This window comes from Sceloporus occidentalis, unplaced genomic scaffold (assembly GCF_023333645.1).
Source record: "Sceloporus occidentalis isolate IW3139 unplaced genomic scaffold, rSceOcc1.0.p SCAF_39, whole genome shotgun sequence".
Taxonomy (NCBI): Eukaryota; Metazoa; Chordata; class Lepidosauria; order Squamata; family Phrynosomatidae; genus Sceloporus; species Sceloporus occidentalis.
The window spans coordinates 4,676,311-4,820,489 of record NW_028317019.1 but is presented as its reverse complement, the minus strand read 5'-3'; the positions used below and the strand labels follow the sequence as shown (position 1 = coordinate 4,820,489).

Genomic DNA, 144,179 nt, shown 5'->3' with positions numbered 1-144,179 from the left:
TATAATTGTTCTTTCAATAGTTTTATTTCATTCATTATTTTTATCCCCTTTTGTTTGTTGTAGTTTTTGTTCTCTAATTTTAAAATTCATTCCTAATTTTTTCTTCTTTCTCCTTTTGTCGTTTTTTTATTTCCATTGTTCTTTGTATAAATAGTCCCCTTACAAATGCCTTACTAGTATCCCATACAACCTTCATTTTTACCTCCTTTCCACTGTTTTCTTTGAAAAAACATCTTTAACTCTCTCTTTACCTTATTTACAAATTCTTCGTCATCCTCTTTCATTCTCCATCCTATATTTTTGTCCCAATTTATATTTAATTCCAGCTCTATCATATTATGATCCGACATCGTCCTTGGCCAAATTTCCATTTTTTTCACTTTAGTAACCAGTTGCTTCGTCACGAAAAACATATCCAACCTTGAGAAGGATTTATGTGCATCTGAATAGAAGGTATACCCTCCTTTGTTCCCATTACAATGTGACCAAACATCTAACAAATTAAATTCCTCTTTTAAAATAAAAAACCTCTTGGTAATTTTCCTTGTGTTTTCTTAATTACTTTTTTCTGGGATTTCCTGTCCCAAATTGGATTTCGAACTCCATTGAAATCTCCTGTCAAGATTAATTTGTCATTATCAACTTCTCTCTTAACCTCCGCCAAATTTCTATAAAAGGTTTCCTTTTTCTCTAATGGCCCATAAACATTAATCAGTACATATTTAACATTATCTATCAAAATCTCCACACACAAGAATCTACTGTCTTTATCTTTCTTCTTTATATATCCATCTTTTATTTTTGTTTCCTGTAAACACAATCAATCAAAATTATTCTTCCCTAGATACTGCATTACATGCTTTCTCTTTCTCTCTTGGCTTATTCCTTTTACATTCCACAAAACTATTTTAAGCCCCATTTTCCTTTTAGAGAGGTTCTTATGTCTTTTATGTAGACTTTCCTATCTCTCCTGAGTAACCCTCTTCTGAGCTTTTGTTTCCCAAATTGTCAGTATTTGCCTCCTTAATCCCTAGATTATCTCTCCTTCCTTGCCCTTTTCTCTGGGTCTTTTCTTCTCTTTGTCTATTTACACTTTCTCCTTCCTTCTTGTCCCTTTCTTTATTTCTTTCTTCTTGCTCTCTGTTATCTCTGCTTAATCTCTCATAAAAGGCTTTTGCTTGTTCTATTGTACTTATCCTATATCTCCTCTGATGGTAATGAAAGATCACTCCTTCTATCTTATCCCATCTGTACAGCATCTCATTCTTATTGCAAAAGAATATTGTTAGGAATTTATATTCCTGTCTCTTTCTAATTATTTGCAATGGTAAATCCTGATAAATGTCCACTATTCTATCTTCCACAATCAATTTTTCCTCATATTTACAATATTTGCTCTCTCATCCTTGAGCTTGTAAAACATACCGTAATGTCTCTGTCCAATTTCCTTTCCTTTGCTATCTTTGAGCTAAGTCTAAATATCTTATCAATCTGTGCCTCCATCAAATCCTCCTCAATATCCACATATTTTGCCAGCATAGGTATAATTTTGTCATATATTTGTTTGTCTTGTTCTTTACTTTCCCTAATTTTAATTGCCCTTTCCCTATATCTGACCTGCTGCAGAAGATTACTCTGTTGTTCCCTTAATTGAGCCTTTTCCAATTCTTCTGTTTTTTTCCAGACTTTCCGTTCTTTCTAATACTTCCTCCACCTCCACTTTCACTCCTGATATCTCTTTAGCTAAGTTGTCTATTTTTCCCCCTAATCCATCTAGAGGAAAGGAGATTAAATGATGGTCAGAAAGTGGAAAGTCAGGTGCCAGGTAGTCAGAAATGGCGCAGTTTGCAGCAAGAACCAGGTCAAGACAGTGACCAAGAGAATGAGTTGAAGAGTTGGAGTGTGGTTGGAGGCCAAAAGAAGCCAGGAGAGAGTTAAAGCGAGATGTTCTAGGGTTATTGGAATCATCAACGTGGATATTAAAGTCACCTAGGATCAAAGTGGGGACTGAATCTGAAAGAAAGAATGTCAGCCATGATTCGAAGTCTGAGAGGAACTGGGTGGCAGAACCAGGAGGGCGATAGATAACTGCAACACGGAGCTGTAGAGGAGAAAAGAGTCTAATAGGATGAAACTCAAAAGAAGAGGAATGATAGCTGGTGGGGAAGATAGAACTTGAAACTGGCAGGAGTTAAATAGCAAGATACCAACCCCTCCTCCTCGACCCTCAGGGCGGCTGGAGTGGGTGAAGGAGAGACCACCAAAAGAAAGGGCAGCGGAGGTTGTAGTATCATGGGCTGGGAGCCAGGTTTCTGTGAGAGCGAGGAGGTTAAAGGATTTAGAGAGAAAAAGGTCATGAATTGCTGTTGCTTTAGGGGCAGCAGAGCGGCAGTTCCAGAGGGAACAGAGGAAGGGAAGCAGGGAGACAGGGAGAGGCCGAATGGGGATCAGGTTAGGAGAAATGTGGGGAGCCATGGGAAAGATAGGATTCACTGCCCAGTGATTAACGGGGAAAGGTGTGACACAACATCAAGGATGACCCTAGCAAAAACAGCAAGGATGACCCTAGCAAAAGAATGGAGACAAAGGAAAGTTCTTGAAGTAGAGGAAGGCTGTTAGGACTATTTGATGCATTGGAAGCAGATAAACTCACAAGGATCTTACAAAAACAAAACAAAACTAAAATGTATAGATTGATAGAAGACTGGGATAAAGTGCTGGACTATATCAAAAAAGAAAGGAAGACTGAAGGGCATACAACAGATAAAAAGAAAACAGACACAGCAAAGAACATACACTTTGGAAGTCTTTTAGTTTGTTTGTTGTGGAATCTGAGGTTGGATGTATGGTGAGTTTGGATGTCATTTAGTAGGTTTTACAAGTTTTGTCGCTTGTGAATATTTGTATTTGTCAAGTCTTTTAATTGTATCTGTGTTATTATTGTTGGTCCCATAGGGTTTTTTTTCCCTTTTACCAATAAAGTTTTAAAAAGTACAGAATCCTGAAATCTAGAAAGCATATCCAGGAGAAGGTATTTAGGCCACACTGCAAACAACAACCTCCAAAATCCACAAAACAGTGATACCTTTCTCCTGTTTGATGTTTAACGCTTTTTCCCAATGAAGAACCCAGTTGAGCTTCAAAAGCTTGTTTTATCTATTTTGTGCATTTTGGCTGGCCACTAAAGGTATCCCTGTTTTGTGGATTGTGGGTGTGATTGTGGTTTGCTGTATGGTCCAGCCAGCATTGCAACCTCTGGATATGATCCCTAGAGTAGGAATCCCTCTTCGTCTCATGGCTGTTTGGGGCTTTTCTCCCTCCCTCCCTCCCTCTCTGCCCCATAGAAGTCAAGGGTACTTACCTTTGCTAAGGTCTCTTCCAAGGGGCTAGGATTCAAAGACATAGGTCCAATTTGCATTACAGAAATCATGCATTTCAACACTGCTTTAACTGCCATGGCTCAATTCTATGGAGATCTGGGATCTGTAGTTTTGTGAGCTATGTCGCCTCTCTCAGGGAGCTCTAGTGTGAAAAGAGACTACAAATCCCAGAATCCCATAGCATTGAGAAATGGCAGTTAAAGCAATGTCAAACTGCATGAATTCTGCTGTGCAGATTCAACCATAAGCCATGTTATTCAAGGAATATCAGTATCCTAAGGGATCTTGTAGCACCTTTGAGACTAACAGAGTGAAAAAAGTTGTAGCATATGCTTTTGTAGACTTGCGTCTGGAGTTTTGTGGAAGAGAGTCATGGCAACCCTAGTAGCCAGAACCTTCTTTTGTCCTCCATTTTGGGAGAGGAGAGAGGGAGGCCGAATGGAGAGCTCCCTGGGAAAGAAGCTGTGTCTCTCCAGGCTGAGAGGCCAGAGACCTAGGAGCAGGGCCTCTGCGGTTGGGGAGGAGTCGCTGTCTGAAGCATTGGACCTTCTGGGACCTTCCTTTTGTGCCCATGGAATACAACGGCTTCTTCCCACCAAGAACCCAAAATAGTCCTCTCCGAAATCTCTTTCTGGGAGCATTGGTGAACTGCCCTGGGCCCTATTATGTTGCAAGAAATAAAAATACACATTTGAAATAATCCAAAGCAGCTCATGTTTAAATAATACATGCCTTAAAAGTGGCACCAGATTCTCCCCATCCCACCTGGGCTTCCCTTTCAGGTTAAAATGTGGTGGGCAAAGCATGACCCACGGCTCCATGCATCAGGGACTTCTCTGTAACCCACAGCGGTCAAAAATGTCTGGGGTCTTTTTGTGATCTTGGGATGTGAGGGGCATTTCCGCCATGTTTTGTGGGACCCCTGGGTCAATTTAACACCATAAGATGAGGTGTCTTCCGCTCGCTTCCCAGAAGCATGGCGAAAACGTCCCTCATGTTGATGTTGATGCTTATTTTAACCAATTCTATTTTATATTATTGCCTATTGTTTTATACATATTTTGTAGATTGGCAGGTTTTATTTTTATTGACTTGATCATTTGTATGTACAGCACTGTGTACATTTACAGCGCTATAGAAATAAATGATGATGATGATGATGATGATGATGATGATAAAGTTGCACTCTCTCCGCCGCAGAGGATGGCCATGGGAAACCCACTCTGAAGGAACCTGCCAAGAAAACCCCTTCAGAGACTCCCATAAGGTCACCATAAGACCTGGAAACAACTGGGAGGCAGACCCCAAGAACAACATTGGGAAATAGGCGCAAGCCTTGCCTTGGGAAAGTGTAATGACTGGGCTCCAGTCAATGGAGGTCTTCTTCAGGCAGAAAAGGGAGGTTTATGCAAATGCAGAGTGACATCACTGCTACGGAAGGCTCTCTTGACCAATCAGAGAGCAAGATGAAGGTTCTTCTGGAAGCTTCCGTGAGAAGGAGATATAAGGCCTGAGAGACCAAGAGACAGTTGGGGGAATTGTGTCGGTTGGAGATCGAGAGAGAGAGTTAAAGAGCGGATCTTGGAAGTTAGTCTCAGAATTGGACGCTTAGGTTTATTTATTATTTTAATAGATTGTATGAATTGAATATTATATACTTACAAATATTGTACCTGCAAGATTCTTAATATCTTGTATGGCTTATATTTCAGTTATATTTTGTTATTTATTATAATCATCTCCTTAGAGTATGTACTACTCAGGCAGACCCAGCCATTTTGTGTGCTATTTGTGATTGTGGGGAATAATGTTCTGGAACCTTCTCTGAGGCCTCAGTTGAACAGAGGCTTCTCTTTCTCTCCTGAGGCTCCAGAGTCAGAAGGAGGCCAGGCTCCTTGGGCCAAAAGGAAAGAAGTGTGTCCCTTTGTGCCTCTGGCCCTCCATTTCGGGAGGAAGGAAGGAAGGAAGGAAGGAAGGAAGGAAGGAAGGAAGGGGTCTGTGGGGGTCTGAGGAAGAGGAGGCAGGGGACTCAGGGCCAGTGGGGAGCCTGGGCTTTGGGGGCTGGGAGAGAGAGTTGGGAAAGAGACCCTCCCTTTGGGCCCTAGCTGGGGAGGGTCCCACCGGTCCTTGCCTCCCCCTTTGGGAAAGGAGACCCCCTCAGCCCCCTGGACTCACTCCTGACACTCATTCCTAGAATGGCTGGGACTCAGAGGAGTTTCCTAGGCATTGTCACCTTCTGCCCTCCATGGCCATTGGCGCTGATCTTTTCCCCATTGCCTTCCCTCCCTCAGCCCTTGGACTTCCTCCTCCTTCGCACTCAGAGCAACCCTTCTCTACGGCTGAGGGGATGGCCTCTGACCCAGGGAAGCTCCAGCCATAAAGGACTGAAGGAGAGGCCTTTCTGGGGCTGCAGGAATCAGGGTCTTTGTACTGAAGGTAGGCCTTTATTCCTGGAGCTGGAAGAGGACTTTTGCTTAAATGCTTCAGTCCAGGATTGTGTGGAAAGGTTGCAGCTGAGAGAGTGAGCCCATGCTTTGCAGGCATAAAGCCCCAAATTCACTCTCTGGCAGCATTGTCTTCCCAGAAGGTGGAAGTGAAATTTCCAGACCCCAGAGACACAGTGCGCCAGTGAGTCCGTTTTATGCAGACTGTGTGTGTATGTGGTGTTTACTAGAGTTTTGTGAGGTATTTGTTTCACTGGGTTTATATAATGAATTTACATAGGTCTTCACTTCCCCAAAATGAGCATAATCCAGGCTGCAATCTTCACTCATAAACTTATACATTTATAGATTTTTGTTGTATAAGTGCATCATATTCAGCAGTGTGCATATTTTTAAAAAATATACAAGGAAAAGTGAAGAAATTGTGATATTGACAATAGATCCGTTCAGAAACAATGCACACAAATGTACATGCCTCAATTTCTGTGTGGCTTTAGCAAGCAGAGGGAGGAGGTGCATACATCATGCTCCTGCTATGACTGACACACACAAACACACACATTTTGTAATTGTCAATTTTTAAACCGCTCAGATCTTTTTGGAAAGGTGGTAAATACATACATTTATTATTATTATTATTATTATTATTATTAACACAGCAGTTAAACTCATAGATTTGTCTCATTTGGAAAAATGAAATGATTATTTTCACCAGTGTCTAAATGAAAAAGGGGGCGAAATGAGGGGAGGTTGTGGATCAGATCCATAAAGTAATACAGGTCTTATTCAGCCCAGGGGCCAGAATTTCTCCACCTGGGATATAAATCATATAATCATAAAGGGCAACTAAAATGGTGAAGGGTCTGGAAACCATGCCTTATGAAGAATGGCTTAGGGAGGTGGGGATGTTTCGCCTGGAGAAGAGAAAGTTAAGAGGTGATATGATAGATCTGTTTAAATTTTTGAAGGGATGTCATATAAAGTAGGGAGCAAGCTTGTTTTCTGCTGCTCCAGAGACTAGAACCCGGAACAATGGATGCAAGCTCCAGGAAAAGAGATTCCACCTCAACATTAGGAGAAACTTCCAGACAGTAAGGGCTGTTCAACATTGAAACAGACTCCTTCCTTGGAGTGTAGTCAAATCTCCTTCCTTGGTCTTTAAGCAGAGCCTGGATAGCCATCTGTTGGGGATGCTTTGATTGAGAGTTCCTGCATGGCAGAATGGGGTTGGACTGGATGGCCCTTGGGGTCTCTTCCAACTCTACGATTCTATGATTCTATGTGGCAAGAACAGGACATTCCCAAGCCAACATGGCCAGGCAATAGTGTGGAAAATGGGCAATCTCTATGTGGGCAAAGACACTCTCAAAATTGTGACTTCTCTGCATGCAGAAGGCTGCCATGGGAATTGGGGAGGAGGGCTGGATCCCATGGAAGGGGGGCAACCAGAGAAGAGAGAGATCCTTTCCTGCCCTGCCTGACTGGGGGCCTCCCTGGGGGATGGACGGCAACTGGTTTGGCCACTGGGAGAATGAGGGGCCACCAGGCCAGACAGCCTGACCCAGCAGAACCCTCTATGCTCCAGTGTTGCTCCAGGTGGAATAGGCTACAACTGGCCATTCACTGACCCAGGTATTACCATTCAGTTGTGGAAGCCATAACGCATGACCATTCCATGCCTGGTGAGAGTGTTTGGTGTAAGGTATTGGAGATGCATCCAGCTGTGTTTCTGTAGCCAGAAGCAAAACAAAGACATTTTCTTCTGAGGGTGACTGGGGACCTTTGCAGGTTTCAGCAGATGATGCCCTCATTTCACATCTAGCTATGGGGACATAACCAGAGCCTTTTCCAATTTCCCATCCCCTGATCCCCAGCTAATCTAACAAGGTATGGAGTAACTGTTGTGTAGGGGAGCTGCTGTGAGTCTATGCAAGGTCCAAAGGGCTTTGTTTGGTGCAGAGGGAGGAAGAGATGCCCACCTCTCAATTGGCCCAAAGGAGGCATATGTCACCTGCGTATGTCACCAGCAGGATGCTTGAACTCCATCTTTGTGGCTTTGAATGCTACAAGGTTTCTTTCCAAACGAAGCCTAACCCTGGTCTCTTTTCTCAGAACTTCATCTTGGCCCCCTTGTACACTGCTTTGCGGTATCTTTTGCTGGAAGTGACCAAAGTGCAGGCCCACCAGGAACCCCCTGCCTACCTGATGGCTGACACAGAGGCCAAGCGGAGGGAGTTGAGCTCCAAGAAGAAGAGGCTGCCGAGGTGCAACAACTCTTTGGTAAATTGCCATCCTGACTATTAGTTTCATCTGGGTCACTGCTGGGCCGGCTCATGAAAGCAAGCAGAGAACAACTGTCCCAGTTTGCCAGAGGGAATCCTGCTTAATCCTCTGTCACCTTATTTTTTCAGGGGCTTTGAAAATGACCCATTTCTCTCTCCTGCTCCCACTTTCCCTCTTCTCCTTAGTTCACTTCAGTTACTGCAAAATGTGTTCCAAGTTCAAAAGACATGTGCAGCGCATCAACTCAAAAGAGGGAGAGGGGAGGAGAGAAAGGGGCAGGGTCTTGCCCTTGCCAGGAGTCAGAAGCAAAAGCAAACTGCTGTGTCCTTCCTCGCTTGTGCAATCTTCATCATTAACAACTTTGGCCATCTTGACCCCCTTCTGGTGTTGCTTGTCCATATGTGTCTTGCTTTCCCCATCTGTGAAATGCTGAGGGATATGGAAGACTCTCTCTGAACCTAAATTGGGGATGGGCCCAGTGGCCCTCAAGCCCAGAGTACTTCCCAGAACTGTTTTTGAAATTAGGAGAGTTATGGCTAAATTCACTATAATTGCTTGGTGACTAAATGTACTTTACATGTTGGGGTAATCAGTATCCCAGTCAATCAATAATATCTCAGAAATGGTCTAAATTATATTATTTATTATATTGTATATTATATTGAAAGGATTCAAGACAAACTGGATCTCAAAGGCTATAGCTTTTTGCTTTCTTGCAGAATTTAAAGTTTATTTCCTGGACTGATTTCTGAAGTGTTGAAATAATATTTGCGATGCACCATGTGCTTTCCTCCCCTTTTGCTTAGTCACTCTCTGGATGAGGGCTATTTTCTGTTGCAGGTGACCTTTGCGGATGTAGCAGTATATTTCACCGAGGAGGAATGGAAACTGTTGACAAAGAAGCAGAAACTTACATACAGTTCTGTGATGATGGAGAATTATGAGAATGTGGCCTTTGTGGGTAAGGAACCTGAATCCATTGCCCTTCCTGTGAAGACTGAGGGCCCTTTCATCATTCGCTGTCAGAGTGCTTTGTTTCCACTTTAGAATTAAAAAGCAACTTCCTGACAGTAAAGACTATTCGATAGTGGAACACATTCTTTCCTTGGAGTGTAGTGGCGTCTCCCTCCTTGGAGGTCTTTAAACAGAGACTGGATCACCATCTTTTGGGGATGCTTTGATTGAGAGTTCCTGCATGGCAGGGGGTTGGACTGAATGGCCCTTGTGGCCTCTTCCAACTATGATTCTATGATCAGTTATGAGTAATATCTATGAAGGGAAGAAAGGGGGACACAAAACCTGCTTTTTCTCTAATGTTTCTTTTCCATCCTGAGCTTGTTTAGCTCCATGATTGATTCAAGAGGCCCTTTGTTACCCAAAATGCTGGAGTCTGGGGAGGACACCCGCAAGTGCTATGCTTTTAGGGGAATTTGGTACTTCGCTCAATAGAACGAGATAGTTTTACTGGGGCAACAGTGACCTCTGGATCCAGCCCAGCTATAGCAGGTCCTGAATCAAACAGTACGTCAGAGGCATTTGAAATAGGTTTTTATGTTTTATTTAGCGGGAAAGCAAAATACACAGACACACATACTATATATAAGTGTTCGTGCGCACACACAAGATCTAGGTAGCAAAGGTGGGAGTGGTGAATAGATGTAAGGCTTTGTTAAAGGTATCTATTACCTATCCAGAGCTTTATTCCAATTGTTGAGGATTTGGAATGGGGAGAGGTCAGTAGTTCCTGCGACAATTGGGGTTGGTGAGTGCATTGAGGTGCTTAGCCAAGAAAACAAACAGAGTGTCTGTCTGTAACTGGAGTGACACTGAAGCACAGCAAGTTGGGCCTGATATTTATACTGAAATTGGTGCTTGGGGCAGAAACTGAGGGTTCGGAAAGGTTTATATCTCTTTAGAATATTTCCTGGGTGGGGAAAGAATGGTGTGAACACGAATTGAATGCAGTGGGTGTTTGATGCAAATACCTCAGACAAAAGGGATTACCACAATGCCTCTCAGGTCCTTGGCTCTGAATTTCGATCGCGTTCACAATCCAATGTATACTACAATCTCAGGGTGATGCTCCCAGATGCAGCTCAACAATAACATGGCAGAGTATGGAAGCAAATATCTAGATATAGGTATTGGCAATACACAGACCACTTTCCACACTTAAAAATAAGTCACAGACACAATAGAGTTCGTTCAAGTCCTTGGAGGTGATTTATCTTGAGTTACAAAATAATACAAATGAATAAATGAATAATTTATTATGGCACATGGCCAGCTTAAAAAAACAAACAAACTAAAAACAAGTATTACAAAACATCACAATAAGTAAACTGCATTCTAGCAATAAGGGTAAACATAAATTCATAAAATGAAATCCTAAATCTTGCAGGGAAAATTGTCCCAAATAACTTTGAGAAATATAGACTTAAAACAGTAGCCTGACTCTCTGTCATAATTATTTCAAGATACAATCATAGAATAACAGAGTTGGAAGAGACCTCAAGAGCCATCCAGTCCAACCTCCTGCCATGCAGGAAATCCAAATCAAAGCATCCCCGACAGATGGCCATCCAGCCTCTGTTTAAAGACCTCTAAGGAGGGAGATTCCACTACACTCCGAGGAAGGAGTGTGTTCCACTGTCGAACAGCCCTTACTGTCAGGAAGTTCTTCCTAATGGTGAGGTGGAATCTCTTTTGCTGTAGCTTCCACCCATTGCTCTGGGTCCTAGTCTCTGGAGCAGCAGAAAACAAGGTTGCTCCCTCCTCAACATCACATCCCTTCAAATATTTAAACAGGGCTATCATATCACCTCTTAACCTTCTCTTCTCTAGGCTAAACATCCCCCAGCTCCCTAAGTCATTCTTCGTAGGGCATGGCTTCCAAACCCTTCACCATTTTAATCGCTCTCCTTTGGACATGCTCCAGTTTCTCCACATCCTTTTTAAACTCCTCCTAATTTGGTGTCATCTGCAAATCTGCTAAGTATGCCCCCAATTCTGTCCTACAAGTCATTGATAAAGATGTTGAATAGCACTGCGCCCAGGACAGGACCCCACTGTAGGACCCCACTGGTCACTTTTCTCCAGGATGAAAAGGAGCCATTTTTGAGCACCCTTTGGGTTCGGCCGGTCAACCAATTACAAATCCATGTAACAGTTTCCTTGTCTAGCCCACATTTCACAAGCTTGTTTGCAAGAATGTCATGGAGAACTTTGTCAAAGGCCTTACTGAAATGAAGATATACTATATCCACAGCATTCCCTTCATCTAACAAGCTGGTAATTTTATCAAAAAAAAGAGATCAGGTTTGTCTGGCATGACTTCTTTCTCTGAAACCCATGTTGACTTTTTGTGATTATGGCATTGCTTTCTAGATGTTCACAGACTCTCTGTTTAATGATCTGCTCTATAATCTTTCCTGGTATTGATGTCAGACTAACTGGACGATATTTCATGGTTGTTTCTGCATCAGTTTCAAAAAACTTCTGCGACAAATAATCACAGCTGCACAATATCTGGCAACTTCAACATTTACCTGCTCCTAATAATGCAAATATTTGCAAGCTCTCCTCTCCAACTTTCATCAACTTCACCATCTCTTGATCACACAACTCCAATCCACATCGATTCGCATGTGAGCTGTATACTATATTGGCTGTGAGTCATCTCCTGGAGCCAAACAGCATGAAGTGACCTCTGCAATTGGTTTGCATCATGTCTTGGGCTCTGACTCTGTACTCTATGGCAGTCTCAGAGTATATGATGCCACCTGTCAATCAAAGTATTTTTGCACATTTTTAATGGAATATTGTTTCAACAGGCCTTTCACTATCTGCTTCCACTGATTCCCTCAAGGCAGTCCCCATCTAGTCTCTTCTTTGCTAGCTGCTATGAGTAAGGATACAATCGTTCCATGGATTTAGGGTATCTGCAACAGGATCATGCTTCGGTCACTCACACCAACTTTATTAATTTACTGTCAAATAGGGAAGAGTAAATGGGGGCTAAATCTGGGGGTAACACCCTCCTTTCTTAACTCTGATTTTCACTTATCTGTCATTGTCCTTCTTTACAGAAGAACTTGTGAGTCAAGAGAGAGTCCACACAGGAAAGAAGTCACATAAATGCCAGCATTGTGGGAAAGGTTTTTCTCAGAAGTCAGTCCTAATGACACATCAGAGAGTCCACACAGGAGAGAAGCCATACAAATGCCAGTATTGTGGGAAATGTTTTTCTCGGAAGTCAATCCTAGTGACACATCAGAGAGTCCACACAGGAGAGAAGCCATACAAATGCCAGCATTGTGGCAAATGTTTTTCTATGAAGTCACACCTAGTGAGACATCAAAGAGTCCACACTGGAGAGAAGCCATACAAATGCCAGCATTGTGGGAAATGTCTTTCTCAGAAGTCAGACCTAGTGACACATCAGAGAGTCCACACAGGAGAGAAGCCATACAAATGCCAGCATTGTGGGGACTGTTTTTCTTTGAAGGGAGACTTAGTGAGACATCGGAGAGTCCACACAGGAGAGAAGCCATACAAATGCCAGCATTGTGGGAAAGGTTTTTCTCAGAAGGCACACCTAGTGACACATCAGAGAGTCCACACAGAGAGTCCACAGGAGACAAGCCAAAAAAAATCCCAGGAGTGAACTAATATTATTTTTGTAAGGAAGGAATACAGAAAATATATTTTCAGAAAAAAAAGGTTTTTTTTCTTGATTTTTCAATTCAAACCAACTATGAAAACATATATAAATTAGGATGAATTAATCTCCTCCTCCCTTAAAGAGTAGAAACAAGAACCAATAAAAATGGAGATTGGGTTTTTGTTTGTCTAGCTCTGTTTTTCTTTGCTGAAAGATTATAACAGACAGGAAACTAGAAGAAATGAAAATTTAAGAAGTTTAGACACCATCTAGGAAGTATACATAGTTTAGAGATACAGAAACTAACTTGGCTTTTTTTCCATATATATATATATATAGATATATAGATATATATACTTTGTATATTGTGTAAATATGTTTAAGTGTGTACTAATGTTTTGTCTTGTATGTCTTTTTAATGAATGTTCAATTTTTTTTAAAAGAAAATATAATTTCAATCCAACAGTGAAAAGGCCCTCATGAATTTGTTTGTAAGGTTTGTCTGTCCATATGTCTGTTTATGTTTTAAAGTTATATTTTGTTAAGTTTATGTTTTAATTGCTATTAGTATAGATCATTGCTTTGGGTTATAACCTTGGCTAAGGATTATGGGTTGTGGTATAGGTTAGCTAGATAGGGGGCTGGGGTTTGTTGCAGCTGTCTAGAATAGTTATGGGAATGATAACTTTTGCAATGTTTGGGATGTTTGCTGATTGCCGCCCCCCCCCCCAAAAAAAAAAAAAAATCTGGGTACTCATTTTAGCAACCTCAGAATGATGCAAGCCTGAGTCAAGCTTGAACCCTTTCGAAGGTATTGAACTCACAACCTTATGGTTTTGCAGTATAGGCATTTAAACACTGCCTCACCAGGGCTCCTTCCTTTCTTCCAAAGGCCGACAGTGGAGTAAGCGGCAGCAGCAGCATGATCCTTGTGGTCCCTGCGCATGGTCAGGAGGGGCCTTTGGTGGCAAATGTGCATGCACAGTCTCAGCCCCTGAACCTGCCGCCCTCACAGCCTGCTCTGAAGGAGGGAAGTGGGGAGATCCCTCATTCCTTCAAAGATTTAACTACAGGGTCTTCTGGAGGGGGGGAGTTGGGGGGTTGTAAGAAGGAAGGAAACCCTGATCTCCTCCCCCAAATAAAGTCAGGGGGATTCCTTGGGGCCCAGATACTTGGGGTTATTTTGAGAAAAGAGGGCAGGGGGGATCTTTGGAGAGAGGCATGGCCTTGGGGCCCAGGTACTTCAATAGCATTGGAAACAACATTATTCGGGGGGCGGGGGGGCGGTGGAGTTTTCTCTGGGGGGGTGGGGCTCTGTCTGGGGAGACAGAAAACCCAAATCTAGGCCAAAGCCAAGAGGAGGGAGATGGAGGGACCCCAAAGCCCCTTCTGGGGAAACTGACACCCCTCCGGCAACCTGGGAACTAGGCTTAAAGGCCCACAGTCTCTGGATTAGCCCCCCCCCCCACATAGATACCTTTCCCTTCAAAACAACCCTGTGGAGGAGAACCAGCAGAGAGACCCTCAGCCCCAGATAGAATCCCCCCCCCCCCCCCGGTTCTGGGAACATGCTGAAAGGGCCTTGGACTCCTTTGAAGGGATGTATGTTGAAGGAGGAGAAGGAAGGTATGGAGTGAAAGTGCCAAGGAAAGAAAAGCATAAAGGGAGTACTGAAGTCGGGGGGGGGGGGGGGACATCTGGGACCTGACTCAGGCACCTTCCCCCCCCCCCCCCCCAGAACCCATTATTAGAGCCTTCCACAGTTCACTTTGACAATTTAAATTACTATTTCACAGAGAACATCTCTCAGATAACAGCCAAATTGGATGCCGGCATTATTGCAGAGGCTATAGGTGATGTGTCCAGTGACTCCGTGAATAAGATCATACTGGGTCAATTTGAATCTGTGAGTACCAAGGATGTGGATAAGGTCCTTGGAAGTGTAAAGAAGACAACTTGCCCTCTGGACCCTTGCCCTTCATGGCTGGTCATCCAAGGAGGAGATGCACTTAGGACTCATCATAGATGCATGTCTTAGGGAGGTCTATTTTCCATCTTGCTTAAAAGAAGCAGCGTTATGGCCGTTTATGGAAAAGCCCTCCCTAGATCCCTTGGACATGAACAATTACAGACCGGTCTCCCATCTCCCATTTCTAAACAAGGTGATTGAGAGGGCAGTTGCTCTTCAACTCCAAGCGGTCTTGGATGAAACAGATTATCTGGACCCATTTCAAACTGGCTTAAGGATGGGATACAGAGTCGAAACTGTTATGGTTGCCTTAGTAGATTATCTCCTCTTGAATATTGACAGGGAAAATGTGATCCTGCTGGTGCTTTTGGATCTCTCAGTGACTTTTGATACCATCGACCATGGCATCCAGAAAGGTCTGAGGAAATTGAGGACAGGGAGCAATGTGTTGTGGTGGTTCTAGTCCTTTCTTTCAAGCAGATTCCAGATGGTGATGCTTGGGGACAGTTGTTCCTCTAAAAGGGAGCTTAAATCTGGAGTTCCTCAGGGCGGCATCCTGTCACCAATGCTGTTTAACATCTGCATGAAACCACTGGGAGAGATCATCTGGAGGCATGGAGTGGGGTATTATCAGTACACTGATCAGATACTCAACTATACCTCTTCATACGCCAGGCCTCAGTGTCAACTAAGGAAGGCATCTCCCCTCTGAATGAATGTCTTGGGGCAGTAATGTGTTGGATGAGGAAAAAGAGATGAAAACTGAGTCCAGGTAAAACAGAGGTGCTTGCTGTTGGAAGTCCTAATCTGGGTATGGAGGTTTGTCAACCGGTCCTGGATGGGATCACACTTCCCCTAAAGGATTGTGTTCGCAATTTGGGGGTGCTCCTGGATCTGTCCATCCAGATGTCAGCTCAGATAGATGCAATGGCCAGGAGTGCCTGTTATCAGCTTCAGTTGATACGCCAGCTGTGTCTCTTCCTGGAACCTGAAGGTGCTGGTAACCTCACGTCTTCACCTTTGCAATGCGGTCTACAAAGGACTGCCCTTGCTCCAAGTCCGGAAACTTCATCTAATTCAAAATATGGCAGACGGAGTGGTCACTGGAAGATCTAGAGGTGACCATATTAAAACTATTCTAAAGTCTCTTCACTGGCTGCCTGTTTATTTCCGGGCAAAGTACAAGATCTTAGTAAAGGCAAAGTACAAGGTCTAACCTGTAAAGCCCTTCATGGCTTCGGTCCAGCTTATTTACGGGATCGCCTTCTCCCATATAATCCGCCCCACACATTGAGGTCCTCTGGTAAAAGCTTACTATTAAAAACTAGCAAAGACAGCATCAAAGAGGGCTCTAATAGTTTGACAGGACAGAATCTAGATAGACCCTTCCAACAAAAAGTATGTCACACTTCCACTTTCTCTCCTTTCTGGATATGCTGATGCCTCAAGGGCTGGATTATAAAGGTTAGCAAAACAAGGTATGAGGTTTGAACTGCTGTATAACTCAAAGGTCAAGGTTTCTATTTTATTTTTGATAAACTATTATTTTCATTACATTACATGTAGTATGTAGTATGTAGTATTAGTGAAGCATGTTGCATGCATTTTAGTTGAGATGAAGCAGTGAATCTTATTGTGTGCATTTTCTTTTCTTTGTTTTCTTCAATGTACGTACAGAGATATGCTTTTCCCCATCAACAAACTTTTGAATGTTTATCTTTCAATTGTACAAATGTATTAAAAATGCAAAATTAAAAAAAAAGATAAACTATTATTTTCAAGGTGCAACTTTATAAATGGTTTCATTTTTAATATATATATATATATAGAGAGAGAGAGAGAGAGTTATAATTTTAATGGCTTTGCGTTGTTTTGAATTTGTACTGTTTACAAGTTGTTATTATCCATCTGAGTCTCTATATTGGGAGAAAGGCTGGATACAAATAACTAAATTAAATAAACTGGAGGTCCCTTGGAGATCTAAGAGTTTCTTGGTGGAGATAGACCCTCCACCAACAGAGACGGAGACTTCAGAGACTTGATGAGTCTGTCCAGAATTGCTATGGGCCAATTTTGGCACCTGAGGATACATCTCTTTTGCCAAAACATAGCACTTTGATAACATGAAACTTCCAGGTCTCGGTCCAACACAATCCTGGGATTTCTTGTTTCATGAGGTACAACTCTCACTAGAAGTTAGCTCGCAAACCTTGTTCTCACTAGACCTGCACTAGGGCTCTATACCTAGCAGCCAATTCTAAGCACCCCATTCACCAAACTACAATCTCCAGGATTATATAGGATGGAAGCACAGCTGTTAATATGGCACCAAACTGCTATGATTGGGAAGTATGACTAGGCCTTTGGTTGCCAACTTTCTGGTGTCCCTCCATCTCTCTAGTAAGGTTGTGAATTCAGGATTGTCTTAGGTCCCATGGTTTGTGAGCTAAAACCTAGGTCCTGGGGCAGGGCCTCTAGTGATGGCATTCATCTGAATGCATAAAGTACCAACTACAGTTGTTCACATCTTGTCATTCCAATATATTCCATATACTTTTCTGTATGGAAGTGAAGAGAGACATGTATGCAGAGTAGTGAGCCCCTGTAACACCACAGCCAATCCATAGACCACTGCAATCTTTGCCAGTTGAAGCAACCAATGAATTAAGCCTTCCAAATTCTAATAAGCTACTGCTCTTCCATATGAGCTGGATATTAGTGCAGAGCCCTTTCCTCTTGACTGGAGTTGCCCTCCTCCTCCCCCCGCCCCCAAAATGGAAAAGAGGCACAATCATCCCCTTCTGAAAATGATCCCTGAAAACTGGAAGCTCAATGCCAAGCCCTGATGTACAGCCCCCCTACTGCTCCATGTAAAAAGGACAAGGAAAAACACATGTTACAGGAGAAGATCCCAAATAAAACCTGATCCTTTCTAGCCCAGGTTTAGATCCTGGGGACAGGGAGGGAAATCAGAGTTTGACTCGGGAGTCAGTGCATGTTGTGTGTGTCGATATAGGGCTAGATAGGAGACAGAAATTCATCTTCAGCATCCTTTCTCATAGTCACAACCAGTTGAATTCTAGCAACACCTCATTTATGCTAAAACTGATGCTTCCGTAACTGACACTGTCCTTCAGCTTCTATATACTCAGGGAAGAATACAGGATGCTCAAAATAGGGCAGAGGTTTATTGAATGTTTCTGTAAGGACAAGATACTTCCAGATCAAGAACTTTGTAGCAGAAGTAGCATAAATGAAGATTATAATAGAGTTTTACAAAATACAGTAGCCCTCCCAATTCGCAGGGGATTCATTCTGGACCCCTCGCGAAAGTAATGACTCTCACTTATTCGAGTCCCATAGAAAATAATGGGCTGCACACCCATGGCACCAGGAGGGGAGGCGTATGCAGGAGCATGCCGTTTTATTAATGGTCGCCTGTCCCTCCCGCGAGGAGTGAGGCTGCGGATACTAAGTCCGCAAAAAGGGAGTGACAACTGTACAACAAAATGTGTGAAGGCTGCCTCTCCAAAAAATATTTCCTATTTAATTTTTTTAATTAAGTCTTATCAAATAATAACTTAAAAACATTCAAAAACGTACTTTGAACTGCTCACATTTCTACACTTTCTCTCTAGTGGATACCTCAAAAGGTATAAAAGCAAAGCATTTTGCACACTGCTGGCATTTGTTTGATTTCTCCTCAGTTTCGATTCTCTGATGAGTCTCAAGTTCTTCTATAATGAAGTGCAAAGCCAGAGAAGAGTCATATCGGCATTAAGAGAGGATGGACGCCTGGGATCTACTATAGAGCTAAGCAAAGGTCATCTAGGAAAAGAAACTGGAGAGATAAAGTAGTTTCGGTGTCCCTCTTTTCTTCCTTTCATAGATATTAGTCACAGTTGCTAAATGGAACTCCTTAAAATGCTGGAAAACAAGGACTTGAGCTGGTTCACACCAATTACTTGAACCAGTTGAACCAGGTGTCAGAACCAGGATGGGAAATTTGGATTCTTCCATGAATGTTGGTGTATAATTGGATTCTTCCATATTTGTTGTTGGAGAAATATGGAAGAATCCGAACTGAATGTAATTATATAGTTTATAGAAAATGATAGTGGTGTTATATATTTGGAAATAAGGGTTGAGTGAAGTTAGTGGAACTGGATGGTGGGAAGGTTAATTCATTGAGTTTGTGGAGCTGGATAGCGGAAGGATTGATTCCTGGAGTGAACATAATGTGGAGGGAAAGGAATGGGACCCATAGCAAGCACCCAAGCCTCACTCGCCCACATGCCTCCTCCTCACCCCCCAACCCTGATGGGAAAGCTGAGAAGGTGAAAGGGTTGGTTGGAGTTAATTTTAATATATGTTATTTGGTAAGATTGCTTGACTGGGTTTATTGGTACCTTGTTTGGTTTAATTTAAGGTTGCAAAATGGTGGGAGCAGATGGGAATTATCTCACTGTTGTGGGGAGGTTTGGTGGTAACTTGCTGGCCATTCAGTGGTTCTCAAAACAACATATTTGGGGGGAGATTTTGGATGATGAGATAATTAACTTGTCAATTATATGTCTAGCAGGAATAAAATACCCAATAGATCTTGATGTGGGGTGGGATGTTAATTGGGGATATAAAATGGTCAAATCTTTATTGTTAGTTAGATCTGACTATAACGCCACGAACTGTGCCTTTTATGCAATCTCTTTCCTTCAATAAAGTTTTTAGTTTAGATCCTGTTCTGAAATTTGACTTTGTTGATGAAGACTTTGTTAGACTTGTTTCTGACAATTATCAACCGAACCAAGACACGAGTAAAAGGAGTGTCAAGTAGTAGATACTCTAAGGAGGTATTTATTATAGCTAACAAAATATAACTAAAATATAAGTCATGCAAGATATTAAGAATCTTGCAGGTACAATATTTGTAAGTATATAATATTCAATTCATAAAAGCTATTAAAATAATAAATAGACCTAAACGTCCAGTTCTGAGAGTAACTTCCAAGATCCTCTCTTTAACTCTCTCTCTCTCGATCTCCAACCGACACAATTCCCCCAACTGTCTCTTGGTCTCTCAGGCCTTATATCTCCTTCTCATGGAAGCTTCCAGAAGAACCTTTATCCTGGTCTCTGATTGGTCAAGAGAGCCTTCCGCAGTGATGTCATTCTGCATTTGCATAAACCTCCGTTTACTGCCTGAAGAAAACCTCCATTGACTGGAGCCCTGTTATTACAACAACAACAACAACAACCCCTCTTTTCCTTGGAAGAGATTCACAACTATACCTTGTTTCCCAGCTGGGAAGAATAGGAGACTTCCAGAGGTTCCCATTTCCACTAAGATTAGGAGCTCCCAAATTCCCATGGAAGAGGTTTCCTAAGGCATGTGCCAGGACAGAGTGGGGAACGGGGGGCTCCTCATGGGTGAATGGCCGTTTGTCAGCTGAACTTGAGGCTCAGGGTCCCTAAGGAGGGGAGGTGCCCAGGCCCCCCAGAATCTCCTCTGAGCCTCCAGGAGAGCAAGACTCAGGGAAGGGACAGTCTGTAATGGGCTGAGAGCCGCTTGGACCAAACCTTGAGGGCCCTTTCCCAAAAGCTGGCCAGGATTGGTTTCAGGGGCTGGCATTTTCCTCTCAGAGGACCATCAGGATCTCAAAGACCACTCCCCATTTTGGATTTATTTTTTTTTTTTTTTTTTTTGCATATCTATTACATCTTATTATCTGTGTTCCACGCAATTACACTCTTAGATTACAAAAACAGTCTCGTCCTTACATATATATACAGTATTTACATAATTCACAGAAATACTTTATCTTATTAATTTCACGTAGTTACTCTTCAATAGTTCCCCCTCATGAAGTGTTATACTCGTCATGTTACTTAATCAATTAAATGCCAATATTTTTTCAAGAAGTCTTCTATAATTTTCCAGATTTCCACTTCTTCATTCCTATTTTTTATTATTGATGTCAAAATGTCCATATTTTTAAATTCCAAAACTTTATGTAGCCATTCCTCTATACTTGGTAACACCTTACTCTTCCAACTTTTTGCAATTAGTATTCTAGCAGCAGATATAAGGTATAACATGATTTTCCAATATTTTTTCTCATTCTTTTCTCCTAAGAATGAGGTCATATTCAATAAATACACTTCTGGTCTCATAGAGAATTGTATTTTTAACATTTTTTGTATAATATGGTGAACCTTTTCCCAAATTTTTTTAATTTTCCAACAACTCCACCACATATGGTAGTATGATCCTTTCTCATTTTGGCACTTCCAGCATTTATTCGTACCTAAGTTATACATTTTAGCAATTTTTACTGGAGTGAGGTACCATCTATTAGAGACCTTCAAGTAGTTTTCCTTTAGATCTTGTGCTACCGTAAATTTGGCTGTTTTTCTCCATGTTCTCTCCCAATTGTCCATAGATATCGTATGTCCTATCTCCTGCGCCCATTTTATCATACTATCAGTCACATTTTCCCTTTCCAATTCATAACTCATAAGTTCTTTGTATATTTTGGCAATCTTGCCTTTTTCCCATTTTGGATTTTGTCTTTTGACTGTGTTGCCCTCAGTGGAGACTTGCTTACTCCTAAGGTGCCATAGAGATGAGCATGGAACGTACAGGGAAGATGGCTTTTGCAGTCTTTTCCACCATTGAGCTTACCTTGTCAAAAGAGAGCAGGAAAGTAATCGGGGGGAGAAAGCAAAGTCCCACATTTGCTCCCATAAGCTCCCTCTGAAGCTTTCCCCAGCATGCCCTAGTCCTCAGTCTCCCTCCCAGGCTCCACCATTTCCTAGAGAGATGGAAACCTTCAAGGGAGAGTCCTTGGGGGTCAAGCCAAGCTCTCCTCTGCTTCCCCAAGGCCTCCTTCTCCATCCACTGCTGACTTTGGAAGGGAGACATAGATTGCTCTTGGGAAAGTTACTTTTGGAGATACAGGGACTCCCAAATCCTCCTAGTCTGGTTCTAACATTAAGTATGTCAGATATCTGCAATGAACTGGGCCAGGTCTTGCGTCAGGAGTGGGGATCCTGGGGCTCTCGCTCTGTATGCCATTAAGAAAAAGACTGAATCTCCATGACTGGTGCTATGTTTCATACTCTTGGGATGGGCAGCCAGGAAAACAGAATGCTTCAAAGAATTCAAAGGTTTATTGGATGGAGATAGAAGTGTAAGATGCCTTAAAATCATATGATCTGGATCAAAGACAGCATCAAAGGGGGCTCTAATAGTTTTACAGGACAGAATCTGGAAAGACACTTCCTCCAAACAAAAAGTATTTCACACTTCCACTTTCTCTCCTTTCTGGAAATGCTGATGCCTCAAGGGCTGGATCCTAAGCAAAACAGAGATGCGGTTTGAACTGTTGTGCAATTCAGAGGTCAAGGTTTGTATGTGGTTTCTGATGCAATTTACTATTTTCAAGGTCCAACTTATAATTTTAATGCCTTTGCATTGTTTTGAATTTGTACTGTATTAAATTTGCTGTTAGCCACCCTGAGTCCCTATATTGGGAGAAAGGATGGATGTATATAAATAAAATAAATTAACTGGAGACCCCTTGAGGATCCATGGGTTTCTTGGTGTAAATAGCCCCTCTACCCACAGAGACTGAATGAGTCTGTCCAGAATTGCTATGGGTCATTTTTGGCACGTGGGTTGTATCTCCATTGCCGAAACCTTGCACTTTGATACCATGAAACTTAAAGGACTCTGTCCCACAGAATCCTGGGATTTCTTATTTCATGAAGTACTTGGAATTATATAGCAACTTTCATGAATGATTGTACTGGGACTCTCTACCAAGCATCCAGTTCTAAGCACCCCATTCCCAGGTTTCTCAAGGGTGGATCCACATCTGCTAACATGGCACCAAACTGGTACAACTGGATAATATGTATAGGACTTTGGTTGCCTACTTTCTGGTGTCCCTCCATCTCTCTTGTAGGGTTGTGAATTCAGGTCCTGAGGTTTGTGAGCTAAAACGTAGGACCTGGGGCAGGGCCTCTAGCGATCTCTTTCAGCCTAATGCATAAATTACAAACCACAGTCGCTCACAGTTTGTCATTCAAATCTACTCAATATACTTTCCTGTGTAGAAATGAGAGAGAAATTTTTAAAGGTCTGTTCCCAGATCAAGGGGAAATGAGAGTATTATTCTTTCTCACTTGCTTGGAGAGACAGGATAAAAAGTGTGAAGTCGAAAGCTTTCATAGCCGGCTTCCATACGTTTTTGTGGGTTTTTCGGTCTATGTGGTCACGTTCTAGGCTTCTTCTGATGTTTCGCCAGCATCTGTGTCTGGCATCTTCAGAGATGCCAGCCACAGATGCTGACGAAACGTCAGGAAGAAACTCTTCTAGAACATGGCCACATAGCCCCAAAAATCCACAAAAAACTAAGGATAAAAGGCATTTAATTTAGCCTCCTTCTTTCTAGCCAGATGGTGAATGCAGAGTATAGTAGTGAGCCCTTGTACCACCACAACTGAGAGAAAGCAAGAAACTGAACCAATCCATAGACCCCTGCAATTTTTCTAGTTGAAGAAACCAATGAACTAAGCCTCGCAAATTATAATAAGCTACTGCTCTCACATCTGATCTGGATGTTTGCACAGAGCCCTTTCCTCTTTCCTGGAATTGGGCTCCCTCCAAAATGGAGAAGAGGCAGCCTCATCTCCTGTCTGAAGATCATGCATGAAAACTGGAAGCTCAATGCCAGGCCCTGCTGTATCGTATCTTTACTGCCACGTGTAAAAAGGGCAAGGAAAAACACCTGTTACAGGAGAAGAAAGCAAATAAAACCTGATCCTTTCTGGTCCAGGTTTAGGTCCTGGGCAAAAGAAGGGAAACCAGGATTTGGCTTGGGAGTGAGCAAATGTTGTGTGGCCTGCCCTGCCTGACCAGGGGCCTCCCTGGGGACCAAATCCATCACCTTTCTCTTCCCCCTCAGTCAGCATTCTCACAAAGGAACCAAATTTAGGGGTCTCCCATCGGCATCTTGAGGCACCCACCTTTCCTTTCCTTTCCTGCCAAGGAAACCCAGAAGGAGCCCTTCTTCCTAAGCAGCCAATGACCAAACCCACCAGCCTTCTAGAACCTTCTATTCAGGCTCCAAGCCAACCGCTAACAATGGTCCAAGTTCAGGGCTGCTTCAACTGTCTCGCTGTATGCTAGGGAATTCTGGGAACTGTAGTTTTGTGAGATATTTAGTCTTCTCTGTCAGACAACTCAGATGGCATAATAAACTAAAATTCCCAGGATTCCCGAGTACTGAACTAGGGCAGATAAAGTGGTTTATTTCTGCAAATTGGATTATTTCTGCAATGTGTTTTTGACCTCTGTTACTATTTGAGCATCCACAAGGCTCTGTGGGTTTGAAGAGAAGATTCATCATCATCATCATTATCATCATCATAATTTCTGCAGTGTTTTTGAACCAGATCTGAGAGAGCCCTGCAGCCTGGATTTGCCCAAATCCCAAATATTGCCCTCTCAGCAAAGCCTGGAGATATTAACCTTTAAGGAAGAGAAGTCCTCAAAGGCTGACTTTACCAGTCTCTACTGAGAGACCCTCCTGGACCTAGAGCAGCCTCAAAGAAAGGGTCCCATTGAATGGGGGCCCATGTCTTTCTGAGTCTGTGGATCCAGAGGAAGAGGACTGTTTTCCAGGACCCTCTTCCTAACCTCACAAGGCAGCTCTTAGCATTTGCCCAAAACTGCTCTTGAACATGCAAAGATCAGGCAAGCAAGATCTGCTTTGCTGTTTGCAAAAAAAGATGGAAAAACAATAGGCCCTTGGTATCCTTTGGGATTTGGTTTGGATAGCAAAACCCATGGGTGCTAAAATCCCATTATATAAAATGGATGACCTTGGGTAAGTCACACTCTCTCAGCCTCAGAGGAAGACCAATGGCCAGCTGGAAGGCATACAACACACACACACACACACACACACACACATCTACATGATGAAAATGGCATTCACTCTGGGCCATGAAACCCACTGCGGGGGAACCTTGGGCAGCAGACACTCTCTCAGCCTCAGAGGAAGACAAAGGGCAAAATGGAAGGCAAACCTGAAGGCAAGGAAACCCTGGGAATAGTGTCAATAGACACAAGTTCAAGGCATGCAGCACACCCCCAGCCCCCAAGGCACACTCTCTCAGCCTCAAACTATGACAATGGTAAACAGCCTCCAACAAAACCTACAAAGAGACTCCTGTGACAGTGTTGCCTTGGGGTCCCCAGAAAGGAATTGAAGGCACACAATTCTCCCCCAAAATCTGGGAGGAAAAGGAAGAGGAAGGCTTAGAGGAAGGTCCTGAGGAGGAGGAGGAGGAGGAGGAGGAGGAGGAGGGCTTAGAGGAAGGGCTGGAGGAGGAGAAAGGCTTAGAGGGCCTGAGGAGGAGGAGAAGGAGGAGGAAGAGGAAGGGTTTACAAGAAGGGCCTGAGGAAGAGGAGGAGGAGGAGGAAGGCTTAGAAGAAGGACCTGAGGAGGAGGAGGAGGAGGAGGAAGGCTTAGAGGAAGAGCCTAAGGAGGAGGAGGAGCAGAGAGACCTCTGGAGGATTCTGCAGAGGAAGAAGAAGGAGAAGAAGAAGGGGCTCCTGAGCATACGCAGAGGCCTCTGGGGGAGAAGCCACAGGGAGAAATCTCCTGGTTGTAACTTATTATTACTATTATTAGTAGTAGCATTAGTATTATTACATTTTATTTATTTGGAATGGAAAGACCTATTTATAAAGAGTATCTCAGTGAGTCTGTATATTATAGCATCAGGAAAGATTTTAGGTGTTGTTATGGTTTGGAAATCCTGTTTGGGGTCCCTTCTGACTTTGGGGCCCTTTCATCCTCCATTTTGGGTTCCCTGAAGGCCTCAAATTGCCAACTGCCAAGCGCTGAGGCAGAAGATGCCATTTTGTGTTCCAGCAGCCATTTTGTGTGCTGCTTGTGACTGTTGGGAATAATGTTCCAGAACCTTCTCTGAGTCTCAGTTGAACAGAGGCTTCTCTTTCTCTCCTGAGGCTCCAGAGTCAGAAGGAGGCCAGGCTCCTTGGGCCAAAAGGAAGGAAGTCTGTCTCTTTGTGTGTCTTTTGTGTCCCTTTCCTGAGAGGGTTTTCTTATTACAAAGCTCTGCTCCTTCTGGGGATCATGGGTTTTAAAAGGGATCAGAAATGGGAGGATAGTTTTAATACAATCCTTATTCTTCTTCTTCACAAACATTGGGCTTTGGCTTCTAAGAGGAGGCTTGTCCCCCCCAAAAAGGCCAAAAGTGGCTCCTTTGGGAGGTTTTAAAAGTCTCCCCAGTTTCCTTATTAAGAGATTTTTACGCATGAAGGAAGTTGACAAAAGAGACCATCTCCTATTACCAAGAATGAATCAAACAAACAACAAAAATAAAGATTAGACAGAAAAACATACTGCTTAGTTTTTGAAAGTAAAACCATTATTAAGGGGGCAAAAACCAGACTTGGGTGCTTCTACCCCAGGGATAGGCAACTTTTCTGAGGTTGCTGTCCCTCAGACAAATGGGGGGCTGAAGCCAATAAATAAATAAATTATTTTTTAAAAATTTAACTAAATAAATAAACCGGGACAAATGTAGGACAACGTTTTTTTTGTGCTTTGACTATTACTAGTTTTCTTCCCCCCCCCCCCCCAATTTGCTCATTTCACATCTTAATCTTATTTACATTCTCAATTTTTTATACTTATTATAATCAACTTGACAAAAACAACTATTTCTGAATAAAAAAAATATGTACACACATTTCCCCTCATTTCACATGCATCAAATTTATATCAAAATACCTTTCTTTATATCAAATACCTTTCCCCATGTCTGTGCTATTGGTAACCAGTCATCATTTAATTCCAATTCAGATCTATTACTTAGCAATTTTGTCAATCTGTCCATTTCCTTCCATTCATCTATTTGTGGTGGGTTACTGCTATTCCAATTTTGTGCTATCACAAGTCTTGCAGCAGTAACTAAATACAGTGGAACCTCGCCATATGCTGTCTTGACATACGCGGACTTGAGCGTACGTGCTCAAGCCGTGGGGTGCGCGCGGGGCGGAAGGGGCGTCACATCCCATTCAATTGAATGGGAGCACGCGCCCGTTGTGCCCTGCGCGCGCCCGCGCCGCTGCGCACTAGCCCCATTATTTCCAATGGGGCTTGAGCATAGGGGGAATTCGCCTTATGCGCCGGAACAGATCCCCCGCGTAAGGAGAGGACGGACTGTATAAAAAAGTTATCCAATATTTTTTTCCATATTTTTTTCCATCTTTGGCAGTAAATAGTTCAGTAAATAGAAGTCTGGAGACATGTTAAATTGAAAAGAAAAGGCTGTTTGTATCTCAGAATGAACTTTAAACCAAAATTTCTTGACTTTTTTACAAGACCACCACATATGCCACATCTCCAACATATTAAGTTAGGTATTTTATATATATATATATTAATTTTAGCTGGTGTGAAATACCACCTATTGGATATTTTGAGATGATTTTCTTTTAGAGACTGTGAGGCGGTGAATTTATTTGTCTTGTCCCAGGCCTTCAGCCATTCTTCATATGGGATTGCATGTCCTATATCCCGTGCCCATCTTATCATATTTTCTTTTATTGTCTCCTTTTCAAGATCTCTCATTAGTAATATCTTGTAGGACAACATTTTCAAATGGTGGACACTTTTTTTAAAAAAGTGGAGGACACACAAAAAATGTGCTGATTTTTTAAAAAAATGTTAATATAAATGCATATTTCTGAGGTGTCTATAGACAATTGCCCCCCTTGCCCCTGCGCACAAGAGGCCAAAGGCCCTGGCGGCAATCACGGCAGGACTGGGCTGGGGCCGGTCCCAAGGCCTCGCCCGGCTGCATCCGGCCCGCGGCCCACAGGTTGCCTACCCCTGTTCTACCCTTTTACATCTAGCTCAGGCTATATCTGCACTGCGGAAATATTCCAGTTTGAAACTGTGTTAACTCTCCTGCCTCCATCCTGTGGAATCCTGGGATTTATAGTTTGTTGCGGCACCAGAGATCCAGAGCCACCCCAAGACAAGGCTCTCCAGGGCTCTCTTGGCCCTCGTTTGCTTGAGAATACAGTGGGCCCCTGGTATACCTCCCCCCCCCATGTATACCAAAATCTGCGTATGCTCAAGTCCACGCTCGCCGACATTGGGGACAAGAGTCCCTCTCCTCTCCTCCCCTCCCCAACTTTTTCCCTCCTTGCCGCCACGCTCTGGGGAAAGGCCGTGTGGGGCTATTGGCGGCCAAGGGGCCTCCAGCCAACCATCCGGCCCTTCTGTGGATGTGGCAGTGCTTGTGGCAGTGGCAGCGAAGAGGAGGCGGAGGAGCAGCACCAGAGGCCTCCTCTCAACCTCAGCCTCCACGGCCCCACTGCCGCCACCACGGAAGGGCCGGGTGGTGACCCAGAGGCCTCTTGGCCTCCACCCGGCCCTTGCATCATGGCAGCGGTGGAGAGGAGGCCAAGGAAGCCTCTGGCACTGCTCCTCAGCCTCCTTTCCACTGCCAGCACACTGCCAGGGAAAAGACCGGGTGCTGCTCCTGGAGGCCTCTTGTGTAGCTTGTTTCGTGTTTTTGTTTTATAAACTGTTTAATTTGGTTAACTGCTATTAAGAGACATAGCTATGAGAATCTATGATATGGTGTGCACTATAAACCTTTTAATAAATGAACAGGTATTTCAATCCTATATATTCATATTATCAGACATAACTACAGAAAATGCCATCCTTTTGGATGCCAGAAGGTTCCTCTCATTCTTCAGTGCAAGAAGCAACTGCTGCCTTCTAGAAGATAAAGCAAAAAGGCTTCCAAAAGAACTGAAGCCTTGGGCAAGTCGCACTCTCTCAGCCTCAGAGGATGGCCATGGGAAACCCACTCTGAAGGAACCTGCCAAGAAAACCCCTTCAGAGACTCCCATAAGGTCACCATAAGACCGGGAAACAACGGGAAGGCAGACCCCAAGAACAACATTGGGAAATAGGGGCAAGCCTTGCCTTGGGAAAGTGTAATGACTGGGCTCCAGTCAATGGAGGTCTTCTTCAGGCAGTAAAGGGAGGTTTATGCAAACGCAGAATGACATCACTGCTACGGAAGGCTCTCTTGACCAATCAGAGAGCAGGATAAAGGTTCTTCTGGAAGCTTCCATGAGAAGGAGATATAAGGCCTGAGAGACCAAGAGACAGTTGGGGGAATTGTGTCGGTTGGAGATCGAGAGAGAGAGTTAAAGAGCGGATCTTGGAAGTTAGTCTCAGAATTGGACGCTTAGGTTTATTTATTTCTTTAATAGCTTGTATGAATTGAACATTATATACTTACAAATATTGTACCTGAAAGATTCTTAATATCTTGTAGGACTTATATTTCAGTTATATTTTGATATTTATAATAAATACCTCCTTAGAGTATCTACTACTCGACGCTCCTTTTACACGTGTCTTGGCTCGGTTGATGCTTGGGAAGATCAGTAAAGAAGCAGAAATAAGGTTCCTTAACTGGTCCCAGTGTAGGTTAAGGGAAACCCTTTTATAATTCACTGGATGGAGGCAGCGTGATTTAAGGAAGTTAAGGGTCTCCTGGGCTAAGAGCCATAATGTCTAAATGTCTAATTAACAATTTGTAAGCCACTCTGGTAGCCTTTTGGCTGAAGAGAGGGGTATAAAACTATTATTATTATTATTATTATTACAGGGCCGCGGTTTGGCTGCTTGGACCACCGGAGATCATCACAGTGAGTCAGTTAGAAAAGCCCATCTCACTCCAGAAAATAAAGGTACTTGAGGAGTTTGCACTCTACGTCTTTCTGTAATACTAGCTACAAAATTGATAATAGCATTTGGGACATTTGGTCTTTTAAAAACAAATATGGCAGATTTAAATGCTGCTTTAAAACCTTTTTCCATCTGCCAGCTTTGCGCTGGTTTTGGGGGGAAATGAGAAAGTGTTGGGAGGGAGGGGCTGCCAACAGAATTAGGAGATGCATTGCAGGCTATGGACAGTTTGCAGCCAAGTAAGGTCCAAAACACACGGCAGCAATACTCCATATGAGAGCGCTTTAACTGCCCTGGCCCAGTGCTAGGGAATCCTGGGAATGGGAGTTTATTGTGGCACTAGAGCTCTCTGACAGAGAAGGCTCAATGTCTAAGAAAACAACGTTTCCCAGAATTCCCTAGCACTGGGCCAGGGCAGTTAAAGCAGTCCCAGATTGGATTATTGTTGCAGTGTGTTTTAGACTTAGGTGACCCTTGGCAAGTCACACTCTCTCAGCCTCAGAGGATGGCAATGGCAACCCCTCTCTGAAGAAACCTGCCAAGGAAACCCCATGATAACGTTGCGTTACAGTTGCCATAAGTTGGAAACGACTTGAAGACACACATGAAGAGGAGAAAAAAGTGCTATTTCTCAGGTTGCACATAGGAATGGGAGGCAGTGTGGTGCAGTGGTTTCAGTGTTGGGTTACAACTCTGGAGGCCAGGGTCCAGTGCCCCACTCCTCCATGAAACCAGCTGGGTCCCTTGCGCAAGAAGTCACACTCTCTCAGCCTCAGGGAAGGCAATGGCAAACCTCCTCTGAACAAATCTTGCCAAGAAAACCCCAGGAGAGGCTCCCCAGAAGTCAGCAATGACTTGGAGCCACACCACAAAAAACGACAAAGCCTCAAGAAAGAAATGGCATGGTTTAGTGGCTGGAGCATTGGACTATGACCCTGGAGACCAGGGTTCGAATGCGCTCTTGGCCACGGAAACCCACTGACTGACCTTAGGCAAGTCACACTCTCTCAGCCTCAGAGAGAGGCACTTGCAAACCACTTCTGGACAAATCTTGCCAAGAAAAGCCTGCGAAGGGCTTCCCTTAGGGTTGCCATAAGTCAGAAACAACAGAGGAACACAACGACAACAAGAGCAGTAACACCACAAACACAAGGCAGCTAGGGAGGGAGAAAGAAAGAAAGACGTGGGAGTTGTAGTCTTTGGTTCAGAGGGATTGGAGGGGGCTTACTGCAGGGCAGGGCCCCCTCCTCTCTCTGGCCATGTGGATGCTGGGAGATCCAGTCCAGGGAATAAACTGTAAATCCCATTGGCAAGAGAAAAGGCTACTACTGCCTTTCAGATCCAGTTTTCCCCAAATCCTTTATGGGGCCGGAAACCCCTTTGTTACGAAGCGAACAACAAATATCTCAGGAAGGCTCTCTATCTCCCAAGGCCCCCTCCCTCCAGGACCTCCTTCCACTTTTCCCTCAGTCTATCTCTCTCTCCCTGAAGACCTGAAACTGACAACTGCCAAGCGCTCAGGCGGAAGCTGCCATTTTGTGTTTCAGCTGCGATTTTGTGTTCTGGCAGCCATTTTACATTCCAGTGGCAGTTTTCTGTTCTGGCGGCCATTTTTGCTGCTTGTGACTGTTGGGAATAATGTTCCGGAACCTTCTCTGAGTCTCAGTTGAACAGAGGCTTCTCTTTCTCTCCTGAGGCTCCAGAGTCAGAAGGAGGCCAGGCTCCTTGGGCCAAAAGGAAGGAAGTGTGTCTCTTTGTGTGTCTTTTGTGTCTCTTTTCTGAGAGGGTTTTCTGACACAGCTCTGCTCCTTCTGGGGAACATGGGTTTTAAAGGGATCGGAAATGGGAAGGATAGTTTTAATACAAGCCTTATTATTATTATTATTCAAAACCTTGGGCTTTGGCTTCTACGAGGAGGCTAGTCCCCTAAACAAGGCCAAAAGTGGCTCCTTTGGGAGGTTTTAACAGTCTCCCCAGTTTCCTTATTAATAGATTTTCAGGCAAGAAGGAAGGAGACAGACCAGAATAACTCAAATTACCAAGAATGAAACAAACAAACATAGAAACAAACAACAACAAGAAAAATAAGGATTAGAGACTAAAACAAACTACTTATTTTTCTTAAAGGAAAACCATTATTAGGAGGGTAAAAACAAGACTTTGGTGCTTCTACCCTTTTACAATCGATTCAGGCTATATCTGCACTACAGAAATAATCCAGTTTTAAAGTGTGTTAACTCTTCTGGCTCCATCCTATGGAATTCTGAGATCTGAAATTTGTTTTGGCAGGAGAGCTCTCTGGTAGAGAAGGCTAAGGCGGGTTACAGACCGCCAAAAAATACATATAGAATACGTATTAGGGTTAGGAAGGGGCGGTGCTTCCGCACCCCTTAACCCTAGTACGTATTCCATACGTACAATATGGCGATGGCCATTCCACACGGCCGCCGCCATATTGATGTAACGGACGCTGTGCGTCCGCACGTCACGCGGCGCTAATGACGTCGCGAGTGCGACATTGGTGCCTCATGACGTCATTAGAGTGCCACAGAAAGAAGCTCTATTTTGGAGCTTCTTTTTTTCTCCATGTGGTGTGGCTACTGCGGCTCTCTTACGGAGCAAGCGGCGGCAGCGGCAGACCCCCGCAAAGCTGCAGACTGTAACCTGCCTAAGTGTCCCAAAGGTAAAGTCCCACGATTCCATAGCACTGAGCGGTTAAAGCAGTGTCAAAGTGCTTTATTTCTTTAGTACGGATGCAACCTTCTTGGGAAAGGGACTAATGCTGGGTTAAAGCACTGGGGACCTCTGAAGGCTTCAGCAGATCATTTATTTATTTATGATGCACTCATTTCACATCAAACTACAGGGACATAACCAGGGCCCTCTCCAATTCCCGATCCCCTAATCCCCCACCACTCTAAGAAGGCATGGAGTATCTGTTGTTTAGGGGAGCTGCAGTGAATCTATGCTAGGTCCAGGGGGCTTTGTTTGGTGCAGAGGGAGGAAGGGGACATCCACCTCTGCATCGGCCCAAAGATGGCATATGTCACCTGCTTATGTCACCAGCAGGATGCTATTCTCTGTGTCTTTGAGTGCTGCAGGGTTTCTTGCCAAGTCAATCCTAATCCTGGTCCCTTTTCTCAGGAACTTCATCTCGGCCTCCTTATACACGGCTTTGGGGCCTCTCTTGCTGGAAGTGGCCAAGTGCAGGGCCACCAGGACCCCTGCCCTCCTGATGGCCGACACAGAGGACAAGCGGAGGGAGCAGGGCTCCAACAGAAAGAGGCTGCTGAAGTACAACAGCTCTTTGGTGAGTCACTATCTTATTAGCTTCATCTGTGTCAGTGCTGGGCCAATTTATGAAAAGAAGCAAATCACATACTGTCGGAGTTTGGCAGAGACAGTCCTGGTTAATCCTCTGTGACCCCACCTTTTCAGGGGCTTTCCTCCTGCTTTTCTCTTCTCAGTTCACTTCAGTTCCTGAGGGCAATTGAGTTTGCAGCCCATCAACTCAAAAGTGGGGAGAGAAGAGGATAGAAGGAGACAGGATATGGCCCTTCCTAGGAGGCTGAAGCAAAAGCAAACTGCTGTTCCCTTCCTAGATTGTGTGATCTTCCTCATAAACAACTTTGGCCATCTTCACTGCCTTCTGGGTTGCTTATCCACATGTGTCTTGATTTTCCAATCTCTGAAATGTTGGGGGCTATGGGAAAACATCTCTGGATCTAAATATGGGGTGGGCCCAGTGGCCCTCAAGCCCAGAGTGTTCCTCAGAACTGTTATTAAAAATGAAGTTTGCCTCTTAAATGTGGCAAGAAATGTCTAAATGCACCATAATTCTTTAGTGGCAAAATATATTGTATGTGTTGGGATAGTCAGTATCCTAATGCATCTTCAATATCCCAGCCATGGCCTAAATTATATTATGTATTATATTGCAAATTATATTGAAAAGATTCAAGACAAACTGGATCTCAAAGGCAGTAACTATTTTCTCGCTGACAGAATTTAAAGTTTATTTCCTGGACTGAATTCTAAAGCGATCAAATAATATTTGGATGCACCCTGTGCTTTCCTCCCCTTTTGCTTAGTCACTCTCTGGATGAGGGCTATTTTCTGTTGCAGGTGACCTTTGCGGATGTGGCAGTATATTTCACTGAGGACGAATGGAAACTGTTGACGAAGAAGCAGAGACTTATGTACAATTATGTGATGATGGAGAATTATGAGAATGTGGCCTCTGTGGGTAAGGAACTAGAATCCACTAGCATTATAGAATCACAGAGTTGGAATAGACCACAAGGTCCATCCAGTTCAACCCACTTCTGCCATGCAGGAATACGCATTCCAGGCACCATCCAGCCTCTGTTTAAATAATGCCAAAGAAGAGGACTCCACGAAACTGTAAGGGAGTATATTGCACTGTCAAAGAGCTCTTACTGTCCCAAAGTTCCTGCTAATGTTTAGGTGGAACCTCTTTCTCTCTTGCTTGCATCCATCGTGGTGTCTCTTTTTCTCTGTCGCAGCAGAAAGCAAGCTTTCTCCATCCTCAATACGACCCTTTCCAATATTTAAACATGGATATCGTATCCGCTGTTAATTTTCTTTTCTCCAGGGTAAACATACCCAGCTCTCTAAGCTGCTCCTTATAGGACTTGATGGTTTCCAGATCCTTCACCATTTTGGTTGCCCTCCTCTGGGCATGTTCCAACTTGTCAACATCTTTTTTGAATTGTGGGACCCAGAACTGGACACAGGATTATTCCAAGTAAGGCCTGACCAAAGCAGAATAGAGTGGCACTATTACTTCCCTTGATCTAGAAACTATACTCGAATTGATGCAGGCTAGAATCAAATTGGCATTTTTAGCTGCCGCATCACACTGTTGGCCCATATTGAACTTGTGGTCTACTAGGAGTCCTGGATCTCTTTCAAGCGTAGTTTAATTGTGATAGCAACATCCTGTAGAATATTTGAATTTGTAGTTTAGTGAAGCACTATTGCTCTCCACTTTATAAGTGGCCTGTTACAGACAGGCCAAAATAAAGCTGCTTCGAGTCACTTTGGAGGTATGGTATTTCAATGATGCATGCATCCTAAGAGTCCAAACGCCGCACCAAAGGCATGCTCTTAAGACTCATGCATCATTGAAATCCCATACCTCCAAAGTGACTCGAAGCAGCTTTATTTTGGCCTGTCTGTAACATTGTAAACTGCCAATTGTCAGAATCATCTTCTGTGGTTCATTCATAATGGTATTGGTTTTTACAGGGGATTGTTAGTATTTTAAATGCTAGTAGTTTTAAGTAGTTGGTACGGATATTGGGGCCTATAATGGCTTGGGGAAAGGAAGCAGTTGTGGAGGCTCTTAACTGACTGGTTTGTGAGCTTTGGGTGGCAGACATGCCCCAGGAGAGAAAGGCGTATGTGAACGGTGGAAGAAGAAGGAAAGAGGTACTTTGGCAGCCAGGCTGTTTAGGGGCTGAAGGGGGAGGAAAGGGGGGCGTGAGAAGGTAGTTAACGATGGAGGGAAAAGGTTTTGACGCTTCAGAGATGCTTAGACATGTTAATGGATGCTTCTGCCTGAGTTTCTCAATAAATCTTTTGGTGCAAGCAAAGGACTTTTTAATTCCACCCCCAGATATCACACCAGTTCTAGGATTTTGTGCATTTATCCCCGAAATGGTACTCAGCATATCTCTGAGTATGTTTCCTACCTTTTTGGCCTTCTTCCAGCCTTTTCAGGTGCTGGAGAGGCTTTTTGGGGGAAATACCTCCCTTGGCCCTGCAATGGCTCAGAGAAGGCCCAACAGTGTCAAAATGTCCTCCACTTCCCAAAAGAGATGCAATGAGATACTGAGGGGCAAAACATTATTGCTATTTTAAGGCAATACAATGTGCAGTTGTCCCCGAAAGCCCATGGGGGCCAATGTGACCCCCTCAATCCCCAACAGTAGCCCATCCCTCTCTTAGATATGTCTTAAGGCTGTTTTAAGACTGCTACCTGGTGCTTGACCCTCACCAGAATTGGAGTCAAGGTCCCAGCCCCCTTGCTCTGCCTTTCCCAATGAGTTATTTGTATTTTGATTATACTGCCTTTGTCAACAAATGAGCCTCAAAGTGTCCCTTTCATGCATCACATAAATGGGTGTGTGTCTGTGATAGAGAGAAGGAGGGAATGTGAAAAACAGAAAGGCAGGAAAGAGATGGTGAAGGTGAGATGCTGAAGCAGTGCAGATCGGCAAGAAGGAAGGTTGGAGAGCGGAGGGAGAAAGGGAAAGGGATCAGGCTTAGGGCGGAAAAATGAATTGCACAGATATAGGCTGGGGGACACCTGGCTGTATGAAACTACGTGTGAAAAATATCTAGGAGTCCAAGTAGACCACAAGTTGAACATGAGTCAACAATGCGATGTGGGAGCTAACAAGGCCAATGCAATTTTAGGCTGCATCAGTAGAAGTATAGTGTCTAGAATCAAGGGAAGTAATAGTGCCACATTATTCTGCTTTGGTCAGGCCTCACCTGGAATACTGTGTCAGTTCTGGGAACCACAAGTAAAGAAGGACATTGAGAAACTGAAGTGTGTCAAAGGAGGGCGACTAAAATGGTGCAGGATTTGGAAACCATGCCCTATGAGGAACGATTTAGCTAACTTGGGATGTTTAGCCTGGAGAAGAGAAGGCTAAGGGGTGATATGATAGCCTTGTTTAAATATTTGAAGGAATGTCAAGCTTGTTTTCTGCTGCTCCAGACACTAGAGCACAGAACAATGGATGCAAACTGCAAGAAAAGAGATTCCACCTAAACATTAGGATGAACTTCCTAACAGTAAGGGTGGTTCAACAATGGAACAAACTCTTTCTGAGATTTTGGTGGAGTCTCCTTCCTTAGACGTCTTTAAACAGAGGCTGGATGGCCGTCTGTCGGGGATACTTTGATTCTTGCATGGCAGAATGGGGTTGGACTGGATGGACCTTGAGGTCTCTTGCAACTCTATGATTTTAGGCCGCTGGGATCCAGGAGGGGAAGGCAGGAGCAAAGCCAGGATTGCCTAGCTCTGTGCGGAGAGGAAGGGACCTCTGGGAAGGGCCAGGAGAGGGGCCTTGGAGATTGGGAGGCAGCCACCAACCTCACAGATCATAATAATAAAAATTATTATTATTACTATTATTTACCTGCCTCTCTTGAAATAGCGAGGCGGTATTACAACCGCAAAATAGCCACAAAACAACAATAGCATCCAGTTTGCACACAGAAAAAAACCAAGTTGCTTAAACTCAATTTGGGACAAATAAAAACATTGTTCAAAATGCACAATTGCATTCAGAAGTGGAATTTTTCATTAAGTTCTTTACAAGAGGTCGGGTGGGTAAGTCTGCCGGAAGAGATCCGTCTTAACTGCTTTCTTGAAAGCATCCAAGGTGGTGATAAGACGGATCTCCTCCAGAAAGTTTTTCCATCACTTGGGGGCCATGACTGTGTACACTCTGTGAGAAATTGTTCTTAGCCTTACCTTTGGGTAATCTAATAGATTCTTCCCAGATGTTCTGAGATTGTGGGGCAGATTTTGTAGGGAGAGGCATTTTCTCAAGTAGCTCAGGCCCAAGCCATGTAGGGCCTTAAAGGTAATAACCAACACTTTGTATTGCGCCCGGAAGCTAATTGGCAGCCAATGTAGAGATTTTAGAACTGGTGTCATATGGTCTGATCTAGATGTTCTGGTGACCGATCTGTCTGCCGCATTTTGAACTAACTGAAGCTTCCGAACTTGGTACAGACGTTAGCCCCATGTAGAGCACTGAATTTAAGAAATGAACTTTAAATCAGGCCCTTGTTTTCATACATATTAAGGGTTCCATTTAGCAATTATGAGCAATGTCTATGAATAGAGGAAAGGGTAACACAAAAATTAAATTTTTCTATAATGTTTATTTTCCAACCTGAGCTTGCTTAGCTCTGTGGTTGATTCCAGAAGCCCTTTGTCACTCTAAATGCTGGAGTCTGGGGAGGATACTCGCAAGTGCTTTGCTTTTAGGGGAATTTCATACTTAGCTCAAAGGAGAGATTGAGGCAACAGTGACCTCGGGATTCATCCGAACTATATCAGGCCTGAAAGCACACAGAACTCCAGAGTCCTCTCCTGGTGCCACACAGCATGAAGCATCCTCTGCAGTTAGCTTGCATCATGCCATGTGCTCTGACTCAACACTCTATGGCAGTCTCACAGGAAATGATGCCACATTTCAATTAAAATAGTTTTACATATATTTAATGGAATATTTTTCAATGGCCTGACTATCTGCTTCTACTGATTTCCTCATGGCAGTTCCCCTTCAATCTCTTCTTTGGTAGGTCCTATGAGTAAGGATACAATCATTATATGGATTTGGGGTCATCCAGAACAGGGTCATGCTCAGGGCACTCACACCAACTTTGTTAATTTAATCTCATATAGGGAGGGGTGAATGTGGGGCTAAATCTTGGGGTAAGACTTTCCTCTCTTAACACTGAGATTCAGTCTTGTCTGTCATTGTCCTCCTTTACAGAAGAAGTTGTCAGTCAAGAGAGAGTCCACACAAGAAAGAAGTCACATAAATGCCAAAATTGTGGGAAATGTTTTGCCTACAAGTCAGTCCTACTCATGCACCGAAGAGTCCACACAGGAGAGAAGCCATACAAATGCCAGCATTGTGGGAAATGTTTTTCTTCAACGTCACACCTAGTGAGACATCAGGGAGTCCACACAGGAGAGAAGCCTCACAAGTGCCAGCATTGTGGGAAATGTTTTTCTTGGCACTCAAACCTACTGACACACCAGAGAATCCACAAGGGAGAGAAGCCATACACATGCCAGCATTGTAGGAAATGTTTTTCTCAGAAGTCACACCTAGTGACACACCAGAGAGTCCACACAGGAGAGAAACCTCACAAATGCCAGCATTGTGGGAAATGTTTTTCTGACAAGTCAGTCCACCTGAGACATCAGAGAGTCCACACTGGAGAGAAGCCATACAAATGCCAGCATTGTGGGAAATGTTTTTCTTCAAAGTCACACCTAGTGACACATCAGAGAGTCCACACAGAAGAGAAGCCATACAAATGCCAGCATTGTGGGAAATGTTTTTCTTCAAAGTCACACCTAGTGACACACCAGAGAGTCCACACAGGAGAGAAGCCTCACAAATGCCAGCATTGTGGGAAATGTTTTGCCTACAAGTCAGTCCTTGTCATGCACCGAAGAGTCCACACAGAAGAGAAGCCATACAAATGCCAGCATTGTGGGAAATGTTTTTCTTCAAAGTCACACCTAGTGACACACCAGAGAGTCCACACAGGAGAGAAGCCATACAAATGCCAGCCTTGTGGGAAATGTTTTTCTCAGAAGTCACACTTAGTGACACACCAGAGAGTCCACACAGGAGAGAAGCCTCACAAATGCCAGCATTGTGGGAAATTTTTTTCTCAGAAGTCACACTTAGTGACACACCAGAGAGTCCACACAGAAGAGAAGCCTCACAAATGCCAGCATTGTAGGAAATGTTTTTCTCAGAAGTCACACTTAGTGACACACCAGAGAGTACACACAGGAGAGAAGCCTCACAAATGCCAGCATTGTGGGAAATGTTTTTCTGACAAGTCAGCCCACCTGAGACACCAGAGAGGCAACACAGGAGAGAAGCCACACAAATCCATGAAGTGAATGAACATTATTTTTGTAATGATGGAATACAAAGATATTTTTTCAATCCAGCGGTGTTTAAAAGCCCTTATGCATTTATTTGTAGAGTTTTTCTGTCCATATGTCTGTTTATGTTTTAAAGTTATGTTTTGTTAAGTTTAGGTTTTAATTGCTACTAGTATAGATAATTGTTTTGAGTTACAAATTTGGGTGGGGGTTATGGGTCATGGTTTAGATTAGTTAGATGGGGGGCTGGGATTTGTTGCAGCTAGTTAGAAAAGCAATGATAGCATTCGGAATTTGTGGAATGTTGGGTGAAGAAAGTTGGGGACCTGTAGTAACAGAAAGGGAGCTAGTTTCTTCAAATGTCTGGGGCAGGGAGAGATTGTGCGTGTGAGAAGGATGGCAAAGTGGGGCTGGTTAATAGTGGGGGATAGATGGTGAGAATTGTGGGTGGGGTTTGGAAGAGGGTGGAATGTAAGGTTTGGGGTTTTAATATATTCTGGTATTTCTGGCTTAAACGCTGAATTTTTGATATGTGTTTTCAATAAAGTTCTTTGCTGTTTCAACACACTGGTCTCTTTGATGCACAGAAGTTGTGAATTTGCACAAAACTTTTCCTTCTACAGCTCACTATGATGCTTTAAATGACTATTTCACAGATAATATCTCTCAGATAAGAGCCAAATTGGATGTCAGCATTATTGCAGTGGTTGTAAGTAAGGTGTCCATAAGTAAGATCATACTGGATCAATTTGAATCTGAGTACTGAGGATGTGGACAAGCTCCTTGGAAGTGGGAAGAGGAGAACTTGCCCTCTCAACCCTTGCTCTTCATATATCACCTGAGATATATCATAGATGCATCTCTTAGTTAGGGCTATTTTCCATCTTGATTAAAAGAAGCTGTGGTACGGCCGTTTATGGAGAAGCCTTCCCTAGATCCCTTGGACATGAACAATTACAGACCAGTCTCCCATCTCCCATTTCTAAACAATATGACTGAGAGGACAGTTGATCTTCATCTACAAGAGGTCTTGGATGAAGCAGATTATCTGGACCCATTTCAAACAGGCTTCAGGATGGGATACGGAGTCAAAACTGTTATGGTTGCTAATGTGAATCTTGGTATACATGCATATATGTGGTATAGAAAACCAAAAGATAATAATACTTTTAACCATCATGTTATAAGAAGATCATTGCTTAAAGCATGGTATAAAATGAGACATCAATTTTGGGTGTAATTGCAAGAAGCCTATTACAATAGAACAAAGGACAAAGATTCTCCATGGCTAAGATACGGAGATTTAATAAACAAAACACCAGAAGGAAAATACAATATGAAATCTATGGAAGAACTTAACGAAAAAGGAAACATGAAGGATTGGTTTTTATACAACCAATTAAACAATCGTTTTAAGGCAGACAATAAAGCTCCTGGGTTGACGATGGATAACAACGAAATCGATAAAATTATGATGGACAAAAAAAGGTAAACACATATCCAAATATTATAAACTATTCAAAGAAAGAGATCTAGAAGATGAAATTATTAAACACAGCATGGTAAGATGGGCATATGATATAAATAAAACTATAACTGTAGAGAAATGGGGAAAATCATGGAAAGGAACAAATGAATTCACTCTGTGCCAAAACTATAAAGGAAATGATATCAAAATGTTATACAGGTGGTATCTAACCCCCCAAAAACCCACCAGATATACAAAACTGGCAATATTAAGTGCTGGAAATGTGGGGAACCCGAAGGAAGCTTCTTTCATATGAAGTCGACATGCATTAAAGCTAAAGGATTCTGGCAAAGGATTCATGGAAGCATCCAAAACATTCTTGATATAGATAAAGTGCATCCTCCCCATACGCGGCCTTCTCATATGCGGACTTGAGCGTACGCGCTCAAGCCGTGGGGCGTGAGTGGGGCGGAAGGGGCGGCGTGTCCCATTCAATTGAATGGGCGCGCGTGCCCGTTGCGCCCTGCACCCCACCGCGCTGCTGTGCATGAGCCCCATTGTTTCCAATGAGGCTTGAGCATAGGCGGAATTCGCCTTACGCAGAGGGATCCAGAACGGATCCCCCGCGTAAGGTGAGGTTCCACTGTATTCCCTTTGAACCAAATTTATTTTTACTAAACATGACACACAACATAAAGTCAGTAAAATACAACAGAATTGTTTTATATATGGTCTCATGTGCAAGGATCTTATTTGCTCAAGTTTGGAAATCTACAGTTAATCCTTCTGTCAAACATTGGTTGATTAAGATACATGAAGCTAGAAATATGGATATAGTATCTGCCTTATTAAGAGGGAAACCAAAAGAAGATTTAGAAATGGAATGGAGTTGTCTTAAACATTTGAAGAAAAGGGTGATAACATTCCGTTAAATTAATAGTTAATATTTGGTCGATATTTGGTCATTTATATACTATCATGGGAATATCTCTGTGTAATAAACATTTTTGAAAATAAAAAAGACACACATCATTGTTGTGGGGAGCACCACACACCGAGTTGTATAGCCACATTCTGTGCTCTCCTGGCCTTGCTGCTGGTGAGCCATCGACAGTTCGAGGGTGACAGCACGCTCTAATGCTGCAATGGTCAAAGGAAGTGTTTAGACTTTGCTTGTTGTTTCTTGCTCCCTTCACCCTTAAATGTAGGGGCCATTCAGACTACATTTTACCCTGGTTCCCAAACCGATTTAAAAGTTGGAAGTTCACACTCACACCAATTTTAACACAACTCGATCAGGGGCTTGCACAAGAGATCCAGGTCAATTCCCTCTTAGCGCGGTTTTTCTGAAAGCGGACTATTGACCCTTTCTTTTTGGAAACAGCCGGCTCTACCCTGCTGCCGACTTGTAGAAGGCAAAGGGTAGTAGGAACTTGTTTCTGGGAAGATTCAATATGGGGCACCTGGATCTGCCCAGTTCTGTCCAGGGCAAATGAGGGAGTGGGAATGGGGCCTTGGTGAAGGTGGGGGGACTGACCTTCCTGGTGCTGGCCCTCCAGGTGAGCCATGCATTGGGCAAGGAGACCCTCTCCTCATCGCCTGCAGCCTTTGGTTCCGCTGGAGGGTCTCTTCTCCAGCATCACCTGGAACAACGGACCAGAACAATGGACAACAACAGATGGATGTGTGCATGTGTGTTTGTGTATATACATATATGTATATATGTGGAGGCATCTCTACATACCCATAGATATGTCTGAACGTCTGCATGTGTACACAAATGTCTGTGTGTGTGTGTGTGTGTGTGTATATATATATATATATATATATATACACATTTATATATACTCTTCTACTTGCATACAATTTAAACATAAGCAAATGCATGGAGAAATATGTGTGTAGATATGCATGCACATGGATGCACCTGCGCATGTATACACCCCCCACATTCTGGTCAACATCAGCATGTATATATAATGATAAATGTATATATGTTTAGTTCCGGTCATAACAGCATAACTGTCCTGCGATGACTATAATTGGAATTTTAATACTTTGTGATGTTTTTATGATATGTATTTTACACATGATTTCCTCCTGAGGACACTCTGAGTGGCTGCCATTGGCTGGAACCCCCCCTCCCTCCACCATCCCTGGCCCTGATTGGCTGGAGTCTCAGTCCCTCCCACCATCCCTGGCCCTGATTGGCTGGAGTCTCAGTCCCTCCCACCATCCCTGGCCCTGATTGGCTGGAGTCCCAGTCCCTCCCACCATCCCTGGCCCTGATTGGCTGGAGTCCCAGTCCCTCCCACCATCCCTGGCCCTGATTGGCTGGAGTCCCAGTCCCTCCCACCATCCCTGGCCCTGATTGGCTGGAGTCCCAGTCCCTCCCACCATCCCTGGCCCTGATTGGCTGGAGTCCCAGTCCCTCCCACCATCCCTGGCCCTGATTGGCTGGAGTCCCAGTCCCTCCCACCATCCCTGGCCCTGATTGGCTGGTGTCCCAGTCCCTCCCACCATCCCTTGCCCTGATTGGTTGGAGTCCCAGTCCCTCCCACCATCCCTGGCCCTGATTGGTTGGAGTCCCAGTCCCTCCCACCATCCCTGGCCCTGATTGGCTGGAAAACCTGTCCTTCCCACCATCCCTGGCCCTGAAAATACAATTCAACATCTCTAAGGGCAAATCAAACCTCAACCTGACCTAAAATTCAAAATAAATCTGTTGGAAAGCAGGATATAAATTACTGATTAAATTATTATTATTATTACTATTATTATTATTATTAGTCTCGCCTCCAAACCCTCAGAGAGACAGACAATCTTCCGAATGCTGCAAGAGACAGTTCACTGGGCCTTTCGGGGCGTAGAGACCAGCATCCTTAGCTGGCATGAGGGCAAAGATGGCGTCTACACAGCGCACTCCCTGACTCTTCCCGCATGCTGGTGTGATCCTGCACATTGCACCACATCGCAGGTGACGTCCCAGCATTCCTTTGGTGCTACATTCAGATGACACAGTGCCAAAGGAGTGCAGAAAAGCCACACCATTGGCGGATATGGCACTTTTCCCCCGGTGCAAAAAGGAGCTCCTTTTTGTACTACGGAAAGGCCACATCAAGGCCACAGCGTAGCCTTATCATAGTGCAAAAAGGAGCTGCAAAAAGCAGTGTGTTTGCCGTGGCCCTGATCTGGCGCTAAATGGACGGCCTGTACATCCCCTTAATTTCCAGAAAATGGGGCTAGGATTGGAGTCCTAGGGTTGGCCCCAGCCTTCATCACTCCGAAAGATTTCAATAGGAGTAAATCATGTGTCTGATTTTAATGGGTCTGTTTTTTTCTTGCAATAATCTACATAAAATCATAATGTATAGATAGACAGCAATAACAACAACAACAACAACCCAATAACAACAACCATAGCAACTGCAATATTTAAATGTCTATATTTAATGTTTCCCATTGCCTTCCCCTAAGGCTGAGAGAGTGTGACCCAGAGAGTTTCTATGATGTAGTTGGGATTCAAACCCTGATCTCCAGAGTCGTAGTTCCACTATGCTCAAACCACTAGGCCACACTGGCTCCTACAAAATGGACATCGTTTCACTGGGCCATTGTATGTCATGGACTTGGCCCAGCTTCCTCATCCATGGAGGTCATTTTGCAAGCCCCCTTCTCCTCCTCCATTTCCAGGCCCAGCTCCTTCTGCATACCCTCCAACTCTCCCAGTTTGGCAGGGACTCTCCCCTTGTTCATCCTCTGCCCTCCCACCTTTTCAGCTGCTCTTCAAAGGCCACAGTTTCCTCGTCCTCCTGCCATTTCTCCCCTTCTCTTGAGCTCACTGCCATTGTTGCAAACTGAGTCCAAAGGGCAAAAGGAGTCTGCCCTCCATGAAGACAGCCAAGGAGAAAGGAGAAGAGGGGCCCTTCCCAGAGGCTCAGGCAAAAGCAAACAGCTGCAGCCTCTCCTAGTTTGCTTCTCCTTCCTCAGAAAGAACCTTGTAATCTTGATCATATTTTGAGGTTATTTGGTCCCAGCCTCCCTTTGATTCTCTTGGATCCCTCTCCAAAATCTCTTCGCCCCACAGAGACTCCGAAGAGAGGAGAGGAGGCCTGGCAGCCGGAGAAGAGGGGAGGAGGAGGGGGGCTTCCTTGCTTCCAGCCCCCAAAGCTGCCTCCCTCCAGAAGACCCTCCAGACCCCCATCCTTGGCTCCAAAATGGGGGCTCTTCCCCCTCAGCCATCCTTCTCACAGAGGAACCAAATTTGGGGGTCCCCCATCGCCATCTTGAGGCCCCCACCTTCCCTTTCCTGCCAAGGAAACCCAGAAGGAGCCCTTCTTCTTCCTAAGCAGCCAACGGTCAAAGCCACCAGCCTTCTAGAACCCTATTCAGGCTCCAAGCCAACTGCCATCTTTTCCCAGAATTCCACGCTCTCCCTCCTCCCAGCGGAGGAGACCGGGAGACGAAGCAATGGGTGCAAACGACAGGAAAAGAGAGTTTATTGTCTTAAACTTGTAATTCCAGTTGTCCCTTTATGAGGGAGAATGGCATATTATTATTATTATTATTATTATTATTATTATCAACAAGAATTATGATAATCAGTTTCTTGTTCCCAAAACCACAGAGCTTTGTGAAATCTGAAAGACTGTGTTTATAACACACTGGTTTTTGCAGCTCTTTGCAGCTCAGATCCAAAGCCACTGCGGGTCCAATGATGCAAATTCACACGACAACGTGAGTGTTATCACAGGCGATTCCTTTCTATGGGGGCTCCGTCTGTGGGGCTTCTGCAGTGATTCCAAAGTGACCCCTCACTTTGGTGAAATCGGTAACAAGCGAATGCACAGAAATCGCTCCCGATTCCACTCCGAATTGTTCTGGTGTGGAATACAGCTTTGCTTCTGCTCTGTTTCACCACCGCAAACCCCCCTGGTTGCAAATTTCCCATGATGCAGCACTGCAACCCCACCCCCCCCCCCATTTCCTTCTGGTGGCCCTTTTGCTTTCAGGGCAACCGAGGGGGGGAATAGGCAGCCAATGGGAGCGGAGGAAGGTCCAGTTAAAGGGAAGGAGGACACGCCCCCTCAGGAATGGGAGCCAATGGGGAAATCACATTAGTCCCTATAGAACGATTTTATCAATAAAGAACATTCCTAATACAACGCCGCCCTCTTGTGGATACTCAGGGCACTGCAGGCTCTTTGGCTTCTTACCAACTTCTATCCTGGAGCGCCATCTGGTGGCCACTCTTGATAATTCACTAATAGCAGTTAACCAAATTAAACAGTATATAACACAAAAACATGAAACAAGCTAGAAAAGTAAACTGTTACATGCATTTGCAATTGGTTGACTGGCCAAACCGAAAGGGTGCTCAACAATGACTCCTTTTCATCCTGGAGAGAAGTGACCAGTGGGGTGTCCAGTGGGGTTTTGTCCTGGGCCGAGCGCTATTCACCATCTTTATCATTGATTTGGTTGACAGAATTTGGGACATACTTATTAAATTTGCAGATGACACTAAATTAGGAGGAGTAGCTAATACGCTAGAGAACAGGATCAAAATTCAATATGACCTGAATAGACTAGAAAGCTGGGCCATAGCGAACAAAATGAAATTCCTTATGGAGATATGTAAGGTACTGCATTAAGGGCAGAAAAATGAAAGGCAGAGATATAGGATGTGGACACCTGGATGAATGAAAGTACGTGTGAAAGTGATCTGGGAGTCCAAGGTAGACCACAAGTTGAACATGTGTTAAGAGTGCGCTGCGGCAGCTAACAAGGCCAATGCGATTTTAGGCTGCATCAATAGAAGTATAGTGTCTAGATCAAGGGAAGTAATAGTGCCACTCTATTCTGCTTTGGTCACCGGGAATATTATGGGCGCCACAATTCAAAAAGAACATTGAGAAACTGGAGCATGTCCAAAGGAGGGCAAATAAAATGGTGAAGAGTTTGGAAACCAAATATCACAATGGGACAGTCTCATTGCTTCAGGCAAGGAGCATCAGCTGCCCTTGGTTCACCTCTGACATCTTCCTCCTCCGCATCTTTAACTTGGGCACCATCCACTGCATAAGGTCCTTTAATTCCTTTATGTCTTCTTCCATTCAATAAACGTCTTCCTGGGGTTCTTCTGTGCTGGGGCAGCTATGAAGGGACTCCCCCACTGCCAGGTCCCAGGCTGTCTCTCTGCCCCCCGACGGCCTTCCTGTCCCCAGTCTGGGGCTAGAAACCTAAATCCTCCGGTGGAGGCCTGGATGGTGTGAGCTTCAGGAGGTTTCCCAGTCTTGGGCTTGGCCCTAGTTCCTCTGAAGAAGGCACCTGCTCCCCCACCACCGGACTCTCCAGAACCACCGGGTTCTCCATGAACTGTTCTTGTTCCTGGGTCTCCATTGGAGCTAAAACTGTGAGACTTTGCAAACGGTGAGATCTAGAGTCAGTCCTCTGCTCAAAAAATAAAACACATTTGAAACAAAAGAAGCTTTATTGATAAATCCAGGCAGAAACATCCATTAACACCTTTTTGCAAAGTCTGAAGTCCAAAGGACCTTGCTCAACCCCTCACTAAGCAAGCCCCCAATTCCCAAGCTAAAGCAACACAAGCGGAGGTTGCATAGATACCAAGGTTGTCTCTACTTCCCTTCCCTTTTCCCAGACAGCCTCACCTTGAAGAGCGGTGTTCCCAAACCTGCTTCACTCCTCCTTGATAACCATCTACAGCTGCAACCCCATCGATCTCTCCAAACGCCCTCCTTCATCTAAAAGCCACTCCATCTGTCCTTCTATCATTTTCCATTACGTACTTTCTATAACCCATCACTCCACACTGCCTACTATGAATTACAACTATAACTCCTACTTTAATAACCAAACCCTAATATGTTTACCCTTTATGACAGAACCCTTATACACTAGTTCTGACACGCAATGGACCTTTCTCAATCCTTCAGGCATGGAGCACCAGTCTGAAGTGACAATTCTCCCATCTCAATCCTTCAGGTAACTAACATCAGCCTGAAGTTGTAATGGGCCAGTCTTAATCCTGTAGGTAAAGAGCACCACCTTGAAGTCACAATAGGACCGTCTCAATTCTTTAGGCAAAGAACTTGAGGCTGAGATCACAATGGGCCAGTCTCAGTGTTTCAGGCAAGCAGCATCAGCCTCAGGTTCCAATGGTCACATCTCAAACCTTCAGGCAAGCAGCATTAGCCTAAATTCACAATGGTCCCATCTCATTGCGGCAGGCAAGGAGCACCAGCCTAAAGTGACAATATGTCATGAATCCCTTTATTCATGCATTTATTCATTTAGGGATTCAAGCCATAAAGGTTATTGGTTTAGGTTTAGAGTAGAATTAAGATAGATTGGATTTATTCTGGGTTAAAATAATATGTTTTAATATGTGCTTTAATAGAAGATACTAGAAAGAGGTACAGAGATCATGCTAAAGAATGTTAACATTAGCTGGACAACGCTATTTACAATGTTGGAAAAACTGGAGGTTGGGGCACAATTCCAGAAATGGATCCAGGAAATATATAAGAAACAAAAGGTGAATTTAATAATAAATAACAGTAAATCTGAAGAATTTGAAATAAAACGGGGAATGAGACAAGGTTGTCCCCTATCCCCATTGTTATTCATCTTTGTATTAGAAATGTTAAACAATAGAGTTAGGTTGGAAGAACAAATTCAAGGCTTAAAAATTAAGAAAACTGAATTTAAAATGAGGTTATTCGCCGACGACGTGGTTTATACCCTGGAAAACCCCTGTAACAGTATTCAAGCTTTAATCAACCTAGTACAAGAATTTGAAAAAGCTTCTGGGCTTAAGGTGAACAAGGACAAAACCAATATGCTGACGAAAAATATGGACGATGCGGCTATTAAGAATTTGGAAGAACTTTCGGGATTCAGAATAGGGAAAAAAGTGAAATATCTGGGAATAACTATGACTAACAGGAACACAGACTTATTCCATAACAACTATGAGGAAACGTGGAGGAACATTAAACAAGACCTTGTTAAATGGGGGAATATTCAGCTATCTCTTTTGGGGAAGATAGCAGTCATTCAGATGAATGTGCTTCTTAAAATTTTGTTTATGTTTCAGACTATTCTGATTTTGCATTCCTTTAAACCTTTGGATATGTGGCAAAATGATATAATGAAATTTGTCTGGAACAAAAAGAAGGCCAGAATTGGAAAGAAAATAATGTGTGATGAGAAAGGTAGAGGGAGCCTGGGACTTCCAAATGTGAAAATCTGTTATTTTGCATCTACATTATTGTGGTTAATAGATTGGATTCTGTTAGAAAATGAGTATATACTGAATTTAGAAGGAGACGGACTAAGATTTGGGCTTCACGGCTATCTATTTTATAATAAAGATAAAATCCACAGAGAATGTATAAATCATATTATAACTGGATCAATGCTGAAGGTGTGGGATAAATTAAAACCGAGACTGTGTAATCAAATTATTCACAGTTGTTCTCCACACGAATCCTTTTTTGGGAGGGAAGGTATACCAAAGAAAAAAATGGCTAAGATACGCAGATTTAATTAATGTAACACAGAATCTGACAGAATTCAAAACAGTGGAAGAGTTACAAAGTTCGGGCATTGCATGTCATTGGTATTTGTACATGCAATTGAAAGAAAGATGGAAAATTGATCAGTTACAGCCAGGCATATGTAACAAGAGAACTGAATGGGAAGAGATAATGGGGAAAGGAAAGAAGAATGATAAAATGATTTTGAGCTGGGATACGGAGGAAGAGGTAATTAGACGTAGCATGATCCTATGGGCACAGAATGTGGGTCACAAATTAGCATATAAAAATGGGAGAACATTTGGACCAAAGATCTTAAGTATACCAGTAATCAGAATTTAAAGGAGAACATATATAAAATGACATATAGATGGCATCTCTCTCCACAAAGAATCTCCTTGATGTTTAAAGGCAGGCAGCAAACCAGAGTGTTGGAAGTGTCTTAAAGTAATAGGGTCTTACTACCATGTGTGGTGGACATGCACTGCGGCAAAAGGTGCATAATATTATAACTAGAGAACTAAATGTTCAAATCTCTTTTCTTCCTGAAACATACTTGCTAGGTATGGTTGATTCAGAATTGCAGAAACAACATGGTAAATTAATCTTCTATCTTCTTACATGTGCCAGAATTTCATATGCTACATTTTGGAAATCTGACCAGACCCCATCCATGGAAAAGTGGTTAATGAAAGTATTCGAAATGGCAGAAATGGATAAGATGACCTGTTGGATGAGGGGAAAAATGAAGAATCTATCAAAAAAGAATGGGAACCTTTCTACAAATTTATAGAAAGAAAATGGGAAAATATTGTGGTTTTGAGATAATTACGTAATATGACATTCAGTAAGCAGTGAGAAATAGTAATTTGATAGTTTCAGAAATCAGATTTCAATGTGAATTTAGGTTTCCAATTTATAAATGAATACAGAGCAATGAAATTGAGGGTATGCTCTTATTAACTAAGTTGAAGTTCGCCTACACAATTCTCCTTATATGAAGTAATTTTATAGGGTAAAAGGAGGAGGGAGAGAGGAGGAGGAAGGAAAAAAACCAAGGGAAAAAACAACAGGCTAAAATGATAGAAAATCCACTCCGAAAAAATTCATCAAACAATTTGTGTACTCTGTGAAGAAAACAATTGAGTATTAAATTGAGTGTATGCTGTTCACATTTACTAGTAATATGTTCATATAGATTTACTCACTTAAGGTAAATTACAGGGTAAAAGACTGTTCAAAAACAATACAATAAGAAATTCATTGTTGAAATGGGATTGAACTAATTGTGCACTTTGTGAAGGAAACATCTGAATAACATGTAAGATAAAGACAATGTAAAATTGATAGACTGTATAGGGATTCAGACAGCTGGAAGGTACAGTATATGTTAAGTGTTTTTTTATTAGTGTTAAATGTTTAATGATGAGGTTGAGTGGGGTATATATTGTCTAGGTAAATGTATATTTTATGTGTTATTATTGTATAATGTATTTGGTTCTATGTTTTTGTTATCTCATGCTTGTCAAAAACTTTGAAAACATTAATTAAAAAAAGAATGTGCTTCTTTGCTAGGATTGGAATGTGTGGGAATCACCCTTCTAACAGAGGCTTGAGTTTAAAAGGCTGGTCTCTGGAAAAGGAGGGGAAACCTAGAGAGTTATTGGTATTTTTATATAATAATAATAATAATAATTTATTTTATTTATATACCGCTATTCCAGAGATCATAGCGGTGAACAGCAAGTAAGCTAATTTGCAAGTAAGCTAACTAGCCCCCAACAGTCTGGGTACTCATTTTAGCGACCTTGGAAGGATGCAAGCCTGAGTTGAGCTTGGGCCCTTTTGCTGGTCTTGAACTCGCAACCTTGTGGTTTTGAGTGAATGGCTGCAGTACAGGCATTTAACCACTGCACCACCAGGGATATTTTTATATTGCATTATGTTGCTATGGGTTTATGCTTATTATATTTTCATACGGTCTCATATTATGTGGAGATTGAGAGGGTTTTATATTATAGATAACTATATATATTGTTAAGCCATAATGTTAATTAAACTGTTGTGTGGCTGAGTTCTGTGGTCCAAGGCCACAGGTGCAGTGGTTGAGAAAAGGCACATGAGAGCTTAATTGCTTTAAGAAAAGCTGCCAGAATCCCGGATGGGAGGACACTGCACAGAAAAGGGCGGGAGAACGCTGTGCGGGAAAGGGCTAGCCACTTAATTAGCTTTATTGGTAAATGGAGTGAGGTGGATGCATATGGTTATAAAATGGATATGTTTATACTTTCTTTCATTCCTGACAAAAATGTCACTTCTATTACATGTATCTTCTTCTTCTTCAATAAAAGCTGTTCCTTTTTCAAAGTACTGCCTTTTGTGTTGCAAGACGGGCTGCAATTAGGACCCTGACAGATATCTATCTCCCCTTCCATTCACCTTGCTATCCCAAAAGGGCTGGAGAACATACCAAACCAACCAGAGAACCCTCCCCTGCTCTTGTGTCATGCCAGGTCAGTCAAAAATACAACGCAGATAGTCCATAGTCCTGGATGAAGAGGCTGACCTGGCTTGTTTCACAGAGACCTGGCTGGGTGAAGACAGCCACCTGGGTTCGGGCCTTACCATCCGGATTCTCTGTCAGTGAGCAGGTAAGAGGAGTGCCTTTGGTCCATAAAGACAATCTTGCCTTGAGCAGGATACCTATCCATATGATGGACCACATTGAATGTATTTACCTCAGCTTAAAGACTAGAGAAAGTCTGGGGAATCTGTTGGTTTCCTGTCCTCCCCGTTCCTTAACAGACTCCCTAGCCAAGCTGACACAACTGGCCTCTGAGCTGCTGCAGGAGTCGCCTAGGCTTTTGGCATCTCCCCTCTGAATGAATGTCTTGGGGCAATAATGGGCTGGATGAGGAAAAACAGACTGAAACTGAATCCAGGTAAAACGGAGGTGCTGATTGTTGGAGGTCCTAATCCAGGTATGGAGGTTTGCCAACTGGTCCTGGAAGCGGTTGCATTTCCCCTAAAGGACTATGTTTGCAATTTGGGGTGTTCCTGAATCTGTCACTCCAGATGTCAGCTCAGATAAGTACGACAGCAAGGAGTGACTGTTATCAGCTTTGGTTGATACGCCAACTGCGCCTCTTCCTGGAACCTGAGGACATGAAAACTATGATGCATGCGCTGATAACCTCATGCCTTGACTTCCGCAATGAGCTCTACATAGGGCTACCCTTGCACTTAGTACGGAAACTTCAACTAATCCAAAATATGGCAGCCAGAGTGGCCACTGGAAGATCTAGAGGTGTCCATATCACACCTATAATGGCTGCTCATTAATTTCCTGGGACAGTACAAGGTCTTGGTTATAACCTTTAAAGCCCTCCATGGCTTGGGTCCATCTTACTTACGGGATACCCTTCTCCCATACAATCTGCCCCACACTTTGAGGTCCTCTAGTAAAAACTTACTGCAGCCAGCAATAACAAGGCTCTCTGCAGTTACACAAAGGACCTTCTCCCAAGTTATGGAACAGCCTCCAGAAGAGATCCGATATATCACCAGTCTTTAAGGCTTTAAAAAGGCCTTTAAGACATATCTCTTTCCAGATTAGCATTCCAGCAATCTCTTATTAATTGAATTGTTCAGCAACTGCTCTAACTGCTTCTGCTTTATTTTTAATAATTGTTTTAATCATTGTTTAAGAATTTAATTATATTTTATTGTGGATGGGAGGAATTGGGAGGGTTTGGGACACAACAATGACAAGTTGTTATTGTGTTTTACCAGTGCTTTTACTCTTAGTCGCTTTGATCTGTTTTTAGAAGCCTTTAGAAGCCTTTGAGGCACCTTCGTCACGTGTGAGGGTTGCCTGGTAGGCGGAGTGCCCACACAGCTGGCAACCCTCGCAAGTGATGAGGGCGCCGCAGCTGCAGCACACCCACCATACGCGGCGCATAATGGTGATGTTGCAGATGTGCCACCTCCAAACAGGGAGGCGCAACTGCAATGTACCCTCGCCATCGCTGGCGCTTCGGGGCGGCAGAAGTGCAGCGCAAAAAGGAGCCACTTCCACGTGCTCCTTTTTTGCTCCGCAACAGCACTGCTCAATTTGTTTGTTGCGGCGCTTCTGCGGAGAAAAGAGTAGGGCCAGGGAAGCACCTCTTTCTGGCGGCCTGTACCCCGCCTTAGTATGTTTCACAAGTTTTGTTGCTTGTGACTATTTGTATTTTGTCAGGTCTCTTAATTGTATCTGTGTTATTGTTGTTGGTCCTATATGGTTTTTTTCCTTTTAGCACCAAAGTTAAAAAAATGTAGTATCCTGGAATCTAGAAAGCATATCCAGGAGAAGGTGTTTTGGCCACACTGTAAACAATAACATCCAAAATGCACAAAACAGTGGTGCCTTTCTCCTGTTTGATTTTTAACACTTTTGATCATAGAATTGTAGAGTTGGAAGAGACCGCAGGGGCCATCCAGTCCAACGCCATTCTGCCATGCAGGAACTTTCAATCAAAGCATCCCTGACAGATGGCTATCCAAACTCTGTTTAAAGACCTCCAAGGAGGAAGACTCCACAAAAATCTCTGAGGGGATTTGTTCCACTGTCGAACAGCCCTGACTGTCAGGACGTTTCTCCTAATGTTGAGCTGGAATCTCTTTTCCTGTAGCTTGTATCCATTGCTCCGGGTCCTAGTCTCTGGACCAGCAGAAAACAAGCTTGCTCTTTCCTCAATATGACATCCCTTCAAGTATTTAAACAGGGCTATCATATCACCTCTTAACTTTCTCTTCCCCAGGCTAAACATCCCCAGCTCCCTAAGGCAGTCCTCATAGGGCATGGTTTCCAGACCCTTCACCATTTTAGTCGCCCTCCTGATAAAAATCTGATAAAGAAGACCCTCTATTTTTTCATGATGATGATGAGGAGGACAATGATGGACCTCTCTATCTATAGATTTCTTTACCCATGGATTGAACCATCCAAAGCTTGAAAACATAGAAACACAATGTAAATTCCAAGAGCAAATCTTGTTTTTGCCATTTTATATAATAGACGTTGCTTTTGTTGTTGTTATTATTGCGTGTCTCCATGTCGTTTTGAATGTATAGTGACCCAAAGGCAGACCTATCACAGGGTTTCCTTGCCAAATGTCTTCAGAATAGTTTTCCCATTGCCTTTTCCTGAGGCTGAGAGAGTGTGACTTGCCCAAAGTCCCTCAATGGGCTTCCAAGGCAGAGCTGGGATTCCAAATCTGAACTACAGAGTCATAGTTCAGCTATGCTCAAACCACTATGCCACACTGGCTCCTATATTATGGACACCATTTCACTGGGCCATTTTATTTCATGGACTTGGCCCAGCTTTCTCATCCACGGAGTTCATTTTGCAAGCCCCCTTCTCCTCCTCCATTTCCAGGCCCAGGTCCTTCTGAATGCCCTCCAACTCTCCCAGCTTGGCAGGGACCCTCCCCTGGTTCATCCTCTGCCCTCCCACCTTTTCAGCTGCTCTTCAAAGGCCACAGTTTCCTCCTCCTCCTGCCATTTCTACCCTTTTCTTGAGCTCACTGCCATTGCTGCAAACTGAGTCCAAAGGGCAAAAGGCGTCTGTCCTCCATGAAGACAGCCAAGGAGAAAGGAGAAGAGGGGCCCTTCCCAGAGGCTCAGGCAAAAGCAAAAGGCTGTATCCTCTCCTAGTTTGCTTCTCCTTCCTGAGAAACAACCCTGTAATCTTGATCATATTCTGAGGTTCCATAGTTTCTCTGGGATTCCCCCCCCCCAAAAAAAAATCTCATGGCCCCACAGAGTCTCCCAAGAAAGGAGAGGACTAGACACACAAAGAGACACACTTCCTTCCTTTTGTCCCAAGGAGCCTGGCCTCCTTTTCTCTCTGGAGCCTCAGGAGAGAAAGAGATGCTTCTGTTCAACTGAGGCCTCAGAGAAGGTTCTGGAACATTCTCCATAGTTGCAAACAGCACAAAATGGCCCCCAGAACACAAAATGGCCACTGGAACACAAAAAGGCTGCCTCTGCCTGAGTGCTTGGCAGTTGGCAGTTTGAGGACTTCAAAGGAGAGAGAGAGAGACGGAGGGGAAGAGTGGAAGGGGGTCTTGGAGGGAGGGGGCCTTGGGAGATATTGTCAGAACCTGTTATTGAGATCAGTTATAATGCTGTATATATTCAGTTCCTATATAATCACTTCATGTATGTCTTGAGATATCTGATCTATATTGTTCTGTTATCTAAGATGTTGAGGGGGGGGTGGAGAGTATATGGGTAGAATATTAAAGTTGGTGTTAGTTTCTAAGTGGGGCCCTATTAACTCCTTTGGAGTGTTGTTTTAGACAACTAGCTGGCTATGTTGCAAATGTCTTGAGTGAGGCTGGGTTGTGATGGGGACCTGGCTAAGTGTGTGTGGGGTGGGGAACGAGCAGTTTTTGTATGTACAACGCTGTGTAAATTTAGTGCTTTATAAATAAACGTTAATAATAATAATTTTAAAAATGTACATTTTTCTCTGAAGCCTCAGACTCCGCAAAAAAGTGTTACAGATCACTACTGAAATGCTCTTACAATAGACTTCCTACTTTTGGTATGCATTTGGTTGTGGGCCATTGATCAGAGGATTCCAAACCTCACAAATATAGAGCCTTCCTGAGAAATTCGGTGTTCACTTCCTAACAAAGAGGTTTTGGGCCTCATAAAGGATTTGAGTCAAAAGAGGAGGGGTCTCTAATAGGAGGGCCAGTAAGACAATGATTGTCCCCCAAACTACGCCACAAGTAGCTCCTTTGGGAGGTTTTAAAATCAAGTGAATGTACATGAACTGAAAAGATATAACCTTATAACTGATCTTAATAACAGGTTCTGACACTTAGTGAGACATCAGAGAGTAGTAGTAGCCTTTTCTCTTGCCAATGGGATTTACAGTGCATTCCCTGGACTGTATCTCCCAGCATCCACAGGGCCAGAGAGAGGAGGGTCCTGCCCGGCATAGGGCTGCCATCTCATGGGTCTTAGGCTCTGGGAATGTGTGCCTTTGGCCAGTGTCCATGTGGCTGGGGCTCCAGGGTCCCTCAGTCCCTCCTGCCTTCTTCCATATTAACTGCAGGAGGAGCCTGTGAGGGTGGGGCAGGGGGCGGGGTCTTCCAGCTCCTTTGCCCTCATTGGCCAGACTGAAGAAGGGGCGGAGCTTCTGCCTCTTTATTTAGCTCTGCGCCCGGAAGAGAGAGAGAGGAGCAGAGAGTGAGAAAGGGACAGAGAGAGGAAAGGAAGGAGAGGGATAAAGACAAGGAGGGAAGGAAGGAGGGGAGAGGAGAGGAAAGGAGAGGGGAGGGACAAGGCCTGGAAGAGGTAGGCTTCACTGCTGTGCTGAGGCCTCCAACTGCCAAGCGCTGAGGTGGAGGTGGCCATTTTGTGTCTTGGTGGCCATTTTGTGTTCTGGCGGCCATTTTGTGCTCCTTGTGACTGTGGGGAATAATGTTCTGGAACCTTCTCTGAGGCCTCAGTTGAACAGAGGCTTCTCTTTCTCTCCTGAGGCTCCAGAGTCAGAAGGAGGCCAGGCTCCTTGGGCCAAAAGGGAGGAAGTGTGTCTCTTTGTGTCTTTTGTGTCTCTTTTCAGAGAGGGTTTTCTTATTACACAGCTCTGCTCCTTCTGGGAAACATGGGTTTTAAAAGGGATCAGAAATAGGTAGATAGTTTTAATACAAGCCTTATTTTTCTTCTTCACAAACATTGGGCTTTGGCTTCTAAGAGGAGGCTAGTCCTCCAAAAAAGGCCAAAAGTGGCTCCTTTGGGAGGTTTTAAAAGTCTCCCCAGTTGTCTTATTAAGAGATTTTCAGGCAAGAAGGAAGGAGGCAGACCAGACCATCTCATATTATTACCAAATAAACATAGAAACAAGCAAGAACAATAAAAATAAGGATTAGACAGAAAAGCACACTACTTATTTCTTTTAAAGGAAAACCGTAATTAGGAAGGTAAAAACAAAACTTTGGTGCTTCTGCCCTTTTACAACCGACTCTGGCTGTATCTGCAATGCAGAAATAATCCAGTTCTAAAGTTTGTTAACTCTCCTGGCTCCATCCTGTGGAATCCTGGGATTTGTAGTCTGTTGTGGCACCAGAGCTCTCTGGCAGAGAAGGCTAAGTGTCCCAAAGGTAAAAGCCCAGGATTCCATAGCACTGAGCAGTTAAAGTCGTGTCAAAGTGCCTTATTTCAGCAGTGTGGATGCAGCCTTCTTGGGAAAGGGGCTGATGATGGGGGAAAGCACTGGGGAACTCTGGAGGTTTCAGCAGATGATTTATTTATGTATTTATGATGCCCTCATTTCACATCTAGCTACAGGGACATAACCAGGGCCCTATCCAATTCCCCATCCCCTCATCCTTCACCACTCTAATAAGGCATGGAGTATCTGTTGTGTAGGGGAGCTGCAGTGAATCTATGCTAGGTCCAGGGGGCTTTGTTTGAAGCAGAGGGAGGAAGGGGATGCCCACCTCTGTATTGGCCCAAAGGAGGCATATGTCACTTGCGTGTGTCACCAGGAGGATGCTGTTATCTTTATTCCACATTATTTCCTGTTCTAGATCAGAGTCTGATTTGCAAATACCGTATTGTTTTTATCCATTAGAAAGAGCTTTCTTAATTGTCTGTCAAAGAACCATGAAAGATCATAACCCTGATCATTAGGATCTTCTCATGTCTTTATTCTATAACCAGTTCTATTTATTTGGATTAATTCTTTATAGGAGATCCAATTTGCGTCCTTTTATGAATCTCTGGTCTCTTCTCTCAGGAACTTCATCTCGGCCCCCTTGGACACAGTTTTGGGGCACCTTTTGCTGGAAGTGTCCCAAGTGCAAGACCACCAGGACCCCTGCCCACCTGATGGCCGACAAAGAGGCCAAACGGAGGGAGTTGGGCTCCAAGACAAAGAGGATGCAAACCTACAAGAACTCCTTGGTGAGTCGAGGTTCTTGACTATTAGTTTCATCTGTGTCACTGCTGGGCCAGTTCATGAAAGCAAGCGGAGAACATACTCTCCCTATTTAGCAGAGACAGTCCTGGTTAATCCTCTATCAGGACTGTCACTTTTTCAGGGGCTTTTAAAAATGTCCCGGTTGCTCTCTCCTCTTCCCACTTTCCCCCTTCTCAGCTCACTTCAATTCCTGAGTGTCATTCAGTTTGCACCCCATCAACTCAAAAGTGGGGAGACGAGATGAAAGAAGGAGACAGGATATGGCCCTTCCCAGGAGACTGAGGCAAAAGTAAACTGCTGTGCCCTTCCTAGCTTGTGTGATCTTTCTCATAATCAACTTTGGCCATCTTCACCGCCTTCTGGGTTGCTTGTCCACATGTGCCCTGCTTTTCCAATCTGTCAAATATTGGGCGCTATGGGAGAACATCTCTGGATCTAAATATGGGGTGGGTCCAGTGGCCCTCAAGCCCACAGTGCTCCCCAGAAATGTTTTTTAATAATGACATTTGGTTCTAAAATGTGGCAAGAAATGTCTAAATGCACTATAATTCTTTGGTGGCCAAATTTACTGTATGTGTTGGGATAGTGAGTATCATAATCTATCGTCTATATCCCACCCATGGCCTAAATTATGTTGTTTATTATATTGTATATTATATTGAAAGGATTCAAGACAAACTGGATCTCGAAGGCAGGAGTTTGTTTTTCTTGCTGACAGAATTTAAAGTTTATTTCCTGTACTGAATTGTGAAGTGATGAAATAATATTTGGATGCACCATGTGTTTTCCTCCCCTTTTGCTTAGTCACTCTCTGGATGAGGGCTATTTTCTGTTGCAGGTGACCTTTGCGGATGTGGCTGTATATTTTACCGAGGACGAATGGAAACTCTTGACAAAGAAGCAGCGGCTTATGTACAATTATATAATGATGGAGACTTATGAGAATGTGGCCTCAGTGGGTAAGGAACCAGAATCCACTAGCATTATAGAATCATAGAGTTGGAATAGACCACAAGGGCCATACAGTTCAACCCCCTTCTGCCATGCAGGAATACACATTCCAAGCACCATCCAGCCTCTGTTTAAAGGCCTCCAAAGAAGAGGACTGCACCAAACTCTAAGGGAGTATATTCCACTGTGGAAGAGCTCTTACTGTCCCAAAGTTCCTGCTAATGTTCAGGTGGAACCTCTTTCCCTGTGGCTTGCATCCATTGTGGTGTCTCCTTTTCTCTGTAGCAGCAGAAAGCAAGCTTGCTCCGTCTTCAATACAACCCTTTCCAATATTTAAACATGGATATCATATCCACTCTTAAATTTCTTTTCTCCAGGGTAAACATACCCAGCTCTCTAAGCTGCTCCTCATAGGGCTTGATGGTTTCCAGATCCTTCACCATTTTGGTTGCCCTCATCTGGGCATGTTCTAACTGAATTGTGGAGCTCAGAATTATTCCAAGTGAGGATTATTCCAAGTGAGGCCTGACCAAAGCAGAATAGAGTGGCACTATTACTTCCCTTGATCTAGAAACTATACTCGTATTAATGCAGCCTAGAATCACATTGGCCTTTAGGAGTCCTAGATCCCTTTCAAGCGCAGTTTAATTGTGATAGCAACATCCTGTAGAATATCTGAATTTGTAGTTTAGTGAAGCACTATTGGAGAGACAACAAAGGAGAGGAGCCTTCGGGATTGGGAGGCAGCCATGAACTTGACAGATTTTAAGAACTGGTTTGAGAGAACTTCTGAGAATTGGATCAAATCCTTGTTTGTAGATATTTTTAGGGGTTCCATTTACCAATTATGAGTAAAATCTATGAAGGGAGGAAAGGGGGACACAAACCTGCTTGTCTTCTAATGTTTCTTTTCCTACCTGAGCTTGCTTAGTTCCTTGGTTGATTCCAGAGGCCCTTTGTTACCCAAAATGCTGGCGTCTGGGAAGGATACTCCCAAGTGCTACGCTTTTAGGGGAATGGGGTACTCAGCTGAAAGTAGACATATAGTTTGGTTGGGGCAAAAGCAACCTTGGGATTCAGTTCAACTATACCAGGCCCGGAAGCACAGAGAACTCCAAAGGCTTTTGAAATAGGTTTTTATGTTTTATTTAGGGGAAAAGCAATATATACACATATACACGCATATAAAGATATAGGTGTTCACACACACACGCAAAGACTAGTAACAAAGGTGGGAGTGGTGAACAGTGTGAACCTTTGCTAATGGTAAAACTTGACCTAGGTGGATTTTGATTGGAATTGTTCAGGGTCCAGAATGGTGAGAGAAGTCAGTAAGTTCCATGGCAAGTGGGGTTGGTGAGTGCATTGAGGTGCTTAGCCATGTAAACCGACAGACTCTCTGTCTGTAATTGGACTGACGTCGAAGAACGGCCAGTCAGGGCAGATATTTATACTGTAATTGTTTCTTGGGGTCAGAAACCGAGTGTTCAAAAAGGTTTATATCAATTTAGAAAGATTCCTGGGGGAGAGAATGGTTTGAATCCAAATTAAATTCAATGGGTGCTTGGTGGAAATATCTCAGACAAAAAGGATTAGCACACTGGCTCTTGGTCCTTCTTGGCTCTGAATTCCTATTGTGCTCACAAGCCAATATACAGCGTAATCTGAGGGTGACACTCCTAGATGCAGCTCAAGAATAACATAGCAGAGTATGGAAACAAATATCCAGATATAGATATTGGCAATTCACTGACCACTTTTCAATTAAAAATAAATCAGAAACACAATTGGTTTCATACAAATAATAATACAAATATTTGCAAGCTCTCCTCTCTGACTTCCATCAACTTCACCATCTCTTGTACACACAACTCCAATCTAATCCACACCAATCAGCTGTATACTGTATTGTTTGTGAGTCATCTCCTAGTGCCAAACACCATGGAGGGACCCCTGCAGTTAGCTTCTTACTCAGGACTCTATGGCACTCTCACAGGATATTATGCCACCTGTCAATCAAAGTATTTTTGCACGTTTTTAATGGAATATTTTTTCCAACAGTCCTTTGACTATCTGCTTCCACTGATTCCCTCAAGGCAGTCCCCATACGGTCTCTTCTTTGGTAGCTCCGATGAGTAAGGATACAATCATTATATGGATTTGGGGGCATCCAGAACAGGGTCATGCCCGGGTCACTCACACCAACTTTATTAATCTAATTTGAAATAGGCAGGGGTGAACGTGGGGCTAAATCTTGGGGTAACATCTTCCTCTCTTAATGCTGAGATTAGTCTTGTCTGTCATTTTCCTTGTTTACAGAATCACTTGTCAGTCATGAGAGAATCCACACAAGAAAGAAGTCACATAAATGTCAGCATTGTGGGGGAAAATTTGCTTACAAGTCAATCTTAGTCATGCATCAGAGACTCCACACAGGAGAGAAGCCATACAAATGCCAGCATTGTGGGAAATGTTTTTCTACAAAGTCACACCTAGTGAGACGTCAGAGAGTCCACACTGGAGAGAAGCCACACACATGCCAGCGTTGTGGGAAATCTTTTTCTTCAAAGTCATACCTATTGGCACATCAGAGAGCCCACACAGGAGAGAACCCAAACAAATGTCAGCATTGTGGGAAAGGTTTTTCTTTGAAGTCAGACCTAGTGAGACATCAGAGAGTCCACACAGGAGAGAAGCCATACAAATGTCAGCATTGTGGGAAAGGTTTTTCTCGGAAGTCAAACCTCGTGACGCATCAGAGAGTCCACACAGGAGCGAAGCCATACAAATGCCAGCATTGTGCGAAATCTTTTTATTTGAAGTCAATCCTAGGGTCACATCAAAGAGTCCACACAGGAGAGAAGCCACACAAATGCCAGCATTGTGGGATAGGTTTTTCTCGGAAGTCAAACCTAGTGATCCATCAGAGAATCCACACAGGAGAGAAGCCATACAAATGCCAGCATTGTGGGAAATGTTTTTCTCAGAAGTCAGACCTAGTGATCCATCAGAGAATCCACACAGGAGAGAAGCCATACAAATGCCAGCATTGTGGGAAATGTTTTTCTTCAAAGTCAGACCTAGTGAGACATCAGAGAGTCCACACAGGAGAGAAGCCATACAAATGCCAGCATTGTGGGAAATGTTTTTATTTGAAGTCACTCCTAGTGACACATCAGAGAATCCACACAGGAAAGAAGCCATACAAATGCCAGCATTGTGGGAAAGGTTTTTCTACAAAGTCACACCTAGTGAGACATCAGAGAGTCCACACAGGAGAGAAGCCAAACAAATGTCAGCCTTGTGGGAAAGGTTTTTCTTCGAAGTCATACCTATTGGCACATCAGAGAGTCCACACAGGAGAGAAGCCATACAAATGCCAGCATTGTGGGAAATGTTTCTCTCAGAAGTCAAACCTAGTGAGGCATCAGAGAGTCCACACAAGAGAGAAGCCATACAAATGCCAGCATTGTGGGAAAGGTTTTTATTTGAAGTCAATCCTAGTGTCACATCAGAGAGGCCACACAGGAGAGAAGCCACACAAATCCCAATAGTGAACTAATATTATTATTGTCAATAATGAATACAAAAAATATATTTTCAATCCAGTGGTGCTAAGAAAAGGCCTTTGTGATTTTGTTTGTAAGCTTTGTCTGTCAATATGTCTGTTTGTGTTTTAAAGTTCTATTTTGTTATTTTTAGGTTTTAATTGCTAATAGTATAGTTAATTTCTTTAGTTTGTAAATTTGGGTGGGGATTGTGGGTCGAAGTATAGGTTAGGTAGATGGGGGGCTGGGATTTGTTAGAGCTGTCTAGAATAGTTATGGAATTATAGCTTTGCAATGTGTTGGATGTTGGCTGAAGAAAGTTGGGGGCAGGTATTGACAGAAAGGGCTAGTTTGTGGGAATCGCAAAGGGGGCCTTGTTTCCTGTGGGGCATAGACTGTGGGAATTGGAGGTGGGGGCTCGGTTTGGAAGAGGGGGGAGTTTTAGGTGTTGGGGTTTTAATATATTCTTTGGATTCGGGAGGGTAGTTCTAGTTTAAACACTGAATTCCTTCTATGTATTTTCAATAAAGTTCTTTGCTATTTCAACACACTGGACTCTTTGATGCACAGAAGTTCTGAATTTGCCCAAAATTGACCCTTTCTTCTCTCCTTAGTCCTCAGCTCCATTCCCAGCCAAAAGAACAGCAGAGGAAAATACATACACACAGAGACTAACTAGAGCCTTCCTTTCCTGCCTTTCCCTCCTGAGTCCAGCTCTGCATCTTGGGCTCCAAGATGTGGTCCATCTTACGGATAGGTATCCTGGCCAAAGCAAGATTGTCTTCATGGACCAAAGCGACGTCCTCTTACCTGCTCACTGACAGAGAACCCAGCTGGTAAGGCCTGATCCCAGGTGGCTGAGCTATCATCACCCAGCCAGGTCTCCGTGAAACAAGCCAGGTCAGCCTCTTCGTCCAGTAGGAGATCATAGACTATGTGCGTTGTATTTTGGACTGACCTGGCGTTACACAAGAGCAGGGAAAGGGTCTGTGGTTGGTTTGGTATGCTCTCCAGCCCTTTTGGGATAGCAGGGTGAATGGAAGGGGAGAGAGATATTTGTCAGGCTCCTAATTGCAGCCCCTCTTGCAACACAAAAAGCAGTACTTTGAAAAAGGAACAGCTTGTATTGAAGAAGATACATGTAATAGAAGTGACTTTTATGTCAGGAATGAAAGAAGGTATAAACATATCATTTTTATAACCATATCAATTTACCCCACCCAATTAGGCTATAAAGATAATTAATTGGATAGCCCTTTCCTGCGCAGTGTCCTCCCATCTGGGATTGTGGCAGCGTTTCTAAAAGCAATTAAGCTCTCATGTGCCTTCTCACAATCACTGCACCTGTGGCCTTGGACCACAGAACTCAGCCACACAACAATTTTCATTAACATTATGGCTTAACTATATATATGTATATGTGTGTGTGTGTGTATGTGTGTGTATATATATATATATATATATATATATTGAAACCCCATCAATCCCAATCTAATATGATACCATATGAAAATATAATAGACCCATAACAACATAATACAATATAAAAATACCAATAACTCTCTATGTTCCTCCTCCTTTTACAGAGCAGTCTTTTAAACTCAAGCCTCTGTTAGAAGGATAATTCCCACACATTCCAATGCTAGCAAACAATCACATTCTTTAGCCATGATCTCCCTACCTCTTTCTAGTATCTTCTATTAAAGCACATATTAAAACATATTATTTTAACCCACCATAAATCCTATCTATCTTAACTCTATTCTAAACCTAAACCTATAATTCTTATGGCATGAATCCCTAAATGAATAAATGCATGAATAAAGGTATTCATGACATATTGTGACTTCAGGCTGGTGCTCCTTACCTGAATGAGACTGGCCCATTGCAACCTCAGGCTGATGCTTCTTGCCTGAAAATTGAGTCTGGCCCATTGCAACCTCAGGCTGATTCTCGTTGCCTGAGAGATTGAGACTGGCCCATTGTGACTTCAGTCTGATGCTCCTTGGATGAAGGATTGTGACTTCAGGGTGGTGCTCTTTACCTGAAGGATTGAGACTGGCCCATTGCAACCTCAGGCTGATGCTCCTTTCCTGAAGGATTGAAACTGGACCATTGTGATCTCAGCCTGAGGTTCCTTGCCTGAAGAATTGAGATGGTACTATTGTGACTTCAGGATGGAGCTCTTTACCTGAAAGATTCAGACTGGTCCAATTTGAACTCAGGCTCATTATGACTTCACGCTGATGCTCCTTGCCTGAAGAACTGAGACTGGCCCATTGCAACCTCAGGCTGATGCTCCTTGCCTGAAAGATTGAGTTGGGAGAATTGTGACTTCAAACTGGTGCTGTATACCTGAAGTATTGGGACTGGCCCATTGCGTGTCAGAAACAGTGTATAAGGGTTCTGTCATAAAGAGTAAAAATATTAGGGTTTGGTTATTAAAGTAGGAGTTATAGTTGTAGTTCATAGTAGGTAGTGTAGAATCTTTGCCAGTTGAAGCAACCAATGAATTAAGCCTTCCCTATTCCAATAAGCTACTGCTCTTCCATATGAGCTGGATATTAGTGCAGAGTCCTTTCCTCTTGAGTTGCCCCTCCCCCCCCCCCAAAATGGAAAAGAGGCACAATCGTCACCTTCCTGAAAATGATCCCAGAAAACTGGAAGTTCAATGCCAAGCCCTGATGTACAGCCCCCCCTGTTACCCTTGGATGATAACCCTTGGATGACCCCTGGCCAGACTCCAAGCCTGTCCGCCATTACTGGCAAAGCGAGAGGACATGTACACCTCCCCTGAGGGGAGCAGCCACATTAACATCTTAGAAGGTCTGGGAAGTCGCATGAAGGGATTATCTTAAGCAAGGAAGAGTAAAAAGGTTTGCCTTCCCTGAAGCTATCACCCCCTCCTCAAGTCTGTTGTCCGAACAACTTAAGTCATTGATACTATCAGATTCAGACATCCAGGTGAAAAGAAAACAATTAAACACCTTTGTTTCGGCCAAGCCAGCCTCTTTGCCTCAGGCGAGATTTCGCCTATAAAAAGTCCCAACTTTTGCTGCTCAGCGCGCCATCCCAAAGGTCTACTTACTCCACGTCAGTTAGACCTCTGTTCTGGTAGCCGGCATTTCTGCTCAAACCCAGGTTGCGGAGCAGACTTGTCCCACTGTCCCACATCCCATTCGCTTCTCGGAGGAAGACTACATCTTGGTGAGTATACCATTAGCAAAGCCTAAAACATCTTTTCCATATTTCCAACCTACCTTCCTGAGCCTTGAATGTGTGTGTGTGAGTGTGTGCATTGAGTGTGTTCCCCCTTGTTTTCAATAAAGTAAACATTTAGTTATTGCAATCTGTCTCAGCTTCAGTTATTGGGATACCCTGGTCTCTTGGTATAAATATCGGGAGGGCGATCCTGGGAGGGACCGTCGTAGCAGGCGCCCTCTTGCAATATTTGAGCTAATAACAACAATAATAAAATTCCCCTAACGGACCCTTGGCTACACCCCTACTGCTCCATGTAAAAAGGACAAGGAAAACACACATGTTACAGTAGAAGATCCCAAATAAAACCTGATCCTTTCTAGCCCAGGTTTAGATCCTGGGGACAGAGAGGGAAATCTGAGTTTGACTCGGGAGTCAGTGCATGTTGTGTGTGTCGATATAGGGCTAGATAGGAGACAGAAATTCATCTTCAGCATCCTTTCTCATAGTCACAACCAGTTGAATTGTAGCAACACCTCATTTATGCTAAAAGTGATGCTTCCGTAATTGACACTGTCCTTCAGATTCTCAGTGAAGAATACAGGATGCTCAAAATAGGGCAGAGGTTTATTTGAATGTTTCTGTAAGGACAAGATACTTTCAGACCAAGAACTTTGTAGCAAAAGTAGCATAAATGATGATTATAATAGAGCTTTACAAAATACAGTAGCCCTCCCAATTCACGGGGGATCCATTCCGGACCCCTCACGAAAATGATGACTCTCACATACTCGAGTCCCATAGAAAATAATGGGCTGCACACCCATGGCACCGGGAGGGGAGGCGTATGCAGGAGCATGCCGTTTTATTAATGCTCACCTGTCCTCCCACGAGGAGTGAGGTTGCAGATACCAAGTCCTCAAAAAGGGAGTGACAACTCTACAACAAAATGTGTGAAGGCTGCTTCTCCAAAAAAAAAAATTCCTATTTAGTTTTTGTTAATTAAGTCTTATCAAATAATAAACTTATAAACCATCAAAAACGTACTTCCAACTGCTCATATTTCTACACTTTCTCTCTAGTGGATACCTCTAAAGGTATAAATTCTGAGAAAAAAATGCTTTCCAAAGCCTTACATTACTATGCTTCTCTCCTGTGTGAATGCTATGGTGGCGAGTAAGGTTGGTACCTAAAGTAAAAGGCTTGCCATACTCCTGGCATTTGTATGGCTTCTCCCCTGTGTGGACTCTCTGATGCCTCAAAAGGGTTGACTTCTGAACAAAGCATTTCCCACACTGCTGACATTTGTGTGTTTTTCTCCACTGTGGACTTTCTGATGCCTGAAAAGCTTTGACTTAAAAGCAAAGCATTTCGCACACTGCTGGCATTTGTTTGATTTCTCCTCAGTTTCGATTCTCTGACGAGTTTCAAGTTCTTCTATAAAGAAGGGCAAAGACAGAGAAGAGTCATATCAGCATTAAGAGAGGAGAGACGCCTGGGATCTACTATGGAGCTAAGCAAAGGTCATCTAGGCAAAAAAACTGGAGAGATAAAGTAGTTTCTGTGTCCCCTTTCCTTCATATTAGTCACAGTTGCTAAATGGAACTCCTTAAAAAGTTGGAAAACAAGGACTTGAGCTGGTTCACACCAATTACTTGAACCAGTTGAACCAGTAAAATTTGGATTCTTCCATAAATGTTGATGTATAATTGGATTCTTCCATATTTGTTGTTGGAGAGATATGGAAGAATCCAAACTGAATGTAATTATATAGTTTATAGAAAGTGGTAGTGGTCTTATATATTTGGAAAAAAGGGTTGAGTGAAGTTACTGCAACTGGATGGTGGGAAGGTTAATTCATTGAGTTTGTGGAGCTGGCTAACGGAAGGGTTAATTCCTGGAGTGAACATAATGTGGAGGGAAAGGAATGGGAACCATAGCAAGCACCCAAGCCTCACTCGCCCATATGCCCCCTCCTCACCCCCCACCCCCCGATGCGAAAGCTGAGAAGGTGAAAGGGTTGGTTGGAGATAAGTTTAATGTATGTTAACTTGGTGAGATTGCTTGACTGGGTTTATTGGGACCTTGTTTGGTTTAATTTAAGGTTTCAAAATGGTGGGAGCAGATGGGAATTATCTCACTGTTGTGGGGAGGTTTGGTGGGAACTTGCTGGCCATTCAGTGGTTCTCAAAACAACATATTTGAGGGGAGATTTTGGATGATGAGGTAATTAACTTGTCAATTATATTTTTAGCAGGAATAAAATACCCAATAGGTCTTGTTGTGGGGTGGGATGTTAATTGGGGATATAAAATGGTCAAATTTTTATCGTTAGCTAGATCTGACTATAACGCCATGAACTGTGCCTTTTATGCAATCTCTTACTTTCAATAAAATTTTTAGTTTAGATTCCTGTTCTGAAATTTGACTTTGCTGATGAAGACTTTGTTAGACTTGTGTCTGACAATCATCAACCAAGCCAAAGCATGTGTAAAAGGAGCATCAAGTAGGAGATACTCTAAGGAGATATTATAAATAACAAAATATAAGTGAAATATAAGTCATGCAAGATATTAAGGATCTTGCAGGTATAATATTTGTAAGTATATAATATTCAATTCATACAAGCTATTAAAGAAATAAATAGACCTAAACGTCCAATTCTTAGACTAACTTCCAAGATCCGCTCTTTAACTCTCTCTCTCGATCTCCAACCAACACAATTCCCCCAACTGTCTCTTGGTCTCTCAGGCCTTATATCTCCTTCTCACGGAAGCTTCCAGAAGAACCTTTATCTTGCTCTCTGATTGGTCAAGAGAGCCTTCCATAGCAGTGATGTCATTCTGCATTTGCATAAACCTCCCATTACTGCCTGAAGAAAACCTCCATTGACTGGAGCCCTGTTATTACAACAACAACCCTTCTTTTCCTTGGAAGAGATTCACAACTATACCTTGTTTCCCGGCTGGGAAGAATAGGAGGATTCCAGAGGTTCCCATTTCCACTAAGATTAGGAGCTCCCAAATTCCCATGGAAAAGGTTTCCTAAGGCATGTGCCAGGACAGAGCGGGGAACGGGGGGCACCTCATGGGCGTATGGCCCTTTGTCAGCTGAAGTTGGGGCTGAGGGTCCCTAAGAAGAGGAAGTGCCCAGGTTCCCAGAATCTCCTCTGAACCTCCAGGAAAGCAAGGCTCAGGGAAGGGACTGAGAACCTCTTGGACCAAACCTTGAGGGCACTTACCCAAAAGCTGGCCAGGATTGGTTTCAGGGACTGGCATTTTCCTCTCAGAGGACCATCAGGATCTCAAAGACCATTCCTCATTTTGGATTTTGAGTTTTGACTGTGCTGCCCTCAGTGGAGACTTGCTTACTCCTAAGGTGCCATAGAGGTGAGCATGGAACGTACAGGGAAGATGGCTTTTGCAATCTTTTCCACCATTGAGCTTACCTTGTGTTGTCTTCAAGCCTTTCAAAAGAGAGCCGGAAAGTAATCGGGGGGAGAAATCAAAGTCCCACATTTGCTCCCATAAGCTCCCCCTGAAGCTTTTTCCAGCATGCTCTAGTCCTCAGTCTCCCTCCCAGGCTCCTCCGTTTCCTAGAGAGATGGAAACCTTCAAGGGAGAGTCCTTGGGGGTCAAGCCAAGCTCTCCTCTGCTTCCCAAGGCCTCCTTCTCCATTCACTGCTGGTCTTTGGAAGGGAGACCTAGACTGCTCTTGGGAAAGTTACTTTTGGAGGGACATAGACTCCCAAAACCTCCCAGTCTGGCTCTAACCTTAAGTATGTCAAATATCTGCAATGAACTGGGCCAGGTCTTATGCCAGTTGTGGGGATCCTGGGGCCCTTGCTCTGTATCTCTACTAAGAAAAAAAGTGAATTGCCATGACTGGTGCTATATTTCATACTCTTGGGATGGGCAGCCAGGAAAACAGAATGCTTGAAAGAATCCAAAGGTTTATTGGATGGAGATTGAAGTGCAAGATGCCTTAAAATCATATGTTTTGAATCAAAGACAGCATCAATGGGGGCTCTGATAGTTTTAAAGGATAGAAACTTCCTCCAAACAAAAAGTATTTCGCACTTCCACTTTCTCTCCATTCTGGAAATGCTGATGCCTCAAAGGCTGCCTATGAATAAATTGCCTACTTTCTGGTGTCCCTCCATCTCTCTTATAGGGTTGTGAATTCAGGTCCTGAGGGCCTCTAGCGATTTCATTCAGCCTAATACATAAATTACTAACCACAGTCGCTCACAGTTTGTCATTCAAATCTACTCAATATACTTTCCTGTATAGAAATGAAGAGAGAAATTTTTAAAGGTCTCTTCCCAGATCAAGGGGAAATGAGAGCATTATTCTTTCTCATTTGCTTGGAGAGACAGGATAAAAAGCGTGAAGTTGAAGGCTTTCATGACCGGCTTCCATAGCTTTTTGTGGGTTTTTCGGGCTATGTGGTCATGTTCTAGAAGAGTTTATTCTGATGTTCATCATCAGAGATGCCAGCCACAGATGCTGACGAAACGTCAGGAAGAAACTCTTCTAGAACATGGCCACATAGCCCCAAAAATCCACAAAAAACTAAGGATAAAAAGCATTTAATTTAGCCTCTTTCTTTCTTGCCAGATGGCGAATGCAGAGTATAGTAGTGAGCCCTTGTACCACCACAACTGAGAGAAAGCAAGAAACTAAACCAATCCATAGACCCCTGCAATTTTTCTAGTTGAAGAAACCAATGAATTAATCCTTGAAAATTATATCAAGCTACTGCTCTCACATCTGATCTGGATGTTTGCACAGAGCCCTTTCCTCTTTCCTGGAATTGGGCTCCCTCCAAAATGGAGAAGAGGCAGCCTCATCTCCTGTCTGAAGATCATGCATGAAAACTGGAAGCTCAATGCCAGGCCCTGCTGTATCGTATCTTTACTGCCACGTGTAAAAAGGGCAAGGAAAAACACCTGTTACAGGAGAAGAAAGCAAATAAAACCTGATCCTTTCTGGTCCAGGTTTAGGTCCTGGGCAAAAGAAGGGAAACCAGGATTTGACTTGGGAGTTAGCGAATGTTGTGTGGCCTGCCCTCCCTGGGGACCAAATCCATTACCCTTCTCTTTTCCCTCAGTCAGCATTCTCACAAAGGAACCAAATTTAGGGGTCTCCCATCGGCATCTCGAGGCACCCACCTTTCCTTTCCTTTCCTGCCAAGGAAACCCAGAAGAAACCCTTCTTCCTAAGCAGCCAATGACCAAACCCACCAACCTTCTAGAACCCTATTCAGGCTCCAAGCCAACCGCTAACAATGGTCCAAGTTCAAGGCTGCTTTAACTGTCTGGCTGAATGCTAAGGAATTCTGGGAAGTGTAGTTTTGTGAGATCTTTAGTCTTCTCTGTCAGACAACTCAGATGCCATAATGTACTAAAATTCCCAGGATTCCCAAGCACTGAACTAGGGCAGTTGAAGTGGTTTATTTCTGCAAACTGGATTATTTCTGCAATGTGTTTTTGACCTCTGTTACTATTTGAGGGTCCACAAGGCTCTGTGGGTTTGAAGGGAAGATTCATCATCATCATCATTATCATCATCATAATTTCTGCAGTGTTTTTGAACCAGATCTGAGAGAGCCCTGCAGCCTGGATCTGCCCAAATCCCAAATACTGCCCTCTCAGCAAAGCCTGGAGATACAGTCCATCCTTGCCTTACGCGGGGGATCCGTTCCGGATCCCGCCGCGTAAGGCAAATTCCGCCTATGCTTGAGCCCCATTGAAAACAATGGGGCTCGTGCGCAGCGGCGTGGAGGAGCGGGAGCGTGCGGGGCGCAACGGGCGCGCGCGCCCATTCAATTGAATGGGATGCGCCGCCCCTTCCGCCCCGTGCGTGCCCCGCGGCTTGAGCGCGTATGCTCAAGGCCGCATATGGCATGCCCGCGTATGGCGCGCCCGCGTATGGCGCGAGCGTGCTGCATTAACCTTTAAGGACCAGAACTCCTCAAAGGCTGACTTTCCCAATCTCTCCTGAGAGACCCTCCTGGACCAGGAGCAGCCTCAAAGAAAGGGGTCCCATTGAATGGGGGCCCCATGTCTTTCTGAGTCTGATGGAAAAACAGTGGGCCCTTGGTATCCTTTGAGATTTGGTTTTGATAGCAAAATCCATGGTTGTTAAAGTCCCATTATATAAAATGGGTGACCTTGGGTAAGTCACACTCTCTCAGCCTCAGAGGAAGACCAATGGCCAGCTGAAAGGCATGCAACACATACACACACACACACACACACACACATATCTACATGATGGAAATGGCATTCATTCTGGGCCATGAAACCCACTGCGGGGGAACCTTGGGCAGCAGACACTCTCTCAGCCTCAGAGGAAGACAAAGGGCAAAATGGAAGGCAAACCTGAAGGCAAGGAAACCCTGGGAATAGGGTCACTAGACACAAGTTCAAGGCATGCAGCACATCCCCAAGCTCCCAAGGCACAGTCTCTCAGCCTCAAATGATGGCAATGGTAAACTCCCTTCAACAAAACCTACAAAGAAACTCTTGTGACAGTGTTGACTTAGAATCCCCAGGAAGGAATTGAAGGCACACAATTCTCCCCCCAAAGTCTGGGAGGAAAAGGAGGAGGAAGGCTTAGAGGAAGGTCCTGAGGAAGAGGAGGAGGAGGAAGGCTTAGAGGAAGGGCCTGAGGAGGAGGAAGAGGAAGAGGAAGGACTTACAGGAAGAGCCTGAGGAAGAAGAGGAGGAAGAGGAGGAAGGCTTAGAAGAAGGACCTGAGGAGGAGAAAGGCTTACAGGAAGGGCCTGAGGAGGAGGAAGAGGAAGAGGAAGGACTTACAGGAAGAGCCTGAGGAAGAAGAGGAGGAAGAGGAGGAAGGCTTAGAAGAAGGACCTGAGGAGGAGAAAGGCTTACAGGAAGGGCCTGAGGAGGAGGAGGAGGAAGAGGAGGAGGAAGAGGAGGAGGAAGGGCTTACAGGAAGGGCCTGAGGAAGAGGAGGAAGGCTTAGAAGAAGGACCTGAGGAGGAGGAGGAGGAAGGCTTAGAGGAAGAGCCTAAGGAGGAGGAGGAGGAGGAGGAGGAGGAGGAAGGCTTAGAGGAAGAGCCTAAGGAGGAGGAGGAGCAGAGAGACCTCTGGAGGATTCTGCAGAGGAAGAAGAAGGAGAAGAAGAAAAAGGGGCTCCTGAGCATACGCAGAGGCCTCTGGGGGAGAAGCCACAGGGAGAAATCTCCTGGTTGTAACTTATTATTACTATTATTAGTAGCAGCATTAGTATGATTAAATTTTATTTATTTATAAAGACATGTAAATACATATTTATAAAGAGCATCTCAGTGAGTCTCTATATTATTGCGTCAGGAAAGATTTTAGGTGTTGTTAAGGTTTGGAAATGTTGTTCAGGGTCCCTTATGACTTTGGGGCCCTTTCACCCTCCATTTTGGGGTCCCTGGAGGCCTCAAACTGCCAAATGCCAAGCACTGAGGGAGAGGCAGCCATTTTGTGTTCTGGCGGCCATTTTGTGCTGCTTGTGACTGTGGGGAATAATGTTCCAGAACCTTCTCTGAGGCCTCAGTTGAACAGAGGCTCCTCTTTCTCTCCTGAGGCTCCAGAGTCAGAAGGAGGCCAGGCTCCTTGGACCAAAAGGAAGGCAGTGTGTCTCTTTTCTGAGAGGGTTTTTTTATTACACAGCTCTGCTCCTTCTGGGGAACATGGGTTTTAAAAGGGATCAGAAATGGGGAGGATAGTTTTAATACAAGCCTTATTCTTCTTATTCTTCACAAACATTGGGCTTTGGCTTCTAAGATGAGGCTTCTCCCCCAAAAAAGGCCAAAAGTAGCTCCTTTGGGAGGTTTTAAAAGTCTCCCCAGTTTTCTTATTAAGAGATTTTCAGGCAAGAAGGAAGGAGGCAGACCAGACCATCTCATATTATTACCAAATAAACATAGAAACAAGCAAGAACAACAAAAATAAGGATTAGACAGATAAGCAGACTGCTTATTTTTTTCCAAGGAAAACCGTTATTAGGAAGCTAAAAACAAAACTTTGGTGCTTCTGCCCTTTTACAACCGACTCAGGCTGTATCTGCAATGCAGAAATAATCCAGTTCGAAACCACTTTAACTCTCCTGGCTCCATCCTGTGGAATCCTGGGATTTGTAGTCTGTTGTGCCACCAGAGCTCTCTGGCAGAGAAGGCTAAGTGTCCCAAAGGTAAAAGCCCAGGATTCCATAGCACTGAGCAGTTAAAGTCATGTCAAAGTATCTTATTTCTGCAGTGTGGACGCAGCCTTCTTGGGAAAGGGGCTGATGATGGGGGAAAGCACTGGGGAACTCTGGAGGTTTCAGCAGATCAACTTTGGCCATCTTCACCGCCTTCTGGGTTGCTTGTCCACATGTGCCCTGCTTTTCCAATCTGTCAAATATTGGGCGCTATGGGAGAACATCTCTGGATCTAAATATGGGGTGGGTCCAGTGGCCCTCAAGCCCACAGTGCTCCCCAGAAATGTTTTTTAATAATGACATTTCGTTCTAAAATGTGGCAAGAAATGTCTAAATGCACTATAATTCTTTGGTGGCTAAATGTACTGTATGTGTTGGGATAGTGAGTATCATAATCCATCCTCTATATCCCAGCCATGGCCTAAATTATATTGTTTATTATATTGTATATTATATTGAAAAGATTCGAGACAAACTGGATCTCGAAGGCAGGAGTTTGTTTTTCTTGCTGACAGAATTTAAAGTTTATTTCCTGTACTGAATTGTGAAGTGATGAAATAATATTTGGACGCACCATGTGCTTTCCTCCCCTTTTGCTTAGTCACTCTCTGGATGAGGGCTATTTTCTGTTGCAGGTGACCTTTGCAGATGTGGCAGTATATTTCACCGAGGACGAATGGAAACTCTTGACAAAGAAGCAGCGGCTTATGTACAATTATATAATGATGGAGACTTATGAGAATGTGGCCTCAGTGGGTAAGGAACCGGAATCCACTAGCATTATAGTATCATAGAGTTGTAATAGACCACAAGGGCCATCCAGTTCAACCCTCTTCTGCCATGGAGGAATACACATTCCAAGCACCATCCAGCCTCTGTTTAAAGGCCTCCAAAGAAGAGGACTCCACCAAACTGTACGGGAGTATATTCCACTGTGGAAGAGCTCTTACTGTCCCAAAGTTCCTCCTAATGTTCAGGTGGAACCTCTTTCCCTGTGTAACAGAAATTTCAGGAAACTTAAATTTCTAGATTTTGCAGAGCAATAGGATTGGCAAGGATTGGCAAGAGGACCTAGTAATTGAAAATCCATAAGTTTATTTCCAATTGTCGACAAAGGAAAACAATGAACTCAGTGGAATTCAAGTTCCAAAAGCTGAGACCCCGAACAAGACAAAATGGCTCTTTTTATATTATTCAAGACAAAGAAGCTTCTTCTATACACCTGATTGGCTAATTACAATTTAAACATACAGAATTCTTACAATCAGAACAGAAATACATGCATACATTAAAACTGCATCATCACTCCTTACCCCCTCCTGTAGGAATTCAGTGGCTTTCCTCCTAACCTTGCTTCTGAATGTCAACTATGTGTCCTTATCTCAGTAGTTTATGTTATGTCTTTTTACTGGTGCCAGCTTCCATCCAGGTCAAGATGTACTCCTTATTCCTTTGCTCTAGTTTCTCTAAACTCCAAGCCTTTATTTCAAAAACCATCTCTCTGGCTGACAAAGGTGACTCCATCTTTCTATAGCTTTTTTATTTCAACAAGGAATATTTCCACCACATTCCCCCCTTTTGATGTTTCATCAATATTCATATTGCATGATACTATCAACTATTAACTATGTTTATATGACACTCTAAACTCAGAACAAAACAAACCTGTCTAGCAGTTACCAAAATATTAATATTCTTACCATCACCAGGCAATAACATCTTCCAGTCGGTCCAATTTCAGAAAGACAGTGTATAGCATTAGTCAAACACACATATTCTCATTGCTTTTAACCCTTTGACACTTTTGTTGGATCTGATTCTCTGGAGTTTACTCTTGACACCAAGCTAATCTTCTAATAGTGATGTATTGTGTATTTGTTTCATAATTCAATAGGAAAACTCCACTATAAAGAATATTGTATCTGCTGTCAGAATCACATCTCATTGAGAAACTATAATTTTTAGCCTGGTGTTACAGACTCTTGCCAAGCAACTGTTACTATGCTTCTCTGGACTACTCTCATAACAGAATAGGAATGCCCAGGGTGCCACATGTTTCAGATGTTCCTCCACTCCAGGGGCATCTTCCATCTCACGTTTCCTCAGGGAGATCACTATGGAATAGCTCTTGTTGTGTAATGCCATTTAATCAGAATAGATCTGGCCTTTACACTTTAAGACTATCTCCAGATGTATAAAGGTCTCCCTCCTTTCAAAGAGCGTCCTGAGAAAAAACTTACCATGCTTGACTTGAATTTTATGCCAATTCCACAGTTAACAATAGGAATCCTGACGACAAACACAATTATGTCTTTGATCATGGAGCTTGATGAGCTTATTTCTTCTTTTCAATAGGATTGCTTTATTAACTTTATTGTGAAAATCATATGTTATTGCTTATGTCAGGAACATATGTGCATGTATATGTAGGCTTATGTTTTGGGATGTGATTTGATTTGAGAATATGTATGATTGAACTTTATCACTTTTAGCATTAATCACTTATAAAAACCTCAGACAACAAACAGAAACATGAATAAAGAACACAAACAAGGAATATAGACAAGAAAAAGAGGCAATGTCTCTGAAAAAAATAATATTTTGATGGAGCTTCAGCTCAAACTTGATTGAAGTCCAAGGTGGTGCCCATTTCAGCTTCCGGGGTGTGAAAATGGGACATGCACCTGTATGTGTATTCTTTTTATTATTTTTGTGCATCACTTATAACAAACATATAGGAAATCATAAAAGAGAAAAGGGGTGATAGAGAGCATTTGAAATCTTTCTTTCAGAGGAGCTGGCGTAGAGCACCTGAAGCCCTGGAAAGGTGCAGCCTAGCTTTTCTTGATTGATGGCGAAGTAGAGCCCACTCAGCTTCCGGTTGTAAGTGGGGCTTAAACTTCGCTCCTCTTGTCTGTGCCCCCCCTTTTCCCAGGCAAAGGAAAAGCAAAAAACACTGAAAAATACTAATTGACAAGTTATTAGAATGTTATGAATACATTAAAGGTATATTTTAGCCACATTTCATTAACTCCCCTCTTATAGGCTTTGCTAAGATATTTCTCTTCTAGAATTTATGTCTCACTGCTAACTCTAACTAACAACAGATCCCCTGGATCATTCTTGGGTCATTCTGAGCTCTTTATGCTTTAGGTTTTTATCTATGCCTGCATCTTTGGACCTTTTGAATGCTTTTTTTTAATACATATGTAACCTTAATTTTACAGACTACATTTACATGTACATACTGAATATGAAACTTTAACTCTGACCCAATGTACTCACAGCTTTATCTCATTTGAATCCACAACAGTTTGAAAACAGAACAGGGAACAGGAAAAACAAAACTATGGCGGGATACATACCGCCATTTAGTACGTCTTCTATACGTACTAGGGTTAGGAAGGGGCGGTGCTTCCGCACCCCCTAACCCTAGTACGTATAGAATACGTACAAGATGGCGGCGCCCCTTCCACATGGGCGCCGCCATCTTTACGTACTGGACGCACAGCGTCCAGACGTGTCGCGCCGCTTGTGACGTAGCGAGCGCGCCCCTGGCGCCTCGCTACGTCGCAAACGCGACGAAAAAAGAAGCTCCATTTTGGAGCTTCTTTTTCGGTCCGCGCGGGAGTCGGGCCGTGTGAAGGCTCCGGCTCCCCCGCGGACCTACTGGCGGCGGCGGCAGAGCGGCGCAAAGTGGCGGTATGTACCCCGCCTATGATAGAGTGACTTCTTTCCTTTTTACTCAGGACTAAAAAATCAGTTCATGCTCTTTTCAGTCACTCCTCTCAGGCCAAAATGATATATTCTAGCTTGGAATTAGGATACAATTTCACACATGCTGGCTTGAATTTAACTTGATTAATTTTGATTACGTCTGGCAGTGGAAACCAGAATTTGAATTTGTAAAGGGTTTCCAAATTTTCTCTTGCTACAATATAGTAGAATACCAATCTCTTTAATACTTTCATATCGTTCCTTATTCCATTCCAGAACCACATAATAATTCAACATAGGATCAACTGGCTCGCCATGTTATTTTTTCAAAATAACAAAAATTATAAATTTCAATGAGTGTAAATCAAATTGACAATCACTAATTAACCAGAATATAACAATTATATTCTGGATCTCTGGGTTCCAAAATCACAAAAAGAAACTTCAGGTGCTTTCAAAAATACATTTAGATAATATAAAAAATAAAAATAAAAATTCAAGCTAAAACAATATACAAAACCAAAAACATCATGGATGGGCTGTTCTCAAAACTTAAAAGTATAAAAATAGTTCTCAGCGTCTGTTATAACAAGAAATCATTTTAAAAACTTTAGGCCAGGCATTTAAAACAAAACAAAACAAAAAAAAAAATTAAAATTAAAACAATACCAATTACTGCCGTCAATAATCAGGAATCAAAACAAATCAAAATAGTCAAGAGGAAAATTAAAATTAAAACCAGGAACAAAAAAAATGATTTAAAAACAAGCCAATTTAACATGACATTGGCAAGACTTTGCAGGCATCTTTGAGCTCAAAAATACAAAAGCTATGGCCTCAAAAATTAGCAGTTGAAATAAGTACAAAACAAGCACACAATATTCAGAAAAAGCGAAAGTTCAATAGGCCAGGGAATAGGCCAGGAAACTCATGGATCACAACTTAAAACTCAAAAAATAAAAATAAACCAATTCTAGCCAGGCAGCAGCAAAACTTTGCATGACCTCAGGCATTCGAATGCTCATGATTGCAAGAGCTGTTTCAGCCTAGCACAGCTGTAGCCTTACAAAACCAAAACATCCTAACTTTTCCCCAGGCTTCAAAAGAATTCAGGCCTAACACACTAATCTTATCAACTTTAATTGGAAAAATAATTTAGCTGGATTGCCAATCAGAAGATTGCAGGTCAATAATTTAAAATCCAAAAAGCACAATGAAAAACAATTGCATTTAAAAAAACATATATAAATTCCCAAAGGCACAACTTAAACTTCATTTTAAAAACCCATGAGAGCATCTTGAGCAGTGTTGCCAACAAGCCTCAGAGATAATTCCCGGAAATGCTTGTCCAAAACCCGCTGAATCCCCCCAGATCCCACGGAATATTCAGTCACAATTCCTGGAAAATTCCCATAATGTTAAAATGGCAGATGTTTTGCAAATAAACGTAAACATAATTGAATAAAAATAACTGTAACTTATTTCAACTCTCAAAATCACCATTGAACCAAACAAAGGATGTTTCAGTCCTTTTAAGATATTTATTTTGACATGAAGGGGGTTCAGGAAGCTTTGTGCCAAATAGAAATGGGTTCGGATGAAACCGCACTGCAGAAATAAATCCAGTTTGACACCCTTTTAATTGCCATGGCTCAGTGTTGGGAATCTTGGGAATTCTAGTTTTCGGAGACATTTAACCTTCTCTCTCAGCAAACTCTGGTGCGACAACAAACTACAATTCCCAGGATTTCATAGCACTGGGCCATGGCAGTAAAAACGGTATGAAACTGGGTTGTCTCTGGAGTCTGGAGTGAAGATGCAGCCTGAGTTGGGTCCAAGACACACAGAAGAAATAATCCAGTTTGAGACCGCTTTAACTGCCCTGGCTCAGTGCTAGGGAACCCAGGGAATGGTAGTTTTGTGAGAAAGAGCTCTGGTGCCACAATGAACTACAATTCCCAGGATTCCCTAGCACTGAGCGAGGAGAGTTAAAGCGGTCACAAACTGGATTATTTCTGCAGTGTTTTGGACCTTCGTTATTAAAAATGCTCAAGGTCCAATCCATACTGCAGAAATAATCCAGTTTGAGACCGCTTTAACTGCCCTGGCTCAGTGCTAGGGAACCCTGGGAATTGTAGTTTTGTGAGAAAGAGCTCTGGTGCCACAATGAACTACAGTTCCCATGCATCTGAGGAAGTACGCTTAAGTCTAGGAAAGCTCATACTGCCAACTTTTCTTTCAGTGAGACTCAAAGGTGCTACAAGATCTATCTCTCTATCATCATCACCATTATTATTATTATTATTATTATTAAATCCAAATGCAGCTGAAGAAGTGGACTTAAACTGGCAACACTGATATCCTGTAGACTCATTCTCTGGGGCTGTGATATGGAAGCGTGCAGGCAATTCCCTTGTTCAACCAGGGAATCCTGGGAATTGTAGTTTCTTGTGACATGTTGAGACACTGCTTTTACCGGCGGCCAGGGCTCCATGCATGAAATTCTGGGCTTGGTGGTTTGTTGTGCCCAGAATCCCATCATCGCAGGGAGCCTTGCAGTTAGAAACAGTGCCAAACTGGATTATTTCTGCAGTATGGATGGCAATGGAAAAGGGAATGAAAAGAGATCCACAAAACAAAATTCTGGGAAGACAGGGCAGCAGGGGTGCCAACTGACCAGGTGCTCTGCCCATGCTCAGAGGCATATTTAATCACTAACACACACACACACACTCAGGGACATCACATTCACATCACACAACCCAAATGGTCCACCTCACAGTACAACAACGACCCTGAGAGGTAGGCTTGGGGCACTCTGCCCAAGCTCAGGAATTCAGAAATCCAAATGTCACTCTCAGGCCCACACAGAAGTCCACAAGATCAAGCCATGATACCATGATCAAGTATTGCCTTTGTGTGCCTTAAAACTTATTTCTGACTTGGAAATCCAAGGCAATTGGGATTAAGCCAGCCAAGATCCCTCACTCCCTGCCTCTCTCCAGCACTGCAGCCACTGTGCTTTCCCCTGGAGCCTGAGAATGCCTGGGGGGGGGGGGGCAATAATCACTGTCCTCTCTCTGATTGGCTGAACTATTCTTCCAAACAGTTGGGGTTGGTTGGGCTTGCTCCCTCCTGGCTCTCAGAGGGAGTCAGAGAGAGAGAGAGAGAGAGAGTTTTTCTCCAGCCCTCTTGGCTGAAAACTGTTACACTCCAAAGGGCTGGTTGCTCTGCAGCAGTCTGGAGCTGAAAGGGCCAAAGTCGCCGAAAAGGCACTGAAACAGAGCTAGGCGCGAAAATCACACGAAAAGCTCTGAAAAGTCCCCGTTTTCGCATGAAAGTCGCGAAATTGGCAACACTGAAGAAGAGGAAGAGGAAAGCCTTACAGGAAGGACCTGAGGAAGAGGAGGAAGGCTTAGAGGAAGAGCCTAAGGAGGAGGAGGAGGAGCAGAGAGATCTCTGGAGGATTCTGCAGAGGAAGAAGAAGGAGAAGAAGAAGAAGGGGCTCCTGAGCATACGCAGAGGCCTCTGGGGGAGAAGCCACAGGGAGAAATCTCCTGGTTGTAACTTATTATTACTATTATTAGTAGAAGCATTACTATTAGTAAATTTTATTTATTTATAAAGACATGTAAAGACGTATTTATAAAGAGCATCTCAGTGAGTCTCTATATTATAGCATCAGAAAGATTTTAGCTGTTGTTAAGGTTTGGAAATGCTGTTTGGGGTCCCTTCTGACTTTGAGGCCCTTTCTTCCTCCATTTTGGGGTCCCTGAAGCCCTCAAACTGCCAAGTGCTGAGGCAGAGGCAGCCATTTTGTGTTCTGGTGGCCATTTTGTGCTGCTTGTGACTGTGGGGAACAATGTTCCAGAACCTTCTCTGAGTCTCAGTTGAACAGAGGTCTCTCTTTCTCTCCTGAGGCTCCAGAGTCAGAAGGAGGCCAGGCTCCTTGGGCCAAAAGGAAGGAAGTGTGTCTCTTTGTGTGTCTTTTGTGTCTCTTTTCTGAGAGGGTTTTCTTATTACACAGCTCTGCTCCTTCTGGGGAACATGGGTTTTAAAAGGGATCAGAAATGGGAGGATAGTTTTAATACAAGACTTATTATTATTCTTCACAAACATTGGGCTTTGGCTTCTAAGAGGAGGATTGCCCCCCAAAAAAAGCCAAAAGTGGCTCCTTTGGGAGGTCTTAAAAGTCTCCCCAGTTTTCTTATTGAGAAATTTTCATGGAAGAAGGAAGGAGAGAGACCAGAATAGCTCATATTACCAAGAATGAAACAAACAAACATACAAATAAACAAGAACAACAAAAATAACGATTAGACTGAAAAACAAACTGCTTATATTTTAAAACACTTTATATTTTTAACAGGATAAAAATTCAACTTGGGTGCTTCTGTCCTTTCACAACCAATTTAAGCTGTATCTGCACTGCAGAAATAATTCGGATTGAAACCGGATTAAATCTCCTGGCTCCATCCTGTGGAATTCTGGGATTTGTAGTATGTTGTGGCATGAGAGCTCTCTGGAAGAGAAGGCTAAGTGTCCAAATGTAAAATCCCAGGATTTGCCCAGGTCATTTCCTAATATCTATGAATAATACCTTTGTCCTACAAGGCTTTCTTCCCTAGCAAGGCATTTTACAAAAGCAGGCAAGGCATCCTTAAACTCCTGGGCAGCCAAAATGGTCAATCCTCCCTTCTGCTCAAGTGTATCCACAAAAGAAAAGGTCTGGGCCCAGAAAACTAAAGAGAGGGCAGGGAGGGTTTCATAGAAGGGACTAGACAAACAGCAATGAAACAAACTCACTAACATCGTAACTCTGGCACAAGACAGGATTAACTGCTCTGGAGATGAGGGAAAGCTCATGGACTGAAAGCGCTGCGTGGCACCAAGAACATTTCCTACCATTGTATTTCATGCTGTTGGCAAGGATCCGGTTCACATCATCCAGAAAGACCATTGTACTGAGCGGTTAAAGCGGTGTCAAAGTGCCTTATTTCTATAGTGTGGATGCAACCTTCTTGGGAAAGGGGCTGATGATGGGGAAAAGCACTGAGGAACTCTGCAGGTTTCAGCAGATGATTGATTGATTGATGTACTCATTTCACATTTAGCTACGGGGACATAACCAGGGCCCTCTCCAATTCCCCATCCCTTAATCCCCCACCACTCCAATAAGGCATGGAGTATCTGTTGTGTAGAGGAGCTGCAGTGAATCTATCCTAGGTCCAGGGGCTTTGTTTGGTGCAGAGGGAGGAAGGGGATGCCCACCTCTGCATCGGCCAAAAGAAGGCATATGTCACCTGCATATCTCACCAGCAGGATGCTGTTCTCTGTGTCTTTGAGTGCTGCTGGGTTTCTTGCCAAGCCAATACTAACCCTGATCTCTTTTCTCAGGAACTCCATCTCGGCCTCCTTGTACATGGCTTTGGGGCCTCTCTTGCTTTAAGTGACCAAGTGCAGGGCCATCAGGACCCCCTGCGCACCTGATGGCCGACACAGAGGCCAAGCGGAGGGAGTTGGGCTCCAACAGAAAGAGGCTGCCGAGGTACAACAACTCTTTGGTGAGTCAGTATGCTATTTACTTCATCTGTGTCACTGCTGGGCCAGTTTATAAAAGTTAGAAAATAAAATACTGTCTGAGTTTGGCAGAGACAGTCCTGGTTAATCCTCTGTCACCCCACTTTTTCAGGGGCTTTTAAAAATGTCCTGGTTTCTCTCTCCTCCTCCCACTTTCCCCTTTCTCAGCTCTCTTCAGTTCCTGAGTGCAATTGAGTTTTCAGCCCATCAACTCAAAAGTGGGGAAGAAGAGGAAAGAAGGAGACAGTATATGACCCTTCCCAAGAGGCTGAAGCAAAAGCAAACTGCTGTGCCCTTCCTAGATTGTGTGATCTTCCTCATAAACAACTTTGGCCATCTTCACTGCCTTCTGGGTTGCTTGTCCACATGTGTCTTGCTTTCCAATCTGTGAAATATTGGGGGCTATGGGAGAACATCTCTGGATCTAAATATGGGGTGGGCCCAGTGGCCCTCAAGCCCAGAGTACTCCCCAGAACTGTTATTAAAAATGACGTTTCCCTCTGAAATGTGGCAAGAAATGTCTAAATGCACCATAATTCTTTGGTGGCTAAATGTACTGTATGTGTTTGGATAGTCAGTATCCTAATCCATCATCAATATCCCAGCCATGGCCTAAATTATATCGTGTATTATACTGTATATTATATTGAAAAGATTCAAGACAAACTGGATCTCAAAGGCAGTAGCTGTTTTCTTGCTGACAGAATTTAAAGTTTATTTCTTGGACTGAATTCTAAAGTGATCAAATAATATTTGGATGCACCGTGTGCTTTCCTCCCCTTTTCCTTAGTCACTCTCTGGATGAAGGCTGTTTTCTTTTGCAGGTGACCTTTGCCGATGTGGCAGTATATTTCACCGAGGACGAATGGAAACTGGTGACAAAGAAGCAGAGACTTATGTACAATTATATAATGATGGAGAATTATGAGAACATGGCCTCTGTGGGTAAGGAACCGGAATCCACTAGCATTATAGAATCATAGAGTTGGAATAGACCACAAGGGCCATCCAGTTCAACCCACTTCTGCCATGCAGGAATACACATTCCAAGTATTCCAACTTGTCAACATCCTTTTTGAATTGTGGAGCCCAGAACTCAACACAGGATTATTCCAGGTGAGGCCTGACCAAATCTGAATAGAATGGCATGATTATTTACCTTGATCTAGAAACTATACTCATCTTGATGCAGCCTAGAATCACATTGGCCTTTTTAGCTGCCGCATCACACTGTTGGCCCATGTTGAACTTGTGGTCTACTAGGAGTCCTAGATCCCTTTCAAGGGTAGTTTAATTGTGATAGCAACATCCTGTAGAAAATTTGAATTTGTAGTTTAGTGAGGCACTATTGCTTTCCACTTTATAAGGATTCTAAATACCCCACTGTAAACTGCCTATTGTCAGAACCATCTTCTGTGGTTCATCCAGAATGATATTGTTAGTAGTTTAAATACTAATAGTTTCAAATAGTTGGTAAGGATAGTGGGGCCTAGAATGGCTTGGGGAAAGGAAGCAGTTGTGGAGGCTCTTAACTGACTGGTTTGTGAGCTTTGGGTGGCAGACATGCCCCAGGGGAAGAGGCATATGTGAAAGGTGGAAGAAGAAGGCAAGAGGTACCATGGCAGCCAGGCTGTTTAGGGGTGAAGGGGGAGGAAAGGGAGGAGTGTGAAGTTAGTTAATGACGGAGGGAAAAGGTTTTGATGCTTCAGAGACTGCTTAGATGTGTTAATGAATGCTCCTGCCTGAGTGTCTCAATAAACCTTTTGGTGCGAGCACAGGACTTTTTAATCCTGAATCTTAGTTCTGCCCCAAGATATCACACCAATTCTAGGATTTTGAGGGAAGACAGCATGGAGATTAATGCATTTCTCACCAAAACAGTAGCACATCTCTGAGTATGTTTCCTACCTTTTTTGGCCCTCTTCCAGCCTTTTGAGGTTCTACTCCACTTCCCCAAAGGGATGCAATGGGATACTGAGGGGCAAAACATTATTCCTATTTTAAGGCAATACAATGTGCGGTTGCCCCTGAGATCTCCTGTGATGCCTCCCAATCCCCAACAGTAGCCCATCCCTGTCTTAGAGATGTCTAAAGGCTGTTTTAAGGCTGCTCCCTGGTGCTTGACCCTCACCAAAATTGGAGTCCAGGTCCCAGCCCCCTTGCTCCGCCTTTCCCAATGAGTTATTTGTATATTGATTATCCTGCCTTTCTCAACCAATGAGCCTCAAAGTGTCCCTTTTATGCATCACATAAAAGGGTGTGTGTCTGTGATAGAGAGAAGGAGCAAATGTGAAAAACAAAAAGGCAGGAAAGAGATGGTGAGAGTGAAATGCTGCAGCAGTGCAGATGGGCAAGAGGGAAGGGTAGAGAGCGGAGGGTGAAAGGGAAGGGAATCAGGCTTGGGGGGGGGGGCGGATGAAATGCACAGATATAGGATGGGGGAAACCTGGCTGACTGAGAGATATCTAGGAGTCCAAGTAGACAACAAGTTGAACATGAGTCAACAGTGCAATGCAGCAAATAACAAGGCCAATGCGATTTTAGATTGTATCAATAGAACAATAGTGTCTAGATCAAGGGAAGTAATAGTGCCACTCTATTCTGCTTTGGTCAGGCTTCACCTGGAATACTGGGCACCACAATTTTAAAAGGATGTGGAGAAACTCGAGCATGTCCAAAGGATGGTGCAGGATTTGGAAACCATACCCTATGAGGAATGACTTAGGTAACTAGGAATGTTTAGCCTGGAGAAGAGAAGGTTAGGAGGTGATATGATAGACCTGTTTAAATATTTGAAGGAATGTCATTTTGAGGAGGGAGCAAGCTTGTTTCCTGCTGCTCCAGAGACTAGAAAATGGAACAATGGATGCAAACTGCAGGAAAAGAGATTCCACCTCATCATTAGGAGGAACTTCCTGACAGAAAGGGCTATTTGACAGTGGAACAAACTCCCTTGAAGATTTTGGTGGAGTCTCCTTCCTTAGAGGTCTTTAAACAGAGGTTGCATGGCCATCTGTCGGGGATGCTTTGATAACTGAATGGCAGAATGGGGTTGGACTAGATGGTCTTTGTAGTCTCTTCCAATTCTATGATTATAGGCCTCTGGGAGCCAGGAGGGGAAGGCAGGAGCAAAGTCAGGATTGCCTAGCTCTGTGTGGAGAGAAAGGGACCTCTGGGAAGGGCCAGGAGAGGAGCCTTGGGGATTGGGAGGCAGCCACCAACCTGACAGATAATAATAATAATAGTAATAACAACAACAGCAACACATTTATTTGTATTTACCCGCCTCTCTCAATGGAGCGAGGCGGTATTAGAACCGTAAAATAGCCACAAAACAACAATAGCATTCAATTTACACACAGTAAAACAACAAGTCGCCTAAAACTCAATTCGGGACAAATAAAAACATTGGCCTGTTACAGACAGCCAAAATAAAGCTGCTTCGAGTCACAGTGGAGGTATGGTGTTTCAATGATGCATGCGTCCTAAGAGTCCAGAAGTCGCACCAAAGCCATGCTCCAGCCCAAAGGCATTACCAAGAATGAAACAAATAAACATACAAACAAACAACAACAACAAGAATAAGGATTAGACAGAAAAACAAACTGCTTATATTTTAAAAAAGCAAAACCATTTTTAACATCAACTTTGGTGCTTCTACCCTTTTACAACTGACTTAGGCTGTATCTGCACTACAGAAATAATCCAGTTCTAAAGTGTGTTAACTCTTCTGACTCCATCCTATAGAATCCTGGGATTTTAGTTTGTTGTGAGAGCTCTCTGGCAGAGAAGGCTAAGTGTAAAGGTAAAATCCCAGGATTCCATAGCACTGAGCGGTTAAAGTGGTGTCAAAATGCCTTATTTCTGTTGTGTGGATGACACCTTCTTGGGAAATGGGCCGATGATCAGGAAAAGCACTGGGGACGTCTGGAGGTTTCTGCAGATTATTTGTTTATTTATTTATGATGCACTCATTTCACATCCAGCTACAGGGACATAACCAGGGTCCTCTCCAATTCCCTATCCCCTAATCCCCCACCACTCTAAGAAGGCATGGAGTATCTGTTGTGTAGGGGAGCTGCTTCTCAGAGGGGGACAGGAAAAGTCTTAGAGCCCCCATTTCCCATTGCCAGGAGAGGAAAGGTGACTGTGGGGGTCAGGCCTAGAAGGAGGAGGGAAAGGTGGCCATGGGGAGAAGGAGGAAAGGCCTCAAAGAATACTCTCTTTTGGGGGAGGTATTGGTCTATGGCATGAAGGCAATTGCTTCCCCCCCCCCCCCACACACACACAAAGCAATGGCTGCCACGGCCGTCCCTCCACCCCCCCCCCCCCCGACCCAGAAGGAGATCATGGAGGGACTGGTCTCTGTTGCCTAACAGAACAACCTCACAGGGTTGTTGTTGTGAGGAAAAGAGGGGCATGGGGGGGGGGGGAGAAGGGGCTCTCCACAAAAAGAAGAAGTGAGAGGGAGGAGCTCCTTTCAGGGGTGCATTAGAGTTTTTTGTGGGGGAAGAGGCCTGTAGCCTTGTTAAGCCAAAGGTCTTGGTTTCCAGACGCTTCACCATTTTAGTCGCCTTCCTGGTACAAATTTGATAACGAAGACAATCTATTTTTTCACGATGATGATGATGATGATGATGATGATAGCCCTCTGTATCTACAGATTTCTTTACCTGTGGATTGAACCATTCAAGGCTTGAAAATATAGAAAAATAATGTAAATTCCAAGAACAATTCTTGGTTTTGCCATTTTATATAATAGACGTTGCTTTTGTTGTTGTTATAATTGTGTGTCTCCAAGTCATTTTGAATTTATGGTGACCCTAAGGCAGACCTATCACAGGGTTTCCTTGGCAAATGTCTTCAGAATAGCTTTCCTATTGCTTTTCCCTGAGGCTGAGAGAGTGTGACTTGCCCAAGGTCACCCAATGGTTTTCCATGACGGAGCTGGGATTCCAAATCTGATCTCCAGAGACATAGTTCAGCTATGCTCAAACCACTATGCCACACTGGCTCCTATATTATGGACACCATTTCACTGGGCCATTACATTTCATGGACTAGGCCCAGCTTTCTCATCCATGGAGGTCATTTTGCAAGCCCCCTTCTCCTCCTCCATTTCCAGGCCCAGCTCCTTCTGCATGCCCTCCAACTCTCCCAGTTTGGAAGGGACATTCCCCCTGATTCATCCTCTGCCCTCCCACCTTCTCAGCTGCTTTACAAATTTCTTGGTTTCTTCTTTCTCCTCCTGCCATTTCTCCCTTCTCTTCAGCTCATTGCCATTGCTGCAGACGGAGTCCAAAGCGTAAAGGCAGTCTGCCGTCCAAGATGACAGCTGAGGAGAAAGGAGAAGAGGAGCCCTTCCCAGAGGCTCAGGCAAAAGCAAACAGCTGCAGCCTCTCCTAGTTTGCTTCTCCTTCCTCAGGAAGAACCTTGCAATCTTGATCATACCCTGAGCTTCCTTGGTCACAGACTCCCTTTGGGATTCCCCTCCAAAATATAATGGCCCCCAGGGACGTAGCCAAGGGGGGGGGGGTTCTTGGGGTCCGGACCCCCCCTTCCATTACAAAAATGAATGGTGTGTGCTGCTGTGCCGCTGCTCCCAAGCCCCATTATAATGGTGGCACTTAGTCTGGACACCCCCCCTTCCTAAAATCCTGGCTACGTCCCTGTGGCCCCACAGAAACTCCCAAGAGAGGAGAGGAGGACTGGCAGTCGGAAGAGCCTTGAGGCCTTTTCCAGAGGGATGAGGAGGAGGAGGCTTCTTTGCTTCCAGCCCCCAAGGCTGCCTCCCTATAGAAGACCCTCCAGCCCCCCATCATTGACTCCAACCTGGGGGCCTTTCACTCTCATTCATCATTATCACATAGGAACCAAATTTGGGAGCTCCTCTATGAGGCACCCATCTTTCCTTCACTGCCAGGGAAATCCAGATGAGCCCTTCTTCCTAAGCAGCCAACAGTCAAAGCCACCAGCCTTCTAGAACCCTATTCAGGCTCCAAGCCAACTGCCAGCCTTTCCCAGAATTCCATGCTCTCCCTCCCAGCGGAGGAGACCGGGAGACGGAGCAATGGATGCAAACTCCAGGACATGAGACCCCCCCCCCCTCAGCATCTCCCTTTTTTTCCTCTCTTCCCATTTCAAGTCCCTTCCAGGTCTCTCCCACTTTCCAGAGGGGGAGCTGAATTAGTTTAATTCTTTTTATTTCTATTTTAATGTATACTTTTGTATGTTATAATTCAATTTTCTTAAACTTGTAATGTCAGTTGTGTCCCTTTATGAGGGGGAATGGGATATTATTATCATCATCATCATCAACAACAATTATGATAATTAGTTTCTTGTTCCCAAAACCACAGAACCTTGTGAAAACTCAAAGACCAACAGAGATCCAAAATGCACTGCATAAATACTCCAGTTTGAGACTGCTTTAACTGCCCTGGCTCAATGCTAGGGAATTCTGGGCACTGCAGTTTTGTGAGACATTTAGCCTTCTCTGTCAGAGAGCTGAGGTGCCAGAATAAGCTACAATCCCCAGGATTCCCTAGCACTTAGCAAAGGCAGTTAAAGCTGTCTGAAAGAGGGTTATTTCTGCCATGTGATTTGGACCTCTGTTAGCCTTTGAGCTTCCACAAGCTTTGTGCTTTTGAAGGAAGAGACTCATCATCATCATCATCATCATCATCATCATCCCTGCAGTGTGTTTTGAACCAGAAATCACTGGGACTTAACTCCCAGAAAGTGAGGCCAGGGTTGCAGTCCTAGGAGGAGTAGGAAGGCATAGAGTAAGGGCCTGAGGAGGAGGAGGAGGAAGGCATAGAGGAAGGGCCTGAGGAGGAGGAGGAGCAGAGAGGCCTCTGAGGATTCTTCAGGGGAAGAAGGAGAAGGAGAAGGGGGCTCCTGGGGGAAAGCCACAGGGAGAACTAGCTCCTGGTTGTAACTTCTTATTGTTATTATTATTATTGTTATTATTAAATTTTATTTATTTATAAAGACATAAAAATATTTATAAACAGTATCGCAGTGATAGTTTTTTGTGGGTTTTTCAGGCTATGTGGTCATGTTCTAGTATCTCAGTGAGTCTCTGTATTATAGTATCAGCAAAGATTTTAGCTGTTGTTAAGGTTTGTAAATCCTATTTGGGGTCCCTTCCGACTTTGGGGCCCTTTCATCCTTCATTTTGGGGTCCCTGAAGGCCTCAAACTGCCAACTGCCAAGCGCTGAGGCAGAGACAGGCATTTTGTGTTCTGGCAGCCATTTTGTGCTGCTTGTGACTGTGGGGAATAATGTTCCAGAACCTTCTCTGAGGCCTCAGTTGAACAGAGGCTTCTCTTTCTCTCCTGAGGCTCCAGAGTCAGAAGGAGGCCAGGCTCCTTGGGCCAAAAGGAAGGAAGTGTGTCTCTTTGTGTGTCTTTTGTGTCTCTTTTCTGAGAGGGTTTTCTGATTACACAGCTCTTCTCCTTCTGGGGATCATAGGTTTTTAAAGGGATCAGAAATGGGAGGATAGTTTTAATACAAGACTTATTATTCTTCTCAAACATCAGGCTTTGGCTACTATCCCTGTTTTTAATAACTGTCCAGTAATTTAATGGTATTTTATTTTGGATGAGAGTGTTAGGGTCAGGGTTTGGGAGATCATGAAACATGTTTTTATTGTATTGTATGCATTTTTTTTTTATTGTAATCTGCTAAAAGGTAGCCGTTCTTGTTTAGTAATTGTCTTGTGATTAACTCCCACAACAGCCTTGTAAGGTAGGCTTCATAGGCTCCTAGAGCTGGAAGGGAGCCCCAAGGGCCAAACAGTCAGCCCCATTCTTCCCTCCAAGTCCTCCGAAGAGATGGCCATCCAGACAGAGACTCCTCCAATGCGCTTTGAGGCAGCGTCTCCCATAGATTTGCTCAGAGGTCATGGGGCCCACAGTCCTATGGGAACCGGTCCTTACCCCTCACTTTGGGAAAGGAGACCCCCCCCCCTCAGCCCCCTGGACTATTTAGTACCAGGAGTTACTATGGCTGTGACTCAGAGGCGTTTCCTAGGCATTGTCACCTTCTGCCCTCCATGGCCATTGGCACTGACCTTTCCCCATTGCCTTCCCCCCCTCAGCCCTTGGACCTCCTCCTCCTTCGCACTCAGAGCAGCCCTTCTCTACGGCTGAGGAGACGGCCTCTGACCCAGGGAAGCTCCGGCCATAAAGGACTGCGGAAGAGGCTTTTCTGGGGCTGCAGGAATCAGGGTCTTTGCACTCAAGGTAGGCCTTTATTCCTGGAGCTGAAAGAGGACCTTTGTTTAAATGTTTCAGTCCAGGATTGTTTGGAAGGGTTGCAGCTGAGAGACTGAGCCTATGCTTTGCAGGAATAAAGCTCCAAATTCAGTCTCTGGCAGCATTGTCTTCCCAGAAGGTGGAAGTGAGATTTCCAGCCCCAGACACACAGTGCACCAGTGAGTCCTTTTTATGGGGACTGTGTGTGTATGTGTTGTTTACTAGAGTTTTGTGAGGTATTTTTTTCTCTGGGTTTACAAATGAATTTACATAGGTCTTCACTTCCCAAAAATGAGCATAATCCAGGCTGCAATCTTCACTCATGAACCTATACATTTATAGATTTTTTGTTGTATAAGTGCAACATATTCAGCAGTGTGCATCTTTTAAAAAAAATATACAAGGAAAAGTGAAGAAATTGTGATTTTGACAATAAATCCGTTCAGAAACAATGCACAGAAATGTACATGCCTCAATTTCTGTGTGGCTTTAGCAAGCAGAGGAAGAAGGTACATACCTCATGCTCCTGCTATGACTGACACACACAAACACACAAATCTTGTAACTGTAAATTTTAAACTGCTTTGATCTTTTTGGAAAGGTGGTATATAAATAAATGTATTATTATTATATTATTATATTACAAACACTGCAGCTAAGCTCAGAGATTTTTCTCATTTGTAAAAATGAAATGATTATTTTCACCAGTGTCTAAATGGGGAAGGGGGTGTGATGAGGGGAGGCCATTGATCAGATCATTGAAGAAATACAGGTCTTATCCAGCCCAGGGGCCAGAGTTTCTCCACTTGGAATATAAATCATAGAATCAAAGAACCATAGAGTTGGGAGAGACCCCAAGGGCCATCCAGTCCAACCCCATTCTGCCATGCAGGAACTCTCAATCAAAGCATCCCTGACAGATGGCCACCCAGCCTCTGCTTAAAGACCTCAAAGGAAGGAGACTCGACTGCACTCCAAAGACGGAGTCTGTTCCACTGTCGAACAGCCCTTACTGTCAGTTAGTTCCTCCTAATGTTGGGATGGAATCTCTTTTCCTGTAAATTCCATCCATTGTTCTGGGTCCTAGTCTCTGGAGCAACATAAAACAAGGGTGCTCCCTCCTCAATATGATATCCCTTCAAAAATTTAAACAGAGCTATCATATCACCCCTTAACCTTCTCTTCTCCAGGCTAAACATCCCTAGCTTCCTAAGTCATTCCTCATAAGGCATGGTTTCCAAATTCTTCACCACTTTAGTTGCCCTCTTTGGACCTGCCTGATGATCTCCCTCTCAGGCCAGCAGATGGCAGATTTAGACACTATACTTCTATTGATTCAGCCCAAAATCGCTTGTTTGCAAGAATGACAAGGGGATACTTGTCAAAGGCCTTACAGAAATCAAGATAGTTTGGCAGACACGGTCCTGGTTAATCCTCTGTCACCCCATTATTTGGGGGGCTTTTAAAATATCCTGCTTTCTCTCTCCTCATCCCACTTTCCCACTTCTTCAGCTGACTCCAATTTCTGCATAATGAATGCCAAGGAGTTTGCACCCCATCAACTCAAACATGGGGAGAGGAGAAGAAAGAAGGGGGCAGGGACATGTCCTTGCTAGGAGTCTGAGGCAAAAGTGAAGTGCTGTGCCCTTCCCCGCTTGTGTGATCTTCCTCATAAACAACTTGGACCATCTTCACCACTTTCTGGCGTTGCTTCTCCACATGTGTCTTGATTTTCCATCTGTGAAATGTTGGGAATATGGGAGAATGTCTCTGGATCTAAATTGGGGGTGGCCCCATGGCCCTCAAGCCCACAGTGCTCCCCAGAACTGCTTTTTAGAAATGACATTTGCCTCTGAAATTTGGCAACAAATGTCTAAATGCACTATAATCTTTGGAAGCCAAATGTACTATATGTGTCAGGATAGTCAGTATCCTAATCCATCATCAGTATCCCAGCCATGGTCTAAATTATATTGTTGATTATATTGTATATTACATTGAAAGAATTCAAGACAAACTGGACCTCAAAGGCAGTAGTTTTTCTCTTGCTAACAGAATTTATAGTTTATTTCCTGGACAAAATTCTGAGGTGATCAAATAATTTTTGGGAAGCATCATGTGCTTCTCCCTCCCCTTTTATTAGTCATTCTCTGGATGAGGGCTATTTTCTATTGCAGGTGACCTTTGCGGATGTGGCAGTAGATTTCACTGAGGAGGAATGGAAACTGTTGACGAAGAAGCAGAGACTTATGTACAATGATGTGATGATGGAGAATTATGAGAATGTGGCCTCTGTGAGTAAGGAAGCTGAATTCATTGCCCTTACTATGAAGACTGAGGGACCTTTCATTCTACATTATCATGGCACTATGATTGCACTTTAGAATTATAGAATCATAGAGCTGGAATAGACCACAAGGACCATCTGGTTCAAGCCCTTGCCATGCAGGAAACATATTGAAGGCATCCCTATCAGATAGCCACCCAGCCTTTGTTTAAAGGCCTTTACAGACCTTCAAAGAAGGAGAACTTTAACAATTAATAATAATAATAATAATAATAATAATAACAACGAGATGCCACCATGCTCTGAGGGGGTATATTCCACTGTGGCATAGCTCTTACTTTCATGAAGTTCCTTCTAAAGTTTAGGTACAACCTCTTTTCCTGTGGCTTCTGGCCATTGTTCTATGTCCTTTGCTCTAGAGTAGGGTTGTCATATTCTTCTTGGGCTAAACCGGGGTGGGATGGAGGCCCCCCCTTCCCAGCCTCGCAACCAATCAGAGAGGCTTCCGGAGGCGGAACTTCTGGTCGCAATGACCACTGGGGCTTGTAATCACAGTGGGTTCCTACTGGCAACTACAAGCCCCAGCGGCCATTGCGACCGGAGGTCCCTTCCCGAACGCCTCTCTGATTGGTTGTGAGGCTGGGAAGGGGCACGGCATCCTGCAACTACAGGTCCCATTAGCCTTTGCGGCTGGAGGTCCCGCCTCTTTACCGATCCAGAAGCCTCTCTAATTGGCTGCAAGGCTGGGAAGTGGAGGGACGTCCGGCCGTGCTTCCAAGGGCCAGGAAGAAGGCCAAAAATGGAGGCGGTTAGTGGGCTGGAGGACAAGGGCGGCAGGCTGGAGGACAGGAGGCCAAAACCCGGGATTGTCCCGCCAAATTCATGACATAGCAACCCTACTCTAGAGCAGCAGAAAGCAAGCTTGCTCCATCCTCAGTAACTCTTCAAGTAGTTGAACAGGGCTATCATGTCCACTCTTAACCTTCTCTTCTCCAGGCTAAACATTCCCAGTTCCCTAAACCACTCCTCATAGGGCTTGATGGTTTCCAGACCCTTCACCATTTTCATTGCTCTCCTTTGAATAGACTCCAGCTTCTCAACATCCTTTTTGAATTATGGTGACCAGAAGAGGACACAGTGTTCCAAGTGAAGGCCTGACCAAAGCAGAATAGAGTTGCACTATTACTTCCCTTCATCTATAACATAGAATCATAGAGTTGAAAGAAATTAGCTTTGCTGAAAGGAGATATATAGTTTGATGGGGCAAGAGCGACCTTGGGATTCATCCCAACTATACCAGGCCTGGAAGCCCACAGAACTTCAAAGGCATTTGAAATAGGTTTTTATGTTTTATTTAGGTGAAAAGCAAAATACACACACACACACACATAAGCATTCACACACACGCACAAGAACTAGATAACAGGTGGAAGTGGTGAAGAGATGTAAGACTTTCATAATGGTAATACTTTACCTAGGTGGATCTTGATTCCAGTTGCTGAGGGTTTGAAATGGGAAGAGAAGTCAGGAGCTCCTGCGACAAATGGGTTTGGCGAGTGCATTGAGGTGTTTAGCCATGTAAACCGACTGTCTGTCTGTCTGTAATTGGACTGACGTCAAAGAACAGCCAGTCGGGGCAGATACACACACACACACACACACACACACACTGGAATTGTTGCTTGAGGGCAACAAGGTTTAAATTGCTTTAGAATGTTTCCTGGGGGGGAAGAATGGTCTGAAACCAAACTGAATGCAATGGGAGCTTGGTGCAAATATCTCAAACAAAAAGGATTAGCACAATGGCTCTCAGATCCTTCTTGGCTGTGAATTCTGATCGCATTCATGAGCCAATATACAGCACAATCTGAGGGTGGCACTCCCAGATGCAGCTCAACAATAACATAGCAGAGTACGGAAGCAAATATACAGATATAGATATTGGGAATGCACTGACCACTTGTCACACTTAAAAGTAAGTCACAAACACAGTTGATTTCATCAAAATCCTTGGAGATTCTCTATCTTGAGTTACAAATTAATACAAATATTTGCAAGCTCTCCTCTTTGACTTCCATGAACTTCATTATCTCTTGTACACACAACTCCAATCCACACCAATCTGCATGTAAGCTGTATACTCCATTGGTTGTGAGTCATATCCTGGTGCCAAACAGCATGAACTGACCTCTGCAGTTGGTTTGCATCATGCCTTGGGCTTTGACTCAGCACTCTATGGCAGTCTCACAGGATATGATGCCACCTGTCAATCAAAGTATTTTTGCACATGTTTCATGGAATATTTTTTCAACAGTCCTTTGACTATCTGCTTCCACTGATTCCCTCAAGGCAGTCCCCATCCAGTCTCTTCTTTGCTAGCTCCTATGAGTAAGGATACAATTGTTCCATGGATTTAGGGGCATAAACAGCAGGGTCATGCTTAGGTTACTCACAGCAACTTCATTAATTTAATTTCAAATAAAGGGGGTTAATGTGGGCTAAATCATGGGGTAACACAATCCCCTCTTAAGTCTGATTTTCAGTCTTAACTGTCATTGTCCTTTTTTACAGAAGAACATTTTAGTCATGAGAGAGTCCACACAGTAAAGAAGTCATATAAATGCCAGCATTGTGGAAAATGTTTTTCCTCGAAGTCGCACCTAGCGACACATCAGAGAATCCACACAGGAGAGAAGCCATACAAATGCCAGCATTGTGGTAGATGCTTTTCTTGGAAGTTAAGCCTAGTGACACATCAGAGAGTCCACACAGGAGAGAAGCCATACAGATGCCAGCATTGTGGGAACTGTTTTTCTTGGAAGTTAAGCCTAGTGAGACATCAGAGAATCCACACAGGAGAGAAGCCATACAAATGCCAGCATTGTGGGCTGTTTTTCTTTGAAGGGACACTTAGTGAGACATCAGAGAATCCACACAGGAGAGAAGCCATACAAATGCCAGCATTGTGGGAAATGTTTTTCTCAGAAGTCGCACCTAGTGACACATCAAAGAGTCCACACAGGGGAGAAGCCATACAAATCTCAGGAGTAAACTAACATTATTTTTGTCAATAAGGAATATAAAATACTTTAATTCAGTGTTGCTAAGAAAAGCTCTTGTGATTTTGTTTGTAAGGCTTGTCTGTCCCTATGTCTGTTTGTGTTTTGAAGTTGTATTTTGTTAAGTTTAGATTTTAATTGCTAATTGTATAGATAGTTGCTTTGGGTTGTAAATTTGGCTGGGGATTATGGGTCATGGTATAGGTTTCCTAGATGGGGGGCTGGGATTTGTTGCAGCTGTCCAGAATAGTTACGGGAATGATAGCTTTTGCAATGTGTGGGATGTTGGCTGAAGAAAGTTGGAGGCTTGTATTAACAGAAAGGGGTCTAGTTTCTGGGGGTGGCAAAGGGGGCCTTGTTACCTGTGGGGCATAGACTGTGGGAATTGGAGGTGGGGGATAGGATTGGAGGAGGGTGGAGTTTTAGGTTTTGGGGTTTGAATGTATTGTTTGGCTTGGAGTGGGCAGTTCTGGCTTAAAGACTGAATTTCTGACTATGTGTTCTCAATAAAGTTCTTTGCTATTTCAACACACTGGACTCTTTGATGCACAAAACTGACACTTTATTCTCTCCTCAGTCCTCAGCTCCATTCCCATCCATAAGAACAGCAGAAGCAAACATACAGGATACACAGAGAGAGCTTTATTTCCAAAGCACAGCCTCCCTTTCCTGCCTTTCCCTCCTGAGTCCAGATCTGCACCTTGGGCTCCATTGCAGTCTTCTCAAAGGAAGAAAAGAGGGAAGGAAGGGGAGGCCGCTGAATCCCCTTCCTTTCCCACAAAGGATGCCAGCGGAATAAGCAGCAGCAGCAGCTAGGCCCTGGCAATCCCTGCGCGTGCTGAGGAGGGGCCTCGAGGGGGATGTTGTGGTCGGCCAGGACCAAAAGCCTAGGCAACTCCAGCAGCAGCTCTGAGACCAGTTGTGTCAGCTTGGCTAGGGAGACTGTTAAGGAACAGGGAGGATGGTAAACCAAGAGATTCCCCAGACTTTCTGTAGTCTTTAAGCTGAGGCAAATACATTTGATGTGGTCCATCTTATCGATAGGTATCCTGCTCAAGGCAAGATTGTCTTTATGGACCAAAGGCACTCCCCTTAACTGCTAACTGATGGAGAAGCCGGCTGGTAAGGCCTGAGCCCAGGTGACTGAGCTATCATCACCCAGCCAGGTCTCTGTGAAACAAGCCAGGTCAGCCTCTTCGTCCAGTAGGACATCATGGACTATGTGTGTTTTATTTTTGACTGACCTGGCATTACACAAGAGCAGGGAAAGGTTCTGTGTTTGGTTTGGTATGCTCTCTAGCTCTTTTGGGATAGAAGGGTGAATGGAAGGGGAGATAGATATCTGTCAGGGTCCTAATTGCAGCCCCTCTTGCAACACAAAAGGCAGTACTTTGAAAAAGGAACAGCTTTTATTGAAGAAGAAGATACATGTAATGAAAGTGACTTTTTTTGTCAGGCATGAATGAAAGTATAAACATATCCCTTTTATAACCATATGAATCCACCCCACTCCATTTACCCATAAAGCTAATTAATTGGATAGCCCTTTCCCGCACAGCGTTCTCCCGCCCTTTTCTGCGCAGTGTCCTCCCATCCGGGATTCTGGCAGCTTTCCTAAAAGCAATTAAGTTCTCATGTGCCTTTTCTCAACCACTGCACCTGTGGCCTTGGACCACAGAACTCAGCCACACAACAGTTTTTATTAACATTATGGCTTAACAATATAGATAGCTATCTATAATACAAAACCCTATCAAACTCCACATAATATGATACATGACCCAATTTGAACTCAGGCTCATGCTCCTTGCCTGAAGGATTGATACTGGCCCATTGTGACTTTATGCTGATGTTCTTTGCCTGAAGGATTGAGACGGGAGAATTTTCACTTCAGAATTGTGCTCCATACCTGAAGGATTGAGACTGACCCATTGCAACCTCAGGATGATTCTCCTTGCCTGACGGATTGAGACGGGACCATTGTGATCTGATACAGAGGCTCCTTTCTTGAAGGACTGAAACTGGCCCATTGTGATCTAAGCCTGAGTTTCCTTTCCTGAAGAATTGAAACGGTACTATTGTGACTTCAGGGTGTTGCTCTTTACCTGAAGGATTGAGACGGGAGAATTGTCACTTCAGACTGGTGCTGTATACCTGAAGGATTGAGACTGGCCCATTGCGTGTCAGAAATAGTGTATAAGAGTTCTGTCATAAAGGGTAAAAATATTAGGCTTTGGTTATTAAAGTAAGAGTTATAGTTGTAGTTCATAGTAGGTAGTGTAGAGTGATGGGTTATAGAAAGCACGTAATGGAAAATGATAGAAGGGCAGATGGAGTGGCTTTTAGATGAAGGAGGGCGTTTGGAGAGAGGGATGGGGTTGCAGCTGGAGAATGGTTATCAAGGAGGAGTGAAGCTGGTTTGGGAACACCGCTCTTCAAGGTGAGGCTGTCTGGGAAGGGAAGGGGAAGTAAACACAACCTTGGTATCTATGCAACCTCCGCTTGTGTTGCTTTAGCTTGGGAATTGGGGGCTGGCTTAGGGAGAGGTTGAGTGGGTTAAGAAGGGAGCAAGTGCCTTTGGACTTCAGACTTTGCAAAAAGGTGTTAATGGATGTTTCTGCCTGGATTCATCAATAAAGCTTCTTTTGTTTCAAATGAGTTTGATTTTTTGAGCAGAGGACTGACTCCAGATCTCACTGTTTGCAAAGTCTCACAGTTTTAACTCCAATGGAGACCCAGGAACAAGAAGAGTTCTTGGGGAACCCGGTGGTTCTGGAGATCCCGGTGGTGGAGGAGCAGGTGCCTTCTTCAGAGGAACTAGGAGCCAAGCCCAAGACTGGGAAACCTCCTGAAGCTCACACCTCCCAGGCCACCACTGGAGGATTTGGGTTTCTAGCCCCAGACTGGGGACAGGAAGGCCGTCGGGGGGCAGAGAGACAGCCTGGGACCTGGCAGTGGGGGAGTCACTTGATAGCCGCCCCAGCACAGAAGAACCCCAGGTAAACGGTTATCGAATGCAGGAAGACATAAAGGAATTAAAGAAACTTATGAAGTGGATGGTGCCCAAGTTAAAGATGCGGAGGAGGAAGATGTCAGAGGTGAAGCAAGGGCAGCTGATGCTCCTTGCCTGAAGCATTGAGACAGTCCCATTGTGGTTTCCAAACTCTTCACCATTTTAGTCGCCCTCCTTTGGACACGCTCCAGTTTCTCAATGTCCTTTTTGACTTGTGGTGCCCAGAACTGGACCCAATATTCCAGGTGGGACCTGACCAGAGCAGAATAGAGTGGCACTATTACTTCCCTTGATCTAGACACTATACTTCTATTGATGCAGCCTAAAATCGCATTGGCCTTGTTAGCTGCCGCTTCATACTGTTGACTCTTGTGCAACTTGTGTCTACTTGGACTCCTAGATATCTTTCACATGTAGTTTCATTTATCCAGGTGTCTCCATCCTATATCTGTGCATTTCATGTTTCCGCCCTAAATGCAGTACCTTACATTTCTCCATGTTGAATTTCATTTTGTTAGCTTTGATCCAGCTTTCTGGTCTATTCAGGTCATTTTGAATTTTGATCCTGTCCCCTGGGGTATTAGCTACTCCTAATAATTTGGTGTCATCTGCAAATTTGATAAGTATGGCCCCAATTCTGTCATCCAAGTCAATGATAAAGATGTTGAATTGCACTGGGCCCAGGACAGAGCCTTGTGGGACCCCACTGGTCACTTCCCTCCAGGATGAAAAGGAGTCATTGTTGAGCACCCTTTCAGTTCGTCCTGTCAACTAATGTAACATTTTCTTGTCTAGCTTGTTTCATGTTTTTGTTTTATATACTGTTTAATTTGGTTAACTGCTATTAGAGAATTGCAAAGAGTGGCCACCAGATGGGGCTCAAGGATAGAAGTTGGTGAGAAGCCCAAGGAGGCTGCAGTGCCCTGAGTATCCACAAGAGGGCGGCGTTGTATTAGGAATGTTCTTTATTGATAAAACCAAAGTCTATGGGGACTAATGTGATTTTCCCATTGGCTCCCCATTCCTGAGGGGGCATGGCCTCCTTCCCTTTACCTGGACCTTCCTCCGCTCCCATTGGCTGCCTATTCCCTCCCTTTGGTTGCCCCGAAAGCGAAAGGACAACCGGAAGGAAATGGGGGGAATTGCAGCGCTGCATCATGGGAAATTTGCAACTGGGGGGTTTTGCGGTGGTGAAACAGAGCAGAAGCAGAGTTGCATTCCACAGCAGACCAATTCAGAGTTGAATCGAAGTGAGCTTGGAAGCCATTTCACCAAATTGAGGGGTCACTTTGGAATCACTGCGGAAGCCCCAGGGAAGGAGCCCCATAGAAAGGAATTGTGTGTGATAACACTCACGTTGTCGCCTGAATTCGCATCGTTGGACCTGCAGTGGCTACGGATCTGAGCTGCAAAGAACTGCAAAAACCTCAGTGTGATAAACACAGTCTTTGAGATTTCACAAGGCTCTGTGGTTTTGGGAACAATCAACTGATTATCATAATTGCTGTTGATAATAATAATAATAACAATAATATCCCATTCTCCCTCATAAAGGGACACAACTCGAATTACAAGTTTAAGAAAATAAACTCTCTTTTCCTGGCGTTTGCACCCATTGCTCCGTCTCCCGGTCTCCTATGCTGGGAGGAGGGAGAGCGTGGAATTCTGGGAAAGGCTTGTGGAAGAAACTGGAGGAAAGAAGACCTCCGGACAGGTTAGTGTCCAGACCTCCATTTTTATGGTGGAGCCATTGGGAATTTGACTGACTAGGATGCAATGGGGTGTTATTTACAATCCTCTGTCTTTCAGCGAAGGCTGCTTTCTATTGCAGATTACCTTTGGAGATGTGGCAGTGTTCTTCACAGAGGAGGAATGGCCACTCTTGAGTCCAAAGCAGGAATTTCTGTACAATGAGGTGATGATGGAAACCTATGAAAATGTGTCCTCTATGGGTTAGGACCCATTGCCTTCCTATAGAATGGGGGCAAGTGCTCTAGAAAGCTACATTGCATGCAACACTGGTTCCAGTTTAATTTTTATAGCAACATCCTGTGAAATCATGGAATTTGTAGTCTGTAGTTTCTAGAACTGCCCACATTACACCGGTTCTTAAATCCCTCCATTGGCTGCCATTAGTGTCTGGGCAAGATACAAGGTGTTGGTTGTAACCTTTAAAGCCCTACATGGCTTGGGTCCTGACTACTTGCAGGAGTGCCTTCTTCCACACAATCCTCCCTTCACTGGAAAAAGTCTCCTAAAGCCTAAGAAGATTAGATTGGCTACAACAACCCAGAGGACCTTTTATTCTGCCACTCCTAGTCTTTGGAATGACCTGCCAGAAGAGATCCATCACATCTCCACCTTAGAAGCCTTTAAAAAGGCTGTTAAGACAGATCTCTTTCAGCAGGCCTTTCCAGATTAGGGCTTTTCACTGTCACTGACACTTTTATTGCTACCAATACCTTGGCTACCTTGCATAGATAGAGGTTCTCCCCTCAGCCTCTCCACCCTCATTTTAGCCCATTTTTCCTTTTTCTTATCTGTATTGTAATTTATCTTACTTAGAGCCGATATAGACAGGCCAAAATAAAGCTGCTTCTGGTCACTTTGGAGGTATGCTATTTAAATGATGCATGTGTCCTAAGAGGCCAGAAGCCATGACAAAGCCACACTACAATCCTAAGGACAGGAGCGCAGCTTTGGTGCAGCTTCTGGCCTCTTAAAATGCATGTGTCATCTGAACAGTAATAATAATAATAAGAAGAAGAACAAAAATAAGAACAAGTGTGATGTATGTTTGAATTGTAATTTTATTGATTGTATGGTGGAATTTGAAGATTATTTACAGTTTGACCTCAGTATCTGCTGAGGTTTGGTTTCAGGAACTCACTTAGTAACCAAAAGCCGTGGATGTTCAAGTCCTATTACAAACAATGGGGTTGTAGTATGATGTTCCTTACATAAAATGGCAAAATCAAGGTTGGCTTTTGGGGGATATATTGAGATGCAGAATCTGTGGATACTGAGAGCTGACTGTGAAATGTTAAAAAGCAGTTGAAATCATCCTATTAAGAAAAAGGTAACCCATGTCATTGGACCTGATGGAGAAGTGGTCAGATGGAACCAAGGAGAATGTGTTTCTTTGGTTGGTTTCCCTGGAAAGAACTGAGAATCTTGGCCAAGGTGGGAGTTGAGTCAGTTGAGGCTGAGAGAAGGAGGAGAGACCTCAGGACAAGAACATTTCTCTGGGTTAGTTTGCCTGTTTCCTATTTTATGTTAGTGTTTTGAGTACTGTCTTCCTTACAGTGGAACCTACTCCTGCTTTGTGAAGGCATCACAAGTTGGACTGGTTGATCTCACCTGAAAGCATCCTTCTTATTCATTCATTCCTATTGTATGTTCTTTGAACTGTATGGTTGTGTTATTTATTACATTTCATCCCACCTTTCTCCCATGGATGAGTCTCAAGGTGGCTTACAATACAAAATAAAGAATGAACAAAAGCATTGTTTAAAAAGAACAGATGCTAGTAAAATAAGGATACTGCTATTCCTTCGGTTGGAAGTTTGTTCTCCAAGATCTGCAAGGGATAATCTACAAATGTTAACTGGGAGGGAAAGAGGACATTGGACGACAATGGCTTGGAGTTATATCACATAGAGAGTAGTGAATGGAGACTTCCATGTTAGTGGGTTGGTGAATCTGCTCTGTCTTTTAGTCTGAGCTCTCTCTGGTGCTGACTCTATTTTGGAAATGGGCTCCAGCCCCATGGATGAAAACCTGGAGGAAATTCAATGCCCCAATAATATGGAAGTCACCGTCTGACAAGGTTTACATGAAATGTGTGAAATGTGGTTTTTGTTTTGCTGTTGTCTGTCCTGAATTTCCCATCTCCACTAAATGACCCCAAGATCAAGCAAGAAGAGAGAAGGAGAAAACTGTGACTCCTTCCACTTTCTCAACCCCATTTAGAAATGTATGAACCTCTTCCATGGCAATGCTTAGACACAGTTTTGCTCCTTAAAAAACACAAGGCTTGTAATCTTTCACAGAAGACATATTATTTGGGAGGCAGTTCAAGAAAAATCCTACCAGGAAGGTGCCCCAAATTTCTTTTCTAGGCATATAGGCTGGTGGGCTTTTCATCCACAGTTTTATGGTGGAGGTGGCCTATGACAAACCACCTTTGAACACAGACAAATGAAGAACTGCCTTCAACTTGACCACTAGAGAACCTGTTAAAAGTTTACATGATGAAGAGAGTTCTGCCTGATGGATCCTATGATGCTTCTTCTGAGTTTCACTTAATTTGCTCAGGTAAAATTGTATTTATTTGTTAGACTGTTCTTATCCTTTAAAAAAAATCTTCTCCAGACAAAGGACTTGGAAAGAAGAAAGGTCCCTCCAAAAAATTGTCTGGCCTTAAGATGAATGAGAAAGGCATCATGCAAAATGAAGAAGAGACGGCGATCCTGAACCAGACAATTCTTTCTGACCCAGAGGAAGGGAGCCAAGTGAGTCTGGGACACTTTTATGCAATAGGTTCTTGGCCTTAGGAGAAAAGCCTCAATATGGAAAAGGGGCACCAGCTCATCTTTCTACTCTTTGTTCAAATGGACAGGTTTTCTCTGACCTACGGAGTCAAAGAGCTCATTTGGATGTTGAATGAGGATTGGAGGATGACTCACATTTGCCGCTGGGATCTTACTGGCATGGCTACAGAAACATGGATCTCATAGAATCAGAGGACGACCTAGAACTAACTGAGAAGGTACAGAAGAAGCCTATGTACTTTCCATGGTGTTTTAGACTTGGGCAGCGTGTTCGCATCTGGCTGTATTGGAAAGAGAGATAGTTATTCCTCCCCACTGAGAATTTATCCTTTAAGTAACAGAGGTCAGGGCAGGGCAACATTAAATCCACCCCAAACTTTTTACTGAACTCTCTTCCCCCCAATTAATTCAATGCCTTGGACAGTCAGAAAACCAACGTTTTCATGTTTAAAATACCATTCAAAAAAAATATTTTGTAGTAGTTTTTCCTTAGGGCTTGAGAAGCTGTGTATTTTATCCTCCTTTTCCAGGTTAACTCCCATTCTTCCATCTCAATATTGTGTCCTGGTTTCTTGGCCATTGAACCATGTTTTCTTGAACCACTTCAGATTCCATCTCATGTTTTAACAGGATTGTATACAATCTCCCCACAAGTGAACCTTTCCTGATAGCAAGCACATTTCCTAGTATTTCTGTACTAATTATTTCTATTCCATATGTTTTCATATCCAACAAAAACCTCTCTCTTATTTGCCTGAAAATAAGCCAATTACATTGTTTACCTTCTTCTCTTATTTCCTCTAATGTTTTTAATTTAATCATATTGCCTTGGTTATTTATCAAATCATTGTATTATTATTATTATTATTATTATTATTATTGCGCTTCTCCAAACAGATCAAAGAGGCTAACAGTAAAAGCATAAGTAAAATGCAATAGCAACTTATCATTGTTGCATCCAAAACTCTCCCAATTCCTCCCATCCACATTAAAATACAATTAAATTCTTAAACAATTATTAAAATAATTATTAAAAACAGAGCAGAGGCAGTTAGAGCAGTTGTTGAACAATTTATTAAATTAATTGGAGATTGCTGTAATGTTAATCTGAAAAGGCCTGCCGGAAGATATACGTCTTGATCGCATTTTTAAAGCCTTCAAGACGGGTGATATATCAGACCTCTTCCGGAGGCCATTCCATAAACTGGGAGCAGCAGAAGAGAGGGTCCTCTGGGTAAATGCAGAGAGCCTTGTTATGGTTGGCTGCAGTAACCTTTTACTAGAGGACCTCAATGTGTGGGGCAGATTGCGTGGGAAAAGAGGATCCTGTAAGTAAGCTGGACCCAAGCCATGAAGGGCTTTAAAGGTTATAACTATCACCTTGTACTGTCCCCGGAAATTAATGGGCAGCCAGTGAAGAGAGGTTAGTATAGGTGTGATATGGTCACCTCTAGATCTTCCAGTGACCACTCTGGCTGCCATATTTTGGATTAGTTGAAGTTTCCGGACTTGATATAAGGGTAGCGCTATGTAGAGCACATTACAGAAGTCAAGATGTGAGGTTACCAGCGCATGCACCATAGTTTTTAGGTCTTCAGGTTCCAGGAAGGGACGCAGTTGGTGTATCAGTCAAAGATGATAACAGGCACTCTTGGCCATCGCATCTATCTGAGCTGACATCTGGAGCAATGGATTCAGGAGCACCCCCAAACTGCAAACACAGTCCTTTAGGGGAAGTGTGACTCCATCCAGGACCGGTTGACAAACCTCCATACCCAGATTAGGACCTCCAACAACACGCACCTCCGTTTTATCTGGATTCAATTTCATTCTTTTCTTTCCTTATCCAGCCCATTGCTGCCTCAAGACATTCATTCAGAGGGAGATGCCTTCTTTAGTTGACACTGAGATATCTCTGGATGTCATGAGCATACTGATAGCACCCGCCCAATGCCTCTGGATGAACCCTCTTGGCGGTTTCATGTAGATGCTGAATAGCATTGGGGATAGGAAGGTGCCCTGGGGAATGCTGGATTTAAGCTCCTTTTTAGAGGAGCAACTGTCCCCAAGCATCTCCATCTGGAATCTGCTTGAGAAATAGGACCGGAACCATTGCAATGCATTGGCCCCTATCCCCAATTCTCTCAGGAGTTCCAGAAGGATGCCATGTTCACTAGTATCAAAAGCCACTGAGAGGTCCAAAAGCATCAACAGGGTCACACTTCCACTGTCAATACTCAAGTGGAGATCATCTAAGGTGAGCATAGCAATCTTGACTCCGTATCCCATCCTGAAGCCAGTTTGAAATGGGTCTAGATAATCTGATTCTTCCAAGACTACTTGGTGTTGAAGAGCAACTGCCTTCTCAATCACCTTGTTTAGAAATGGAAGATGGGAGACCAGTCTGTAATTCTTCATGTCCAAGGGATCTGGGGAGGGCTTTTTCAGAAGAGGCCATATCACCGCTTCTTTTAAGCAAGATGGAAAATAGCCTTAACTAAGAGATGCATCTATGATATATCTCAGGTGAGTCCTCAAAGCATCTCCTCCTTGGATGACCAGCCATGAAAGGCAAGGGTCGAGAGGGCAATTTGTCTTCTTCACACTTCCAAGGAGCTTGTCCACATACTTGGTACTCACAGATTCAAAATGATCCAGTATGATCTTATTCACAGAGTCACTGGACACCTCACCTATAGCCTCTAATCGAATGTTTTTACTGTTTAACTGTTTTTATACTATCATTGTTTGATCCAGTTTTAGTATTGGGATCGGGGTGGGCATAGGGATTGATTTCTTTTGGATTTTATTGTAATCTCAATGTATTTTATTGTTGTAACCTAGAAATAAATCTATTATTATTATTATTATTATTATTATGATTATTATTATTATCATCATCTTATGCTGGTATCGAAGTTGGTTCTTCTGTGAGAGATTTTATCTGCGAAATGGTCATTTAAAGCATCACACTGAGCTGTGGTAGGCTCTAACAATGGGTTCTGGGAGGTGGATTTCTGGATCAGGTCCCAGATGCTCCCCACTTCAGCAGTCCCTTTATGCTTCTCTGCCCTTGGCACTTTCCCTCCCTCCCTCCTCCTTCCCATCCTTTAACCTACATCCCTTCAAGGGGGTCCAAGGCCCTTTCAGCATTTTCCCAGAACCGGGAGGGGGGTAATCTTTCAGGGGCTGAAGGTCTTTCTCCTTTTCCTCCTTTGCAGGGTTGTTGTGAAGGAAAATCCAAATCTTGTGGGCCTCTAAGCCTAGTTCCGAGGTTACCATGGGGGTGTCCCTCTTCCAGAAGGCGTTTGAGTCCCTCCATCTGCCTTCTCTTGTCTGTGTCCTAAATTTGGGCTCTTCTCTCCTGCCCAGATAGAGCCCCTTCCCCAAGACCCCAGGGAAAACTCCTCCCACCCAAAAAATGTTATTTCCAATTAGGCATAAGAATGGAGGGTCTTTCCTCTGCCCCACTTTCCAGGAGGAAGGGGGCTCCTCAAAGCCCTTTTTACCTTTGGATCCTGATCCCCTCCATGGCCATACCTCTCTCCAAGGGTCCTTCCTGCCCTCTTTTCTGCTAATAACCCCCCAAGTACCTAGGCCTCAAGGAATCCCCTGAGGAAAACAAAGGGAAAGAAAGAAGGAGAGGAGGCCTGGGAAGCCCTCTCCCCTTTCTTTGGGGAGAGAAGAGGGGCTTTCTTCCTTCTTATAACCCCAAGCCCTCCCCCCCCGGGAGACCCTCTAGCCATTCCTTCAATAGAACGAGAGCTCTCCCCACTTCCTTGCCTCTCTCAGAACAGACTGTGAAAGCAGCAATGGCTTCAGGTGTGAGACTGCGCAAGCACACATACATCGAAAGGGCCCTTCTGATCATGCACAGGGATCACCAGGGCCTTACTGCTGCTGCTGTTCATTCTGCTGGCGGCCTGTTGTTATAACTGGGAATGGAGCTGAGGGCTGAGGAGAGAGGAAGGTGTCAGTTTTGTGCAAATTCAGAACTTCTGTGCATCAGAGTCCAGTGTGTTGAAATAGCAAAGAACTTTATTGAAAACACATAGTCAGAAATTTAGTGTTTAAGCCAGAACTTCCCTCCCCAAGCCAAAGGATATATTGAAACCCCAAAACCTAAAACTCCACCTTCTACCAAACCTAGCCCCCACCTACAATTCCCACCATCTTTCCCCCATTATTAACCAGCCCCACTTTGCCATCCTTCTCACATGCACAATCTCTCCCTGCCCCAGACATTCAAAGAAGCTAGCTCCCTTTCTGTTACTACCGGTCCCCAACTTTCTTCAGCCAACATCCCACAAATTCTGAATGCTATCATTGGTATTCTAGCTAGCTCCAACAAATCCCAGCCCCCCGTCTAACTAACCTAAACCATGACCCATAATCCCCAGCCAAATTTATAACCCAAAGCAATTATCTATACTAGTAGCAATTAAAACCTAAACTTAACAAAACATAACTTTAAAATATAAACAGACATATGGACAGATAAACCGTACATATAAAATCATAAGGGCCGTTTCTTAGCACCGCTGGATTGAAAAATAGTTTTTATTCCTTCTTTACAAAAATAATGTTGGTTCACTGCTTGGATTTGTGTGGCTTCTCTCCTGTGTGGATTCTCTGGTGTGTCAGTAGGTTTGACTGCCGAGAAAAACAGTTCCCACAATGCTGGCATTTGTATGGCTTCTCTCCTGTGTGAACTCTCTGATGTCTCACTAAGTCTCCCTTCAAAGAGAAACAGTTCCCACAATGCTGGCATTTGTATGGCTTCTCTCCTGTGTGAACTCTCTGATGTCTCACTAAGTCTCCCTTCAAAGAGAAACAGTTCCCACAATGCTGGCATTTGTATGGCTTCTCTCCTGTGTGGACTATCTGGTGTGTCAGTAGGGTTGACAGCTGAGAAAAACAGTTCCCACAATGCTGGCATTTGTATGGCTTCTCTCCTGTGTGGATTCTCTGGTGTGTTAGTAGGTGGGACTTTTGAGAAAAACATTTCCCACAATGCTGGCATTTGTATGGCTTCTCTCCTGTGTGGATTCTCTGGTGTGTCAGTAGGGCTGACAGCTGAGAAAAACAGTTCCCACAATGCTGGCATTTGTATGGCTTCTCTCCGGTGTGGACTCTCTGGTGTGTCAGTAGGGCTGACAGCTGAGAAAAACAGTTCCCACAATGCTGGCATTTGTATGGCTTCTCTCCTGTGTGGACTCTCTGATGTCTCACTAAGTCTCCCTTCAAAGAGAAACATTTCCCACAATGCTGGCATTTGTAAGGCTTCTCCCCTGTGTGGACTCTCTGATGTGTCACTAGGCTTGACTTCAAATAAAAACATTTCCCACAATGCTGGCATTTGCATGGCTTCTCTCCGGTGTGGACTCTCTGATGCCTGACAAGGATCGACTTGTAAGCAAAATGTTTCCCACAATGCTGGCAGTTGTATGGCTTCTCTGATGTGTGGACTCTCTCATGACTGACAAGTTCTTCTGTAAAGAAGGATAATGACAGATAATACTGAATATCAGATTTAAGAGAGGAAAGTTTTAGCCCAAGCCCACCTCTCTATGAGGTGAAGAAACCCAAATATCAGTGTTTGGTAATATGCAAGAATCAATGTATATATAGATGGAATAAAGTATGAGAGTGAACCAAAGTACACATTTTAGAATAGAGGCCTCTGGGAGAGTGGAATGCAGAAGGGAGGCAGATGTGAAGTTGTTCAAGGTGAAGCATTTGTCCAAGCACTTAAAGGCAACAAAGAGCATTAGGAAAAGACTGATATAGAATGTAATTTCACTGGCAGAGGTTCCTCTGAGTGCCACCATATCTGATAAGGGGCAATGGGGTGTAGCCAAAGGTATTTTAAAGTATATTTAAATGTATTCATGTATCTGAACTATGATTGTTGGAAATGTATATGTTTGGAGTGCGAAATGCTCAATAAAGTGATGAAGATGAGTTTTCTTTGTTTGTTTTCCTATAAAGGTAGCCATTTTCTTTGGCTCTGGGCCTCAGTTTTGTTAGAATGGGAATTCTACTGAGGACAGCTAGCTTTGAATAAATCTGAATTGTTAACAAAATCTGGCTCCTCTGCCTTACTCTATTCTGTCACAACCTTTTAAAGCCTATCATCCACAACACCTATTTGATATTAAATTAATAAAGTTGGAGTGGGTGACCTGAGCATGATCCTGCTGCTTATGCCCCTAAATACATGGAATGATTGTATCCTTACTCATATGAGCTAGCAAAGAAGAGACTGGATGGGGACTACCTTGAGGGAGTCAGTGGAAGCTGATAGTCAAAGGGCTGTTGAAAAAATATTCCATTAAACATGAGTAAAAATATTTTGATTGACAGGTGGCATCATTTCCTGTGAGACTGCCATAGATTCTTAAGTCAGAGCACATGGCATGATGCAAGCTAACTGCAGAGGATGCTTCATGCTGTGTGGCACCAGGAGATGAATCACAGCCAATACAGTATACTCCTCACATGTGAATTGCTGTGTATAGGATTGGATTGGAGTTGTATATACAAGAGATGGTGAGCATGATGGAAGTCGGAGAGGAGAGCTTGCAAATACTTTTATTATTTTGCAACTCAAGATAGAGAACTCCCAAAGATTCAGATGAAATCAACTGTGTCAGTGACTTATTTTTAAGTGTGAAAAGTGGTCAGTGCATTGCCAAAACCTGTACCTGGAATTTTTTTTCCATACTTTGCTAAGTTGAGCTGCATCTGGGAGCATCATGCTCACATTGCGCTGTACATTGGCTTTTGAACAGGACTGGAATTCAGAGCCAACAAGGACCTGAGGACCGGTGTTCTAATCCCTTATGTCTGAGGTATTCGCACCATGCACCTATTGCATTCAATTTGATTTTGGACTATATTTTCCCCACCCAGAAAACATTCTAAAGTGATTTAAACCTTATAGAAAACTCAGGTTCTGCCCACTAGCAACAATTTCAGTATAAATATTTCAGTCTGGTTGCAGACAGACTCTCTGTTGGTTTACATTGCTAAACATCTCATTACACTCACCAGCTCCACTTGCCTTGGGAGTTACTGACTTCTCTCCCCATTCTGGACCCTCAGCAATTGGAATCAAGTTCTGTCTAGGTTATGTATTACCATTAGCAAAGCCTAACATCTATTCACCACTCCTACCTTTGTTACCTAGTTCTTGTGTGTGCGTGTGAACACTTATATGTGTGTGCAAGCGTGTACAGTGCACCTATGTCACATGCGGGCACGCCTTGGGCGGATTTCAGCATACACTAAAAGCCACACTAGGAAAAAGGGAGGCGTGCCCCATAAGGGTTAATGGCGCCTGTGACTGTGCCGGGCACAGACATTCCACTGTGTGGAGCACCATTCATGTAAATAGGGCTTGAGAATACACTGAGTTCCCCTAATGCCGGGGGCGGGGGGGAACGGGATGACTCCCGAGGCCACTGTTGCCCCAATCTCCCCTTTGAACGAAGTATGAAATTCCCCTAAAAGCATAGCACTTGGGAGTGTCCTCCCCAGACTCCAGCATTTCGGGTAACAAAGAGCCTCTGGAATCAACCATGGAGCTAAGCAAGCTCAGGTTGGAAAAGAAACATTAGAGAAAAAGGAATTTTTCTGTCGCCTTTTCCTCTATTCATAGACATTGCTCATAATTTCTAAATGGAACCCCTTAATATGTTTGAAAACAAGGACTTGAGCCGGTTCTCACCAGTTCAGTTCTTAAAATCTGTCAGGTTGGTGGCTGCCTCCCAATCCCCAAGGTCCCTCTCCTGGCCCTTCCCAGAGGTCACTTCCTCTCCGCACAGAGCTAGGCGATCCTGGCTTTGCTCCTGCTTTCCCCTCCTGGCTCCCATCTGCCAGATCCCCTCTCCTTTCTTCCTCCACTCTCCAACCTTCCCTCTTGCTCATCTGCACTGCTTCAGCATCTCATTTTCAGCTTCCCTGCCTTTCAATTTTTCACTTTCTCTCCATCTCTCTCTCACAGACACATACCCACAGAGTGTGATTCAAAAAAAGGATACTTTGAGGCTCATTGGTTGATAATGGCAGGATAAGCAATATACAAATAACTCATTGGCAAAGGCAGAGCAAGGGGGCTGGGACTTGGACTCCAATTTTGGTGAGGGTCAAGCACCAGGGAGCAGCCTTAAAACATTATAAGACAGGCATGGACTACTGATGGGGTTTGGAGGAGACCTCAGGGGCAACCCCACATTGTATTGCCTGGGGGAGGTGAGTGAAATAATATTTTGCCCCTCAACATCCCACAGCATCCATTTGGGGAAATGGAGGCCATTTTGCCACTTTTGGGCCCTCTCTGAGCCATTGCAGACCCAAGGGAGGTCTTTTCCCCAAGAAGACTCTCCAGAGCCTTTAAAGGATGGAAGAGGGGCCAAAAGAGGTAGGAAACTTGCCCAGGGATGTGCTGAGTACCATTTGGGTGAGAAAAGCATTAATCTCTATGGCTTTTCCCCACAAAATCCTATGGCCTGTTACAGACTGCCAAAATAAAGCTGCTTCGGAGGTATGCTGTTTAAATGATGCATGCATCCTAAGAATCCAAAAGCTGCACCAAAGCTGCACTCCAGTGCTTAGGAATGGAGTGTGGCTTTGGCACAACCTCAGGACTCTTAGGACCCATGCATCATTTAAATAGCATACCTCCAAAGAGACCCGAAGCAGCTTTATTTTGGCAGTCTGTAACAGGCCTATAATAGGCAGTTTAGGATGGAGTATTTAGAATTCTTAGAAACTGGAGAGCAATAGTGCCTCAGTGAACTACAGATTCAAATATTCTACAGGATGTTGCTATCACAATTAAACTAGGCTTGAAAGGGATCTAGGACTCCTAGTAGACCGCAAGTTGAACATGGGCCAACAGTGTGATGAGGCAGCTAAAAAGGCCCATGTGAGTCTAGGCTGCATCAATACAGGAATAGTTTCTAGATCAAGGGAAGTAATGGTGCCACTTTATTCTGCTTTGGTCAGTCCTCACTTGGAATAATCCTGTGTCCAGTTCTGGGCCCCACAATTCAAAAAGGATGTTGACAAATTGGAGCATGTCCAAAGGAGGCCAACCAAAGTGGTGAAGGGTATGAAAGCCATCAAGCTCTATGAGGAGCAGCTTAGAAAGCTGGTTATGTTTATCCTGGAGAAAAGAAAATAAAGAGTGGATATGATAGCCATGTTTAAATATTTGAAAGGGTGTCATGTTGCGCAAGCAGCAGGCTTGCTTTTTGCTGCTACAGAGAAAAGGAGATACCACAAGGGCTGCAAGACACAGGGAAAGAGATTCCACCAAAATATTAGGAGGAACTTCATGACAGTAAGAGCTCTTTTACAGTGGAATATACTCCCTTAGAGTTTGATGGAGTCCTCTTCTTTGGAGGTCTTTAAAGAGAGGCTGGATGGCCATCTCTTGGGGGTGATTTGAATGTGTATTCCTGCAGGGCAGAAGGGGGTTGAACTGGATGGCCCTTGTGGTCTATTCCAACTCTATGATTCTATAATTCTAGTGCAACCACAGCGACATGATAATATAGTATGAAAGGGCCCTCAGTCTTTATAGAACGAGCAATGGATTCAGGTTCCTTACCTACAGAAACCACATTTTCATAATTGTCCATCATTACATAATTGTACATCAGTCTCTGTTTCTTGGTCAACAGTTTCCATTCCTCCTCAGTGAAATATACAGCCACATCCGCAAAGGTCACCTGAAAAAGAAAATAGCCCTCATCCAGAGAGTGACTAAACAAAAGGGGAGGAAAGCACATGGTGCATCCAAATATTATTTCATTACTTCAGAATTCAGTCCAGGAAATAAAGTTTAAATTCTGTTAGCAAGCAAAAAGCTACTGCCTTTCCCCCCTTTTTTTATTGTGGTAATACATCTTTCTTTTTTTTTACAAAGCTTGCATGTTTACAACAAGATAAATAAAAACATATATCAACAAGCTATAAATCTGTTATATATTAGGCTTATTCCTGATAACTCTCCACAAGAAACTGTATAATTTTATCTTTTAATACAACATCTTATTCCCCTATCTCTAGGTATGAATAGAAAGGTTTTGTTTCTTGTACCTCTCCTTACTGAGCAGCCGCTAAATAAAGTCTTACAGCTTCCCAATCCTTTCCCCATTTAACCATATCCTTCTTGTTTATTAATGCTGTTAATCTATCTAGATCTTTCAATTCCCAGATTTCGTTTTGCCAAGTCTCTATTTGTGGGGTTATAGGTAATTTCCAGTTCTTTGCTATTATCCTTCTGGCAGCCGATATTAATAATAATAATAATAATAATAATAATAATAAATATAAATATAAATTTTATTTTTACCCCGCCTTTCCAAAAAGATGATCAAGGCGGCTTACAAAGGATAAAAGCAGTTACAATACAAAATAAAACAATTACAGTATAAAAGTTAAAACATTACTATGTAAAATGGGAACAGGAGTCAGGAAAAATTACACATGTCCAGGGTAATAACAATCAAATCACAATAATCCGGGGTCAAAAAAGGAAAACAAGGGGCAGAGAAAAAAACAATTAACTAAATTGAGAAGGCCAACAGAAATAAGTATGTTTTTAAATTCTTTTTAAAAGAATCTAATGAGGCGGCGGAGCGGAGCTCTACAGGGAGCTTATTCCAGGAGGATGGGGCAACGATGGCAAAAGCCCTCTGAGAGGTCCTCACAAGATGAGATCTGGGGACCTCCAACAAATTAGTCCCGGATGTTCTAAGTGTGCGGGACGGATTATATGGGGAGAGGCGGTCCTCCAAGTACCCTGGGCCCAAGCCATTTAGGGCTTTATAGGTTAAAACCAACACCTTGTATTGAGCTCGGAAGCGAATAGGCAGCCAATGTAGATCTTTTAAAATAGGTGTTATATGGTCCGACCTGGAAATACCAGCAACCAATCTGGCTGCCATATTCTGTACCATTTGCAGCTTCCGAGTTTGGTACAAGGGTTGCCCCATGTAGAGCGCGTTGCAGAAATCCAATCGAGAGGTTACCAAAGCATGTACAACAGTTTCAAGGTCTCTACGGTCCAGGTAGGGACGCAGCTGGAGTATCAGCCGAAGCTGATAACAAGCACTCCTGACCGTCGCATCCACCTGAGATGTTAGCTGGAGCGACGAATCAAGGAGCACTCCCAAGCTGCGCACTGAGTCCTTCAAGGGGAGCGTGACCCCGTTCAGGACCAGATGACAGATCTCGCCACCCGGAACTGGAGAACCTATCACCAGTACTTCCGTTTTCCCTGGATTCACACTGAGTTTGTTCTCCCTCATCCAGCCCATTACTGACGCTAGGCAGGCATCTAGAGGAGAGATGCCATCCTTAGTTACTGCATCAGTCGGAGACACAGGGAAAATTATCTGGGTGTCATCAACGTACTGATAACACCGCGCCCCGTGTCTCCGGATGATCTCTCCCAGCAGTTTCATGTAAATGTTGAAAAGCATAGGGGACAAAATCGCTCCCTGAGGGACACCGGATGTCAGGGCCCTCTTGTCGGAGCGACAGTCCCCCAGCTCCACCAATATTTCCTTTCTTCCTCTGGGTCTTGTAATGAAGTCTTGCTTAACAGATATATTTCTGGTCTGAACTCAAAATCATTTTTTAATATTAACTTTATTTCCAAATGAATCTTCACCCAAAATGACTTTATATATATGCTTTGCCACCACATATGTAAATATGTACCCATTTCTTTTTGGCATCTCCAACACCGGTTATCCTTTAATTTATAATTTTTTCTAGTGAGCATGGCGTTTGACACCAGCTATTTACAACTTTCAAATAATTTTCTTTTATTTTTTGTGCTACAGTAATTATTTTGTTTTTAATCTAGCTTCTTCCCATTTTTCCAAGTCTAAATTGTATCCCAACTCTTTTGCCCATTTTGTCATAGAATCTTTAATTTCCACTTTTCAAGGGATCTTTTCAGTAAGATGTTATATATTTTACATAATATATTTTTTTCATCTTCTTTCATTAATATTCGTTATATTCTTTCTCAAAACCAAATAAACTCTTATCCTTTGTAAATCTGGCTTGGTAGACCTATTGTGACAAGGTCTATCATGCGCATGATGAATTGGGCACAAGGCCATGAAGGTTCATGTTGCCAATCTCTTGCTTTTAGCTGGTTTCAAGGTGCTACAAGATTGCTTGGCATACTGTTGGGCATGCTTTGATTGTGATTTCCTGCATGGCAGGGGGTTGGACTTGATGGCCCTTGTCGTCTCTTCCAACTCTACAATTCTATGATTCCTTCTTTAAGTTGAATATAATTCAACCAATTCATATGGCCTATTTTAGTTATGATTTCTTCCTTTAACCTTAATATAACATTTCCTTCATTATCATGAGTTAATATGTCTCTGTACCTTATCCATTTCTGATCTTTTCCCCATTGGCCTAAAAAAGCCTCCTGTGGGGAAACCCAAAGAGAAAGTCCAATGTAAAACATTTTTCACAGTTAGCCAGTTATTAATGAAAGGATTCCTCAATAGACCGTCATTAAAGACTTTGTCCCGTTTGTGCCCATCATACCCATCATACATATGCAAAAAAACTATTGCCTTTGAGATCCAGTTTGTCTCAGATATTTTCAACATAATATACAATATAATAAACAGTATAATTTAGGCCATGGCTGGGATATTGAGGATGGATTAGGATACTGACTATCCCAAAATATATAGTACATTTTACCACAAACGAATTATGGTGCATTTAGCCATTTCTTGCCACATTTCAGAGGCAAATGTCATTTTTAAAAAACAGTTCTGGGGAGCACTCTGGACTTGAGGGCTACTGGGCCCACCCCCAATTTAGATCCAGAGATGGCCTCTCATATCCCCCAACATTTCACAGACAGGAAAAGCAAGGCACATGTGGACAAGCAGCACCAGAAGGTGGTGAGGATGGCCAAAGTTGTTTATGAGGAAGATCACACAAACTAGGAAGGGCACAGCACTTTGTTTTTGCCTCAGCCTCCTGGCAAGGGAAGACCCTGGCAACTTTTCTCCTTTCCTCTCTCCCCTTTTGGGTTGATGGGGTGCAAACTCCTTGGAAGTCATTTTTCAGCAACCCAAGAGAGCTGAGGAGAAGAGGGAAAGTGGTAGGAGGAGAGGGAAACCGGGACATTTTTGAAAGCCCCTGAAAAAATGGGGTGACAGAGGATTAACCAGGACTTTCTCTGCCAAACTGAGACAATATGTTCTCCACTTGGTTTCATGAGTTGGCCCAGTAGTGACACAAATGAAATTAATAGTCAGGATGGTGACTCACCAAAGAGTTGTACTTCGACAGCCTCTTTCTCTTGGAGCCCAAATCCCTCTGCTTGGCCTCTGTGTTGGCCATTAGGTGGGCAAGGGGGGGGGGTCCTGGTACCCTTGCACTTCGGTCTCTTCCAGCAAAATATGCCCCAAAGCTGTGTAGAAGGAGACCGAGATGAAGTTCCTGAGAAAAGAGACTAGGGTTAGGCTTGATTTGTCAAGAAACACTGCATCACTCAAAGACACAGAGAACAGCATGCTGCTAGTGAGATACGCAGGTGACATATGCCTCCTTTGGGCCGATGCAGAGGTGGGCATCCCCTTCCTCCCTCTGCACCAAACAAAGCCCCCTGGACCTAGCATAGATTCACTGCAGCTCCCCTACACAACAGATACTCCATGTTAAAATGCTTTTGACATTGCTATGTTACGCAGCACGTGAAGTAACACATTAACGTATGGTGCCAGATTCTGCACCTTGACTGTAGTCAGTAGCTTGTGAGCTGAAGAAACACCTGTCGCTTTCTCAGTGAGCAAAGAGACACTGTAATCTTCTCTCAGATGAGTCTCTTATGCATATAAGACGTCCCACTGTGTACAACACTATATACATCGACACCCTCCACCATCCACACCAGTAACAACCCACTCTGAGGCACACACTGTCTGACTCTTCCTCAGTGACAGTTGAGAATGACAGTTGACAGTTGCATCAACATTCCAATGATGCTCTGTTTAAATGCTGAGACATCTAACTGCCACTAGAGCTGTCAATGACTTCCACAACAGCTCCATCTAGTGGCCACATGCCTGTCATTTCCTCAGACCTGTTCACCATGGTCCTGACACTCCATGCCTTGTGAGAGTGGAGGGGGGTCAGGGGATGGGGAATTGGAGAGGACCCTGGCTATGTCCCTGTAGCTAGATGTGAAATGAGCGCATCATCTGGGGAGACTTTTAAAACCTCCCAAAGGAGCCACTTTTGGCCTTTTTGGGGGACTAGCCTCCTCTTAGAAGCCAAAGCCCAATGTTTGTGAGGAATAAGAATAAGGCTTGTATGAAAACTCTCCTCCCCATTTCTGATCCCTTTTAAAACCCATGTTCCCCAGAAGGAGCAGAGCTTTGTAATAAGAAAACCCTCTCAGAGAAGAGACACAAAAGACACACTTCCTTCCTTTTGGCCCAAGGAGCCTGGCCTCCTTCTGACTCTGGAGCCTCAGGAGAGAAAGAGAAGCCTCTGTTCAACTGAGACTCAGAGAAGGTTCTGGAACATTATTCCCCAGAGTCACAAGAAGGACAAAATGGCCTCCAGAACACAAAATGGCTTCTTCTGCCTCAGTGCTTGGCAGTTGGCAATTTGAGGCCTTCAGGGAACCCAAAATGGAGGATGAAAGGGCTCCAAAGTCAGAAGGGACCCCGAACAGCATTTCCAAACCTTAACAACACCTAAAATCTTTCCTGATGCTATAATATAGAGACTCACTGAGATACTCTTTATAAATACGTCTTTCCATGTCTTTATAAATAAATAAAATTTCATAATACTAATGCTAGTACTAATAATAGTAATATTAAGTTACAACCAGGAGATTTCTCCCTGGGGCTTCTCCCCCAGAGGCCTCTGCGTATGCTCAGGAGCCCCTTCTTCTTATTCTTCCTCTGCAGAATCCTCCAGAGGTCTCTCTGCTCCTCCTCCTCCTCAGGCCCTTCCTTGAAGCCTTTCTCCTCCTCCTCCTCCTCCTCCTCCTCCTCAGGTCCTTCTTCTAAGCCTTCCTCCTTTTCCTCCTCCTCTTCTTCAGGCCCTTCCTGTAAGCCCTTCCTCTTCCTCCTCCTCCTCCTCCTCCTCCTCCTCAGGCCCTTCCTCTAAGCCTTCCTCCTGCTCCTCTTCCTCTAAGCCTTCCTCCTCCACCTCGCTCCCTTCCTCTAAGCCTTCCTCTTCCTCTTCCTCAGGCCCTTCCTATAAGCCCTTCCTCTTTCTCCTCCTCCTCCTCTTCCTCCTACAGGACCTTCCTCTAAGCCTTCCTCCTCCTCCTCCTCCTCCCCCTCCTCCTCAGGCCCTTCCACTAAGCCTTACTCCTCCTCCTCCACCTCACTCCCTTCCTCTAAGCCTTCCTCCTCCTTTTCCTCTTCCTCTAAGCCTTCTTCCTCCTCCAGCGCTTCCTCTAAGCCTTCCTCCTCCTCCTTCCTTCTCCTCCTCCTCCACCTCAGGACCTTCCTCTAAGCCTTCCTCCTCCTCCTCTTCCTCTAAGCCTTCCTCCTCCTCCTCCTCCTCAGGACCTTCCTCTAAGCCTTCCTCCTCCTTTTCCTCCCAGACTTTGGGGAGAGAATTGTGTGCCTTCATTTCATTCCTGGGGATCCTAAGGCAACACTGTCACAGGAGTCTCTTTGTAGGTTTTGTCAAAGGGGCTTTGCCATTGCCATCCTTTGAGGCTGAGAGAGTGTGCCTTGGGGGCTGGGGGTGTGCTGCGTGCCTTGAATTCGTGTCTAGTGACCCTATTCCCAGGGTTTCCTTGCCTTCAGGTTTGCCTTTCACGTTGCCCTTTGTCTTCCTCTGAGGCAGAGAGATTGTCTGCTGCCCAAGGTTCCCCTGCAGTGGGTTTCATGGCCCAGAATGAATGCCATTTCCATCATGTAGATGTGTGTATGTGTGTGTGTGTGTTGTATGCCTTCCAGTTGGCCATTGGTCTTCCTCTGAGGCTGAGAGAGTGTGACTTACCCAAGGTCACCCATTTTATATAATGGGACTTGAGCACCCATGGATTTTGCTATCCAAACCAAATCCCAAAGGATACCAAGGGCCCATTGTTTTTCCATCTTTTTTTTGCAAACAGCAAAGCAGATCTTGCTTGCCTGATCTTTGCATGTTCAAGAGCAGTGTTGGGCAAATGCTAAGAGATGCCTTGTGAGGTTAGGAAGAGGGTCCTGGAAAACACTCCTCTTACTCTGGACCCACAGACTCAGAAAGACCTGGGCCCCCCATTCAATGGGACCCCTTTCTTTGAGGCTGCTCTAGGTCCAGGAGGGTCTCTCAGGAGAGATTGGGAAAGTCAGCCTTTGAGGAGCTCTGGTCCTTAAAGGTTAATATCTCCAGGCTTTCCTGAGAGGGCAATATTTGGGATTTGGGCAGATCCAGGCTGCAGGGCTCTCTCAGATCTGGTTCAAAAACACTGCAGAGATGATGATGATGATGATGATGATGATGATGATGATGATGATTAATCTTTCCTTTAAACCCACAGAGCCTTGTGGACGCTCAAATAGTAACAGAGGTCAAAAACACATTGCAGAAATAATCCAGTTTGCAGAAATAAACCACTTTAACCGCCCTAGTTCAGTACACAGGAATCCTGGGAATTTTAGTTTATTATGGCATCTGAGTTGTCTGACAGAGAAGGCTAAATATCTCACAAAACTACAGTTCCCAGAATTCCCTAGCATTCAGCCAGACAAATAAAGCAGCCCTGAACTTGGACCATTGTTAGCGTTTGGCTTGGAGCCTGAATAGGGTTCTATAAGGCTGGTGGGTTTGGTCCTTGGCTGCTTAGGAAGAAGGGCTCCTTCTGGGTTTCCTTGGCAGGAAAGGAAAGGAAAGGTGGGTGCCTCAAGATGCCTTTGGGAGACCCCTAAATTTGGTTCCTTTGTAAGAATGCTGACTGAGGGGGAAGAGAAGGTGATGGATTTGGTCCCCAGGGAGGCCCCAGGGCAGGCAGGGCAGGCCACACAACATTCGCTCACTCCCAAGTCAAATCCTGGTTTCCCTTCTTTTGCCCAGGACCAAAACCTGGACCAGAAAGGATCAGGTTTTATTTGCTTTCTTCTCCTGTAACAGGTCTTTTTCCTTGCCCTTTTTACACGTGGCAGTAAAGATACGATACAGCAGGGCCTGGCACTGAGCTTCCAGTTTTCATGCATGATCTTCAGACAGGAGATGAGGCTGCCTCTTCTCCATTTTGGAGGGAGCCCAATTCCAGGAAAGAGGAAAGGGCTCTGTGCAAACATCCAGATCAGATGTGAGAGCAGTAGCTTAATATAATTTGCGAGGCTTAGTTCATTGGTTTCTACAACTAGATAAATTGCAGGGGTCTATGGATTGGTTTAGTTTCTTGCTTTCTCTCAGTTGTGGTGGTACAAGGGCTCACTACTATACTCTGCATTCGCCATCTGGCTAGAAAGAAGGAGGCTAAATGAAATGCTTTTTATCCTTAGTTTTTTGTGGATTTTTGGGACTATGTGGCCATGTTCTAGAAGAGTTTCTTCCTGACGTTTCGCCAGCATCTCTGTCTGGCATCTTCAGAGATTCCAGCCACAGATGCTGACGAAACGTCAGGAAGAAACTCTTCTAGAACATGGCCACATAGCCTGAAAAACCCACAAAAAGCTATGGAAGCCGGCCATGAAAGCGTTCGACTTCACGCTTTTTATTCTGTCTCTCCAAGCAAGTGAGAATGATTATTTCTCTCATTTCCCCTTGATCTGGGAACAGACCTTTAAAAATGTCTCTTTTCATTTCTACACAGGAAAGTATATTGAGTAGATTTGAATGACAAACTGTGAGCATCTGTGGTTTGTAATTTAGGCATTAGGCTGAATGAGATCGCTAGAGGCCCTGCCCCAGGTCCTAGGTTTTAGCTCACAAACCTCAGGACCTGAATTCACAACCCTATAAGAGAGATGGAGGGACACCAGAAAGTAGGCAACCAAAGTCCTATACATATTATCCAATTGTACCAGTTTGGTGCCATGTTACCGGCTGTGGATCCATCCTACAGAAACCTGGGAATGGGGTGCTTAGATGCTTGGTAGAGAGCCCCAGTGCAGTCCTTCATGAGAGTTGCTATATAATTCTAAGTGCCTGAAAGATGAAATCCCAGGATTCTGTTGGACAGAGTCCTGGAAGTTTCATGGTGTCAAAGTGCTAGGTTTGGGCAATGGAGATACAACCCAGGTGCCAAAAATGACCCCTAGCAATTATGGACAGACTCATTCAGTCTCTGTCTCTATTCGTGAAGGGCTATTTACACCAAGAAACCCATGGATCCTCAAGGGAGCTCCAGTTTATTTAGTTTATTTATATACAGAAATCTTTTCTCCCAATATAGGGACTCAGGATGGCTAACAATAAATTTAATACAGTACAAATTCAAAACAAAGCAAAGGGATTAAAATTACACTGGTACCCCGGGTTACGAAATTAATTCGTTCCGCTATTCCTTTCGTAAGCCGAAAATTTCGTAACCCGAAGCGCTTTTCCCATTGAAAATAACTAATGCGTTCCATGACCTCAGACTGAACCTGCAAGTCAAAACAAAGTCACAATAGAGGCCTATTAAGCTAAGTACCCTACAATACAATGTAATACAAAGTTGCCTGAGGCACTAAAGAGCTTAACAATGACTGGCAGGTCCATTCTAAACTTTCTAATGATCTTAACAATGACTGGCAGGTCCATTCTAAACTTTCTAATGATCTTAACAATGACTGGCAGGTCCATTCTAAACTTTCTAATGATCTTAACAATGACTGGCAGGTCCATTCTAAACTTTCTAAAGGATAAAGAAAAAAAGTTTTTTTCTCTCTTTGATGGTTCTGGCATCTCAGAGTCAGGCAGGAGGAGGAGGATGAGCTCTCAAATCATCACACCCATGACCAAAGCACCCCAAATCTGAACATGCCACCCCATGGTCACACTCTCTGGCCCACATCAAATCAAGGCCAAACTTGCAAAAATCGATGCCCACACTTTGAAAACATCACAGCCATGACCAAACCACCCCAGAACCCAAACTCAAAGGCCAGAAACCCCAAATCTGAACATGCCACCCCATGGTCACACTCTCTGGCCCACATCAAATCAAGGCCAAACTTGCAAAAATCGATGCCCACACTTTGAAAACATCACAGCCATGACCAAGCCACCCCAGAACCCAAACTCAAAGGCCAGAAACCCCAAATCTGAACATGCCACCCCATGGTCACACTCTCTGGCCCACATCAAATCAAGGCCAAACTTGCAAAAATCGATGCCCACACTTTGAAAACATCAAAGCCATGACCAAGCCACCCCAGAACCCAAACTCAAAGGCCAGAAACCCCAAATCTGAACATGCCACCCCATGGTCACACTCTCTGGCCCACATCAAATCAAGGCCAAACTTGCAAAAATCGATGCCCACACTTTGAAAACATCACAGCCATGACCAAGCCACCCCAGAACCCAAACTCAAAGGCCAGAAACCCCAAATCTGAACATGCCACCCCATGGTCACACTCTCTGGCCCACATCAAATCAAGGCCAAACTTGCAAAAATCGATGCCCACACTTTGAAAACATCACAGCCATGACCAAGCCACCCCAGAACCCAAACTCAAAGGCCAGAAACCCCAAATCTGAACATGCCACCCCATGGTCACACTCTCTGGCCCACATCAAATCAAGGCCAAACTTGCAAAAATCGATGCCCACACTTTGAAAACATCACAGCCATGACCAAACCACCCCAGAACCCAAACTCAAAGGCCAGAAACCCCAAATCTGAACATGCCACCCCATGGTCACACTCTCTGGCCCACATCAAATCAAGGCCAAACTTGCAAAAATCGATGCCCACACTTTGAAAACATCACAGCCATGACCAAACCACCCCAGAACCCAAACTCAAAGGCCAGAAACCCCAAATCTGAACATGCCACCCCATGGTCACACTCTCTGGCCCACATCAAATCAAGGCCAAACTTGCAAAAATCGATGCCCACACTTTGAAAACATCACAGCCATGACCAAACCACCCCAGAACCCAAACTCAAAGGCCAGAAACCCCAAATCTGAACATGCCACCCCATGGTCACACTCTCTGGCCCACATCAAATCAAGGCCAAACTTGCAAAAATCGATGCCCACACTTTGAAAACATCACAGCCATGACCAAGCCACCCCAGAACCCAAACTCAAAGGCCAGAAACCCCAAATCTGAACATGCCACCCCATGGTCACACTCTCTGGCCCACATCAAATCAAGGCCAAACTTGCAAACCTCACATCTCACACTTTGAAATCATCACACCCATGACCATGCCACCCCAGAACCCAAACTCAAAGGCCAGAAACCCCAAATCTGAACATGCCACCCCATGGTCACACTCTCTGGCCCACATCAAATCAAGGCCAAACTTGCAAAAATCGATGCCCACACTTTGAAAACATCACAGCCATGACCAAACCACCCCAGAACCCAAACTCAAAGGCCAGAAACCCCAAATCTGAACATGCCACCCCATGGTCACACTCTCTGGCCCACATCAAATCAAGGCCAAACTTGCAAAAATCGATGCCCACACTTTGAAAACATCACAGCCATGACCAAGCCACCCCAGAACCCAAACTCAAAGGCCAGAAACCCCAAATCTGAACATGCCACCCCATGGTCACACTCTCTGGCCCACATCAAATCAAGGCCAAACTTGCAAAAATCGATGCCCACACTTTGAAAACATCACAGCCATGACCAAGCCACCCCAGAACCCAAACTCAAAGGCCAGAAACCCCAAATCTGAACATGCCACCCCATGGTCACACTCTCTGGCCCACATCAAATCAAGGCCAAACTTGCAAAAATCGATGCCCACACTTTGAAAACATCACAGCCATGACCAAGCCACCCCAGAACCCAAACTCAAAGGCCAGAAACCCCAAATCTGAACATGCCACCCCATGGTCACACTCTCTGGCCCACATCAAATCAAGGCCAAACTTGCAAAAATCGATGCCCACACTTTGAAAACATCACAGCCATGACCAAGCCACCCCAGAACCCAAACTCAAAGGCCAGAAACCCCAAATCTGAACATGCCACCCCATGGTCACACTCTCTGGCCCACATCAAATCAAGGCCAAACTTGCAAACCTCACATCTCACACTTTGAAATCATCACACCCATGACCATGCCACCCCAGAACCCAAACTCAAAGGCCAGAAACCCCAAATCTGAACATGCCACCCCATGGTCACACTCTCTGGCCCACATCAAATCAAGGCCAAACTTGCAAAAATCGATGCCCACACTTTGAAAACATCACAGCCATGACCAAACCACCCCAGAACCCAAACTCAAAGGCCAGAAACCCCAAATCTGAACATGCCACCCCATGGTCACACTCTCTGGCCCACATCAAATCAAGGCCAAACTTGCAAAAATCGATGCCCACACTTTGAAAACATCACAGCCATGACCAAGCCACCCCAGAACCCAAACTCAAAGGCCAGAAACCCCAAATCTGAACATGCCACCCCATGGTCACACTCTCTGGCCCACATCAAATCAAGGCCAAACTTGCAAAAATCGATGCCCACACTTTGAAAACATCACAGCCATGACCAAGCCACCCCAGAACCCAAACTCAAAGGCCAGAAACCCCAAATCTGAACATGCCACCCCATGGTCACACTCTCTGGCCCACATCAAATCAAGGCCAAACTTGCAAAAATCGATGCCCACACTTTGAAAACATCACAGCCATGACCAAGCCACCCCAGAACCCAAACTCAAAGGCCAGAAACCCCAAATCTGAACATGCCACCCCATGGTCACACTCTCTGGCCCACATCAAATCAAGGCCAAACTTGCAAAAATCGATGCCCACACTTTGAAAACATCACAGCCATGACCAAGCCACCCCAGAACCCAAACTCAAAGGCCAGAAACCCCAAATCTGAACATGCCACCCCATGGTCACACTCTCTGGCCCACATCAAATCAAGGCCAAACTTGCAAAAATCGATGCCCACACTTTGAAAACATCACAGCCATGACCAAGCCACCCCAGAACCCAAACTCAAAGGCCAGAAACCCCAAATCTGAACATGCCACCCCATGGTCACACTCTCTGGCCCACATCAAATCAAGGCCAAACTTGCAAAAATCGATGCCCACACTTTGAAAACATCACAGCCATGACCAAACCACCCCAGAACCCAAACTCAAAGGCCAGAAACCCCAAATCTGAACATGCCACCCCATGGTCACACTCTCTGGCCCACATCAAATCAAGGCCAAACTTGCAAAAATCGATGCCCACACTTTGAAAACATCACAGCCATGACCAAACCACCCCAGAACCCAAACTCAAAGGCCAGAAACCCCAAATCTGAACATGCCACCCCATGGTCACACTCTCTGGCCCACATCAAATCAAGGCCAAACTTGCAAAAATCGATGCCCACACTTTGAAAACATCACAGCCATGACCAAGCCACCCCAGAACCCAAACTCAAAGGCCAGAAACCCCAAATCTGAACATGCCACCCCATGGTCACACTCTCTGGCCCACATCAAATCAAGGCCAAACTTGCAAAAATCGATGCCCACACTTTGAAAACATCACAGCCATGACCAAGCCACCCCAGAACCCAAACTCAAAGGCCAGAAACCCCAAATCTGAACATGCCACCCCATGGTCACACTCTCTGGCCCACATCAAATCAAGGCCAAACTTGCAAACCTCACATCTCACACTTTGAAATCATCACACCCATGACCATGCCACCCCAGAACCCAAACTCAAAGGCCAGAAACCCCAAATCTGAACATGCCACCCCATGGTCACACTCTCTGGCCCACATCAAATCAAGGCCAAACTTGCAAAAATCGATGCCCACACTTTGAAAACATCACAGCCATGACCAAACCACCCCAGAACCCAAACTCAAAGGCCAGAAACCCCAAATCTGAACATGCCACCCCATGGTCACACTCTCTGGCCCACATCAAATCAAGGCCAAACTTGCAAAAATCGATGCCCACACTTTGAAAACATCACAGCCATGACCAAGCCACCCCAGAACCCAAACTCAAAGGCCAGAAACCCCAAATCTGAACATGCCACCCCATGGTCACACTCTCTGGCCCACATCAAATCAAGGCCAAACTTGCAAAAATCGATGCCCACACTTTGAAAACATCACAGCCATGACCAAGCCACCCCAGAACCCAAACTCAAAGGCCAGAAACCCCAAATCTGAACATGCCACCCCATGGTCACACTCTCTGGCCCACATCAAATCAAGGCCAAACTTGCAAAAATCGATGCCCACACTTTGAAAACATCACAGCCATGACCAAGCCACCCCAGAACCCAAACTCAAAGGCCAGAAACCCCAAATCTGAACATGCCACCCCATGGTCACACTCTCTGGCCCACATCAAATCAAGGCCAAACTTGCAAAAATCGATGCCCACACTTTGAAAACATCACAGCCATGACCAAGCCACCCCAGAACCCAAACTCAAAGGCCAGAAACCCCAAATCTGAACATGCCACCCCATGGTCACACTCTCTGGCCCACATCAAATCAAGGCCAAACTTGCAAACCTCACATCTCACACTTTGAAATCATCACACCCATGACCATGCCACCCCAGAACCCAAACTCAAAGGCCAGAAACCCCAAATCTGAACATGCCACCCCATGGTCACACTCTCTGGCCCACATCAAATCAAGGCCAAACTTGCAAAAATCGATGCCCACACTTTGAAAACATCACAGCCATGACCAAACCACCCCAGAACCCAAACTCAAAGGCCAGAAACCCCAAATCTGAACATGCCACCCCATGGTCACACTCTCTGGCCCACATCAAATCAAGGCCAAACTTGCAAAAATCGATGCCCACACTTTGAAAACATCACAGCCATGACCAAGCCACCCCAGAACCCAAACTCAAAGGCCAGAAACCCCAAATCTGAACATGCCACCCCATGGTCACACTCTCTGGCCCACATCAAATCAAGGCCAAACTTGCAAACCTCACATCTCACACTTTGAAATCATCACACCCATGACCATGCCACCCCAGAACCCAAACTCAAAGGCCAGAAACCCCAAATCTGAACATGCCACCCCATGGTCACACTCTCTGGCCCACATCAAATCAAGGCCAAACATGCAAACCTCACATCTCACACTTTGAAATCATCACACCCATGACCATGCCACCCCAGAACCCAAACTCAAAGGCCAGAAACCCCAAATCTGAACATGCCACCCCATGGTCAGGCCCATTCTAAAGGATAAAGAAAAAAAGTGTTTTTCTTATCTTTGCTGGTCTTGGCATCAGAGTGAGGCAGGAGAAGGAGGAGGAGGAGCTCTCAAATCATCATAGCCATGACCAAAGCAACCCCAAATCTAAAAAAGCAACCCCATGGTCACACTCTCTGGCCCACATCAAATCAAGGCCAAACACATCTCACACTTTGAAATCATCACACCCATGACCATACAGTACAAAAGTGTTTTTCTTATCTTTGCTGGTCTTGGCATCTGGTCCTGGCATCTCGGAGTGAGGCAGGAGGAGGAGGAGGAGGAGAGGGGCAGCCCAAAAAGCCAAATTTAAACCAATTCAAGCAATTTAACCACTTCAGCCAATTCAAGCAATTTAACCACTTCAGCCAATTTATCCAATTCAAGCAATTTAACCACTTCAGCCAATTTAGCCAATTCAAGCAATTTAACCAATTCAGCCAATGCCACCAATTTAACAAAGTTAACCATTTTTTTAAAAAGAATTTGGTGTTTTTTTTTAGGGTCACCTTTTTTTTAAGGGTCACCTTTTGCCTTCTTGGATGACGGTTCTCCCGCTCTAGGGAAGAACTGGTCCAAGGATGTCTGCTTTTGCCGGCCCTTAAGCAGGTTCTTAAAATGGCTAAGGCAGACATTATCAAAATGGGCAATGGCATGGCTGGTGAGCACCTGCTCAGGGTGGTGCTTCTCCACAAAGGAAGCCACATTGTGGAATTGCCGCAAAATGTCTTTAATTTCTGCCGTTGGCAGAGATGCCCCCGCAGCCTCCTCCTCCTGGCCCCTGTCGAAATGGAGCACGTCTTCATCCACGGCCGAGTGTTGCATCGCCGCCAAGGCCTTCAGGTCCTCTGTTGTCAGGTCCTCGTTGTGCTCCTCGATGAGTTCCTCCACGTCCTCGTTGTCCACGTCGAGTCCCAGGGACCTTGCGATGGAGACGATCTCGTGCACCTCTTCCTCTTCACCTGGCTCAGCACCCTCGGACTGTGACCCTTCCAAGGAAGAAGCATCAGGCCACAGCTTCCTCCACGCAGCAATCAGGTTGCGCCTGGTGATCGCCTGCCAGGCCAAGTCCACCATCTTTAAGCACACCACGATGTCAAAATGCTGCTTCCAGAACTCACGAAGGGTCAGCTGTGTGCTCTCGGTCACATCGAAGCAACGCTTGAAGAGGTGCTTGGTGTACAGCTTCTTGAAGTTGGCGATCACCTGCTGGTCCATGGGTTGCAAGAGGGAGGTCGTGTTGGGTGGCAGAAACTGGACCTTGATGAAGGAGAACTCCGCGAGGATGTCCTTCTCCAGGCCATGCGGGTGCGCAGGAGCATTGTCCAAGAGGAGGAGGCACTTCAGGGGCAAATCTTCTTCCTCCAGGTACCGCTTCACTGTCGGGGCGAAGACACTGTTGATCCACTCGACGAAAAGGAGGCGTGTCACCCATGCGCGGCCATTGGAGCGCCACATCACTGGCAACCTGTCCTTCTGGATGTTGTGTGCCTTGAACGCCCTGGGATTCTCGGAGTGGTACACCAACAGGGGCTTGACCTTACAGTCCCCGCTGGCATTGGCACACAACGCAAGTGTGAAGCGGTCCTTCATTGGCTTGTGGCCTGGCTGTCTCCTCTCCTCCTGGGTGATGTAGGTGCGGCGAGGCATCTTCTTCCAGAAGAGGCCCGTCTCGTCGCAGTTGAAGACTTGCTGCGGGACGTAGCCTTCCTCCTCCACCATGGCCTTGAACGCGACGACGAATGCTTCAGCGGCCTGGTGGTCTGCGCTGGACGCCTCGCCGTGACGGACGACAGAGTGGATCCCGGTCCTCCTCTTGAACCTGTCGAACCAGCCACGTGATGCTTTGAAGTCCGGGGTGGCTGGCTCCTCCTGCGAAGAAGTTCCTTCGCCTGCCTCCTTGCTGGCCAGGTCTTCGTAGATGGCGGTGGCCTTCTCGCAGATGACCGAGGTGGTCACAGTGTCCCCGACTCGCTCCTTTTCCTTGATCCAGAGGAGAAGCAGGCGCTCCATCTCCTCATGCTTCGGTGTCCTCTGCTTGGCGATGGTCGTCACGCCTTTCGCTGGAGCCACAACAGCTCTGATGGCCTCCTTCTGCTTGAGGACAGTGCCAATCGTCGATGGGTTGCGTCCATACTCCTTGGCAATGTCCACCAAGCGCACGCCCCTCTCGTGCTTGGCAATGATGTCCTTCTTGTCCTCCAAGGACAAGGGAGCCCTCTTCTTCTTCTCACCGCTTGGCTTGGGAGCCATACTGTACAGTAGCTCAAGCCTAAAAAGGACAAAAGGCACAGGCACTGAGCAAAAGCCACAATTGGAAACCACCCCCACCCCCATGGTCACACTCTCTGGCCCAAACTTGCAAAAGTCCCACCCCACACTCTCAAATCATCACAGCCATGGCCAAAGCACACAAGAACACAAGCCCATAAGGCCAAAAACCCCAAATAAGAAAATGCCACCCTATGGTGAGAGTCTCTGGCCACATGTGACCATAGCCAAAGTGTTAAAAGTCTCACACCACACTTTGAAAACAGCACAGCCATGAAGAAATCAAAGCAGCAAATGAAGCCCATCATCCCCAATTCAGAGCATGCCACCCTAACAGCAAAAAACCCCCAAAAAAGCAACCCAGCAGCTCTAACCCATCATCCACACATCAGAGCATGTTACCCAAACAGCAAAAAACCCCAAAAAAAGCAACCCAGCAGCTCTAACCCATCATCCACACATCAGAGCATGTTACCCAAACAGCAAAAAACCCCAAAAAAAGCAACCCAGCAGCTCTAACCCATCATCCACACATCAGAGCATGTTACCCAAACAGCAAAAAACCCCAAAAAAAGCAACCCAGCAGCTCTAACCCATCATCCACACATCAGAGCATGTTACCCAAACAGCAAAAAACCCCAAAAAAAGCAACCCAGCAGCTCTAGCCCATCATCCACACATCAGAGCATGTTACCCAAACAGCAAAAAACCCCAAAAAAAGCAACCCAGCAGCTCTAACCCATCATCCACACATCAGAGCATGTTACCCAAACAGCAAAAAACCCCCAAAAAAGCAACCCAGCAGCTCTAACCCATCATCCACACATCAGAGCATGTTACCCAAACAGCAAAAAACCCCAAAAAAAGCAACCCAGCAGCTCTAACCCATCATCCACACATCAGAGCATGTTACCCAAACAGCAAAAAACCCCAAAAAAAGCAACCCAGCAGCTCTAGCCCATCATCCACACATCAGAGCATGTTACCCAAACAGCAAAAAACCCCCAAAAAAGCAACCCAGCAGCTCTAACCCATCATCCACACATCAGAGCATGTTACCCAAACAGCAAAAAACCCCCAAAAAAGCAACCCAGCAGCTCTAACCCATCATCCACACATCAGAGCATGTTACCCAAACAGCAAAAAAACCCCAAAAATGCAACCCAGCAGCTCTAGCCCATCATCCACACATCAGAGCATGTTACCCAAACAGCAAAAAACCCCAAAAAAAGCAACCCAGCAGCTCTAACCCATCATCCACACATCAGAGCATGTTACCCAAACAGCAAAAAAACCCCAAAAATGCAACCCAGCAGCTCTAGCCCATCATCCACAAATCTGAACATGCCAGTAGCAAAACCCACAATCCACACTTTGAAAACACCAAAAAAATAAAAATAAAAAAAATAAAAATTAAAAAAAAATTAAAAAAATTAAAAAAAAAATAAACAGCACCCCAGCACCCCAGAGCAAAAGCATGGTCACACTGTCTCAGCCCACCCCACCCCACAAGAAGGTAAAAATCCATCAACCTACCGGTAGAGAAATTGCTGATGGCCGGTCTTGATCCGAAGATATGGCAAAGCCAGAAAAAGTCCAAAAGTCCCAAGGCAGAAAGCTAGGAAAAGTCTGAACCGCAACCAAGACTAGAGCTCCAAAGAGACTCTTTGTCACCAGTCCGCAGGGCCAGACAAAGGGGGCAGATCAATGGAAGCCGGCTTTTATTTCTCAAGGCAAGCCACCCCCCCCCCAATTTCGTTAGCCAATGCAATTGATTGGCTTGATTTCGCAAGCCAATCACTGCTGCTAACGAAATTCAAAAATCGCGCCAAAGCTAATCCTAACCCAGCCCCCTGGGTTAGCCGTTAGCCCTTTAAATCCCTGGAAAGCCTATCGCTGCACTTTGCATCATTTGAATTTCGCGCCGAAAAGGATTGCGTAACCCGAAGAATCTTTCGTAACCCGGGACAGTTTTTTCCAAGCCTCGTTTTTCGTATCCCGAATATTTCGTAACCCGGTCCTTTCGTATCCCGGGGTACCAGTGTAATCTTGAGAAGGGAGGAAGCTTGTTTTCTAATGCTCCAGAGACTTGGACCCAGAACAATGGATGCAAGCTCCAGGAAAAGAGATTTCACCTCAACATTAGGAAGAAGGAACTGACAGTAAGAGCTGTTCAACACTGGAACACACTCCTTCCTCAGAGTGCAGTCGAGTCTCCTTCCTCAGAGGTCTTTAAACAGAGGCTGGATGGCCATCTGTCGGGGATGCTTTGATTGAGATTTCCTGCATGGCATAATAGGGTTGGACTGGATGGCCCTTGGGGACTCTTCCAACTCTATGATTCTATGAGTGTATACAGAATAGCCCCCAGAATTCCAAAGCATGGAGCCATCAATCTGCATTAATCCTACAGTGTAAGTGCAGCTTTATTATCTGTCTTTTATTGCCCTTTGTCCATATGAGCAAGAAGGGGAATGGCCTCTGCCTGCATTGAGATCCTTCACTATCATCTTAACTGATAAGCTCTACAGACCACCCCTAAGGTATGGCCTGCAGTCGCCCCTTTTTGCGATGGATCAGGGCGGTGGCAGGCTCACCCTGTGGCCCTGATCTGGCCTTTCAAGAGTGCAAAAAAGAGCCACAAAAAGCAACTCCTTTTTGCGCCCTCAAAAGGGCACCATAGCCACATTGCCACAGCTATGCAGCACTTCTTTGGGGCTGCGTCATGTGGAGCAGCACATGGCATCAGAGCGTCCTGGGAAGCAGAGTTGGGCATGCATCGTGAGGACACTATGCCCTGACACCGCCCCTATGCCGGCCTTAATGGCCGGTGTATACAGGGCCTGAGTGGCATCAGAGGCAGCATGTAGGCCTGTGGCTCCATCACAGAGTGGTTTGAGCACTGGTTTATGACTCTGGGGACCAGGGTTCGAATTGTAGCCCAACCATGAAAGCCACTGAGTGACCGTAGTCAGGCTACACTCTCTCAGCCTCAGAGGATGATCAAGGCAAAGCCCCTCTGAAGAAATGTGACAAGAAACCTCCTGATAGGGTTGCCATAAGTCAGAAATGACTTGAAGGCACACAACAACAGTTATTCGTTTATTGTAACCTAAAACATAACATAAACATGACATGACATACAAAATGACATAAAATATATAATAAGAATTCCTTTCATTCTTTCTCTCCTTCCTAAGATATCTATGCTTGGTGTTTATACATATTTTTGGTAATGTTCCTTCCTTATATACACATGATAATAGATAATAATAAAGGCTGCACCTACAATGTAGAATCAATGCTGTTACTTATATACAAATGATTTTTGGATCTATCTCAAATATATGGATCATCCCAAATTCTGAATAACTATACAACAGCTTCTCTTACTTAATCCTGAAAACCAACAGTTGACATTTCTCCCAACATGTTACTTAAATATTTCATTACCATTTCCCAAATACTGACAAGTCTCCCCAGGGTTTTGGGTTTCATGGCTTTTATATGGGGTAGATGTATTAGATAATGCATTTTCACTTTTGTATGTTTTTAACCTTAATTTTATACTGTTTTAATGGTCTTATTTTAAATTGTTTTAAAGGCGTTTTATCTTGAGAGCCGCCTTGGGAGAAAGGCGGTGTATAAATAAATAAACAAATTCATGAGACATATCCATTTGTCTCTTTCAGCCATTTCCAATAGTTTTAATGACCAATCTTGCACCAAAAGGATTGAACTCTCTTTCCAATTCGATGCTATTAAGATTCTGGCTACCAATGTCACATAACTCAATATCTTAGCATCTCTGCCGGACGAAGAAGGCAGTGGAGCTTTTTTTTTTTTTTTTTTTTTTTTTTTTTTTTTGTTATAATGTTTATTGCAATTTTTATATACATTAAAAAAAAGTATCTTACTCTCTGATTTTGTATTAAGTCGTTATGTTCACATCCACAAAGAAAAAAAAAAACAAAAAACAAACAAAAAAACAAACAAACAAACAGACAAACAAACAAAAACAATTTCCAGTTCTATCATAATATGTGGACAGAGGACAGAGAGAAGAAGGGCAATTTACCTAAGCTGACAAATTTTCTACCTGTAAGTTCATAAACCAAACTCACCTTGAGTCCCCCACCTCTTTTTTTCCCCCCTCATATTCCCCTTCATTGTTTATCAAGAGTTTGCTAAATATTAGAAAACATCTTTTTGTAATAAAAAGAATAGTATTCTCTATTTTCCCAGTATGTTCCTCACTTTCCTTTAATTCCATATTTCTACAAGCCTTCCCCATTTCTTTTCATATTCTTGCTCTGTTTTCCCTGTACTATACATAGTCATTTTATCCATTTCTTTTAACTCCATTACCTTTATTTTCCACTCAAACATTTCTGGAATTTCCCTTCCCTTCCAATGTCTAGCAAACACCATACATGCAGCCGTAATGAGGTACAATAATAGGCTGTTTTGGTTTCTGTCTAATTTTGCGTGTGGTAATTCTATCATGTTTAATAGAAATAGTTCTGGAATTAAAGGTATTCGTATTTCGGTTATTTCTTGTATTTCTTTATGTATTTGTTTCCAAAATTTTTGAGTTTGGTCGCACTGCCACCATACATGGAACATTGTTCCTACTCTTTCTCTACATTTCCAACAGTAACCGTCCATATTTTTAACCATCTTCGCTAGTCTTGATGGGGTCAAATACCATCTTTGAAATATTTTATAATAATTTTCTTTCAGGGTATTCCCTTTTGTAAATTTTTGTGTATTTTTCCATGATTTCAGCCATTTTTCTAAAGGTATTGTTTTTCCTATATTTTCCATCCATTTTACCATACACTCTTTGACTGTTTCTTCTTCCTGATCGATATCTAAAAGTAGTTTATATATTTTTTTAATGGCACCTTTTTCTTTTTCCATTATAATTTTATCCAAATCCGTTTTTCCCAATTCTATGCCTTTTTTTCTTAAATCTTTATTGAATTCCAATTTTAATTGTGCATACTGTAACCAATTGATTTTTTTCCCTTCTTGTACCAACACCTCCTTATCTTTTAATTTCATCTTATCTTTTATATTTAATATGCATTCTTCGTATTTAATCCAATTATAATTTCCGGGATATTCCTCTTTATGAAATGCCTCTTGCGGTGAGGTCCATTTGGGTAATTTTGTATAGAAGAAATCCTTATATTTATTCCAGACTTTTAATATAGTTTTTCTCGTACAGTGGGTGTTGAACTTTTTATCTCTTTGGTCATATGTAAGAAATGCATGCCATCCTGTTTTTAAGTCCAGTGCCTCGAGTTCTAATAATTTTTTATTCTCTAACAAGATCCATTCCTTCGCCCATAGAAGGGCACATGCATTGTAATATAGTTCCAGATTAGGTAATCCTATTCCTCCCTTCTCTTTTCTACCCTGCAACACCTTCAATTTTATTCTGGGCTTCCTCCCTTTCCAAATATATTTAACTAATTCTTTGTTCCATTGTCTGAAGGGGGCTTTATTCACTATAACCGGTAGTGTTTGGAAGAGGTATAACATCTTAGGTAGGACATTCATCTGGATTGATGCTATTCTTCCACAAAGTGATAAATACTTATTATTCCAATGATTTAAATCTAGTTTAATTTTTTTCCAAACAGCTTCATAGTTGTTTTTGTACAGGTCTTTATTACTATTCGTGATTGTTATCCCTAGATATTTGATTTTATCTATAATTTTAAATCCTGTCTCTGTTTTTAATTTTACAATATCAAAGGGTCTTAAATTTTTTGTTATTATTCCGCTTTTTTGTTTGTTTACTTTAATTCCGGCAGCCTTTCCGAATTCTTCTAGTATTTCCTCTAATGTTTTTATACTTCTTATTGGATCGTCCAAAAAGATTACTACATCATCCGCATATGCACGCAAATGATATTGGTAATTTTTTGTTTTAGGTACCGAGATTTTTCCTTCCATTTTAATCTTTCTACTCAGAGTTTCCATAATCATAATAAACAATAATGGGGAAAGTGGACATCCCTGACGGGTTCCTTTAGAAATTTTGCATTTGTTTGTTTTTTCCCCGTTAACAATTATTTGGGTTTCTTGGTTTTTATAGATTTCTTGAATACCATTTAGGAATTTCCCTTGAACTCCACATTCCTCCATGAGCATTAACAAATAATCCCAATTGACGTTGTCGAACGCCTTTTCTAAGTCTAGAAAGACCAGTCCAAGTTTTTGATTCTTATGAGTGTTGTAATATTCAATTATGTTCAAAACGGTACGAATGTTATTCCTTAAGTATCTTCCTGGAAGAAATCCTACTTGTTCTTGCGAAATCCATTCCCCCAGGAATTTTTTAAACCTATCTGCCAAAATAGAAACATAAATTTTATAATCAACATTCAAAAGGGTGATTGGGCGATAATTTGATATATTTTCGGGGTTTTTACCTTCCTTGGGTATTAAAATCGTTAAAGATTGCTTCCAGGTTTCCGGAATTTTTCCGTTATCTATCTGTTTTATGGTTTTGTGTAGCCAAGGTGATATTTCATGTTTAAATATTTTATAATATTTTGCTGTAAACCCATCAGGCCCTGGAGCTTTATCCTCCTTTAATTTTCCGATTGCGATTTCTACCTCTGATATTGATATCGGGGAATTTAAATTTTCTAATTGTTGTTTAGTTATTTTTGGGATTTGACACTTTCTGATATATTCCCGTTTTGCTTCTTTTTCATTTTCAGCTCCTCTATCTTCCTTAAAAAGGCTTTGGAAATACTGTTCTGTAATCCTGCATAGATCTTTTTGTTGTGTGTACGGTCTTCCATTCTCAGTTAATCTCAAGATTGTTTTTCCTGCTTTTTCTTTTTTCAATTTATTGGACAACCATTTTCCTACTTTATTTGCGTTTTCAAAATGATAATGTTTACATTCTCTTATATTATGAAGTATTTCATTTGTTATTTTTTCCTCTATTTGATTTCTAATTAACTGTATTCCTTCACCCATTCTTTTGTTTTTTGGATTAGAAATGTATTCTTTTTCTTTTCTTTTGAGTTTTTCCATTAGTTCCCTTTCTTTTTTTCTTTCATAATCTTTCTTTGTCTTATCTCTTGTTGGATTAGGTGTCCCCTAATCACTGCCTTGGAAGCATCCCAGATAATATCAAATGATGTTTCATCGTTGTTATTCTGTTCAAAATACACATTAATCTCCTGTTTTATTTTTTCTATTATTCTCTCATCTGCTAAGATATAATCCCTAAGTTTCCACGTATATTCTTTTCTTTCTTCCCTTAATTGAACAAAAATTGGACTGTGATCGGAGATAACCCTCGGCAATATTTCCGTTTTTTCTACTTCCCTACATAATGATTTAGAAATAAGCGCAAAATCGATTCTGGACCAGGAGTTAAAGCGTCCAGAAAAATAAGAAAATTCTTTAACATTTTCATTTTGCACTCTCCATATGTCTATCAGATGGTGGTCATTTATTAAGTTATGTGCTGCTTTTGGGAGTTTTCCCTGTTTGCTGTTTTTTTTTATCCTGTGTTGATCTATCTATCTTAGGGTCTAATACCCCATTCCAGTCCCCTATAATAATTATTTTTTCATATTCTAAATCTTTCAATTTTTGTTTTATCTCGTTAAAGAATTTGGCTTTTTTTTCTTGTGGGGTGTAAATGTTAATTATCAAAATTTTACCGGGTTTTACCTCTATTTCATTAGCCACATAAAGACCGTTAATATTATCTTTCAATATTTCTTTTGATTTTATATTGTTTTTTATATATGTTGCCACTCCTTTCTTTTTCGCATGAGTGCTAGGAGCGGTATATAATATTCCTAATCCGCTATTCTCAATCAATCTGTTATCTTTATGCCTTAAATGGGTTTCCTGTAAGCAAATTATACTTAGTCTGTAAACATCTGGTGGGCGATAGGATGTCCATCCCAGTTGAAAGAAGACCAACAGTTTGCAATGAAGAAAACAGAGCCAGATCCCCTTCCCTCCAGGATCCAGCCTTTGGAGAGGTGTCTGGAAAGAGCTTCAACACCAGAGATGGTCCTCTTTTGCCTGAACAGAAGAAGATGTATATATTCACACAGAGACACCCTTTGATTCCCCTCTGAAATCTCATAGACCCACAGAGACCCCCAAGAAGGAAGAGGAGGCCTGGCAGCCAGAGGAGCCTTTGGAGGAGGAGGAGGAGAAGGGGCCTTCCTTGCTTCCAGCCCCAAAGCTGCCTCCCTACAGAAGGCCCTCCATCCCCCATCACTGGCTCCAAAATGGGGCTCTTCCCCTCCAGTCCTCATTCTCACAGAGGAACCAAACTGGGGAGTGCCCCATGGAGGCCCCACCTTCCCTTCCCTGCCAAGGAGACCCAGAAGGCGCCCTTCTTCTTCCTAAGCAGCCAATGGTCAAAGCCACAGCCTCCTAGGACCCCATTCAGGCCTCTCTAGTCTCAGCAGCCACCTTCTAGAAGCTTCTTCCCCAACAGCTGCCCTCTGATTGGATGGTTGCCCACCAGTGATGTTATCCCCTCAGAGGAGTGTCTTTGTGCCTCTGAGAATGGCCTCCTTCACTGTTGCCAGGCAGAGTCAGTTGTCGCCACGGAAACACCGAGGGAGGGAGAGTACTGAGCATGGTCCTCAAGAGATCTGGGCATGCTCAGTAGCAGCCACTGAAGCCCCTCTGCCCTGAAGGAAGATGGCTGCCCTGGCTGCCACTGAGCATGCTCAGTCCCTCCAGAGGAGAAAACGGAGGAGGAGGAAGGGGCCTGAGCCTTTAAGGGCTTGAGCCATTCCCAGAAAGAAGGACTTATTAATAGTTAATACTAATTATAATTGACTCAGTTGGAAAAGCCCATCTCACTCCAGAAAATAAGATAAAGATACTTGAATAATAATAATAATAATAATTTGTTTTATTTATATACCGTTATTCCAAAGATCATAGCGCTGAACAGCAAGTAAGCTAATTAGCAAGTAAGCTAATTTGCCCCCAACAGTCTGGGTACTCATTTTAGCGATCTCAGAAGGATGCAAGCCTGAGTCGAGCTTGGGCCCTTTTGCTGGTCTTGAACTCGCAACCTTGTGGTTTTGAGTGAATGGCTGCAGTAAAGGCATTTAACCACTGCGCCACCAGGGCTCCTTTTGCTCTCTACCTCTTTTCTAATGTAAGGGGAAAATACAGGAAAGGGCAAAATATCAGTACAGAATATATAGGTGATGCCAAGATAATAAATAGAACATGTATTGGAAGGTATTAGAAGTTGTAAATATGATCAATCTGTAAATATCGTGTATGTTCAAGAGATGCTGGCAGAAGTTATAAATAACTGGAAAGTACCATCGCAAATGTATAACTGTATGTGGATTTATAAATAAAGCTCACCTGAACCTAAACAAATAAATAAATAAATTGTCACAGTGAGCTGCCATATTTGAATGAGTTGAAGTTTCCAGATTTACTGCAAGGGTAGCCCTATGTAGAGCGCATTGCAGAAGTCAAGATGTGAGCTTACCAGTGCAGGAACCATAGTTTTTGGGTCTTCAGGTTCCAGGAAAGGGCGCAGCTGGCGTATCAACCGAAGCTGATAACAGGCACTCTTGTCCGTTGCATCTATATGAGCTGACATCTGGAGCAAAGGAACCAGGAGCATCCCCAAACTGCAAACATAGTCCTTCAGGGGAACTGTGACCCCGTCCAGGAGTGGTAGACAAACCTCCATACCTGGGTTAGAGGCTCCAACAACAAGTACTTCTGTCTTAAATGGATTCACTTTCAATCTGATTTCCTCATCTTGCCCATTACTCCCTCAAGACATTCATTCACAGGGGAGATGCCTTCCTTAGTTGACGCTGAAGTCTGGGGCATGGAGAGATATTGGATGTCATAAGCGTACTGATAAAACCCCATCCCATACCTCCGGATGATCTCTCCAGGCGGTTTCATGTAGATGTTAAATAGCATTTGGGACAGGATGATACGACGAAGGAGGCCAAATTTAAGATCCCTTTTGGAGGAGCAACTGTCCCCAAGCATCACCATCTGGAATCTGCTTCTGAGATAGGACCAAAACCACCGCAACGCAGTGCCCCCGATCCCCAATTCCCTCAGGCTTTCCAAAGGATACCATGGTTGATGGTATCTTAAGCCACTGAGAGGTCCAAAAGCACCGACAGGGTCATACTTCCCCTGTCGATGCTCAAGCAGAGATCATCTAAGGAGACTTGACTCTGTATCCCGTCCTGAAGCCAATTTGAAAAAGGGTCTAGATAATCTCTCTCATCCAAGACCCCTTGAACTTGAAGAGCCACTGCCCTCTCTATCACCTTGCTTAGAAATGGAAGATGGGGGACCGGTCTGTAATTGTTCATGTCCAAGGGATCTAGGGAGGGCTTTTTCAGAAGTGGCTGTACCACCGCTTCTTTTAAGCAAGATGGAAAATAGTCCTCCCTAAGAGATGCGTCTATGATATAGCTCAGGTGAGTCCTAAGTGCATCTCCTCCTTGGAGGACCAGCCATGAAGGGCAAGGGTTGAGAGGGCAAGTTGTCTTCTTTACACTTCTAAGGAGCTTGTCTACGTCCTCAGGACTCACAGATTCAATTTGATCCAGTATGATCTTATTCACTGAGTCACTGGACACCTCACCTATAGCCTCAAAATAATGCTGGCATCCAAGTCAACTCTTATCTGAGAGATGTTATCTGTGAAATAGTCATTTAAAGCATCACAGTGATCTGTGGTAGGCTCTAATGATGGGTTCTGGGGGGCAGGTGCCTGGATCAGGTTGCAGATCCCACCCCCCCCCCACCCCCACTTAAGCCATCCCTTTATGCTTCTCTTCCCTTGGCATTTTCACTCCTTTATTCCTTCCTTCTACATCCTTTCAAGGGGGTCCAAGGCCTGTTCAGCATGTTCCCAAAACTGGGAGGAGGGTGTTCTTTTTGGGGCTGAGGGTCTCTCTGATGGTCCTCCTCCACAGGGTTGTTGTGAAGGGAAAGGTATGTATGTGTGGGGGATGCCTAATTTGGATCCTGTGGGCCTTTAAACCTAGTTCCCAGGTTGCCAGGGAAGCATGAGTTTCCCCAGATGGGGCTTTGGGGTCCCTCCATCTCCCTCCCCTTGGATTTGGCCTAGATTTTGGCTCTTTCCCCCCACCCAGACAGAGCCCCCTCCCCCCAGGACCCCAGAGAAAACATCTCTCCCCCCCAAAAAAAATGTTGTTTCCAATGCTATTGAACCCTATCCTGTGTGATGCTTTGTATTTGGCACAAAACTCTTCCCTAAATGAGGCATCAGAAGGGAGGGTCTCTCCTCTGCCCCACTTTCCAGGAGGGAGGGGGCTCCTCAAAGTCCTTTTTACCTTTGAATCCCCCTCCCCTCCATGGCCATGCCTCTCTCCAAGGGTCCCCCCTTTCCTCTTTTCTCAAAATAACCCCCCAAGTACCTGGGCCCCAAGGAATCCCCAGAGGAGGGGGCAGGGAAGGGAGAGGAGGGAGAGGAGGCCTGGCAGGCTCCCTGCCTTTCTTTGTGGGGAGGAGATCAGGGTTTCCATCCTTCTTACATCACCCCTCCCCCAGAAGATCCTCCAGCTATTCTGAATGAATGAGGGCTCTCCCCACTTCCCTCCCTCAGAGCAGGCTGTGAGGGCGGCAGATTCAGGGGCTGAGATTGTGCACATTTGCCACCAAAGGCCCCTCTTGAGCATGCGCAGGGATCGCAAAGCCTTAGCTGCCGCTGCTTATTCCATTGTCGGCATTTGGAAGAAGGTGAAGACTACTCCCTTTCTTCTTTTTTCCTTCCTTCGTTCTGAAATGGAGGCCAAGCTGCGGAGCTGGACTCAGCAGGGAAAGGCTGTGAAGACTCTGCTTTGTACATACAGATCTGTCTCTCTGAGTGTGTGTGTGTGTGTGTTTGCCTCTGCTGCTCATATGGCTGGGAATGGAGCTGAGGACTGAGAAGAAAGAGTCAGTTTTGTGCAAATTCAGGACTTATATGCATCAATGAGTCCATTGTGTTGAAATAACAAAGAACTTTATTAAGTACACAATGGCGGAATACAGACCACCCCAAAAGGGTGGTCTCCCGCCATCCCAGTTTGCTCTGCAAGGGAGCCAAAGTGAACAAACTGCGCGGCTCCGTCGCAGAACAAAAAGAACCCACAAAAAGCAGGTTCTTTTTGTGGCGCCTTTCTGATGCAGCAAGGCACCAATGGTGCACTTGCGGAGTCACAAAGGTGTTGGGACGTGCATACGCTACACATCCGTCGCGTCAAAATGGCAGTGCCCATGTGTACAGGGCGCTGCCATTTTGACGCCCCCATCACGTGCTAGGAGTGAGGCCGGTATGGACGCTACGTTCTCGGCCAGCCACTAGCACATGACGGGGGCTGCGCAAAGGCCCATTTAAATCAGGCCAGAGTCAGAAATTCAGCATTTAAGTAAGAACTGCCCACCCCAAGCCAAATAATACATTAAAACCCCAAAACCGAAAACGCCACCCTCTTCCAAACCTAGCCCCCACCTCCAATTCCCACAGTCAGTGGCCCACAGGTTACAAGGCTACCTTTGTCATTCCCAGAAACTAGTCCCCTTTCTCTTAATACCTCCCCCCAACTTTCTTCAGCTAACATCCCACACAATCCAAAGGCTATCAATCAAATAACTATTCTAGACAGCTGCAACGAATCCCACCCTCTATCTAGCTAACCCATTCCACAACCCATAATCCCCAGTCAATTTATAAACTAAAGCAATGATCTACACTAATAGCAATTAAAAGCTAAAATTAAGAAAATATAACTTTAAAACATAAAGACATATGGACAGACAAACCTAACACATAAATCACAATGGCATTTTCTTATCACCACAGGAATA

At 43.9% G+C, this 144,179-nt stretch overlaps 2 protein-coding genes and 1 long non-coding RNA gene across 3 annotated transcripts; 2 read left to right on the top strand and 1 right to left on the bottom strand.

The window, feature by feature from the left end:
- The first annotated feature begins 5,738 nt into the window (after window positions 1-5,738).
- LOC149290452 (uncharacterized) lies at window positions 5,739-9,390 on the top strand. Its single transcript, XR_016277222.1, has 3 exons — window positions 5,739-5,816; window positions 7,937-8,104; window positions 8,948-9,390. It is a non-coding gene; the product is annotated as an uncharacterized LOC149290452 (long non-coding RNA).
- A 48,344-nt stretch (window positions 9,391-57,734) lies between these two features.
- LOC149290451 (uncharacterized) lies at window positions 57,735-97,112 on the top strand. The gene is made up of 4 exons (XM_089489261.1): window positions 57,735-58,242; window positions 59,097-59,217; window positions 61,529-62,712; window positions 96,909-97,112. The coding sequence occupies exons 1-4, from the start codon at window positions 57,979-57,981 to the stop codon at window positions 97,053-97,055; spliced, it is 1,716 nt and encodes a 571-aa protein (XP_089345387.1). The 5' UTR covers window positions 57,735-57,978; the 3' UTR covers window positions 97,056-97,112.
- Window positions 97,113-108,893: 11,781 nt separating this feature from the next.
- On the bottom strand, window positions 108,894-114,321 carry LOC149290450 (uncharacterized). Its single transcript, XM_089489274.1, has 2 exons — window positions 114,249-114,321; window positions 108,894-110,121 (listed from the first exon to the last, which is right to left on the bottom strand). Exons 1-2 carry the CDS (start codon window positions 114,295-114,297, stop codon window positions 109,220-109,222), a joined length of 951 nt encoding a protein of 316 aa, XP_089345400.1. The 5' UTR covers window positions 114,298-114,321; the 3' UTR covers window positions 108,894-109,219.
- Between the last annotated feature and the right edge of the window lie 29,858 nt (window positions 114,322-144,179).

What these genes read in the sequence shown, in the direction of transcription:
- LOC149290450 (XM_089489274.1), bottom strand. Translation starts at nt 114,297, where the DNA reads ATGTACAATTATGTAATGATGGACAATTATGAAAATGTGGTTTCTGTA. An exon ending in TGAAAATGTGGTTTCTGTAG is followed by an intron (nt 110,122 to 114,248) that starts GTAAGGAACCTG and finishes CCTTCTTTACAG; the next exon opens with AAGAACTTGTCAGTCATGAG.
- LOC149290451 (XM_089489261.1), top strand. Translation starts at nt 57,979, where the DNA reads ATGTCTTTATTCTATAACCAGTTCTATTTATTTGGATTAATTCTTTAT. An exon ending in AAACCTACAAGAACTCCTTG is followed by an intron (nt 58,243 to 59,096) that starts GTGAGTCGAGGT and finishes TTTCTGTTGCAG; the next exon opens with GTGACCTTTGCGGATGTGGC. An exon ending in TGAGAATGTGGCCTCAGTGG is followed by an intron (nt 59,218 to 61,528) that starts GTAAGGAACCAG and finishes CCTTGTTTACAG; the next exon opens with AATCACTTGTCAGTCATGAG.